The 129,058-nt window shown below is 47.9% G+C and overlaps 3 protein-coding genes across 4 annotated transcripts in view; 1 reads left to right on the top strand and 2 right to left on the bottom strand.

Annotated features, from left to right (window-relative positions):
- Positions 1-10,557: 10,557 nt before the first annotated feature.
- tjp3 (tight junction protein 3) lies at positions 10,558-61,749 on the top strand. 2 transcript variants are annotated; one of them, XM_033047226.1, is made up of 21 exons: positions 10,558-10,701; positions 30,663-30,719; positions 32,053-32,177; positions 34,395-34,497; positions 36,467-36,896; positions 38,656-38,759; positions 39,169-39,331; positions 42,716-42,797; positions 44,679-44,740; positions 45,937-46,009; positions 48,880-49,036; positions 49,732-49,840; positions 50,730-50,949; positions 53,572-53,762; positions 55,153-55,248; positions 55,907-55,983; positions 56,810-57,020; positions 57,962-58,062; positions 58,632-58,892; positions 60,238-60,278; positions 61,506-61,749. In XM_033047226.1, the coding sequence occupies exons 2-21, from the start codon at positions 30,672-30,674 to the stop codon at positions 61,603-61,605; spliced, it is 2,754 nt and encodes a 917-aa protein (XP_032903117.1). In that variant the 5' UTR covers positions 10,558-10,701; positions 30,663-30,671; the 3' UTR covers positions 61,606-61,749. The 2 variants fall into 2 exon arrangements, with proteins under 2 accessions (XP_032903117.1, XP_032903116.1); XM_033047225.1 differs by lacking the exon at positions 10,558-10,701 and adding an exon at positions 16,496-16,952.
- Positions 61,750-66,645: 4,896 nt separating this feature from the next.
- LOC116989651 (amyloid-beta A4 precursor protein-binding family A member 1-like) lies at positions 66,646-90,881 on the bottom strand. The gene is made up of 10 exons (XM_033047224.1): positions 89,226-90,881; positions 87,795-87,831; positions 86,237-86,382; positions 84,457-84,543; positions 83,038-83,214; positions 82,530-82,706; positions 80,786-80,998; positions 72,362-72,481; positions 68,328-68,468; positions 66,646-67,125 (listed from the first exon to the last, which is right to left on the bottom strand). The coding sequence occupies exons 1-10, from the start codon at positions 90,372-90,374 to the stop codon at positions 67,054-67,056; spliced, it is 2,319 nt and encodes a 772-aa protein (XP_032903115.1). The 5' UTR covers positions 90,375-90,881; the 3' UTR covers positions 66,646-67,053.
- A 33,056-nt stretch (positions 90,882-123,937) lies between these two features.
- The window catches only part of LOC116989638 (arrestin domain-containing protein 2-like), a 10,700-nt gene continuing 5,579 nt past the window's right edge, over positions 123,938-129,058 (bottom strand). Inside the window, exons 4-7 of the mRNA XM_033047205.1 lie at positions 128,759-129,012; positions 127,976-128,138; positions 126,961-127,124; positions 123,938-125,256 (exon numbers count right to left, since the gene is read on the bottom strand). Coding sequence (XP_032903096.1) covers positions 125,203-125,256; positions 126,961-127,124; positions 127,976-128,138; positions 128,759-129,012 — 635 coding nt within the window. The 3' untranslated portion in view covers positions 123,938-125,202. The remainder of the gene's footprint in view (positions 125,257-126,960; positions 127,125-127,975; positions 128,139-128,758; positions 129,013-129,058) is intronic.

Genomic DNA, 129,058 nt, shown 5'->3' with positions numbered 1-129,058 from the left:
GCGTAAATGTGAAAGCTGTGTATCTGCAACTTTAAACGTGAATATATAAATTTTAATTCTCTAATTTTAATTGTGTTTTTTTTCTCCCCTCCTGAGAACAATTGGTATCTTACTTGGGTGTGGTTCCATGGGCATTTCTAGTGCCTGGTGTCATTGTTGATCTGCAGGCTTTAACAGTTATGTCATCAACTAGTCATCTGTTTATGCATCACATGATTAGGCCAATCCCATCACTATTTGTTTCTTAGTAGGATAAAGACCCAGCAACACGATCAACCATATATGTAGAAGTTCTATTTTTGCAATTGTGATTTTCCAAGTACTGGCGGACAAACCAGGATCTCCTGCTGATTACAGCCACAGAATGTTGGAGTAACTCAGCGGGACAGGCAGCATCTCATAGAAACTTAGAAACATAGAAAATAGATGCAGGAGTAGGCCATTTGGCCCTTCGAGCCAGCACCGCCATTCAATATGATCATAGCTGATCATCTAAAATCAGTACCCCGTTCCTGCTATTTCCACATATCCCTTGATTGTTAGCCCTGAGAGCTAAATCTAACTCTCTCTTGAAAACATCCAGTGAATTGGCCTCCACTGCCTTCTGTGGCAGAGAATTCCACAGATTCACCATTCTCTGGGTGAAATAATTTTTCCTCATCTCAGTCCTAAATGGCCTACCCCTTATTCTTAAACTGTGACCCCTGGTTCTGGACTCCACCAACACCGGGAACATTTTTCCTGCATCTAGCCTGCCCAATCCTTCAAGAATTTTATATGTTTCTATAAGATCTCCTCTCATCCTTCTAAATTCCAGTGAATACAAGCCCAATCGACCCATTCTTTCATCATATGTCATATATCTCTAGATAGAGGAAATCGGTGACGTTTCCAGTCGAGATCCTTCTTAGAAACATAGAAACATAGAAAATAGGTGCAGGAGTAGGCCATTCGGCCCTTCGAGCCTGCACCGCCATTCAATGTGATCATGGCTGACCATCCTGCTGATTATATTTTGAGAATATTTTTCAGCTCTATGTTAAGTGTTGCTGACTTACACATTCATTTTGATTATCTCTGGGGACACGAGATAATCGTTGAGCTGGGGGTCACACCCTGACATTGGCTAAAACTGAACCAGACATTGTAGCGTTGTTCTGCAAAGAGTTGACCGAAGGCAGTGGTTCCTGCGGAAGGCAAATGTGAAATATGATTGATTGATTGATTGATTGATTGATTGATTGATTGATTGATTGATTGATTGATTGATTGATTGATTGATTGATTGATTGATGGGTTGATTGATTGAACAAAACAGCATGGATACAGGCCCCTCACTATTCAAAATATTCTTATGTTCTAACTAGTTCCCCAGAATGTCCATTGTGGGAACTAGGTAGAGCATTAGACTATTTTGAATAGTGAAAGGCCTGGATAGAGTGAATGTGGAGAGGATGTTTCCAGTAGTGGTAGAGTCTTGGATCAGAGGTCACAGCCTCAGAATAACAGGACATGCCTTTAGAAAGGAGATGAGGGGGAACTTCTTTAGTCCGAGGGTGGCGAATCTGTGGAATTCATTGCCGCAGACAGCTGTGGAGGCCAAGACAATGGATATTTTTAAGATGGAGACTGACAGTTTCTTGATTAGTACGGGTGTCAGGGGTTATGGGAAGAAGGCAGTAGAATGTGTTTGAGAGGGAAAGATAGATCAGCTATGAATTCTGCTCCTTTCGCATAATGGGAGAGGGGAGAAGAGGGAGTGACCGGGTTGAGACTCATCCTTGATGATGCAGGTGACCTTGCCGAGGCAGCGTGAAATGCAGACGGTGATGGTGGTAGGTGTTTATCGGATGTTACTTGCGTCAGATGATAGCACTGTGTGGAAACAATAAAGTTCAGAAGCAGTGAAACAAACAAAGATAAATTATGAGTTTACCTGACAGAAAAAATGAGTCAAATAAATGCTTGAATATTAACATTAGGAAATAGAAAATAATCAAGTCAAGTCAAGAGAGTTTATTGTCATGTGTCCCAGATAGGACAATGAAATTCTTGCTTGCTGCAGCACAACAGAGTATTGTAAGCATAAATACAGGACAGTTCAGTGTGTCTATATAGCATAGTCCACATATATACACATAAATAAACAGATAACGTGCAATAATAAGCAGTACATGAGGTATGGACAGGGAGAGGGTTCTTGAAATTGCTCAATCACAAAGGATATTAATTGCAGCAAGTGAGTGTTCCCGCTGAGAGCACAATCTGCTGCTCATTATTGTTTCAATGTATAAATAACACAAAATGTGACATTCATTCTCCCGAACAACTCCTTATTTTAACCTCCTCACATTTAAAGAAAACATTTCACAGAAAGTGCACAGCGAGGTTTGGCTGACGAGAGCTGTCAAACATTCTAAATTCAACGGTGAGCCTTTGTAAAGAACGCCTCTGCCTTAATCACGTCCTGGGGAGATGAGCTCAGGCAGACACAGTTCACAACTGAATCTCCTGCAGCAAACAGCAACTCAGATGTGTGTGAGGAGTGAGTCAGGCTCCACATCGACTCATCCCATGGTCACGAGGCCTGATGATACTGGCGTACAATGAATGGCCACTTAAGTGTTGCCCGTGGAACTTCTCTCATGGACAACATGGGCGGCACGGTGGCACGGCAGTAGAGCTGCTGCCTCACAGCGCCAGAGACCCGGGTTCGATCCTGACTATGGGAGCTGTCTGTACAGAGTTTGTACATTCTCCCTGTCTGAAGAAGGGTCTCAACCCTAAATGTCACCCATTCCTTCTCTCCAGAGATGCTGCCTGTTACTCCAGCATTTTGTGTCTATCTCCCTGTGACCATGTGGGTTTTCTCCGGGTGCTCTGGTTTCCTCCCACACTCCAAAGATGTAGGTTGGAGGTTAATTGGCTTTGGTAAAATTGTAAATTGTCCCCAGAGCTAGTGTACGGGGTGATTGCTGGTGGGCCGAAGGGCCTGTTTTCGTGCTGTACCTCTCTGTGGCCTGTCCCACTTAGGTGATTTTTTAGCCACATAGTCGCTGGAGTGTCGCGTGTATGGTCGTGAGTCGTCTCCTCAGTCGCCCAAAGAGTCGTAGCATTTTTCTGGTCGCCGCTGGGTTTTGAAATGTTCAAAATTTTCGGCGACAGTCAGCGATCATGGGCTTGTTGTAGCTTGTCTTCTCCCAACGTAGGTGCCGTCGTAGGTTGTTGCCAGGATGGCGTAGGCTGTCGCCGGTGCCGACTTTGGTGAATTCCATTGTCGTAGTCGCCAGCAGTCACCTAAATAATCGCCAAGTGGGACAGGCCCTTAACACAGCAGTCTCAATCAGTCCTATTCGGCATGTATTAGTTCTAGCTTTTCAATGGAAGCTGTTTATTTTAGTCCAGTTTCTCTATTGTTTGGACGATCACTTTGTATCTTTCCTTTGGAGATTCTTGTGATGTTACTAGATCTGCCTCAACAGCTGTATAGAGATAAATATCCAATGACTTGACAAAAACGTGTACATTCGATATAGAAGCAAAGAACTGCAGATACTGATTTATACCAAAGATAGCCACAGAGTGCTGGAGTAACTCAGCGGGTCAGACAGCATCTCTGGAGAATAAGGATGAGTGACGTTTCGGGTCGGGACCCTTCTTCAGACTTACATTAAGTAGCATCTTTAGCATAGATCTACACCAAGTAATTTAGTTTTAGTTTTAGAGATACAGCGTGGAAATAGGCCCTTCGAGTCCGCACCGACCAGCGATCCCCGCACATTAGTACTACCCTACACACACTTGGGACAATTCTACATTTATACCAAGCCAATTAACCTATAAACCTGTACATTCTTGGAGTGTGGGAGAAACCGAAGATGTCGGAGAAAACCCACGCGGTCATGGGGGAGAAGGTAAAAACTCTGTACTGACAGCACCTGTAGTCAGGATCGAACCCGAGACTCTGGCGCTGCAAGGCAGCAAGTCTACCGCTGCGCCACCGTGCCAAACTGCGTTGGTGATTTTTATTTTAATGCATTGATGCTAAATCAGCTTCAGTGTGGTTCTGGCTTTACTCTTCCCTGAATTTCAGCATTTGTGTTTGTTTTTCACTTTTATCAAGGAAAAGAAAGAGTTTACAAAATAAAATATGTATCAAATATTCATCAAGGCAAATCTGGCCCAACATATCTGGCCCAATATATCTGGCCCAATATATCTGGGAGAAACAATGTGAATTAATAGTCGAGCCATCTTGTCTAAGTAGAGATTCTACGGAATGTTGCAGGGAATGTCTTCACACTGTAATTAAAGAGCTGATAATTATTACGTGCAATCACAACTCTGCAGCCATATCATTAATGCTGGAACTGATAAGATTTCCAGGAAATATGATTCCAAGGACACGTCGTCAAATAAAGTTCTCGATAAATTCGAAATTCTGCCAGATGTTTAAGAACTCAGAGATTTCTGCTCAGTCTCCTCACAAAAGAAAAATCACTGTTGATATTGGAAATCTAAAATGAAAACCAGAAAATGCTCGGTCAGGCAGCAGAGAATTAACATTTGACATTTCTACCTGACAGGAAGCTGATCTCAGCCCAAGAAAAGCTTTCACTCTTCATTGGCCCGAGATTTAGAAAGGAAAAATCATGCCTGTTCCAGTCAAGAGTCAAGAGTGTTTTATTGTCAAATGTCCCGGACAGGACAATGAAATTCCTACTTGCTGCAGCACAACAGAATATGTGAATATGGAAATGTTAAACATAACGAGAGAAAAAAAGAAAAAGTTCAATAAATAACAAATATAGTGCAAATAACAAATAATAATAGTCTTTTGCGGTTCAGAGCTCAGAGCTTATTTGTTGTTGTGTTTAATAGCCTGATGGCTGTGGGGAAGTAGCTGTTCCTGAACCTGGACGTTACAGTTTTCAGGCTCTTGTACCTTCTTCCTGATGGCAGTGGTGAGATGAGTGTGTGGCCAGGATGGTGTGGGTCCTTGTTGATTTTGGCCACCTTTTTGAGGCAGCGACTACGATAGATCCCTTCGACGGTGGGGAGGAAACACTTTTTCTCACAGAGTTGTGAGACTGTGGAATTCTCTGCCTCAGAGGGTGGTGAAGGCCGGTTATCTGGATACTTTCAAGAGCTGGTCCTGCACCTATTGTCTATTGTCTATTGTTTCTACGGTCATGTGATTGGAGTAGAATTAGGCCATTCAGTCCATCATGTCCACTCCGCCAGTCAATCAGCAACAAGGGATGACCTGCACTTAAGTCAGCTTAATAACCTGCTGCTCTTGCATGGCTCCAACTCTAATGGCCCTGTCCCACGGTACGAGTTCATTCAAGAGCTCTCCCGAGTTTTAAAAAAAATCAAACTCGCGGTAAGCACGGAGAATTAACGTAGCGGGTACGTCGGAGCTCGGGGACGTCTCTTAGTGGCTCGTAACGCTAACGGCAGGTACTCGGGAAGACTCACTAACAGCAGGTAAGCTCGGGAAGACTGGTGAAGATTTTTCAACATGTTGAAAAATGTCCACGAGAGCCCCGAGTACCGACGAGCGGCCATTACCATAAATCTCCGAGTTCAACTCAGGGCAAACTCGAGAGAACTCTTGGAATTTACTCGTATAGTGGGACAGGGCTTTAAGACTGCAGTGACTCTTCTCAAAAGAATTAAGGACAAAAGGGATTTGACGTTGTTGCATCACCTTCAAATCTGAGAAAAAACAATAAATGTGAGCTTCATAACGTTTTGGTCACAAAATCAATATGATGGCTTTATTATTATTAAATGTTATTATTCCCTGATCTCTGTTTCTTAATTACATTTTAAGATTCAGATCTGCAGCTTACATTGTGGTTATTTGAAGAATATGGGTCACAGCTGCCAAGAAGTACAATGCACAGGCCAGAAATGCATTCTAATCCATATCATCAGCTGGTCCACCTCGAGTTTTATCACAGATAAACTTTATCTGGGTTCCAAATTTTCATGACTGGTTATGGTTTTTGCCCATTCCCCCCCCCCCCCCCCCTATGTATCACAGCTGTTATCAGGCAACTGAATCATCCTACCACAACCAGAGAGCGGTCCTGAACTACTATCTACCTCATTGGTGACCCTCAGACTATCCATTGTTTAAGAAAGAACTGCAGATGCTGGAAAAATCGAAGGTAGACAAAAATGCTGGAGAAACTCAGCGGGTGAATCAGCATCTATGGAGCGAAGGAATAGGTGACGTTTCGGGTCGGGTTGAGAGGGATCGGTGCCAGGAAGTAGAACATTATTCTACTGGGCAGCACAGTGTTGTATGGGTAGAGTTGCTGCCTCACAGCGCCGGAGACCCGGGTTCGATCCCAACTAGGGGCACTGTCTGTACAGAGTTTGTACGTTCTCCCCGTGACCTGCGTGGGTTTTTTCCGAGATCTTCGGTTTCCTCCCACACTCCAAAGACGTGCAGGTTTGTAGGTTCATCGGCTTGGTATAAAAAATGTATAAATGTAAAAATTGTTGCTCGTGTAGGTAGGGTAGCGTTAATGTGTGGGGATCGCTGGTCGGCGCGGACTCGGTGGGCCGAAGGGCCTGATTCTGCGCTGTATCTCTAAACTAAACGATCCGAAAATCATAAATCAGTGACCAGGTTTCTATTTAAACTGGCAATGATCCGTTGATACTGAAGGAACTGCAGATGCTGGAAAATCGAAGGTAGACAAAAATGCTGGAGAAACTCAGCGGGTGAGGCAGCATCTATGGAGCGAAGGAATAGGTGACGTTTCGGGTTGAGACCCGGAAGCCTTAAGGGTCTCGACCCGAAACATCACCTATTCCTTCGCTCCATAGATGCTGCCTCACCCTTAAGGGTCTCGACCCGAAACGTCACCTATTCCTTCAGGTTCTTGACCCGAAACGTCGCCTATTCCTTCGCTCCATAGATGCTGCCTCACCCGCTGAGTTTCTCCAACATTTTGTCTACCTCGGACTATCCATGTTCAGATTTTGCTTGCTTTACCTTGCACTAAACGTTATTCACTTATCATGTATCTATACGCTGTAAACGGCTCGATTGTAATCATGTATTGTCTTTCTGTGACTGTCTAGCACGCAACAAAAAGCTTTTCACTGTACCTTGGTACACGTGACAAAAAACTCAACTGAAACTGAACTTTACCACAACTCAGCGAATGTTTAGTGTGATGAAGGCCCAGGGAACTGCAGTTGCTGGAATCTGGAGTAAAACACAAAGTGCTGGAGGAAGTCGACGCGTCCAGCAGCATCAGTGAAGAGAATGGACAGACGGTGAATCAGGTGGGGAATTGACTACTGGGAATATTTTAATATTGGGTCACAGTTTAAGAATAAGGGGTAAGCCATTTAAAACGGAGATGAGGAAACACTTTTTCACACAGACAGTTGTGAGTCTGTGGAATTCCCTGCCTCAGAGGGCGGTGGAGGCCGGTTCTCTGGATACTTTCAAGAGAGAGCTTGATAGGGCTCTTAAAGATAGCAGAGTCAGGGGTTATGGGGAGAAGGCAGGAACGGGGTACTGATTGTGGATGATCAGCTATGATCACATTGAATGGCGGTGCTGGCTCGAAGGGACGAATGGTCTACTCCTGCACCTATTGTCTATTGTCTATTATCTATCTCTGGAGAAAAGGAATGGGTGACGTTTCAGGTCAAGACACTTCCTCAGTCTGAAGAAGGGTCTCGACCCGAAACATCACCCATTCCTTCTATCCAGAGATGTTGCCTGTCCCGCTGAGTTCCTCCAGCATTTTGTGTCTATCTTCGGTTTAAACCAGCATCTGCAGTTCTTTCCTACATATAGCAGTATCCACTGGTTCTTGCCTCAAACATGAGGGTTGAATGATTGGATTTTTGGATCAAGGTGCGTACTGAGGTCACCGAACATGTTGTTGCACCACACCCTGGTCATGGCTATCTCCAGGGATAGACACAAAATACTTCTTCAGACTGATCAGGGGATAGGGAGATACATAGACAAGGAAGTGTAGGGTGTGAAAACAGAACATAGATACATAGATACATAGAAAATAGGTGCAGGAGTAGGCCATTCGGCCCTTCGAGCCTGCACCGCCATTCAATATGATCATGGCTGATCATCCAACTCAGTATCCTGTACCTGCCTTCTCTCCATACCCCCTGATCCCTTTAGCCACAAGCGCCACATCTAACTCCCTCTTAAATATAGCCAATGAACTGGCCTCAACTACCCTCTGTGGCAGAGAGTTCCAGAGATTCACCACTCTCTGTGTGAAAAATGTTTTTCTCATCTCGGTCTTAAAGGATTTCCCCCTTATCCTTAAGCTGTGACCCCCTGTCCTGGACTTCCCCAACATCGGGAACAATCTTCCTGTATCTAGCCTGTCCAACCCCTTAAGAATTTTGTAAGGGGAACAAAGGGAATGGAGATCAGGGAACGTGTAGAATAGATCTTTGTTAGTTGGGAGAAGGTAACAACAAAGCAAACAGGGATAAAATGTAGTTGGAGACAGTAAGACTTCTAACCAGAGATGCTGCCTGTTCTGCTGAGTTACTTCAGCATTTTGTATCTATCTTCGGTTTCAACCAGCGTCTGCAGTTCCTTCCTAGAAACCCGCACGTCTTTGGAATGTGGGAGGAAACCTGAGCACCCGGAGAAAACCCACGCGGTCACAGTGAGAACGTACAAACTCGACAGAGACACCACCCGTAGTCAGGATCTAGGATCCAGAGCAGCACTACCCGCTGCGCCACCATGCCGCCCCTCAAGGCACAGAGAAGAATTGAAGGATTTGTATGTTGGCCGCAGATTTATTGGAAATAGGATAACCGTTCTGGTGAATCTAATCTGCCGTCAGCACCACTAGAATTAAATTGTTTTCCTGCAATATCTCATGATCCCACTTGGGCAGGTCAATATAAACAAGTGAAGTCATGGCAGGAACAGAGTGCAGCCCGCCCGCAGCAGCCAGATACTGCAGAAACATACGCTTTTATTGTTCTTTCAACTGTGGGGGTGGAGGATTTGTGAAAGTACAAATTAGGTGTAAGCTGTATCTATCACCATCTTCATCCCACCATATTTCTGCAAATCTTATCTTGATATAGTCACAGTTTTATACATTTAAAATGTCTGCTGTTATCCATCCCCCTTCCGTGTTTGTTAACATCTTATCTTAAGGCAACACAAGTGGAGATTCAACCCATCGGCTTCATGCCGGCTCCCAGAGGAGCAATCCCATTCATCCCGTTGCCCCTCATCTTATTTCCCAGCATGGAAACAGGCCCTTCGGCCCACCAAGTCCACGCTGACCATCGCTCACCCATTCCCACTGGTTCTGTATTACCCCACTTTCCAATCCACTCCCTGCACGCTGGTGGCAACTTACAGAGGGCCGATTAACCTACAAACCCCAACTTGTCTTTGGGATGTGGGAGGAAACCGGAGCACCTGAAGGAAATATATGTAGTCACAGGGAGAACATGCAAACTCCACCCTGACACCGCCTATAGTTAGGATCAACCCCGGGTCTCTGGCGCTGTGAGGCAGCAGTTCCACCCGCTCCACTACTGTACCGCCATCTCTACAACATATTCTCTCCCTCAAATGTCCACCAGCTCCCCTTTGATCCTTTTGTGCCATTAACCTCCACTGAATGGTTATTTGCAGTGGCCTGTTCACAAAGCTGCAGGTCTTTGGCATGTAGACAAAAGTGCTGCAGAAACTCAGCGGGTGCGGCAGCATCTATGGAGCGAAGGAAATAGGCAACGTTTCGGGCCGAAACCCTTCTTCAGACTGATGTATGGTGGGGGGGGGGGGGAAGAAAGGAGAAAGGAAGAGGAGGAGCCCGAGGGCTGAGGGAGAGCTGAGAAGGGGAGGAGACAGCAAGGGCTACCGGAAATTGGAGAAGTCAATGTTCATGCCACTAGGGTGCAGACTGCCCAAGCGGAATATGAGGTGCTGCTCCTCCAATTTCTGGTGGTGCTCACTCTGGCCAAGGTCTTTGGCATGTGGCAGGAATCCAGAGTGCCTGCATGGTCTCTGAGAACATCACAAACTCTACGCAGTACAGCACTTGTAATCAGAGTGAGCCTGGCTCCGTAGACTCTGGGGCAGCAGCGTGGATTACTGCACTCTTATGCCACCCATTACAGTCTAGGCTATGCTGGTGTTTAAGAAGGAACTGCAGATGCTGGAAAATCGAAGGTAGACAAAAGTGCTGGAGAAACTCAGCGGGTGCAGCAACATCTATGGAGCGAAGGAAATAGGCAACAAGAGGTGCAGGAGTAGGCCATTCAGCCCTTCAAGCCAGCATCGTCATTCAATGTGATCATGGCTGATTATCCTCAATCAGTACCCCGTTCCTGCCTTCTCCCCATATCCCCTAACTCCGCTATCTTTAAGAGTCCTACCTGGCCCTATCTCTCTAGATCCAAAGGTACAAATATGAGGATTCCAGGCCACATCCACGCCACAGCACCACAAAGAGTTAAACTCTTTGTAAACCTGACACCTACTCGTAGGGTAATGAGTTGAGAGTTATCCGCCCTTTCCTTCACCAAGAGTCAGGCACAGCCTCCTCCAATGTATTGATGTGTGGTGCCAAGCTAAGAATGAAGGCTTTCTTTTAACCACGGTGAGGATTTAAACAACTGACAGGATCTCGACACAACACACAGTTTTTCTGCCTGGTAAGTTAAACTAAACACCTGGCCATGGAGCCAGCAAGAACAGGAAATAAAACTAGAACCTGCCACCAAGTTAGTTGGTGCTTAGTTTTTAGAACTTACATAGTTTTATTGGGCCACACCTGACTAGGTTTTACGTTGATGCTGTTAAACCTGTGATTATTATTAGTTATGTATTAGAATTATGATTATTATTTTTATACTCAGTACAAAATGTTAAAGCTCGTGGAGTAGTGCAGTTTAGTAAAAGATTATTGATTAATTAGTGGTGGACAAAAATGCTGGGGAAACTCAGTGGGTGAGGCAGCATCTATGGAGCGAAGGAATAGGTGAATAAGGAATATAGCTCCATAGTTGCTGCCTCACCCACTGAGTTTCCCCAGCATTTTTGTCCACCTTCCAGCATCTGCAATTATTTTCCAGCACCTGCAATTCTTTCTTAAACAAAGTGATTAGTGATAAACAAAAATCAAGATGGGCTTCAGATTTCAGCTGTAATAGCTGGCACTTATTATCTGAAATATGCTGCACTCAATGTTACTGTACATCACTGATGCTATTTATTTAGGCTATTTAATAGATAAACAATTGACTTGGTAAAGTGCGTTCAGTTTCAGAGCAGACAGCCAGGACATTGATTGTACAGGGACACATGAGAATCTTGAGCAAATAGCAAAGTGCTGGAGGACCTCAGCAGGCCAGGCAGCATCTGTGGCGGGAACTGGACAGACGATATTTCGGGAAGGGTCCCGAGGCCATTGACCTCCACGGACGCTTCCCGGCATGCTGGGTTCCTCTGACACGTTACGTAGGGCTGCAGAGATTGGTTTCTGGGTGGAGTCTGAAGAGAGACTTTCAGAAACATAATACTGGTTGAAATCAAAGATCCTATAGCAGAGCTCCGCTACAGGATCTTTGGTTGAAATATCGAGAGTCGCAGGTGAAATGTGAATGCAGATTGTCAAAGCAGAAGAACATTAGACACTAAAATAAATAGATTATGTGTGCTTAAGAAGGAACTGCAGATGCTGGAAAATCGAAGGTAGACAAAAATGCTGGAGAAACTCAGCGGGTGAAGCAGCATCTATGGAGCGAACGAATAGGTGACGTTTTGTGTCGAGACAAATAAGTTTTTTATTGTAACTCGGTACACGTGACACTAATAATACTGATTGTGGATGATCAGCCCTGATCGCATTGAATGGCGGTGCTGGCTCGAAGGGCCGAATGGCCTACTCCTGCAATGGAGAAAAGGAGTAGGTGACGTTTCAGGTCGAGACCCTTCTTCAGACTCTGAGTGGACCTAATGCAATCAAAATGAACTAGCTTCTTTTGAGGAAGGGTCTCGACCCGAAACGTTGCCTATTTCCTTCGCTCCATAGATGCTGCCTCACCCGCTGAGTTTCTCCAGCATTTTTGTCGACCTTCTTTTCCTGGTTCATGATGTATAGAGACGAATGTCATGACCTGTCCAGTTAATCGGGTGGCAAATCCCTGGCTCAGCTTTGCTCCCGAATGCCCCAAGGTGCCAGAACACTTCACACTCTTTGGCTCAACCCATTAGTAAACTGGCCAGTGGCAATTCAATGCAAATCTGTGCATTCCTCTCACATTCTAAGAGCAAAGACAATGAGCAACGTGATTCACCAGCAACCATCTTCACTAACATTATTTAGAATCACCTTTAGATTTCATTGAAGTTTTTCCTGTTAGAGAAGATTTAGTTGCTAATAGTAACATAAAATATGTGCAGGAGTAGGCCTTTCGAGAGTTGGATATCAGGAATTAAGAGATATGGGGAGAAAGCAGGAATGGGGTACTGATTGTGGATGTTCAGCCATGATCATATTGAATGGCGGTGCTGTCTCGAAGGGCCGAATGGCCTACTCCTGCACCTATTTTCTATGTTTATATTTGGCCCTTCGAGCTCTTGAATACTGGAAGAATGGGAGAATGCCGTGCAAGATGAAGGGTACCCTTTAGATTCCCCCTCCCTGACTCTCAGTCTGAAGAAGAGTCTCGACCCGAAACGTCACCTATTCCTTTTCTCCAGAGATGCTGCCTGTCCCGCTGAGTTACTCCAGCTTTTCGTGTCTATCTTCGGAGTAATCCAGCATCTGCAGTTCCTTCCACATTGTGCCACAGCTGATTTACTTTAAACCTGGCAGAGAGAAAAATATCGCATGGATGAGTTGCCCTTCCATCTGACAGTAATGTGTGTTCTGTTAGACCAGTGGTTCTTAACCTTTTTGGCATACGTGAACAAAATACTGTATGTGGTATGTACCTTTGTTAGGTTCCTAAACATGGGCCCACAAAATTGATACGTTATTTATATCCCCTTCATAACCCCCGGTAAAGTCCCAAACGACCCCCAGGTTAAGAACCGCTGTGTTAGACTGTACAAGGACAATACTGCGGCATATCAGTGACTGAGAGCTCCCAACACAGGAGTCATTCTCTTGCATTGCCAACCTCTTGATTATGTTGCTATTCCTGCTGAACAAGTCTGACTGCCCCAGGGGTTTCTGCCTGATCACCTTGACTAGAAACTAGAATCCAAAGAGCTGTAAATTCCTGCATATTCTCGAAACTGCATTAGCATTGCTCAGATAACACACCAGTTTAAATGTAAAACATGAATGTAAACACTGCCAGCTCCCGTATACGGCACGCTCATTAATCTTTAGTCTACAGAAACCGGCATCATCTTAGATCATCTTAGTCTGAAGAAGGGTTTTGGCCCGAAACGTCGCCTATTTCCTTCGCTCCATAGATGCTGCTGCACCCGCTGAGTTTCCCCAGCAATTTTGTGTACCTTCGATATTCCAGCATCTGCAGTTCCCTTTTGAACATCTTAGATTTATGATGTGTTTATATTTCAGGTCAGATCATCTGTATGTTTAAGAAAGAACTGCAGATGCTGGAAAAATCGATGGTAGACAAAAAATGCTGGGGAAACTCAGCGGGTGAGGCAGCATCTATGGAGCGAAGGAATAGGTGACGTTTCGGGTCGAGACCCTTCCGGGTCTCGACTCGAAACGTCACCTATTCCTTCGGGGTCCTGACCCGAAACATCACCTATTCGGGTCGAGACCCGTAGGTCCATTAACAACCTTCCAACTAGGTGCAGGTACTGAGTGTGTCAGAGGGTGTCTGACATCCATGCCTCACTACTCCCTCCTAGTTAGTTTAGCTCAGTTCAGTTTATTGTCACGTGTACCGAGGTACAGTGAAAAGCTTTTGTTGCGTGCTAACCAGTCAGCGGAAAGATAATACATGATTACAATCGAGCCATTTACAGTGTACAGATGCATGATAAGGGAATAACGTTTAGTGCAAGGTAAAGCCAGCAAAGTCCGATCAAGGATAGCCCGAGGGTCATCAAAGAGGTAGATAGTAGTTCAGGACCGCTCTCTGGTTGTGGTTGGATGATTCAGTTGTAGGGTCTCGACCCAAAACTTCTCGTTCCTCTCCCCCAATGGATGCTGCTCTGCGCACTGGTTACCTTGAACAGTTTGGCCTTGTCTTTCTTGTACCCGATTCCAGCATCTGCATTGGTTAAAAACTAAACAAGCTCCCCCCCCCCCCCCACCTCCACACCTCTATCTTTCAAGTCAGCATGGTGGCGCAGCGGCAGAGTTGCTGCCAGAGACCCGGGTTCGATCTCGATTACGGGTGCTGTCTGTACGGAGTTTGCACGTTCTCCCTGCGACCTGCGTGGGTTTTCACCGGGGTTTCCTCCCACAATCCGAAGGCGTGCAGGTTTGTAGGTTAATTGGCTTGGTAAAATTGTAAAATTGTCCCCAGTGTGTGTAGGATAGTGTTAGTGTGTGAGGATCGCTGGTCGGCACGGACTTGATAGGCCGAAAGGCCTCTTTCCGCGCTGTATCTCTAAACTAAACCAAGACTAAACAGCTGTTGAGTGGTTCCATTTTGAAACGTCACCTATTCCTTTTTCTCCAGAGCTGCTGCCTGACCCGCTGGGTTACTCCAGCGACTTGTGCCTGTTTAAACTGGACTAACCCCTTGTGTCTCCTCACCGCATGTCTGAGGTATCGCTGTCTCTCGTGCAACATCCCAGAAACAGCAACAGTGTCAGTGACAAATATCAGCGCCTTTGCCGAGAAATTCAGTTCAATAATGCTGGACTTGTTGCCGCAGGATGTGTCAGAAAATCAATTTTATCTGGAACAAAATGCAAAACGACAATTTCTGGGCTGTTGTGCGACTGCAGACTTAAGGCCTCTCCCTTAGAGTCATAGAATGATACAGCGTGGAGACAGGCCCTTCGGCCCAACTTGCCCACGCCATCCAACATGCCCCGTCTACATTCGTCCCACCTGCCTGAATCCAACTTCACCCCCAGGATGGAGCCAGCCTTCCTGATGAGTTTGTTAATCCTGTTTACAAAGGAACTCGACCCGAAACGTCACCTATTCCTTCGGGGTCTCGACCCGAAACGTCACCTATTCCTTCGCTCCATTTCGGGTCGAGACCCATGGGTCTCCATAGATGCTGCCTCACCCGCTGAGTTTCTCCAGCATTTTTGTCTACCTTTGTTAATCCTGTTGGCTATTTGCTATCCACAGAACCAGATCTGCCATCACACATTACAATTGCTCCACTCTGTTCAATCTCTCTGCCTACAGCAACAGTTCTTACTTAATCCCTTTATCATATATCTGTACACTGTCAATGACTCGATTGTAATCACACAGGTCATCTTTCCGCTGACTGGTTAGCACAACAAAAGCTTTTCACTGTACCTTGGTATATGTGACAATAAACTAAAACTCAACAGTGGATGCATTTGAAAAGCAAAATGTCTAGCAATTACCTGCTTTGTGATATCTGGAGATAGACACAAAAAGCTGGAGTAACTCAGTGGGACAGGCAGCAACTCTGGAGGGAAGGACTGGGTGACATTTCGAATCGAGTTCAGATTTCAGACATTTTCTTCACCTATTCCTTCTCTCCAGAGATGCTGCCTGGCCTGCTGAGTTACACCAGCTTTTTGTGTCTATCTTTGGTTTAAACCAGATCTGCAGTTCCTTCCTACACATACAATGTAAACTGAATCCCGAAGCACTTAATTAGGTCGATAGACACAACTCAAGGTGCACTGGAGAACAGTTATCATCTTCTCCACGATAGACAGAGTGCTGGAGTAACTCAGCAGGTCAGGCAGCATCTGTTGAGAACATGGATAGGTGACGTTTCACAGAGTGCTGGAGTAACTCAGCGGGTCAGGCAGCATCTGTTGAGAACATGGATAGGTGATGTTTCACAGAGTGCTGGAGTAACTCAGCGGGTCAGGCAGCATCTGTGGAGAACATGGATAGGTGACGTTTCACAGAGTGCTGGAGTAACTCAGTGGGTCAGGCAGCATCTCTGGAGAACATGGATAGGTGACGTTTCTGAAAAGGGGTATTTGAAAAAGGGTCCCAACCCAAAACATCACCTATCCATCGCCTATTCCTTCACTCCATATATGCTGACTCACGCTCTGAGTTTCTCCAGCATTTTTGTCGACCTTCGATTTTTCCAGCAACTTTCGTAAACAGTTCCATGCTAGAGTTAGTTACCTGCTGTTACCTGTACTGTGAGGCTGCGGCATCTGAAACAGGTGTACAACTCCACAGTGCCAAGGCCCGAGGCATGTAGAGATAATTAAAATATACCCAGTGCAGTAAATACTGCCTGTGTGTGGAGTGAATGGCTGCTCTGTGGCAGCCTCGGTATGTAGCGGTCACCTCCCTCCTTCCACCAAGTTAATGTTTGACCGATTAACCTTGGGTGAAAAAGGAAGGTTTCTAAACGCCGGGATATTTGATATTGTTGTGAACCGCGCTCTTTAATTTTGGATTGTGAAATAAGTTGAGTGAGTTAGACTGGAATGCAGATAAAGTCTCACGTTTCTCAAGGGAGAACAATAAGGTTTGTTTACCTGTGCAGGTTGTAATGTCGTCACTGGTTGTGGGCTGAGCTAGGCAGCGGCCTGTCATTTCAGAGGCCTCACTCCTCTGTGGTTAAAGGTGCAGGTATTGAAAAGCCAGAGAGGAATTTTACGAAGCAAGACTGTGTGACGGTTTTAGCGCTCACCACAAGAGAAATCCCCGCCTTCTGGGATCTGAGAGTTACCAAAGTAATGAGTTGCCTGAACACCAGGAAGTAACAACGGAGGCAGGCAGAGAAATCACACAAGAAATGAGAAGATAGTTCACAAAATGGCTGTCAGATTCCAAGATCAGGTGAGTACAGTTGTGAATCTCCGGCATTGCAGTAACCGCGAGGGTGTAAACAGCATGATATCACCTTTACATGCCTTGTAACTCAAGCATCGAGCCCATCACAGGCTAATGCCCACGTCAGAAACAGAACAATGTGTACAGGCCAAAGAAATGCAGAGTGTAAAACGATGAAGGTTCTGGGAGAGGAGAGAGTTTTGCTGATGCACCCTGTGGAGCTCAGGCCCCAAGTCAGGGTCGGGGTGGGTCAGGTTGGGGGTTGGACAGGGTGGGGGTCAGGGTGGGGGTGGGGTGGGTCAGGGTAGGGGTGGAGTGGGTGGGGGTGGGACAAGGTGGGGGTCAGGGTGGGGGTGGGACAGTGTGGGGGTCATGGTGGGGGTGGGACAGTGTGGGGGTCATGGTGGGGGTGGGACATGGTGGGGGTCAGGGTGAGTCTGGTTGGTCTGGTGGGGTGGGTCAGAGTGAGCACCCACACTAGTGAAAGATAAAACTATGCCTTTAAATCTGCAGTCCAGCACTGCAGCCTAATTTGTAGGTGGAACCTGTTGAGTGTTGCAATGTTGCTGGTGTCACCTTACAGCCGGGGGGTTGGGCTGCATGGAATAATGCAGAGAGTTCTGTCTCAGTTTGTACCAAAGATCATAGAGCAGCTTTGGTCTGTACCAGTGCGTTGTGAACCTCACCATCCTATTGCCCTTGAGCTCCTGATCCTGACACCCCTCCATCACCAAGCTCCTGCGTAACTCCCTCCGATTCTGCTCCACCCACGGCTTCTCCACCAAAACCCCCCCGTCTTTGGAAAGATAAACCAAAGGAGCTCAGTGGAAGGGGACGGAGCGGCGACGTCTCGGGTCGGGACCCTGCTTCAGATCTGTACAAGTGCAGTTTCTGGTGTCGTTCCCCCACCCACACCCCCTTGTACATGTCCTTGCTCCCTCCTGTAGTGTACTGAGCCATGTACTGCTTCCTCCTGACCCAGATGTGACGGTATACTTGCCTGGACCAGTGTACAGTGGGGTCATGAATGAGGCGGAGACAATCGGTACAAATTGGGTACATTGGCATTATTAGAGGCATTACTATACGTGGAGTATTTAACCCTTGATCTTCCCGGGATGGCGAGACTGTCATATGCTGAGAGAATGGGCTTGTACACTCTGGAGTTTAGAAGGATGAGAGAGAAACATATAAATTATTAAAGGTTTGGACACGCTAGAGGCAGGAAACATGTTCCCGATGTTGGGGGAGTCCAGAACCAGGGGCCACAGTTTAAGAATAAGGGGTAAGCCATTTAGAATGGAGATGAGGAAATACTTTTTCACACAGAGAGTGGTGAGTCTGTGGAATTCTCTGCCTCAGGGGGCGGTGGAGGCCGGTTCTCTGGATACTTTCAAGAGAGAGCTAGATAGGGCTCTTAAAAATAGCGGAGCCAGGGGATATGGGGAGAGCACTGGCGTAACTCAACGGGACAGGCAGCATCTCTGGAGAGAAGGAATGGGTGACGTTTCGGGTCGAGACCCTTCTTCAGGCTGAGAGTCAGGGGAGAGGGAAACGAGAGATATAGATGGTGATGTAGCGAGATATAGAACAAAGAAATGCAAAAAAGTGACGATGATCAAGAAAGCATGCGGTGGGCTAGATGAAAACGAGTTACAGACAATGAAACTCACCAGGACCACAGTGAAACTGGTACAACTAAGGTGGGGGAGGGATGGAGAGAGAGGGAAAGCAAGGGTTACTTGAAGTTAGAGAAATCAGTATTCATACCGCTGGGGTGTAAGCTGCCCAGGTGAAATATGAGGAGCTGTTCTTACAATTTGCGCTGGGCCTCACCCTGACAGTGGAGGAGGCCCAGGACAGAAAGGTCAGTGTGGGAATGGGAGGGGAGTTAAAGTGTTTGGAAAGTGTTCTGGGATCATGTAGGTCCAGGCGGACTGAGTGGAGGTGTTCTTCCGGCTTAGTTTCACTGTTTCTACCCCTACCACAGCCAACAATGGACCATTGTGGGCTCCACATTTCTTTGATCGTCGTTGCTCTTTGCCTATCTTTCACTCGTTTGTCCTTTGTACCGTCTATATCTCTCATTTCCCTCCCCCCTGACTGCCAGTCTGAAGAAAGGTCCTGACCTGAAACGTCACCTATTCCTTTTCTCAAAGGATGCAGCCTGACCTGCTGTGTTTAGTTTAGAGATCAGTGTGGAAAAAGGCCCTTCGACCCACCGAGTCTGTGCCAACCAGCGATCCCCACACACTTAACACTATTCTACACACATTAGGGACAATTTACATTTATATCGAGCCGATTATCCTATATCCCTGCACGTCTTTGGAGCGTGGGAGGAAACCAGAGACCTCGGAGAAAACCCACGCGGGTCACGGGGAGAACGTACAAACTCCGCACAGACAGCACCCGTAGTCAGGGACGAGCCCGCGTCTCTGGCGCTGAAAGTGGTGTAATGCCCCTGTCCCACTTAGGAAACCTGAACGGAAACCTCTGGAGACTTTGCGCCCCACCCAAGGTTTCTGTGCGGTTCCCGGAGGTTGCAGGTGGTTGCCAGAGGTTGCAGGTAGTGGAAGCAGGTAGGGAGACTGATAAAAAAACCTCCGGGAACCGCACGGAAACCTTGGGTTTTTCACACAGAGAGTGGTGAATCTCTGGAATTCTCTGCCACAGAAGGTAGTTGAGGCCAGTTCATTGGCTATATTTAAGAGGGAGTTAGATGTGGCCCTTGTGGCTAAAGGGATCAGGGGGTATGGAGAGAAGGCAGGTACAGGATACTGAGTTGGATGCTCAGCCATGATCATATTGAATGGCGGTGCAGGCTCGAAGGGCCGAATGGCCTACTCCTGCACCTATTTTCTATGTTTCTATGACAGGGGCATTAGGCAGCAACTCTACCGCTGGAGTTACTCCGGCACTTTGTGTCGGCTTTCTTCCACAGCCCTGGGTGGTTGTGAAGCTGCTGCCAAGGTGTAGTTGGCAGAGGTTGGCTTCAGGTCAAGTTTCAAGGGTGCCTCGTGCAGACCCACACCAGGGACAATCATTGATGGCAGAGGCCAACATGTTCTGCACCAAAGACCTCTGTGAGGATGCGTTTGTAGTGAGGAGCGGCCGTGTAACTGAGCTCGCAAGATCTTTGTTTCCTTTCTTATTGAGAGCACCAAAGACTTTGGAAATAAATGTATACAAACCACCAGATTAAACGGCGATCAGAAAGCATAATGGGTTGTGGCTGGATGGCCAGCAGATTGGATTACAGCAGCAGTAAAGTGATACTTCGATAGTGGAGATCATTGATCACACGCTGTGCTGACAGCATCTCACAGCTCAACGAGGCTGTATTGATCCGCCAGAGAATGGACTGCAGGCTTGTCATGATCATACTCGCTTAGTGTTTAGTTTAGAGATACAGCGCGGAAACAGGCCCTTCGACCCACCGAGTCCGCACCGACCAGCGATCCCCGCACACGAACACTGTTCTACACACACAATGGACAATTTACATTAGTACAAGCCAATTAACCCACAAACTTGTACGTCTTTGTAGTGTGGGAGGAAACCGAAGATCTCGGACAAAACCCACGCAGGTCATGGGGAGAACGTACAAACTCCGTACAGACAGTACCCGTAGTTGGGATCAAATCCGGCGCTGCAAGCGCTGTAAGGCAGCCGCTCGACCGCTGCGCCATCGTGCCGCCGAAAATTGCGTTAAATTATGAGGCAAATGAGGACAAATGTGTTATGTACACAAGATAGGCACAAAAACCTGGAGTGACTCAGCGGGCCAGACAGCATACGATACCATACAATACGATAGAACTATATTGGCTGATCATCCACAATCAGCACCCCATGCCTGCCTTCTCCCCATATCCCTTGGCACTGCTATCTTTAAGAGCCCTATCTAGCTCTCTCTTGAAAGCATCCAGAGAATTGGCCTCCACAGCCTTCTGAGGCAGAGAATTCCACAGATTCACAACTCTCTGTGTGTAAAGATAGTTACTCCAGCATTTTACGTCCTGCAAAGACTAGAGGGCATGACTTTAAAGTGAGGGGGGGCAAGGTTTAAAGGAGATGTACGGGACATGGAGAGTGGTAAAGGGCGGTGGGGGTGGGTCAGGGTGGGGGTGGGGGTAGGGTGGGTCAGGGTGGGGGTGGGTCAGGGTGGGGGTGGGTCAGGGTGGGGGTGGGTCAGGGTGGGGGTGGGTCAGGGTGGGGGTGGGGTGGGTCAGGGTGGGGGTCAGGGCGGTGATGGAGGCCGATGGCATTGTGGCGTTTTAAAGATTTTTCGATAGACACTTGGATATACAAGTAGCAGAGGGATATGGATCATGTGCAGGCTGAGGAGATCAATTTAATTTGGCATCATGGTGGGCACGGACATTGTGGGCCGAAGGGCCTGTTCTATGTTCCATGTTTCATGGCTCCATATGTCGAGACCTTTCTTCCGACCTACCTGGGATGTCAGGACTTTCATATGAAGAAAGACTGGATAGACTCGGCTTGTACTCGCTAGAATTTAGAAGATTGAGGGGATTTAGAAGATAAGAGGGAAGTCTTTTAGGACCGAGATGAGAAAATCATTTTTTACACAGAGAGTGGTGAATCTGTGGAATTCTCTGCCACAGAAGGCAGTTGAGGCCAGTTCATTGGCTATATTTAAGAGGGAGTTAGATGTGGCCCTTGTGGCTAAAGGGATCAGGGGGTATGGAGAGAAGGCAGGTACAGGATACTGAGTTGGATGCTCAGCCATGATCATATTGAATGGCGGTGCAGGCTCGAAGGGCCGAATGGCCTACTCCTGCACCTATTTTCTATGTTTCTATCTTTCTATGAAACGTCACCCGTTCCTTCTATCCGGAGATGCTGCCTGTCCCGCTGAGTTACTCCAGCATTTTGCGTATGTCTTCCGTGGCCCCATGTTAAGCTGAGGCTGCTGTTGCTGTTAACATTGTGTGTCTGAGGCTCAGCGAGAAATGTCACACAATGCATCTTGACAATGGTGTACACTAAAGCACGAAGGAGAGGAGAATAATCTATTGTTTCAAAGGCAGTTGGCAGTGGACAGATCATCCAACATAGTACCATCTGTTCATTTATTATGTGGATTGATGAAAGCTGACCTGAATGATCCCGATGCATCGAGGCAGATGGCCAGCATTGTAAGTGTTAGGTACAGATGAGATTAGCCACAGTGCACTCATTAAGGCCACATGGGCCTGTCCTCACAGCCCAGGAGATGTCAGCTGGTGCACTCTATCCACACTCACTGACCTTTGCTGGATCTGGCGGTTTCTCAATCCGCATCCGGGCTTTGCCATCATGGAGTTCGGATGATGATAGGGCGGCAAGCTGGCGTAGCGGTAGACTGGCTGACTTACAGCGCTGACAGCTCCAGAGACCCAGGTTCCATCCCGGCTACGGGTGCTGTCTGTTCGGAAGTAGACACAAAATGCTGGAGTAACTCAGCGGGTGAGGCAGCATCTCTTCAGACTGAAGAAGGGCCTCGACCCGAAACGTCACCCATTCCTTCTCTCCAGTGATGCTGCCGGTCTCGCTGAGTTACTCCAGCATTTTGTGTCTATCTTCAATTCAAACCAGCATCTGCAGTTCTTTCTTACACACTGTACGGAGTTTGCACGTTCTCCCCGTGACCCGCGTGGGTTTTCTCCGGGTGCTCCGGTTTCCTCCCACACTTCAAAGACGTGTAGGTATGTAGGTTAATTGGCTTGGTATAAACGTAAACATTGTCCTTAGTGTGTGTAAGGTAATGTTAGTGTGCGGGGATTGCTGGTCGGTGCGGACTCGGTGGGCCGAAGGGCCTGTTTCCGTGCTGTGTCTCTAACCTAAAAAAAATAAACTGAGATAAAATGTCAGGGAACAGAGTAGAAAGATTGTCATTCTGCATCTAATAATAATAATAATAATAAATTTTATTTAATGGGCGCCTTTCAGACATCTCAAGGACACCTTACATAGTAATTGGAATAAAAACATATAATCGGAATATAACAGGTAAAAAAGACATCACAGAGACACAAATTAAAAACAGAATTCAATCCAAAGACAGAAAATCAAAAACACAGTGTGAAGAGAGAGCAGCGGCAGCCAAAACGCGCCAGCGTCCACTCTCTCTTCACGGCAGCCATCTTGGACACAGACCTACAGAACTACAATTAGACAAAAAAAAATCATCTAACCCAGGTTGAACCAGACCTGGTGCCATTGGGTGAAAATACTTTCACTGTCCTTCGGAACCTGTGACAATAAAGTATCAATGGCAGACAAAAATGCTGGAGGAACTCAGCGGGTGAGGCAGCATCTATGGAGCGAAGGAATAGGTGACTTTTCGGGTCAAGACCCTTAAGGGTGAGGCAGCATCTATGGAGCGAAGGAATAGGTGATGTTTCATGCAAAATGAAATCACAAAAGAAAGACACGAATGGTTAAAAATATGATCCAGTTCAGAAGAAATAGACAATAGACAATAGACAGTAGGTGCAGGAGTAGGCCATTCGGCCCTTCGTACCAGCACCGCCATTCAATGTGATCATGTGATGATGGCTAATCATCTAAAACCCGTTCCTGCTATTTCCACATATCCCTTGATTGTTAGCCCTGAGAGCTAAATCTAACTCTCTCTTGAAAACATCCAGTGAATTGGCCTCCACTGCCTTCTGTGGCAGAGAATTCCACAGATTCACCATTCATTCTCTGGGTGAAATAATTTTTCCTCATCTCAGTCCTAAATGGCCTGCCCCTTATTCTTAAACTGTGACCCCTGGTTCTGGACTCCACCAACACTGGGAACAGGAGTAGGCCATTCGGCCCTTCGTACCAGCACCGCCATTCAATCTGATCATGGCTGATCATCCACAATCAGTACCCCGTTCCTGCCTTCTCCCCATATCCCCTGACTCCGCTATCTTTAAGAGCCCTATCTAGCTCTCTCTTGAAAGCATCCAGAGAACCCGCCTCCACCGCCCTCTGAGGCAGAGAATTCCAGTGATGAGCACGAAAAAGATGCAATTAGCTCGGTGGTATTTAAATGTGATGAATGCAGTAAAGATAATGAACAAACCGTCTAAGTGCTCTCCTCAGCCATGGCAACATAAACGAGCAGATAATGCTCATTGCCATCTGTGTGAATCGCTGTGTGTTTAATAACTGTGCACTTGCTCAGGCTGAGTGTAGCAGCTGTGTGGGACTGTCACTGACAACAGTCTCTCCCTGTAATCACTGACAATTACCCCACGCTGAAGCCAGCCAGTGTTTACCCCCTTGGCTCAGCAGCTCAGAGACTTACTCGCTGGTGGGGCGATACCCCTCATGTCACCGTAAACACCCTCCTATGTCAATAGATATCCCCACTGCCAACTACACTTAAATCCCCTTTGTTTAAGAAAGAACTGCAGATGCTGGAAAAAAATCGACGGTAGACTTGATGGGCTGAATAGCCTGATTCTGCTCTGAGAACTAGAATGGCATTAGAAGGTAGACAAAAATGCAAGAGAAACTCAGCGGGTGAGGCAGCATCTATGGAGCGAAGGAATAGGTGACGTTTCGGGTCGAGACCCGGAAGGGTCTCGACCCGAAACGTCGCCTATTCCTTCGCTCCATAGATGCTGCCTCACCCATATAACCATATAACAATTACAGCACGGAAACAGGCCATCTCGGCCCTTCTAGTCCATGCCGAACACTTACTCTCACACCTAGTCCCATCTACCTGCACTCAGACCATAACCCTCCATTCCTTTCCCGACCATATACCTATCCAATTTATTTTTAAATGATAAAATCGAACCTGCCTCCACCACTTCCACTGGAAGCTCATTCCACACAGCTACCACTCTCTGGGTAAAGAAGTTCCCCCTCATGTTACCCCTAAACTTTTGTCCCTTACTTCTCAAACAATTCAAATAATTCTCAAATTCCCTTTGTTTAAGAAAGAACTGCAGATGCTGGAAAAATCGACGGTGGACAAAAATGCTGGAGAAACTCAGCAGGTGAGGCAGCATCTATGGAGTGAAGGAATAGGTGACATTTCGGGTCGAGACACGGAAGAGTCTCGACACGAAACGTCACTTATTCCTTCGCTCCACAGATGCTGCCTCACCCGCTGAGTTTCTCCAGCATTTTTGTCTACCTTTAAATCCCCTTTACTCTGATGGCCATGTTTGTGATCACTAGACCTTAAATTACAGAGAGTTGTGAATCTGTGGAATTCTCTGCCACAGAAGGCAGTGGAAGCCATTTCACTGGATGTTTTCAAGAAAGAGATTTAGCTCTTCGGGCTAACAGAATCAAGGGATATGGGGAGAATGCAGGAACGGGGTACTGATTTTGGATGATCAGCCATGATCATAATGAATGGCGGTGCTGGCTCGAAGGACTGAATGGCCAACGCCTGCACCTATTGTCTATGTTTTTATGGTACTATATTGGTGTGTCCACTGATGCTCACAGCTTCTGCTGTCCCTTTTCCCATCCTCTGCCGCCACACTTCCTTTAGCTGGTTAGAACGGAGACGAGGAAACACTTTTTCTCACAGAGAGTTGTGAGTCTGTGGAATTCTCTGCCTCAGAGGGCGGTGGAGGCAGGTTCTCTGGATGCTTTCAAGAGAGAGCTAGATAAGGCTCTTAAAAATAGTGGAGTCAGGGGATATAGGGAGAAGGCAGGAACGGGGTACTAATTGGGGATGATCAGCCATGATCACAGTGAATGGCGGTGCTGGCTCGAAGGGCCGAATGGCCTACTCCTGCATCTATTGTCTATTGTTATTCAGCTGTGAAACCCCTTTCGCCATGACTGCCCACTGCCCCGTCATCAAATGCCTCGAACATTGTGGCCATATCGAAGCATCTGGTGTCAATGTAAATTGTGGTCAATATAGAAACATAGAAACATAGAAATTAGGTGCAGGAGTAGGCCATTCGGCCCTTCGAGCCTGCACCGCCATTCAATATGATCATGGCTGATCATCCAACTCAGTATCCCGTACCTGCCTTCTCTCCATACCCTCTGATCCCCTTAGCCACAAGGGCCACATCTAACTCCCTCTTAAAGCACACGGCATTGGGGGTTCAGTATTGATGTGGATAGAGAACTGGCTGGCAAACAGGAAGCAAAGAGTAGGAGAAAATGGGTCCTTTTCACAATGGCAGGCAGTGACTAGTGGGGTACCGCAAGGCTCAGTGCTGGGACCCCAGCTATTTACAATATATATTAATGATCTGGATGAGGGAATTGAAGGCAATATCTCCAAGTTTGAGGATGACACTAAGCTGGGGGGCAGTGTTAGCTGTGAGGAGGATGCTAGGAGACTGCAAGGTGACTTGGATAGGCTGGGTGAGTGGGCAAATGTTTGGCAGATGCAGTATAATGTGGATAAATGTGAGGTTATCCATTTTGGTGGCAAAAACAGGAAAGCAGACTATTATCTAAATGGTGGCCGACTAGGAAAAGGGGAGATGCAGCGAGACCTGGGTGTCATGGTACACCAGTCATTGAAAGTGGGCATGCAGGTGCAGCAGGACCTTCCTAGTCCTCGAACAAAATGCAGAACTAACCTGTTGTTATTGAGGGGTTTTCCTCTGTTCGAGGCCCCTGTGGTTCAGAGGGGGAAGAGAGAGAGGTATAAAATGTTTCAACCCTTCAACTTCTCATTTCCTACACAATTGCTCTCTCTCTCTCTCACTCTCACTCTCGCTCTCTCTCAAGCAGCCCACTTACAGAATCTTATTATTCGTTGTGTTATCGTCATGTTTAGCTTAGTTCAGTTTAGTTTGGAGATACAGAGTGGAAACAGGCCCTTCGGCCCACCGAGTCCGTGCAGAATACGATTGTCCCTCCCGTACACTAGCTCTATCCTGCATGCGAGGTACAATTTTTACCATAGCCAATTAACCTGCAAACCTGCATGTCTTTGGAGTGTGGGAGCAAACCAGAGCACCCGGAGAAAACCCACGCAGGTCACGGGGAGAACGTACAAACTCCGTACAGACAGCACCTGTAGTCATGATCAAACCCGGGTCTCAGGTGCCGTGGGGCAGAGACTCTACCGCTGCGCCACCGTGCCGCCCCCAATATGTAGCTAATTTCTGCGTTTGCTTATGTAAGCCAAACTCCTTCTAAAAGTAATGAATAATGCCCTGTGATTATACATGTTTAGTTTGGTTTATTACCACATGTACTGTGGTACAGTGCAAAGCTTTTGTTGCGTGCTAACCAGTCAGTGGGAAGACGATACTTGATTACAATCGAGCCGTCCACATGGTTAAGGTGGTGACGTTTAGTGCGAGTCCAGTAAAGTCTGAATAAAGAGATCTCTGTTCTGTTTGTCTTCCTCTCTGCGCTGGTTTGAGAGTGGACCCTTGGTAGTGACGGGCTCTGTGCCCACCCCCCCCCCACCCCCCCCCCCCCCCCCCCCACCCCCCCCACACACACCGCCCTGTACGCAAACAAAACATCTTGTGACAATAAATTATCAAGTAATCAATCAAGCAATCGATCGATCAATAGATAAATGAATAGATAAATTATTAAATAAATAAATGTAAATAAATAAAGACAGACGGACAGACGGATAGATAGACAGACAGATAGACGGATAGACGGATAGACAGATAGACAGATAGACAGATAGACAGATAGACAGATAGATAGATAGACAGATAGATAGATAGATAGATAGATAGATAGATAGATAGATAGATAGATAGATAGATAGATAGATAGATAGATAGATAGATAGATAGATAGATAGATAGATAGATAGATAGATAGATAGATAGATAGATAGATAGATAGATAGATAGATAGACAGACTGATAGACAGATAGACAGACAGATGGACAGACTAATAATTTGGCCTTTTGACCTAAGCAGCATAAACAGCTACTAACGGATGGAAATCTCCCAGCCATTCAGCACGGGGCCAGCAGGGCATTTCACATCCAATGTTTCCTAGGTTGTCGAGTGTTGCTCCGTTGCCATGACCTCCGGTGATGAAGTGTGTGTGACCTTGATGTATGTTTCACTGTAATGACCCTGCATGTCCCCATTCACGCAGAGACAATGTGCTGATATTCTAGTGTACTTCACCCACTCTTTTCAATTGATGAAATCTTATTTAATGAAATGTTCTCCAGGAACTCATTCCTTTCATAAATCAGGGGATGACTGCACGTGATTTCAATCTCATCGTAAATTCTTGTGTTTGCCAGTAATTGTTTTTGCTCATATTGATCATAGACGTTTCTGGTTGGGACCATTCTTCAGACTGATTGCAGTAGGAGGGGGGGAGAAAGCTGGAAGGGAGGTTGGGTGGGGGCAGGACAAAGCCTGGCAAGTGATAGGTGGATATGGGGGAGGGGGTTTGCCCTCCCCCCCTCTCTTCCAGAATTCACCCACCCACTACAATCAGTTGGAAGAAAGGTCCCGACTCGAAACGTCACCTATCCATGTTCTCCACAGATGCTGCCTGACCCGCTGAGTTACTCCAGCACTCTGTGAACTGTCACCTATCCATGTTCTCCACAGATGCTGCCTGACCAGCTGAGTTACTCCAGCACTCTGTGTCTTTTTTCCAAGTAAATCAGACCGGCTGGAGTGAACATCGGCAAATGCTTTATCTTGGCTGCTATGTTACACAGACTTTGGTCGAGAATGTATCTCCTGGATTGTGAACAGTTTAATGATACATGATACTCCTCTAAGGAAATAGATTAGCTTGCCTCACATTATGTTGGCTTCTGGCCCAGGCATTGAAAACATCCTGTGATCAGAGCGCCAATGTCAATGAGATGCATGTCTGTAGGGTTGGAATGACACCCTTCACCCGCTGGTCACGTGGAGAACAAACTGACAGGACAGTGTCTCTGCCGACTTGTTCTTCCCTTGTACATAGGTTTGCCAACTGTCCCGTATTAGCCGGGCCATCACGTATATTGGGCTAAATTGGTTTGTCCCATACGGGACCGCCCTTGTCCCGTATTTCCACTGCTACCACTCCAGTCGAGAGGACTGTCCCACTTTTTTCGGCAACTTGCCGGCACCCATCATAGTCGCAGCAGTTGGCCGAAAATGTTCAACATGTTGAAAATCCAGCGGCGACCAGAAAAAGGCGACTACTCACGACCATACAGGCGTCACGTGTCGACATGTCGCGGGTTGACGCCTGTATCTTTTGTATAAACCAGCATCTACAGTTGCTTGTTTCTACAGCATCATATGAACTTCATCTAAGGCTGATCGCGATGGATGTTATTGTTATAGGGACCAGTCACAAAGTAAAGAAGTGCAGGGAATTTTACCGCATTCTGGACAACATCCTCTTTACCAAATGACCTATGTCCAATCGCGGTCCAATCTCTCCCGACCTATGTCCAAGATACCTCATGCCCTTCGTTTAATGTGGCTAAATTGTGGCTAGTGCTGGGATTCCGTTGGAGGTGGCTGTTCAGCCACAGGAGATCCTTTTTCCCCTGGGGCTATCAAACTGTACAACTCATCCCCCTTCTATCATGGGGTAAACTGACTCCCCCTCCCCTCCCCTCCCCTCCCCCCTCCCCAATCTATGCACATCCCCAATCCTTTCCACTCATCACTTTAATTTCATGTTTCATGTCTCTTGTGTTTTTATGACTGTTGGCAGATCAATTTCCCTCCTGGGATAAATAAAGTTCTATCGTATCGTATCTTAGACACAAAGTGCTGGAGTAACTCAGCGAGCCAGGCAGCATCAGGTCAAGGAATGTGTAATGGTGAATGGTGAGGATGTGTAGCCTATACAGGGGTCAACATCTGGAGTTGTGTAGTCTGTACAGGGGTCAACATCTGGAATTGTGTAGCCTGCACTTGAATCAACACCTGGAGTTCTGGAGTTGTGTACCACGTACTTGAGTCAATACCTAGGATGTGCAACTTGTACACAGGTCAGTGTGTGTAGATGTGTATGCTGCACAGGGGTCAACATCTGGAGTTGTGTAGTCTGTACAGGGGCAACATCTGGAGTTGTGTAGTCTACAGGGGCAACATCTGGAGTTGTGTAGTCTGTACAGGGGCAACATCTGGAGTTGTGTAGTCTGTACAGGGGTCAACATCTGGACTTGTGTAGTCTGTACAGGGGCAACATCTGGAGTTGTGTAGTCTGTACAGGGGCAACATCTGGAGTTGTGTAGTCTGTACAGGTGCAACACCTGGAGTTGTGTAGTCTGTACAGGGGCAACATCTGGAGTTGTGTAGTCTGTACAGGGGCAACATCTGGAGTTGTGTAGTCTGTACAGGGGCCAACATCTGGAGTTGTGTAGTCTGCACAGGGGCAACATCTGGAGTTGTGTAGTCTGTACAGGGGCCAACATCTGGAGTCGTGTACCCTGCACTTGATTCAACATCTGGAGTTCTGCACCCTGTACACGGGTTAATGAATGAGATGCAATGGCTGGAGTAACTCAGCGGGATAGGCAGCTTCTGTGGAGTGAAGGAAGGGGTGAGTGTGCCTTGTGCTCCAGTCAATGTTCATCTGAGGGATTGTTCACTGCATCGTTTCACATACCAACCTCATCATGACCAATGCCTGGGCAACATATCCCCAGAGCCGTGACTCTTCCCAGAGAGATGGGGTTTCCAGAAGTTAGTTAAACAACAATCTGTGGAAAATATACTTTTATTATATTGTTGATATAATTATCTTCTGTGTTTTATTCTCAGTTTCCAGAAATGGAAGAAACTGTGATCTGGGAGCAGCAAACAGTATCGCTACACCGGGTAAATCCTCAATTTCTGGTATTTTCTTCCCCTTTTCATAAATGATAGGAGCAGAATTAGGCCATTCGGCCCATCAAGTCTACTCCGCCATTCAATCATGGCTGATCTATCTCCTAACCCCATTCTCCTGCCCTCTCCCCGTAACCCCTGACAACCGCACTAATCAAGAATCTATCTATCTCTTAGTTCAATCAGACGTCTAATGGATCAGCTTCATCCATGGACACACCGGCCCCCCCTATACGAGGGAGGTTGGAATACAGCTTATCATAAACATACCACAAAATGGCCAGTACAGCCTGTGTGCCAGCCTGCCTACTTTAAATCCAGCGTCTCTGTATAAAATTGGCCACGTACTTGAGTCAATACCTGCCTACTCTAAACATTTAAATCACTCCTTTAATGATTTCATGCACCGCCTTATTCTCATTGTGCAGATTGATGAACATTTTAGTCCAGTTTAAACTAACATTTGAGTCCACTTTTTCTGCCCTGTCCCAGCAGTTTACCTCCACTTTAGAGCTCCCCCCCTCCCCCCCTCCCTCCCCCCCTCCCGCATTCAGGTATAGAAGTGTGAAAATGCACACCTCCAGATTCAGGGACAGTTTATTCCCAGCTGTTATCAGGCAACTGAACCATCCTATCACCAACCAGAGAGCGGTCCTGAACTACTATCTACCTCTTTGGTGACCCTGGGACTATCTTTGATCGGACGTTGCTGGCTTTACCTTGCACTAAACGTTATTCCCTTATCATGTATCTGTACACTGTGGGCGGCTCGATTGTAATCATGTATTGTCTTTCCGCTGGCTGGTTAACACGCAACAAAAGCTTTTCCCTCGGTACACGTTCACCAAGATGCAGCACAGAACGCCACAGGAGATCCTTCTTCCCTGTGGCTATCAAACTTCTCCCCCTTCTGTCGTGGGGTAGACTGATTCCCCTCCCCCACCCCCCTCCCCCCCTCCCCAATCTTTGCACTTCCCCAATCCATTCCACCCGTCTTTTTAATATCATGTTTTATGTTTCTTGTGTTTTATGATTGTTGTCATAATGATCATAATGATTGTTTTATTATTAATGTTTTATGTGTCATTCCTAACTGTCACTGTATGTCATGTTGTCACTTGCGGGCGGAGCACCAAGGCAAATTCCTTGTATGTGAATACTTGGCCAATAAACCTATTCATTCATTCATTCAACTTTTCCCTCCTGGGATAAATAAAGTTCTATCGTGTCGTATCATGACAATTATCTAAACTAAACTGAGCTGAACTGAACTGATTTCTCAGGCAGTCTGTGGTCATTCCTAATCCTTCCTGTTGTGATCCAGGATTCCAAGATCGGGTTTGGCATCGCCATATCGGGAGGGAAGGACAAACCCAGCAGCAGCACCGGGGAGACGGCCATCCTCGTCTCAGACGTTGTCCCGTCTGGACCAGCCAACGGAAAGATTCAGTGAGTAAAAACATCCCAAAACAACCAGGATTAGGACTCATGGAGTCACGGAGTCATAGAGTGATACAGCGTGCGAACAGGCCCTTCGGCCTAACTTTCCCACACCGGCCAACATGTCCCATCTACAGTAGTCCCACCTGCCCGTGTTTGACCCATATCCCTCCAAACCTGTCCTATCCATGTACCTGTCTAACTGTTTGTTAAACGTTGGGATAGTCCCAGCCTCAACTTCTTCCTCTGCCAGCTCGTTCCATGCACCCACCACCCTCTAAAAGTTACCCCTCAGATTCCTATTAAATCTTTTCCCTTTCACCTTAAACCTATGTACTCTGGTCCTCGATTCACCTACTCTGGGCACGAGACTCTGTGCATCCTGAGGGGGAGTAATAGATGGCATACAGTCCAGAGAATCCAAGAGGTTTCTTGATAATAGCCTCATAATGCTGGAGTAACTCAGCGGGACAGGCAGCATCTCTGGAGAGAGGAGTGGGTGACGTTTCGGGTCAAGACCCTTCTTGAGACTGAAGAAGGGTCTCCACCTGAAACGTCACCCATTCCTTCTCTCCAGAGATGTTGCCTGTCCCGCTGAGTTACTCCAGCGTTAAGTGTCTATCTTCAGTGTGAACCTGTATCTATCTTCTACAGGTACACAAAATTGCTGGAGGAACTCAGCGGGTGCAGCAGCATCTATGGAGCGAAGGAAATAGGCGACGTTTCGGGCAGGTTCGTTGATAATAATAATAATAATAAATTTTATTTGCGGGCGCCTTTCAAAGTCTCAAGGACACCTTACAGAAATTAACAGGAGTAAAAAAACATGTAGTCGGAGTAAAATAAATAATAAGGACATCACCAATACACAAATTAAAGACAGAATTCGCTCCAAAGACAAAAAAAATCAAAAACACAATGTGAAGAGAGAGCAGCGGCAGCTAAACCGCGCCAGCGTCCACTCTCCCTCCCGACAGCCATCTTGGACACAAACTAAAATATTCACTTACACACAAAAAATCATCCCCCCACAATGGTTACCACTGTGGGGGAAGGCACAATGTCCAGTCCCCATCCCCAGATCTCCCAAAGTCAGATAATATTTGTGCTGGTTTAGGTGACGGATGTCCGTGATAAAAATTAAACTACTTTTCCTTTATCCTTCTCTCTTCCAATGTTGGAAGAAGGGTCCCGACCGGAAACATTGCCTGTACATTCCCTGCACAGATGCTGCCTGACCCACTGAGTTCCTCCAGCATTTAGTTTTTGCTCTATATATTATTAATTGAGTACAAGAGGGCCCTCTAATGGAATAAGAACATTTTAGCAACCAGATAATTACATTGATGATAATAAATTAGATGTTGCCAGAGTCTGAGGTTGAAGCAGCCATCTCCTTTGTCACGTCAACTAGGGTGTTAGTTTAGATATAACACTCATAGGGTGCAGGAAGGAGCAAGATAAACAATGCTGGAGTAACTCAGCGGGACAGGCAGCATCTCTGGAGAGAAGGAATGGGTGACGCTTCGGGTCGAGACCTTTCTTCATACTCAATGGGTAAGGATTCGGGTCGAGATCGTTCTTCAGCCTGAAGAAGAGTCTCGACCCGAAACAATAGACAATCGACAATAGGTGCAGGAGTAGGCCATTCGGCCCTTCGAGCCAGCACCGCCATTCAATGTGATCATGGCTGATCATCCCCAATCAGTACCCCGTTCCTGCCTTCTCCTGCCTTCAAACGTCACCCATTCCTTCTCTCCAGAGATGCTGCCTGTCCCGCTGAGTCACTCCAGCATTTTGTGTCAATCCAGACTGGGAATGGTTGCTCCTACATTTTGTTGAGATAGGAGAAAGCATATTTCAGCGAACTCAAGAGGGCGACTGGTGGAGACCCTGCTTTCATTCTGACTGAAGATAGACACAAAAAGCTGGAGTAAGTCAGCGGGTCAGATAGCATCTCTGGAGAAAAGGAATAGGTGACGTTTTGGGTTGGAAGTTTGATACGTTCTCCGTTTGATCTGCGTGGGATCAGGTTTCCTCCCGCACTCCAACGACGTGCAGTTTTGCAGGTTCTAAACTCCGTACAGACAGCACCCGTAGTTAGGATCGAACCGGGGTCTCTGGCGTTGTGAGGCAGCAACTCCACCGCTGGGCCATTATTATCGTTTGAAATGTTGTGCCACTGAGACATCTGCAGGATTAACCCGGATGCTTCTCCCTTTCCAGGATTAAGGACAGGATCGTTATGGTGAACGGCGTTTCCATGGAAAATGTGCCTTCTTCATTTGCCATCCAGTGTCTGAAGAGTTCTGGGAAAGTAGCTAACATCGTGAGTGTGATGAAGGTTCTGTGTGGTGTTGAGGCTGAGTGAAGTCTCTACGTTTCACTTCTGTCCGCTGGTTTCACGACTTTATTAGACGTTCGGCTATGAATCGAAATCCATCAAATTAACCTCAAGCGCGGACTGGACCTTGAACATGTCGCCAGAACCCAGCGCCTCTTGCATGCGGGCTCAGTGGACTATTTCTGTACACTTTGCTAATCGGTGATGTGCTTAGGTATGGCAATACTCCACTAGGCTGTCACAGAGTCACACAGCGCGGAAACAGGCAGTCCTGCCCAACATGCCCACACCGCCCAGCTACACTAGTCCCACCTGCCTGTGTTTGGTCCATATCCCTCCAAACCTGTCCTATCCATGTACCTGTCCAACTGTTTCTTAAACATTGCGATAGAAACTGTTTGTCAGAAAATAATTGTAATGTTTATTTGCACCAGTGAACCACGGCAGACAGGTCATGAAGGTTAGTTTACTTTAGTTTAGTTTAGTTTAGAGATACAGCATGCAAACGGGCCTTTCGGCCCACAGAGTCCGCACCGACCAGTGCTCGCCCTGTACACACGAGGTGTTCCTTCTACACACTAGGGACAATTTACCAAAGCCAATTAACCTACAAACCTGTACGTCTTTGGAGTGTGGGAGGAAACCGGAGCACCCGGAGAAAACCCACACGGTCACGGGGAGAACATGCAAACTCCGTACAGACAGCACCCGTAGTCGGGATCGAACCCGGGGTCTCTGGTCTGGCGCTGTGAGGCAGCAACTCTACTGCTGCGCCACCAGGCTGCTCGTGTTAACTTCCACGTATTAATCGCAAAAAAAATCTCCCAATGTGATGATATTTATATCGATCACTTCATCAATCCTGACTGGTAACTTATCTAGCAAACCAATTACACTCTTGCTAAAAGATTCAGGACAACCTTTGATCCAATTCAAAGTTGAGTTTAGCGTGTGCGGCACGGTGGCGCAGTGGTAGAGTTGCTGCCACACAGCGCCAGAGACCCGGGTTCGATCCCGACTACCGGTGCCGTCTGTACAGAGTTTGTACGTTCTCCCCGTGACCTGCATGGGTTTCTTCTGAGATCTTTGTTTTCCTCCCACACTCCAAAGACGTACAGGTTTGTAGGCTAATTGGCTTGGTGTATGTGTAAATTGTCCCTTGTGTGTGTGTTGGATAGTGTTAGTGTGCGGGGATCGCTGGTGGGAATGGACTCAATGGGCCAAAGGGCCTGTTTCCGCGCCGTATCTCTAAACTAAACTAAACTAAATTCCCAACGTAGCCATTCTTTAACATCACTGGATTCGCTGGGCTTGTATTCACTGGAATTTAGAATTCCCGATGTTGGGGGAGTCCAGAACAAGGGGCCACAGTTTAAGAATAAAGGGGAGGCTATTTAAAACTGAGATGAGAAAAAAATGTTTTCACCCAGAGAGTTGTGAATTTGTGGAATTCTCTGCCACAGAGAGCAGTGGATAGAGTTAGATAGAGCTTAAGGGGATAGCGGAATCAAAGGGATATGGGAAGAAGGCTGGCCCATCCCTTGTCCCATCCTCTGCCTCCACACTTCCTTTAACTGGTTAGAACGGAGACGAGGAAACACTTATCTCACAGAGAGTGGTGAGTCTGTGGAATTCTCTGCCTCAGAGAATTCCACAGAAGTATCCAGAGGCAGGTTCTCTGGATACTTTCAAGAGAGAGCTTGATAGGGCTCTTTAAAATAGTGGGGTCAGGGGATATGGGGAGAAGGCAGGAACGGGGTACTGATTGGGGATGATAAGCCACAATCACATTGAATGGTGGTGCTGGCTCGAAGGGCCGAATGGCCTACTCCTGCACCTATTGTCTATGTTCTATTATGTTGGTTGGTCTTGAACATTCAATGCGTAGCTGGTTTCTTGAGCCAGACGCGGAGAGATCTGGCGATGACTAATAGTTAATGTCCTTCCTATCCAGACAGTGAAGAGGCCCCGCACTGTCCACATCCCCGTGACCAGCCCGGCCCCGGCCCTGGCTCCGGGCTCCTTCTATTCCGATTCAGACTTTGCCCACGACGATGCGTCTGACGAGGACGAGGACTACGACCCGGCCGACAGGAACCTGCGGCGGATCCAGAACCAGAACCTGTACCACGAGGATCACCGGCACGGTGACAGCGACCGGTACTCTGAGAGAAACCACAGCCACGACCGCAACCCCAGCCCGTCACGGAGTTACAACCGCAGCCCCAGCCCCCCACGCAGCCACAACCATCAACACAACAGCCACTACAACCGGGACTACAGGAGAGAGGACAGCCCGGCCTCGAGTCACCATGACCAGACCAGCCACCAACCGGTCAAACAGCCCATCAAGAGCTTCCTCATTAAAAACGCCAGGGATGAAGGTGAGAGGGAATTCTGTCGGATTACACCAGCAATGGAAGCACTCCTGCCACTAATCACGCTGAAGCACCATTGGTGATAAACATCACTGCTGGTGTTCTGCCAAAGAGAGACACAGAGTGCTGGAGTAACTCAGCGGGTCAGGCAGCATCTGTGGAGAACATGGATAGGTGACGTTTCTTCAGTCTGAAGAAGGGCTCAGACCCAAAACACCAACCACCCATTTTTCTCCAGGGATACTGCCTGTCCCGTTGAGTTACTCCAGCACCTTGTGTCACGATCTTCGGTATAAGCCAGTAACTGCAGTTGCTTCCAACACATTGGTGTGATGTCAGGTGGACAGTGGGATGTGGACTGGGCTGTGTCGTGTGGGCTGAGGGGGGTGGGCTGTGTCGTGTGGGGGGGTGTGGGCTGTGGGGGGTGTGGGCTGTGTCGTGTGGGGGGGTGTGGGCTGTGGGGGGTGGGCTGTGTCGTGTGGGGGGGTGTGGGCTGTGGGGGGTGGGGTGTGGGCTGTGTCGTGTGGGGGTGTGTGGGCTGTGGGGGGTGGGGGGTGGGCTGTGTCGTGTGGGGGGTGGGGTGACCTGTCGATTCCAGTTCAGTCACAAACTACTTCACGTTGCTTTCACACCAGTGACATCACCTATGGGAACACACGTATCCAGGCTCTAGAAATCCACATTTAGACAATAGACAACAGGTGCAGGAGTAGGCCATTCGGCCTTTGAGCCAGCATCACCATTCAATGTGATCATGGCTGATCATCCACAATCAGAACCCCGTTCCTGCCTTCTCCCCATATCCCCTGACTCCGCTAACTTTAAGAGCTCTGTCTAACTCTCTCTTGAAAGTATCCAGAGAACCGGCCTCCACTGCCCTCTGAGGCAGAGAATTCCACACACTCACAACTCTCTGTGTGAAAAAGTGTTTCCTCATCTCCGTTCTAAATGGCTGACCCCTTATTCTTAAACTGTGGTCCCTGGTTCTGGACTCCCCCAACATCGTGAACATGTTTTCTGCCTCTAGCGTGTCCAAACCCTCACGTAGGAGCAGAAATAGGTCATTCGGCCCATCAAGTCTCTATTCAATCATGGGTAATCTATGTTTCCCTCTTAACCCTATTCTCCTGCCTTCTCCCTGTAACCTCTGACACCCGTACCCAAGGCATTTCTTTAGTCAGAGGGTGGTGAATCTGTGGAATTCATTGCCGCAGAAGGCTGTGAAGACCAAGTCGTTGGGTATTTTTAAAGCGGGGGTTATGGGGAGAAGGCAGGAGAATGGGGTTGAGAGGGAAAGATAGGTCAGCCATGATTGAATGGCGGAGTAGACTTGATGGGCTGAATGGCCTAATTCTACTCCTATGACTTATGAACCATTGTAGCGTGATCAACATTTCTAGGTAGTTAAGTTTAGTTTAGAGATACAGCGCTGAAACAGGCCCCGAGTCCGCACCGACCAGCGATCGCCGCACACTTACACTATCCTACCCACACAAGGGACATGTGCTTATCCCAAGCCAATTAACCTACAAACCCCTACGTCTTTGGAGTGTGGGAGGAAACCGGGGATCCTGGAGAAAACCCACGCAGGTCACGGGGAGAACGTACAAACTTCACGTAAGTACTGGCGCCCGTAGTCAGGATCAAGCCCGGGTGTCTGGCACTGCAAGGCAGCAACTCTACCGCTCTGCCACCGTCTTTGGTACACTGAAGTGGTGCAATAGTGACAATCCTAATTTAGTTTTGTGCACCATTCTACCCACAGAATATGGACTGAGGTTAGGGAGTCAAATCTTCATTAAACACATGACGTCGAGTGGTCTTGCCTCAAAGGAAGGCGTGTTACAGGAGGGAGACATCATACTGAAGGTAAGAGATGCCAAGTTTATACAGCTGCTAATGAATGAAGATTGACCAATTGTATTTGTAGAAAATAGGTGCAGGAGGAGGCCATTCGTTCCTTCGAGCCAGCACCGCCATTCTTTGTGAACATGGCTGATCATCCCCTATCAATAACCCGTGCCTGCCTTCTCCCCATATCCCTTGACCCCACTAGCCCCTAGAGCTCTATCCAACTCTCTCTTAAATCCATCCATTGACTTGGCCTCCACTGCCCTCTGTGGCAGGGAATTCCATAAATTCACAACTCTCTGGATGAAAAAGTTTTTTCTCACCCCAGTGTTAAATGACCTCCCCTTTATTCTAAGACTGTGGCCCCTGGTTGCGCTGGTGAAAGTTGGGGGCGAAAGTCAACGATTCCTTTGTGTGTTTGGGCTAGATCAACGGCATTGTGACAGAGAACATCTCTCTGGAAGATACAAAGTCACTGATTGAGAAATCGGAGGGGAAGCTGAACCTGGTGGTTCTCCGGGACAACGAGCAGTTCCTGATCAACGTCCCGGAGATGGAGGACAGCGATGACAACAACTCGGGGATGGAAGGTGAGAGGCCAGACGGCCGAGGCTGCGTTTCATTTCAGCAGCTTCTCAAATGATGAAGGGGCTCGACCCGCAAACGTCACCCATTCCGTCTCTCCAGAGATGCTGCCTGCCCCGCTGAGTTACTCCAGCATTTTGTATCTACCTTCGGTGTAAACCAGCATCTGCAGTTCCTTCCTACCCTTCTCAAGGGAAGTGTTCACTGCCACTGGCTGCCCAGTAGAATTCTCTTTCCTTTTATTTTAAATTTATGCTCGAACATTACGTAAGGTCATATGGAACAGGAGTAGAATTAGGCCATTCGGCCCATCAAATCTATCCCACCATTCAATCATGGCTGATCTATCTCTCCCAACTAACCCCATTCTCCTGCCTTCTCCCCTGACACCTCCTCTGACACCCGCACTAATCAAGAATCTATCTATCTCTGCCTTAAAAATATCCGCTGACTTGGCCTCCACAGCCGTCTGTGGCAAAGAATTCCACAGATTCACCACCCTCTGACTAAAGAAATTTCCCCTCATCTCCTTCCCAAAAGATCGTCCTTTAAGTCTGAGGCTGCGACCTCTGGTCCTAGACTCTCCCACCAGTGGAAACATCCTCTCCACATCCACTCTATCCAGGCCTTTCACTATTCTGTAAGTTGCAATGAGGTCCTCAATGAGCTCATCATAGATTAACCTACTCATTCCTGGGATCATTCTTGTAAACCTCCTCTGGACCCTCTCCTGAGCCAGCACATCCTTCCTCAGATATGGGGCCCAATATTGCTCACAATATTCCAAATGTGGCCTGACCAGCGCCTTAGAGAGCCTCAGCGTTACATCCCTGTGTTTGTATACAAGCCCTCTTGAAATAAATGCGAGCATTGAGTTTGCTTCCTTTACTACCGATAATATTATTATAATAATAAAGCTATTCTAAAATACAACTAAGCTAAATATTGTGGGATTGCACCTTTATGGAGGGTGCAGGTTCCTGTTGTTCCTTTCGCAAAGGATTAAGTGGAAAGAACAACGAGAGGGACTGATTTTTTTCTCTCTCTGAAGTTATTGTTGATCTTCCATTAAGATTAGTTTAGTTTTAGTTTATTGTCACGAGCAGCGATGTACAGTGAGATGCTTTTTGTTGCGTGCTAACCAGTCAGCGGAGAGACTGTGCATGATCACAATCGAGCCGTCCACAGTGTACAGATCAAGGAAAAGGGGAGAACATGGATAGGTGACGTTTCACAGAGTGCTGGAGTAACTCAGCGGGTCAGGCAGCATCTATGGAGCTAAGGAAATAGGTAACGTTTCGGGCCGAAACCCGTAAGGGTTTCGGCCCGAAACGTTGCCTATTTCCAGAAGGATTTCGGCCCGAAACGTTGCCTATTTCCAGAAGGGTTTCGGCCCGAAACGTTGCCTATTTCCAGAAGGGTTTCGGCCCGAAACGTTGCCTATTTCCAGAAGGGTTTCGGCCCGAAACTTTGCCTATTTCCTTAGCTCCATAGATGCTGCTGCACCATAACTCAGTGGGTCAGGCAGCATCTGTGGAGAACATGGATAGGTGACGTTTCACAGAGTGCTGGAGTAACTCAGCGGGTCAGGCAGCATCTGTGGAGAACATGGATAGGTGACGTTTCACAGAGTGCTGGAGTAACTCAGCGGGTCAGGCAGCATCTGTGGAGAACATGGATAGGTGACGTTTCACAGAGTGCTGGAGTAAGCTCAGTGCTGGAGGGGAGCGTAGACTCTGGGATGGGTGTGCTTGAGAGGCGTATGAGGCACAAGGTGCAGGCCATCCTGAAAAACCCCGGGCATCCCCTCCATGTAATTCTGGAGAGTCAAAAGAGCACTCAGAACAACAACCGGCTCCTCTCCCTGCCCTGTAGAACGGAGCGGTTCAGGAGATCCTTCATCCCGGCAGCCATTAGATTTTATAATTCGGACCGCTAGGCTGTAGGGGGATGCATTTTGCAATTTTTAATTTTTAATTGTTAATTATTGGTCTTTTTAAATATTTATTGCTCTCAGGTAATGTCCACATTGTATTCTATGTATTTTCTGTCTGCGTTCGTTTTAAATCTGTGGGTTTGTTGGTTGGGGGCTTCTGGACATCTGAATTTCCCTGAGGGGATCAATAAAGTATTTATTATTATTATTATTATTAACTCAGCGGGTCAGGCAGCATCTGTGGAGAACATGGATAGGTGACGTTTCACAGAGTGCTGGAGTAACTCAGCGGGTCAGGCAGCATCTATGGAGCTAAGGAAATAGGCAACGTTTCGGGCCGAAACCCTTCCGGGTTTCAGCCCGAAACGTTGCCTATTTCCAGAAGGGTTTCAGCCCGAAATGTTGCCTATTTCCTTAGCTCCACAGATGCTGCTGCACCATAACTCAGCGGGTCAGGCAGCATCTGTGGAGAACATGGATAGGTGACGTTTCACAGAGTGCTGGAGTAACTCAGCGGGTCAGGCAGCGTCTCTGGAGAATATGAACATGGATTTCTTCATACTGAGAAGTCTGAAGAAAGATCCTGACCCAAAACGTTGCCTATCCATGTCCTCCAGAGATGTTACCTGACCTACTAAGTTACTCCAGCACTTTGGGTTTTGCTCAAGATTCAGATCCATGGATGTGTATGATATGTTTGTAAAACATTCATGCCCAGTCTTAAGTAAATGAATCAACATGGGCGGCACGGTGGAGCAGCGGGTGGAGCTGCTGCCTCACAGCGCCAGAGACCCGGGTTCGATCCTGACCTCAGATGCTGTCTGCACGGAGTTTGCACGTTCTCCCTGTGACCACGTCGGTTTCCTCCCACATTCCAAAGACGTGCGGGTTTGTAGTTTAATTGTGTACAATTTCCCCTAGTGTGTAGGATGGGAAAGTGGGATAACTTCGAACTTGTGTGAATGGGTGACCGACAGTCAGTGTGGACTCAATGGGCCGAAGGGCCTGTTTCTAAGATGCAGCACTAAAACTAAACATCAAACTATAACTTCCACTAAAACATCGGGCAAAAGAAGACTGATCAACACGTGTGAATAGTTTATATTTCCGCAACTTTAAAATTAGAAGTGTCACTCTGTGCTGAGTTCAACTAGGACATGGGCATGGTTGGATGTGGGTGGGAGATGGACAGACCAGGGAGATCGATGTAAATGTTAATATTTATTGGTTGTAGCTGGCACCGTCTACACACACGGCAGGAGGAGGATAACTATACAACGAGGCTTTTAATGGCCAATTTTCACAATAAAAGTCCAGTTAAAAAATGCAATGTCTACTCTATATCCTGGTGCTGGCTTTAGGATTAATGAACAGAGGCGTGTTGTTTTAAAATAAAATGAAGGATAAAGCTTGAATTCCCAGATTGTTCTAATTATCTGCAACTTCTCCACAGATATTTCAGATCTGGATTCTGAACGTCCTGCTTCACCCATCGCTAGGCCCGAGCCCGTCAACACCATGAAGACCAACGGCAGGTGGGTGGGTGGTGGTCCACAAAGCAGAGCCATGGGGACCATGGCCGGGTGATGGGGCACAGTGAGGGGGGATAGGGACAGGGATGTGGGCACAGTGAGGGGGGATAGGGACGGGGATGTGGGCACAGTGAGGGGGGATAGGGATGAGGATCAAGTTCACGTTCAAGTTACATTTATTGTCACCTGCACCACTTTCTCCACTGAGATATGAGTGACCATACAGCCATACGAATAAAAATAACACAACACACGATAGATTTAACATGAATATTCCCACACAGCGGAATCAACGTTTCCCACTGTGAGGGTAAGGCATTACAGTTCAGTCATCTTCCTCTTGTTCACCCGTGGTCGGGGCTATTGACCGCTCCGCAGTGGCCACTACGGTGGCCAGATGTACAGGCCCTAGGATATGGACACAGTAACACAGTGAGGATAGGAAGCATGTTATGAGGCATAGTAACGAGAGGTGATGACTATGTTATAGAGCACTGTAACAGGAGATAAACCTAAGTACAGTACACCTCGCAGTTCCCAAGTATCTACAAAACATCTTATTTCTTCAGATTTAAAATTAACTGGTCAAATGTAATTTTTACAAAACCACGTATCCCTCAGTTTCTCCAAGTGCCCTGCGACAATGACTTTAATGTTGGCTTATAGCATTCTCCCTCTGACAGGCGTAGCTTAAGCTGCCGGCAGTTTCTGGCCTTCTGCCTCCACCCATCCCCCGAGAACCAACACTATCAGTAACCTGATCACATTTTGGACCCATTTTGATGTGTGAGGAACTTGTGCCGGTCTGAAACTTCCCATCTGGTCCATTCAGAGGTGGACTGGTGGGGGTAGACTGGTGGAGGGGGGGGGGGTGGTTAGACAGGTTGGGGGGGGGGGGATCATAATATCATAATACAGCTGTACAAGACAGTGCCGAGGCCACATTTGGGGTAATGTGTAGGAAGGAACTGCAGATGCTTGTTTAAACCGAAGATAGACACAATGCTGGAGTAACTCAGCGTGACCTGCAGCATCTCTGGAGAGAAGGAATGGGTGACGTTTCAGGTCGAGACCTTTCTTCAGACTGAAACAGAAACGTCACCCCGTTCCTTTGGATTATTGTGTTCAGTTTTGGTCACTCTGTTCTAGTTAAGATGTTAAGCTGGAAAGGGCCTAGAGATGTTTACAAAGATGTTCCCCGGACTTGATCTACAGGGGGAGAGTTTAATCAGGTTAGGACTTTATTCCTAGGATCCCAGGAGAATGAGGGGTGATGTTATGGAGGTGTATAAGATTGTGAGAGGAATAGATCGGGTAGACACAAAGATGTTTACCCAGCGTAGGGGAATCGAGAACCAAAGGACACAGGTTTAAGGTGAAGGGGTTAAGATTTATTAGGAACCCGAGGGGCAACTTTTATTGTTACACAAAGGCTGCCGGAGGAGGTCGTTGAGGCAGGTCCTATCATGACATTTTTGTTTAAATGGACAATTACATGGCTGGGGTGGTTATGGAGGGATCTGGGCCAAACACAGGCAGGTGGGTTAGTTGAGACATGTTAGTAGATGGGGCATGTAGACACAAAATGCTGACGTAACTCAGTGGGTCAGGCAGCATCTGTGGAGAAAAATAATGGGTGAAGTTTCAGGTCAGTACACTTCTTCAGACCCAGAACATCACCTATTCATTTTCCCCAGAGACGCAGCCTGACCTGCTGAGCTATTCCGGAATGTTGTGCCTATCTTCAGTATAAACCTGATCCCACCTACACATTTTGGCAGAAGGGGCACGTTTGGTTGGCGCGGGCAAGTTGGGCCGAAGGGCCTGTTTCCACGCTGTGGTGCTGGCCGGAGGTGATTGCCATTTTTCATTCTTGTTTTTCAGCTTAAAGCCGAACAGAAACACAGTGACAGTGGTGAAACCCGTGGCCTCCCAGTCCCCTTACGGTGAGCATTAGGAGTTGATCAGCCCATTGAAGTCAGCAAGTTCGCTTCAGCTATTTTGGTGCTCAGTGACTGATCCAATAATTACATTCGCCAACAGTAGATGAGCCCAGAACAGAGTACGTCGCTATCAATGAGTGGACGTTAATACACCAAGAGAATTTCACTGTACCATGGTACACATGACAGTAAACGGAATCAATCATCTAGGAGCCTCGGTGCTGATAGAGGCTCTCAACCAGTTGCTGTGTTGACCCAGACCATCACACAAACCAACCTCCCTTCCATTGACTCCATCTACACCTCACGCTGCCTCGGCAAGGCCAGCGGCATCATCAAGGACCAGTCTCACCCCCGGTCACTCTCTCTTCTCCCCTCTCCCATCAGGCAAGTGTGAAAACGAACGCACACCTCCAGATTCAGGGACAGTTTCTTCCCAGCTGGTATCATGCAACTGAACCATCCTACCACACCCAGAGAGCAGTCCTGAACTACTATCTACCTCATTGGTGACCCTTGGACTATCCTTGATCGGACTTTGCTGGCTTTACCTTGCACTGAACGTTATTCCTTTATCATGTAAGGGAATGTACAGTGAAAAGCTTTTTGTTGCGTGCTAACCAGTCAGCGGAAAGACAATACATGATTACAATCGAGCCGTCCACAGTGTACAGATACATGATAAGGGAATAAGGTTTAGTGCAAGGTAAAGCCAGCCACTGAGTCTATGTAAACCAGCGATCCCCGCACACTAATGCCATCCTACACACTAGGGACAATTTACCCTTCTACCAAAGCCAATTAATCTACAAACCTGCACGTCATTGAAGTGTGGGAGGAAACTGGAGCACCTGGAGAAAACCCACACAGTCACATGCAGAACATACAAACTACAAACAAACAGCGCCCGTAGGGTGTGGGAGATTGCAACCTTCACGTGGTCCGCCCTGTTTCGACGAATGCAATCAACCCGGCGTGCACAATCAAATAAGATCAAATAGAACAAGTTGTCCTACAACTTTAGGCTGTGCACGCCATTCGCAGGAAGAACAACCGCCCGTAGTCGGGATCGAACCTGGGTCTCTTGCAATGCGCCACCGTGCCGCCCAATATAGTTGTATAATGCTCTGTCTTCCTTTTGTCTCCTTGTTGTTCACTGGTTTTCCACATCGTTTTTCATTTCTTTTTTCCAAATGCAGTTATCGAGGACCCAATATATAGTGTGTCTACAAAAGCAACAAAGTCAAAACCACCAGATGAGCACAATGTCGGGTAAGTTTTGGATTGTGATGAGACTGTCAGAGTTTACAAGAATGATTCCAGGAATGAATGGGTTAGCATATGATGAGCGTTTGTCGGCACTGGGCCTGTACTCGCTGGAGTTTAGAAGGTTGAGGGGGGGGGGACCTCATTGAAACTTACAGAATAGTGAAAGGCAGAGATAGCGTGGATGTGGAGAGGATGTTTCCACTGGTGAGAGAGTCTAGGACCAGAGGTCACAGCCTCAGAATTAAAGGGCGCTCTTTTAGAAAGGAGGTTAGGAGGAACTTCTTTAGTCAGAGGGTAATTAATCTGTGGAACTCATTGCCAGAGAGGGCTGTGGAGGCCAAGTCAGTGGATATTTCTAAGGCAGAGATAGACAAATTCTTAATTTGAACGGGTGTCAAGGGTTATGGGGAGAAGGCAGGAAAATGGGATTAGGAGGCAGAGATCAGCCATGATTGAATGGCGGAGTAGACTCGATGGGCCGAATGGCCTAATTCTACTCTTATAAGTTGTAATGAACAGTTAGAGTCATTTATTAAATGGTGATTCATCTGATTTACTGACATAGTTGGGGGAAGTGCTGGTTTTGTACGGACATCCTTCATTCTCCTCTTGTTTCCACTGTTCTTCCCAAGTTGCTGACTGAAGCTTTGTGGTCATCAGGTGCTAAGTCCCACTAGTGCGGCATGGTGGCGCAGCGGTAGAGTTGCTGCCTCACAGCGCCAGAGACCCGGGTTCAATCCCGGCCACGGGTGCTGTCTGTACGGAGTTTGCACGTTCTCCCCGTGACCCGCGTGGGTTTTCTCCGGGTGCTCCGGTTTCCTCCCACACTCCAAAGACGTGCAGGTTTGTAGGTTAATTGGCTTCGGTAAAAGTGCAAATTGTCCCTAGTGTGTGTGGGATAGTGATAGTGTACGGGGTGATCGTTGGTCAGCGCAGACTCGAAGGGCCGAAGTGTCTGTTTCCATTCTGTATCTCAAGTCAAGTACTATGTCTTTAGAACACGGCAGCAGAGTACAGCCAGAGACTGTGGAACCCACAGTCATTTCCGGAGATGAGAGGAGTGTGTGGCTCTACATAGTAAGTTCAAGGACAAACCTGTTGATATCTTAAATTTAAAAAGCATGCTCAGGCGATAGTAGAATGCAGTATTGTGATGTTTCCTTCAGACCAAATCATTCCATTAGGAAGACTATCATTTTGATATCATTTGCCATTCCTGTGTCAAACCCAGTTGATATGTCCAATCCATCCGGAATCTCCCCTTGTTCTTTCCTGCCGAACACACTAATTAATGTCAATAAACGACAAATATTCTCAAAGGCACAATTTGCAACTATCTCTGGGAGTTTCCTGTAATAACAGCAATTACAGATGTTGGGTTATACAAGAGGTAGACACAAAACGCTGGAGTAACTCAGCGGGTCAGGCAGCATCTGTGGAGAACATGGATAGGTGACGTTTCACAGAGTGCTGGAGTAACTCAGCGGGTCAGGCAGCATCTGTGGAGAACATGGATAGGTGACGTTTCACAGAGTGCTGGAGTAACTCAGCGGGTCAGGCAGCATCTGTGGAGAACATGGATAGGTGACGTTTCACAGAGTGCTGGAGTAACTCAGCGGGTCAGGCAGCATCTATGGAGCTAAGGAAATAGGCAACGTTTCGGGCCGAAACCCATAAGGGTTTCGGCCCGAAACGTTGCCTATTTCCAGAAGGATTTCGGCCCGAAATGTTGCCTATTTCCAGAAGGGTTTTGGCCCGAAACGTTGCCTATTTCCTTAGCTCCATAGATGCTGCTGCACCATAACTCAGTGGGTCAGGCAGCATCTGTGGAGAACATCGATAGGTGACGTTTCACAGAGTGCTGGAGTAACTCAGTGGGTCAGGCAGCATCTGTGGAGAACGTGGATAGGTGACGTTTCACAGAGTGCTGGAGTAACTCAGCGGGTCAGGCAGCATCTGTGGAGAACATGGATAGGTGACGTTTCACAGAGTGCTGGAGTAACTCAGTGGGTCAGGCAGCATCTGTGGAGAACATGGATAGGTGACATTTCACAGAGTGCTGGAGTAACTCAGCGGGTCAGGCAGCATCTGTGGAGAACATGGATAGGTGACGTTTCACAGAGTGCTGGAGTAACTCAGTGGGTCAGGCAGCATCTGTGGAGAACATAGATAGGTGACGTTTCACAGAGTGCTGGAGTAACTCAGTGGGTCAGGCAGCATCTGTGGAGAACATGGATAGGTGACATTTCACAGAGTGCTGGAGTAACTCAGCGGGTCAGGCAGCATCTGTGGAGAACGTGGATAGGTGATGCTTCACAGAGTGCTGGAGTAACTCAGCGGGTCAGGCAGCATCTGTGGAGAACGTGGATAGGTGACGCTTCAGGTTGGGACCCTTCTTCGGACTAAAGAAAGATCCTGACAAAATGTCACGTATCCATGCGCTCCAGAGATGCTGCCCGACCCACTGCAGCATTGTGGGTTTTGATCTAGATAGAAACATAGAAACATAGAAAATAGGTGCAGGAGTAGAGGCCATTCGGTCCTTCGAGCCTGCACCGCCATTCGATATGATCATGGCTGATCATCCAACTCAGTATCCCATCCCTGCCTTCTCTCCATACCCCCTGCATCCAGGGAGGTGTACGATATATTTGTGGAACCATCACAGCCAGTATGAAGTAAATGGGCCAACATGGTGATGTTTAGGTACGGGACCCTTCTTCACACAATCTGTTCAAACTTCAGTGTGAAGGAGGCCCTGGAACCCTGTGCGTTAACAGCCCAGCCAATCGGAACCTGGATATTGGCCATGAACCAAACGTTGGGAAGGATAGAGGTCACTGTGATTTGCTGACAGCAGCTTCTATCCTCAGCTACAGTCCGGACATGAAGGTGGCAAGGTTTATGAAGGATGCCAGCGTGGGCATGCAGCTAGCCGGAGGCAACGATGTTGGAATATTCGTGTCTCGGGTCCTCGTTGACAGCCCCGCCGCCCGACAGGGAATCCAGACAGGAGATCAGATCTTAAAGGTGAGAGAACATGAAGTTCCCGATTATTACTTAACGTTAGTGATACAGCACGGAAACAGGCCCTTCGGCCCACCGAGTCCATGCCAGCCAGCGATCCCCGTACACTAACACTACCCTACACACACCAGGGACAATTCACAATTTTAACAGAAGCCAATTAACCTACAAAACTGTTTGTCTTTGGAGTGTGGGCGGAAACCGGAACACCCGGAGAAAACCCACGTGGTCACAGGGAGAACGTCCAAACTCCGTACAGACATAGAAACATAGACAATAGGTGCAGGAGTAGGCCATTCGGCCCTTCGAGCCTGCACCGCCATTCAATATGATCATGGCTGATCATCCAACTCAGTATCCCATCCCTGCCTTCTCTCCATACCCCCTGATCCCTTTAACCACAAGGGCCACATCTAACTCCCTCTTAAATATAGCCAATGAACTGTGGCCTCAACTACCTTCTGTGGCAGAGAATTCCACAGATTCACCACTCTCTGTGTGAAAAATGGTTTTCTCATCTCGGTCCTAAAAGATTTCTCCCTTATCCTTAAACTGTGACCCCTTGTTCTGGACTTCCCCAACATTGGGAACAATCTTCCTGCATCTAGCCTGTCCAACCCCTTAAGAATTTTGTAAGTTTGGTTTAGTGTTGTGTTTTGACCAAACCACTCACCGGTTTATTCTTTTTGCCCGAGCAGGTGAACGACGTCAGTTTCCAAAACCTCACGCGTGAAGAGGCGGTGTTGTTCATGCTGGACATCCCTAAAGGACAGCAGGTGGACATCAGAGCTCAGCGGAAGGAGGACAGTGAGTCAAAGTCGTGCCTTCTCCATGTGTTAGAGTAACTAGTTCTCCTGCCCAGCCACAGGGCTGACCCTTGTGGGCATGTCTGCCATTGCCAGCCTCAAACTGTCCCTCTCTCTGGAATCCAGCCCAAGCCACGAGACTCAGACGACCATGTTAGCAGCAAGGGCTCAATACCAGTTCTGTTTAGTTTATTGTCACGTGTACCGAGGTACAGTGTTAATCATTGAGGCGTGAGGTTTAGATGGGATCAATGGAAGGGAGGTTGGTTTGTGCTGGTCCGGGCTGCGTCCACAACTCTCTGCGATTTCTTGCGGCCTCGGATGGAGCTGGGAGAGGCTGGATTATCATGACTGTTAAACACCAGGAACTGGATGCTGTCTTCAATGCTTTTAACATTCTGAAGTAGCGTGGGAGCAACAAGTATAGGTTCCGTTCCGAGAACTCAATTCATATTTCTTCTTTTAAAGTCGACAATCTATAAAACTTGAATTAAATGTAAGTTATTGGCAATGGAAGTTATAGACAATAGGTGCAGGAGTAGAGGCCATTCGGCCCTTTGAGCCAGCACCGCCATTCAATGTGATTAGGGCTGATCATCCACAATCAGTACCCCGTTCCTGCCTTCTCCCCATATCCCCTGATTCCGCTATCTTTAAGAGCCCTATCTAACTCTTGAAAGTATCCAGAGAACCAGCCTCCACAGCCCTCTGAGTCAGAGAATTCTACAGACTCACAACTCTCTGTGTGAAAAAGTGTTTCCTCGTCTCCGTTCTAAATGGCTTACCACTTATTCTTAAACTGTGGCCCCTGGTTCTGGACTCTGCCCACTTTGATTCGCCAGTATATTTTGTATAAACACAGACTGACGTCGAAGGCCTTTTTCTTTCAGTTTATAAGAAAATGATCAACTCCAACGTTGGCGACTCCTTCTACGTGCGAACGCACTTTGACTACGAGATAGAGGGGTCCCAGGACCTGAGCTTCAGGAGAGGCGACGTGTTCCGGGTCATCGATACCATGTACAAAGGGAAGCTGGGAGCATGGTACGCCGTGCGGATCGGAGGGGACTTCCGGGAGCAGGAGAGAGGCAGCATCCCCAGCAAGAACAGGTCTGCACCACACCTGCAACTCCCTACAAACTCCAGCCTTAACCATGTGCTCTAATGAGCTTTTATCTCTCTGTGGCTAGAATTTGCCAACCAATAGTTTTAGAATTATTGTTGGCAAATTATTTATTTTATTTTATTTTATTTTAGAAACAAGGAACTGCAGATCATAAGGTCATAAGTGATAGGAGCAGAATTAGGCCATTCGGCCCATCAAGTCTACTCCGCCATTCAATCATGGCTGATCTATCTCTCTCTCCTAACCCCATTCTCCTGCCTTCTCCCCAAAACCCCCGACACCCGTACTAATCAAGAATCCATCTACCTCTGCCTTAAAAATATCCATTGACTTGGCCTCCACAGCCATCTGTGGCCAAATGCTTGTTTATACCAAAGATAAACACAAAGTGCTGGAGTAACTCAGCAGGTCAGGCAGCATCTCTTGAGAAAAATAATGGGTGATACATAGATACATAGACAATAGGTGCAGGAGTAGGCCATTCGGCCCTTCGAGCCAGTACCGCCATTCAGTGTGATCATGGCTGATCATACCCAATCAGTACCCCGTTCCTGCCTTCTCCCCATACCCCTAGATTCTGCTAGCTCGAAGAGCAACATTTCCTTTGAATGCATCCAGTGATTTGGCCTCCACTGACTTCTGAGGCAGAGAATTCCACAAATTCACAACTCTCTGGGTGAAAACGTTTTTCCTCATCTCAATTCTAATTGGCCTACCCATTATTCTTAAACTGGCCCCCAACGTCGGGAACATGTTTCCTGCATCTACCGTAGCGTGTCCAATCCCTTAATAATCTTATATGTTTCAATAAGATATCCTCTCATCCTTCTAAATTCCAGTGAATACAACCCCAGTCGCTCCATTCTTTCATCATATGACAGTCCCACCGTCCTGGGAATTAACCTGGTGAACCTACGCTGCACTCCCTCAATAGCAAGAATGTCCTTCCTCAAATTAGGAATTCGGGCGGAGACCCTTCTTCAGTCTGAAAGTAGGGGGTAGCCTCAACTCCCTCCTCTGGCAGCTCGTTCCACACACCCACTGTGTAAAAAAGTTGTCCCTCAGGTTCCTATTGAATCTTTCCTTTTTCACCTTAAACCTATGTCCTCCTGTTCTGGATTCTCCTACTCTGGGTAAAACACTCTGTGCATGTACTCTATTTATTCCTCGTGATTATATACCCCTCTGTATATAAGGGTCGAAGGGTCAAATGGCCTACTCTTATTGTCTATTGTCTACTGTAAGACAATAGACAACAGGTGCAGGAGTAGACCATTCGGCCCTTCGAGCCAGCACTGCCAGATGGCCACTCATCCTCCTGCGCTCCAAGGAATACAGTCCAAGCCTGCTCAACCTCTCCCTACAGCTCAGACCCTCGAGTTCTGACAACACCTTTGTAAATATTTGTTGCAATTTTTCCAGCTCAAAGCATCACGAGGTATCAAGTTCCTCAGCTCCAATGACGAGTAGAATATTAGAGGCAAGTACACAGTTAAGGCAGTCAAACTCAGGAGTCGTGAATGTGTAATGACTGTGTAATTATGTTTTATTTGTAGAGGTTTTATTTCTGTGTATTATGTAAATATATCATGTGGTCAGAGGAAGTAGTCAGACGTCATCGCTATAACATGATCACCACGCACAGTTTAAATAAACATGCTGTCGCCTGACATCCTGCGATCTGTAACCGTTTCAGTAATATATACCAACCCCTGACTACATATCCAATATGTTTAAGAAGGAACTGCAGATGCTGGAAAAATCGAAGGTAGAAGGCTTTGACTTTGACATCGGGAGAAGAATGGAGAGCAGGGGAGAGATAAGACTTTGCCTTCCATCACAGTGAGGAGGAGATTCGCTGTGATGGATGTTTGTGTAAATTGTGTTGTGTCTTGGTTCTTCTACTTGTTTGTCTGACTGCAGAAACCAAATTTCGTTTGAACAAAACAAATAAATTGTATTGTAGATAGAAATGCTGGAGAAACTCAGCGGGACAGGCAGCATCTATGGAGCAAAGGAATAGGTGACGTTTCGGGTCGAGACCCTTCTTGTCCGATGAAGGGTCTTGACCTGAAACGTTACCCATTCCTTCTCTCCAGCGATGCTGCCTGTCCCACTAAGTTACTCCAGCATTTTGTGTCTATCTTCGGTGTAAACTTGCATCTGCAGTTCACTTCCTACACAAGCTTTTCACTGTACCTCGGTACACTTGACATAGAAACATAGAAACATAGAAAATAGGTGCAGGAGTAGGCCATTTGGCCCTTCGAGCCTGCACCACCATTCAATATGATCATGGCTGATCATCCAACTCAGTATCCTGCACCTGCCTTCTCTCCATACCCCCTGATCCCTTTAGCCACAAGGGCCACATCTAACTCCCTCTTAAATATAGTCAATGAACTAAATTAACGAAAGATCGCATGGACTCCAGGGAGAGCTAATTGATTAGATGCACAATCGACTCGATGGTAGGAAGCAGAGGGTGGAAGGTGGAAGGCTCTTGTTGTGACTGGAGGCCCGTGACGAGCGGTGTTCCGCAATGTACAGTTCCGTAGTGGGACAATAATCTACCGTGATGTTTGTTCTTGATCCGTTCCCGACAGAGCTGAGCAGATCGCCAAGGTTGAAATGCAGAAAGTTACCAGCGGCTCATCGACCGGCCCGCGGGCAGAGTTCTGGAAGATGCGGGGACTGAGGGGGGCCAAGAAGAACCTCCGGAAAAGCAGAGACGACCTTTCAGCCTTGACCATCCAGGGCAATTTCCCGCCCTACGAAAGAGTCGTGCTGAGAGAAGGTACGGAAATGAAGAAATCAGAAGATAGACACAAAATGCTGGAGTAACTCAGCGGGACAGGCAGCATCTCTGGAGAGAAGGAGTGGGCGACGTTTCGGGTCGAGACCCTTCTTCAGACTGATTCGGACTTTGTTGTGTTTTGGACAATTTTAGTCAGCACGTCTTCAGTTTTACTTTTACAGGTGCATTGTAGAAACAGGCCCTTCGGCCCAACGGGTCTGTGCCGACCAGCGATCACCCATACACTAGTTCCACCCGACACACTAGGGACATTTTACAGAAGCCAATGAACCTACAAACCTGCATGTCTTTGAACACAGCTTCATGCTACTGAATGGGGTGATTGCTGGTCGGTGTGGACTTGATGGGCGGAAGGACCTGTTTCCACACTGTATCTCTTAAGTCTAAAGTAAAGCCTGAAACCCCTGAAACACGATGATGTGTCCACAGATGGCCAATAATTCCTGTCATGTGATAAGTCATAGGAGCAGAATTAGGCCATTCGGCCCGTCAAGTCTACTCTGCCATTCAATCACGGCTGATCTATCTCTCCCTCCTAACCCCATTCTCCTGACTTCTCCCCACAACTCCTGACACCCGCACTAATCAAGAATCTATCTGTGTTCAAGAAGGAACTGCAGATGCTGGAAAATCAAAGGTAGACAAAAATGCTGGAGAAACTCAGCGGGTGCAGCAGCATCTATGGAGCGAAGGAAATAGGCAACGTTTCAGGCCGAAACGTTGCCTATTTCCTTCAAGGGTTTCGGCCCGAAACGTTGCCCATTTCCTTCGCTCCATAGATGCTGCTGCACCCGCTGAGTTTCTCCAGCATTTTTGTGTACCTAAGAATCTATCTGTCTCTGCCTTAGAAATATCCACTGATTTGACCTCCTCAGCCTTCTAATAATAATAATAATACATTTTATTTGTGGGCGTCTTTCAAAAGTCTCAAGGACACCTTACAGAATTTAACAAGAGTAAAAAACATATAATCGGAGTAAAATAAATAATAAGGACATCACCAATACACAAATTAAGGACAGAATTCGATCCAAAGACAAAAAAAAATCAAAAACACAATGTGAAGAGAGAGCAGCGGCAGCTAAACCGTGCCAGCGTCCACTCTCCCTTCCAACAGGCAAAGAATTCCACAGATTCACCACCCTCTGACTAAAGAAATTCATCCTCACCTCCTTCCTAAAGGAACGTCCTTTAATTCTGAGGCTGTGACCTCTATGTTGAACAACATGCTGGGAATTTTCGGCCACCTGCTGCGACTGTGACGGTTGCCGGCAAGTCGCCGAAAAAATCACGTAAGTGGGACAGGCCGTTAATATTCACCCCTGGATATTTACTTTGCATTCAATGTTTTTTTTTGTGTGTGTTACAGCCACTTATAAAAGACCGGTGGTGATCCTTGGACCGATTTCAGACATCGCTACTGAGAGGCTAGCCAGGGAGATGGCCAGCCAGTTCGAGCTTGCCCGTGAGTTCTCATTGACTACGCAGGAAGGAACCGCAGATGCTGGTTGAAATTGAAAATTGACACACAAAATGCTGGAGTAACTCAGCGGGACCGGCAGCATATCTGGAGAGAAGGAATGGGCGACATTTCGGGTCGAGACCCATCTTCAGGATCAGTCTGATGAAGGGTCTTGACCCAAAACGTTAACCATTCCTTCTCTCCAGTACCCCGTTCCTGCCTTCTCCACACATCCCCTGACTCCACTATCTTTAAGAGCCCTATCTAGCTCTCTCTTGAAAGGATCCAGAGAACTGGCCTCCACCGCCCTCTGAGACAGAGAATTCTAGACTCCACCTCCCTTCACTTATCTCTCTGCACCCTATCTGGTGGGCACACTGTTGACGGTGGCACTTGGTCGTACTGTGATCAATGGGGATGGGAAGATGTGATTAGTGGTGACGTCATGTTGGTGGTGATTGGAATTGGACTAGAGGCTAACGGAATCAAGGGATGTGGGGAGAAAGCAAGAACGGGGTACTGATTGTGGATGATCAGCCATGATCACATTGAATGGCGGCGCTGGCTCAAAGGGCCGAACGGCCGACTCCTGCACCTATTGTCTATGTTTCTATTACTGGTGTACTGGACTCTCACTGATCCTGCTACATGTCCGTTTTAGAAACGGTGCCAAGGAATGCAGAGGAAGGAGCATCATCCATCATCAGACTTGAAACAGTACGCCTCATCTCCCAGAAGGTACGGTGACCGAGCCACTACTGCACAGCTCATCACAGGTTCATCCCTCCCCTCCCCTCCCCTCCCCTCCCCTCGCGCTGCCTCGGCAAGGCCAAACCTAGCTTCATCCACAGAGACCCGCGTTTGATCCTGGCTACGGGCGCTGTCTGTATGGAGTTTGTACGTTCTCCCCGTGACCTGCGTGGGTTTTCTCCGCTTCCCTCCCACATTCCACAGACGTGTGGACATAACCCGGGCACACGTTAAAGGTGGTAAACACGAAGCTTATTGCTGCTACTAAATGATTTAGACAATAGACAATAGGTGCAGGAGTAGGCCATTCGGCCCTTCGAGCCAGCACCGCCATTCAATATGATCATGCCTGATCATCCCCAATCAGTACCCCGTTCCTGCCTTCTCCCCATATCCCCTGACTCCGCTATCTTTAAGAGCCCTATCTAGCTCTCTCTTGAAAGTATCCAGAGAACCTGCCTCCACCGCCCTCTGAGGCAGAGAATTCCACAGACTCACAACTCTCTGTGAGAAAAAGTGTTTCCTCGTCTTCTAAATGGCTTACCCCTTATTCTTAAACTGTGGCCCCTGGTTCTGGACTCCCCCAACATCGGGAACATGTTTCCTGCCTCTAGCGTGTCCAAACCCTTAACAATCTTATATGTTTCAATGAGATACCCTCTCATCCTTCTAAACTCCAGAGTGTACAAGCCCAGACGGTCCATTCTCTCAGCATATGACAGTCCCGCCATCCCGGGAATTAACCTGGTGAACCTACGCTGCACTCCCTCGATATGATTCAATATGATACCCATGATTCCAATTCTATTTCCAGAACAAGCACGGTCTACTTGACATCACGCCGTCCGCCATCGAGCGTCTGAACTACGTGAAGTGGTACCCCATCGTGGTTTTCTTCAACCCGGAGAACAAGCAGGAAGTGAAGGCCATGCGGCAACACCTCCTCCCACAGTCACGGAAGAGCTCCAAGAGTCTGTACACGCAGGCCGTCAAGCTGAGGAAAAACTGGGCACACCTCTTCACAGGTAGCCTCACGTACAGGCGGTACTTCCATGTAATCCATCTTCACAACATCCTGACCATGGGTCGTCTAAGATTGCATCTTGTCAGAAACAAGGAACTGCAGATGCTGGCTGACACAAAAGGACCCAAGTTGCTGGAGTAACTCAGCGGGTCAGCATGTCTGAAGAACATGGATTGGTGATGTTTTGGGTCGGAACCCTTTAAGTCTGAAGAAGGGTCTTCGTCTTCGTCTGAAGAAGAGTCCCAACCCAGAATGTCACTTATCGATGTTCTCCACAGATGCTGCCTGACCCGCTGAGTTACTCCAGCACTCTGTGAAACGTCACCTATCCATGTTCTCCACAGATGCTGCCTGACCCGCTGAGTTACTCCAGCTTTCTGTGAAACGTCATCTATCCATGTTCGAGCCAGCACCACCATTCAATGTGATCATGGCTGATCATCCCCAATCCATACCCCGTTCCTGCCTTCTCCCCATATCCCCTGACTCTGCTATCTTTAAGAGCCCTATCCATCTTTCTCGAGAAAGCATCCAGAGAACCTGCCTCCACCGCCCTCTGAGGCAGAGAATTCCACAGACTCACAACTCTCTGTGAGAAAAAGTGTTTCCTCATCTCAGTTCTAAATTGCTTACCCCTTATTCTTAACCTGTGGCCCCTGGTTCTGGACTCCCCCAGCATCGGGAACATGTTTCCTGCCTCCAGCGTGTCCAAATCCTTAACAATCTTATATGTTTTAATAAGATCCCCTCTCTTCCTTCTAAACCCCAGAGTGTACAAGCCCAGATGATTCTCTCAGCATATGACAATCCGCCATCCCGGGAATTAACCTTGTAAACCTACGCTGCACTCCCTCAATAGCAAGAATGTCCTTCAATTAGGGGACCAAAACTGCACACAATACCCCAGGTGTGGTCTCGTAATGTTATGCTTTTTTTCCCCAGGTACAATAAACTTGAATTCTGGTTCAAGTGCATGGTACGAAACGTTGAAAGCAATAATCAAAGAGCAGCAGACACAGCCAGTGTGGTTTCCTGAAGAGAAGGTACTTGGTTTTGTACTGATTTTGTCTCAAGATTATAATTTGAATGAATAAGTTTATTGACCAAGTATTCACATACAAGGAATTTGCCTTGGTGCTCCGCCCGCAAGTGACAACAAGACAATACAGTGATAGTTAGGAATGACACATAAAACATTAATCGTTAATAATAAAACATTATCGGTTAAACATGTGAATTAAATAAAATACCAGAGCACAAGGAGGCTACAGATGTTTGGTTATTGAGTAGAGCTACTGCTCATGGAAAAAAAGTTGTTTTTATGTCTGGCTGTGGCAGCTTTGACAGTCCGGAGTCGCCTTCCAGAGGGAAGTGATTCAAAGAGTTTGTGGCCTGGGTGAGAGGGGTTAGTGATGATCTTGCCCGCTCGCTTCCTGGCCCTTGCAGTGTACAGTTCATCAATGGGGGGGAAGGTTGCAGCCAATAACCTTCTCAGCTGATCGGACGATTCTCTGCATCTCCTGCCTTCTCCCCATAACCCCCGACACCCGTACTAATCAAGAATCTAACTCTGCCGTAAAAAATATCCATGGATTCACCTTTTGTGTTTCAGAGTGAAGAGGCGGGGACTGAAGACATGGAGCTGCTGAACCGATCCAACAGCATGAGCATGGACTACCTGAGCTGCGACGAGAGCAGGGTGAACAGCGATTACGAGGACACAGATGGAGAAGGCGCTTACACCGACAATGAAATGGACGATGGGCTGGACAGGCCGGCCATCACACGCAGCTCTGAACCCAGCAGGACCCAAGTGTCGGAGATGTCCACCACGGAGGTGTACACTGCACCCAAGACCCACGCGGACCCACAGGTATGTCAAACCATGGTTGGTTAACCATGGCTCAGCGCCAGAGACCTGGCTTCGATCCTGACTACGGGCGCTGTCTGTACGGAGTTTGCACGTTCTCCCTGTGACCTGCGTGGGTTTTCGCCGAGACCTTCAGCTTCCTCCCACACTCCAAAGATGTGCAGGTCTGTACAGACGTCTTGGTATAAATATAAATTGTCCCTAGTGTGCGTAGGATAGTGTTAGTGTGCGGGGATCGCTGGTCGGCACGGACTCGATGGGCCAAAGGGCCTGTTTCCGTTCTGTATCACTAAACTAGACTAAATCATTATCAAATACTTTTATCCCTCATAATAAGCGCAAAACACAAAACATCACAGCTTTACATTCCATCAATATTTTGACTGTTGAGGGTTTGAACTCATCTCTTAGGCTACTCTTGGTAAGTGGATGAGATTGCTCTAGACCAGTGGTTCCCAACCTGGGGTAAATTTATCACCAGGGGTCAACTTTCACCTACCCAGGGGGTAAATTTGTAGATTGTGGATTTGTACATATTTATTCTCATTGACTGACTGTGTTTGGTTCTGGTCCTTTGTTCTGGTCCTTGGGCAAGACACTTCACCCACCTTTGCCTGTGTGTGAATGTGTGTGAGTGATTGGTGGTGGTCGGAGGGGCCGTAGGCGCAGATTGGCAGCCACGCTTCCGTCAGTCTGCCCCAGGGCAGCTGTGGCTACAGAAGTAGCTTACCACCACCGAGTGTGACTGAGGAGTGAATGAATAATGCGATGTAAAGCGCCTTGAGTATTAGAAAGGCGCTATATAAATCCCATCCATTATTATTATTATTATTATCTGTTCATCATTAGTTGTCCATAAATAAGTGAAATAACATTGTTGCGTGCTATTAAAGTTGCCGGGGGTAAACAGGATGAAGAAAGGTTGGGAACCCCCTGCTTTAGAGCCTGCATTAACAACAAATACAAGGATTTGGCACAGGGATTTCCGCAATAATTAAATGTGAATCCTTCTAATGCCATTCTGTTTAAGAAGGAACTGCAGATGCTGGAAAAATCAAAGGCAGACAAAAATGCTGGAGAAACTCATTTGAGGCAGCATCTATGGAGCGAAGGAATAGGTGACGTTTCGGGTTGCTCCATAGATGCTGCCTCACCCACTGAGTTTCTCCAGCATTTTGTCTACCTTCTAATGCCATTCTGGTTCTTGGAGGAGAATCAGGCCATTCAACTCATCAAGTCTACTCCGCCATTCAATCATGGCTGATCTAGCTCTCCCTCTCAACCCTGATCCCCTCCCTGTCGTAATTGGTGCAATGCTCTTGTTCACTCTGTGTGTTTGGTCCAACAGGTGAAACCTCAGGGGCAGTACAGAGATCCTTATTATACCAGGTGAGTCCTTATTATACCAGGTTTTGTGGTTCCGTTTACCCTGTCAAACCAGTATGAAATCAACCTGATTATTGTTTAAGAAAGAACTGCAGATGCTGGAAAAATCGAAGGTGGACAAAAATGCTGGAGGAACTCTGAAGAATGGTCTCGACCCGAAAAACGTCGCCCATTCCTTCTCTCCACAGATGCTGCCTCGTCCGCTGAGTTACTCCAGCATTTTTGTCTACCTTTGATTACTGGGATCAGTGCCTGATGTTTGGCAAGCATCCAATGGGCCAAAGGGACTGTCCCCTGCTCTATAATTCTGACTCTGCGTGGCGGCTTGCTGACCCCAAACTAATGCACATTATCAATAAGTTCCAGGAGGAGAATGAGGCCATTCAACCCATCAAGTCTCCCCTGTCATTCATTCAATTGTGGCTGATCTATCTTCCCCACTCAACCCCAATCTCCTGCCTCTTACAACAAATGATCTTTTTCTGCCGGATTTTACAAAGCAATATAGTGCTTCCAAAATATTAAATTGCTTTTCATTTAGATACTTTGAAAAGCATTGTAAACAAATGGATCGTTCTTTATTTACCGTATAAACGGGCTGCAAATGTGATTAAGAAGGAACTGCAGATCGAAGGTAGACAAAAGTGCTGGAGAAACTCAGCGGGTGCAGCAGCATCTATGGAGCGAAGGAAATAGGCAACGTTTCGGGCCGAAACCCGGAAGGGTTTCGGCCCGAAACGTTGCCTATTTCCTTCAAGGGTTTCGGCCTGAAACGTTGCCTATTTCCTTCGCTCCATAGATGCTGCTGCACCCGCTGAGTTTCTCCAGCACTTTTGTCTACCTGCAAATGTGATTGTCTAATATATCCTGGTTCAAAACACCTCACTGAATGTGAAATGCTTTGGATTATCTTGAGGTCTTATGCCCCTGTCCCACTTAGGAAACCTGAACGGAAACCTCTGGAGACTTTGCGCCCCACCCAAGGTTTCCATGCGGTTCCCGGAGGTTGCAGGTGGTTGCCGGAGGTTGCAGGTAGTGGAATCAGGTAGGGAGGCTGACAAAAACCTCCGGGAACCTCCGGGAACCGCACAGAAACCTTGGGTGGGGCACAAAGTCTCCAGAGGTTTCCGTTCAGGTTTCCTAAGTGGGACAGGGGCATTATGCTATTATCCATGCAGACGACTCATTTAGATCAGTGACGATTCTATTTCTTCAATGATGTTTTTATAGACCAAGCGAACGTGATATCAATGCAAGCAAGTACAGTCGAGAGCCGGTCTACAGCTCTGAAGAAGATGATGAATGGAACGGTCCAGCCACGGAACTGTAGCCCAAGTCCCATCCAAAGCATAAACAGCCGGCCGACAGAACACGACACAAATCAAACACTATTGAACTGCTCATCAACTGTAACGAGATTTGTTTTTAGTTTCTTCATGAATGTCATTTTTTAAATAAATTCAATAATTAACAATATCAGCCTTTACCCCTTTTCTAGTGAAGAGATCACAGCCTGGTGTTTCCTCTGGTGATCTCAGCCCACCACCACTCTGTGATTCCCCCTTCCCTCCAACTCCACGACCACATCCTAACTGCCCCCCCTAAGCCTGGTGTTTGATGGGTTGTGGTTTCATTCAGCATGGTTCGATGGTACATACCTGAATGGTTCTGCATTCATTTTTGGACCTGTATGAAGTTTGGTCTATGTTACCTGAGAAATGAATAACATGCGGTTAATTCGATCCATTTTCTACATGAAACGCCCAAAGTGCCATTTCTCTGTACATTGTGGTCCGCTCGATTGGATTACTGTGTTGTCTTTCCACTGACTGGTTAGCACGCAACAAATGCATTTCATTGTACCTCGGCACAGGTGACAATAAACTAAACTCGACTCAAATTAAGCAAGATAGACACTAAATGCTGGAGTAACTCAGCGGGACAGGCAGCATCTCTGGAGAGAAGGAGTGGGTGACGTTTCGGGTCGAGACCCTTCTTCAAATTAGGCAATGCACAGTTTCCAATTCTTGGAATGAGGCTTGTTGGGAACTTCCAATGGTTCATTATTCATGCCTACTATATTCTGTTGTGCTGAAACAAAGTAGGAATTTCATTGTCCTATCTGGGACACATGACAATAATCTTTCTTGAATCTTGAATCTTATTATCGCACGTGCAAAGGCACAGGGAAATTATTTCCTTACGTACAGTCCAGCAGTGTATTGCCATATCCAAGCACAATCCCCGATTATCAAAGTGTACAGAAATAGTCCACTGATCCTGCATGCAAGAGGCGCCAGGTTTTGGCCCAATTTTCAAAGTCCCGCACACGTCCAGCTACTTTCCAAATGGCTTCCTTCAATCACGGGAAAATAGGAAACTCATTAAATTGTGAAATATAATAAACATGTACAATTTAGGCTCATTGCTGAAGACAATGGGCATTGACAAGGGAAATATATTCAGGAACGGTAGGAAAACAAAGTATTAGATATTATTAACTTTGTGACCTATCAAACCATGAATATTCCAGACACATTCACTGGTTTACGGGGGTCAGCTCCCCTGATCTCTGCGGTTTTTATTTGAGCTGCTTGTTATGAATTATCCTTATTTGCTGCATACGTTACTGCACATTACGAACAAAATAGACAACTCTTCTTAAAATTTGCAGAAACTCTTCAACAGATATAGAATCTGCTTCGACAAGCTAAGCTTGGCCTGTCTCAATTCACAGTAGGCTCAGTCCCGTCTCAATCTGAGGGGGGCATGGAGAATGTTGAAAAGCGCACTCACTTCCCTTCTCTGTAACTCCGTCCACAAGAACGAATGTAGTCTGAACCTGAAGTACAGATTTTTCTGTGTATCCATCATCATAGTCCTTTAGATGTCTGCTTTAATTTGGGAGCAACAGGCATCATCTCCAAGTATTCCTTTGAGAAGGTTTGTGGTTTTGTTTTTACACAAACCAGTGAACTTTCTGCGGATCAGACGGATTTGTTTCTGCGAAATAGTTGGCGTAACAGACCCAGTCTTTTGTCCTCATTCCGATTTCCACCCTCAAGGATTGTTAGGAATGGATTAAAGAATTCTATTAATAATTCTGAACGGGGTGCCTGCCTGCTAGTTGGCAGGAAGTCTCCAGCAGTAAACACTGGGACACCACAATTGGTCCCCATTGTCCCAGCGGTCGTACATACAGCCTTGGGACTGAGAATCAGTGCCAGTATAACACAAAGGGAATGTTGTTGTGTCTTTTGTAACTGGTCCAGAAGAACTGGACAGCAACATTTAGCATCTAAAATGGGATAGTTTCCTCATCCAGCACCTAGAGAACAAAATAGGGATGTTAAAAAATATGTTCACGGGCTGCCTGCCATCTGTTGTCACAATGAGTGGACAGTGGGAAAAGTAGAACTCCAGTTGCGGGTTCAATTATTCCAAACAGTTTGCTGGTGATGAACAGAAGTGGATCGCAAGCCTCACCTGCAAGTACTCATAGGTCTATGTCTTGACGAACTTCTCGTGCTAAGTAACTTGTTCTATTTTTTGGATGATTTCCAATATATATTTCAATAAAATGTGTATTTTTTTCTATGCAACGTCTCCTTTCTTTCTGCTATTTATCATTTCCACACAGTAATTTTCACGGAATCTCCAACATTTAGTGGGTTCAGCACGTACAAAGTTACAGACACAAGCTGCTGTTCTGTGTGTTTTTAATAACGTTTAAAAAAAAAGATGGTTTCTCTTTTAATTTTTTTCGTTTCTTCTTCTTGCCAATGTTTAATAGATATGGTTTCACTCTGACCAGCACCTACTGTTAACTCAACAACTCAGTGTTCTGTGATCTAATTTGCCCAATGTAACAAGCCTTTAACAAGCTTCCAAACAAGTCCAATACGCTTCCAATCATCATGTCCTCATAAAGATATAGAATAAGAAGGGCCCCAACCCAAAACGTTACCTGTCCAATTTCTCCATGGATGCTGCCCACCCTGCATAGAGTCCTAGAGTGTGGAAACAGGCCCTTCAGCCCAACTTGCCCATGCCGACCAAAATGCCCCAAGTACACTAGTCTCACCTGCCCATAACCCAGTAAACCTGTCCTATCCATGTGCCTGGCCAAAAGTTCCTTAATTGTTATGATAGTCCCTTCCTCAACTACCTCCTCCGGCAGCTCATTTCATACACCCATCACTTTTTGTGTAAAAAAAGCTACCCCTCAGGTTCTTGATAAATCTCCAATCTTCCCTCTTCCTCCCTTGCCCACAGTAGTTACCTAACTCACACACACATTGTTCCACCAATTTGTTTTTATTTCAGAATTCCAGCATGTTGAGAATGTTGTTTTCAGTAGCAATGTGGAAAACCAAGCCATCCATTATTTTACTAAATTAATGCATTTATGCCACAGTAACTTTATTGCAATGAAAGGCATTAACGGGCACCAAAGAAGGCGCGGCGTTACAAAATTGAGCCGTCTTTTTATCGGACCAGGTGCTTCCACTTCCATTAACTAAACGTCAGATGTCAAAAGCACATTCCTTTGGAAGAATTCAGTAGCAGACCCATGCAGGAAAGGCAACCTGTATGAATAAGCACTACATCGACCCAGATACTGAGCATAGCAGCTTACAAGCCACTGATCATTAATATTAAATGCCAAGCTGCAGCAATGGAGAAAGCTGCACTGTGCCTTCCCAGCCTGAGCACAGCAATTCCTGCTGCAGTACATCTCCATGCACACACCACCTGGTGCAGGGAGAGCCTGCGGACCATATCTTTGGCCCACATGCATTTTCAAAAAAATCCCATGCGATAATGATCATGTGCCAAGGCCCTGGACTGATGGTGTATGAAGGAACTGCAGACGCTGGTTTAAACCGAAGATAGACGCAAAAAAGCTGGAGTAACTCAGCGGGACGGGCAACATCTCTGGAGAGAAGGAACGGGGGACGTTTCGGGTCGAGACCCTGCGTTCCACCCAAAAATGTCAACCCATTCCTTCTCTCCAGAGATGCTGAGTTACTCCAGCATGAGATGTCCAACTGAATGACTCCAGCTTTTGTTTGTCTAGCCCTGGACTGGCTAATGCACTCTCCCTTAATCTAGGAGCAATGATCTCAAATAAACTAACAAACCAACTCTGAAGGTCTCAGCAGAGAGCAACAAATTGGTATTGGCCAACAGATGAACCTCGAGCAACACCTCAGCTAATCTTCACGTCCATACAAAACACTGTACAAGCGTTACTGCATGGATTTTATCCAGTTATATTCCCTGAAAAAACACTCCAGGCATGGCAATGTTTAAGAAGGAACTGCAGATGCTGTAAAAATCGAAAGTAGACAAAAAATGCTGGAGAAACTCAGCGGGTGAGTTTATGGAGAAATCTGTTTTCTCCATCTATGGAGAAAAGGAGTATGGAGCGAAGGAAATAGGCAACATTTCGGGCCTATTGTTGGCATTTTATGTCTACCAGGCATGGCAATTATGGCTAGCTTAATTATGGTTACCATTTCAACTCCCCCTCACATTCCGAATCTGACCTTCCTGTATCCTGGGCCTCCTCCTTGGCCAGAGTGAGGTCCACCATAAATTGGAGGAGCAGCACCTCATATTTCACTTGGGCAGTTTACACCCCAGTGGTATGAATATTGACTTCTCCAATTTCAGGTAGTCCCTGCTTTCTCCTCCCCTTCCCAGCTCTCCCTCAGCCCAGTCTGCGCCTCTTCCTTTCTTCTTCCCGCCCCCCCCCCCCCCCACCCCCCACCCTCACATCAGTCTGAAGAAGGGTCTCGACCCGAAACGTCACCTATTTCCTTCGCTCCATAGATGCTGCCTCACCCGCTGAGTTTCTCCAGCGTTTTTGTCTACCTTCGAAGTTCCAGCATCTGCAGTTCCATCTTAATGGTAGTTTTCAAGGCACAAAGGCAAGTGCAGCAGCTTCGGATTCTCCACGATTCCAACGAGCCCAATGTATTCCTTGCTGACTGATTACACATGCATGTCTCTGCAAGAATCAAGCAACTCCAGACTGATTTTCCATCTCCTTGCGCAGAGACACAAAATACTGCCGCCATGTTTTGGAGAAAGAGCTGTAGAGAATGTAGCGAACTGCGTTTGGTATGCGTGGAGCAACATTGGGGAACAACAGCCAAACACAAGGTCCCAATGTCAGGTTGTCACAGGATGAAAAGGCACCTGTAACAAACCATGCAGAACAGCCTTCAGACCAAGATTCAGGCCAACAGTCTCATCGTGTCTATGATCACTGTGTGTAACATATCCCCCCCCCCCCCCCCCCCCCCTTCCATAATCCTCACAACATTATCGGCACAACACACTGGTCCACTGATTAGAAATATCCAGTAGTGATTTTTTTTTTAATTGGTTAAAATTATTAAACTTATGCCCTTGCCATTATTAAAATAAGTCCAATGAGTTTCTTCTTAAATAAAATATCTGAGCAGATGTGATGAGACATCTAGTTTGAGCTGGTGATATGGAGGAGGTTATGTGCAAAATCTTCTTGGTGCGAAACAGTGGCGCGCGCCCTGCATGAGTGGAAGGGCAGCCAAGCCGACACCCAAGGTCAGCTTGCTTCTCCCTCGCACCCTGCTGTGATGTGATGCTGCAGCTCTCAACGCCAGCTGACAGCCAGGTTGGTGCAGGTGGTGAGGCCGTGTTAAATCATCTTCGACACTGGTGTCGCACAAACGAAGCAGGCAGTGTCAACATGGAACCCATAGCTGGCTAGTGGTGAGACTTGTCTTTATAGGTATATAGGCTGCTCTTGGCCGGTTAGTAATCGGTACGTTGCAGCCGGCATCGTCTTTATGTGAATCTGGAAAATAAACCGTTATCACGGTGTAAATATTTCCAAATGTCTCACCTTCTCAGCAACGTAACGTTCAGACAGGCAATAATAAACCATGAAGCAGACAACACACGTTTAAACACATCCACATTAATGCTTCAGAAGGAACTGCAGATGCTGGAAAAATCGAAGGTAGATAAAAATGCTGGAGAAACTCAGCGGGTGAGGCAGCATCTATGGAGCGAAGGAATAGGCGACGTTTCGGGTCGAGGCCCTTGGGTCAGGCAACATCTCTGGAGGAAAAGGATTGGTGACAATTCTGCACGAGTCCCTTCTTCAGGCCTTCTGCTGAAGAAGGGTCTCGACCCAAAACGTCACCAATCCTTTTTCTCCAGAGATGTTGCCTGACCCACTTGTGATGCAGCAGTTTGTGTCTATCTTTGGTATAAACCAGCATCTGCAGTTTTATGTTTCAGCATAAACGATGGGAACGTGTCTGTTTGCCTGTGTTCCACACTGGAATGTACATGCAGTTAACCAGTCAGCCGAGTTTAGAAGTTGGGAGGTCATGTTGCAGTTGTATAAGACATTGGTGAGGCCGCATTTAGAGTATTGTGTTCAGTTCTGGGCACCATGTTATAGGAAATATGTTGTCAAGCTGGAAAGAGTACAGAGAAAATTTACGAGGATGTTGCCAGGACTGAGGGTTTGAGCTATAGGGAGAGGTTGAGTAGGCTGGGTCTATTCCCTGGAGCGCAGGAGGATGAGGGGAGATCTTATAGAGGTGTATAACATCATGACAGGAATAGATCGAGTAAATGCACAGAGTCTCTTGCCCAGAGTAGGGGAATCGAGGACCAGAGGACATGGGTTCAAGGTGAAGGGGAAAAGATTTAATGGGAATCCGAGGGTTAACATTTTCACACAGAGGGTGGTGGGTGTATGGAACGAGCTGCCAGAGAAGGTAGTTGAGGCTGGGACTATCCCATCGTTTAAGAAACAGTTTGACAGGTACATGGATAGGACAGGTTTGGAGGGATATGGGCCAAATGCGGGCAGGTGGGACTAGTGTAGATGGGACATGTTGGCCGGTGTGGGCAAGTTGAGCTGAAGGGCCTGTTTCCACGCTGTATCACTCTATGACTCTATTAGTGAACTGGAAACCTCTCATTAAATAGAGATGAGAAACAAATCTGCAAACAAATACTGGGCATCAATGTTGCACGTACCTCACCAGTGGCGTTTGACAGTCTCTGCACAATCTTTTCATGAGGGATTGCAACAACACTCTGCCCGTTTATTTCAATGATTCTGTGTCCAACTCGAATTCCACCTCGTTCTGCAATGCCACCTCTCATGAGGCTGTAGATCTAGGCAAAATAACATTCAATTCCATCAAAACTGGTTGCTGCTTTTCCATTGGGACAATTTTAGTGATACCTGTACTAATAAACAGTAAAGTAAACTATTTTCTGTATAGTCATTTCTTCTATAGAACATCTTTGATGATGAAATTGCAGAGAATTGTGGACACAGCCCAGACCATCACACAAACCAACCTCCCTTTCATTGACTCCATCTACACCTCACGCTGCCTCGGCAAGGCCAGCAGCATCATCAAGGACCAGTCTCACCCCGGTCACTCCCTCTTCTCCCCTCTCCCATCGGTCAAGAGATACAGAAGTGTGAAAACAAACGCACACCTCCAGATTCAGGGACAGTTTCAGGCAACTGAACCAACCTATCAAAACCTAGAGTGCTGTCCTGACCTTCCAACTACCTCATTGGAGACTCTGGAACTGTCTTTAATCAGACTTCACTGGAATTTATCTGGCTCTCAATGTTATCCCCATTATCATGCATCTTGTACATTGTGATCGGCTTGATTGTTATCATGTATAGTATTTCCGCTGACTGGATAGCACACAACACTAAGCTTTTCACTGTACCTCGCTACACGGGCCAATAAACTAAACTGAACAATGAGAGTCTTTTACATGAAATGTTGATTGGCTGATCAATCAATAACCACAAACATCAGTAGTGATGCGGTGCTGAGGTCATTTTCTGATCATTGCCAAGGATGTAGGTGACGTGCTCACAAGACCACGACTTTTCAGCTGCACGCGTCTCCCCACTGCAGACATGTTAATAGAGTCAGAGTGATACAGTGTGGAAACAGGCCCTTCGGCTAAACTGGCCCACACTGGCCAACAATGTCCCATCTACACTAGTCCCACTTGCCTGCTCTTGGTCCATATCCCTCCAAACCTGTCCTATCCATGTACCTGTCTGTTTCTTAAACGATGGGATAGTCCCAGCCTCAACTACCTCCTCTGGCAACACGTTTCATACACCCACCACCCTTTGTGTGAAAAAGTTACCCTTGGATTCCTATTAAATCTTTTCCCCTTCTCCTTGAACCTATGTCATCTGGTCCTCGATTCCCCCCACTCTGGGCAAGAGACTCTGTGCAAGAGAAAAGATCACCCCTCATTCTCCTGCGCTCCATGGAATAGAGACCCAACCTACATAACCTCTCCCTGTAGCTCATAGAAACATAGAAAATAGGTGCAGGAGTAGGCCATTCGGCCCTTCGAGCCTGCCGGTGCAGGCTCGAAGGGCCGAATGGCCTACTCCTGCACCTATTTTCTATGTTTCTATGAGCTACAGGGAGAGGTTATGTAGGTTGGGTCTCTATTCCATTCGATATGATCATGGCTGATCAACCAACTCAGTATCCCATTCCTGCCTTCTCTCCATACCCCCTGATCCCTTTAGCCACAAGGGCCACATCTAACCCTCTTAAATGTAGCCAATGAACTGGCCTCAACTACCTTCTGTGGCAGAGAATTCCACAGATTCACCACTCTCTGTGTAAAAAATGATTTTCTCATCTCGGTCCTAAAAGACTTCCCCCTTATCCTTAAACTGTGACTCCTAGTTCTGGACATCTGGAGCTCACACCCTCTAGTCCTGGCAACATCCTCGTAAATCTTTTCTGAACCCTTTTAAGCTTGCCAATATCTTTCCTCTAACATGGTGCCCAGAACTGAACATGATATTCTAAATACGGTCGCCAATCGAAGGGCAACATCTATTATTTCTTGATTTTCTCTCAGCTCATACAAGCAACCAGCATAACAAATTCGGAATATTTAAAAAATATATTTTGTTGTACCCAAAACGTTGGAAACATGCAGGTCAGACAGCATTTGCAAAAAGACAAGCAGAGTTAATGTTAATAACAGAGTCAAAGATATTGTCCCAAAATATTTTGATTTTTTAAAATGTTAAACTTCCAGCATGTGCGCTTTTGATTTTCAATGCATTATAAAACAAATCATTTGGGGCTATGTTCAAGATGGAACATTATGTTGTAGATGTCTGAAGAAGGGTCTCCACCCGAAACGTCACACATTCCTTCTCTCCAGGGATGCTGCCTGTCTCGCTGAGTTATTCAGCACTTTGTCTTTTTCTGTATAACCAGCGTCTGCAGTTCCTTGTGCCTCCATTATACAATGCTGTTGGGTTAACTAATACTCCACAGAGATATACATCTTAATTAAACAGTAATCAATAAAGGAGAAGTAACATGTACCTACTTAATTCACTCGAGGGATTCAGATTAACTCCAGATTACTCTTCATGCAGTTAAATTAGAATAGATTTTTAAACCGAAGACCTATTTCAGCACTTTCTGCATCACAGACAATTATTATAAATTGGAGGTAGATAAAAATGCTGGAGAAACTCAGTGGGTGCAGCAGCATCTATGGAGCGAAGGAAATAGGCAACGTTTCGGGCCGAAACCCTTCCGGGTTTCGGCCCGAAACGTTGTCTATTTCCTTCAGGGTTTCGGCCCGAAACGTTGCCTATTTCCTTCAGGGTTTCGGCCCGAAACGTTGCCTATTTCCTTCGCTCCATAGATGCTGCTGCACCCGCTGAGTTTCTCCAGCATTTTTGTCCACCTTCGATTTTCCAGCATCTGCAGTTCCTTCTTAAACACAATATTATAAATTGTTCACAGCAGAATAATCGTCTGAATGACCTTCTCTGCTGTAGATTTATGATTCAATTCTATTAATTGAATACATTTCAGCGAGCGTTACTGCATTTTGCATAGTGGCTGCTTTCATCAACCCATTGATTGCTGCTCCATCAGCAAGTAGAATATTCCCTTTATCATGTTTCTGTGCACTGTTGATGGCTTGATCGCATCACAGTCTAGTTTAGTCAGTTCGGTTTAGTTTATTGTCACGTGTTACGAGGTACAGTGAAAAGCTTTTTGTTGCGTGCAAACCAGTCAGCGAAAAGACAATACATGATTACAATTGAGCCGTCCACAGTGTACAGATACGTAAGGGAATAATGTTTAGTGCAAGGTAAAGCCAGTAAAGTCCGATCAAAGACAGGTAGTAGTTCAGCACTGCTCTCAAGTTGCAGTTCAATTTCCTGATAGCAGCCGGGAAGAAACTGTCCCTGAATCCGGAGGTGTGCGTTTTCACACTCCTGTACCTTTTGCCTGATGGGAGAGGGGAGAAGAGGGAGTGGCCGGGGTGAGACTGGTCCTTGATGATGCTGCTGGCCTTGCCGAGGCTGCGTGAGGTATAAATGGAAACAATAGAAGAGAGGTTTGGTTTGTGTGATGGTCTGGGCTGCGTCCACAATTCACTGCAATTTCATGTAGTCTTTTCCTGGCTGGTTAGCACGCAACATAAAAGATTTCCGCTGTAACTCGGTGCAAGCGACAATAATAAATTAAACAATTCTCAAACTTAAAATTTGACAAAGGTTACTATTTCATATTTATCTATCAAAGATAATAATAAAAATAAAGAAAAGCATCCCTGGAAAGGCAATTTAAAAAAAAATCAGAATTGACTTTATCCTGGTATGGATTTGATGTGGCGATCCCTAACATTAGCTGTTGCTGGAAAATCAGCATTTATATCTGTGTGTGAAGTGAAAATCTTATTCTTATAAAGAAAAAGGGAGGCTCCGGGATAGGAGAAATTCCCATTGGGAGGGTCAGTTAAAATGTCTTTGGTGTCTTAGAAACATAGAACCATAGAAAATAGGAGCAGGAGTAGACCATTTGGCCCATCGAGCCTGCACCGCCATTCAATGTGATCATGGCTGGTCACCCAGAATCAGTACCCCGTTCCTGCTTTCTCCCCATATCCCTTGATTCCGTTAGCCCTAAGGGCTAAATCTAACTTTCTCTTGAAAACAGAAACGATTGATGCCAGTGTTTACTTACAATGCCATCCTGAACACTAAATCCCAGCTGAAGTTTCAGGTCTGGTCGTTTGATGATTGCCGTGGTGACGGGTGGACAGCGCACAATATTGAGCTTCACTTCAGGCTGATATTTCAAGTCCTTAAAAACCAATACAACAACACGTGAGATAGACAGTTCTTTCCATAAGGTTGCTCACGATCTTCAGAAAGACCATGTGTAAAATATCATCTGCAGTGCACTCGGCAGTGGTAGCAATTCCTCGAATGAGCAGAAATTGCAGGCAATAACTGGAACCTAACTGAGGATCACAGTTCACCTGTCAACGATGTGACCCTTTCTTCTATAACAGCTACTTAACATTGATCAGTAACTTATTTTTCCTGAGTACAGGCCCCAGGGTTCCCGATGTCATGAAGTGTTCACAAAGTGGAAATGTAACTAGCTGGCAAAATATTTATACAAAACGAAGGCCAAGCAAGGACAAGTTAAACCAGGGCCTTTAACCCAACCATCCAGATACTGCTGTGAACCAAGTTCACACACGACAAAGGATGCCAACAGGCCTGCAGGAGCCGGCACACCCATCACACCCCTCTGCCAATGCTTCTCCATACACACAGGGTGACACGGTGGCACAGCGGTAGAGTTGCTGCCTCACAGAGACCCGGGTTCCATCCTGACCACGGGTGCTGTCTGCACCGAGTTTGTACGTTCTCCCCGTCACCAGCGCGGGTTTTCTCCGAGTGCTCTGGTTTCCTCCCACACTCCAAAGGCGTGCGGGATTGTAGGTTAATTGGCTTGGTGTAAATGTGAAATTGTCCCCAGTGTGTGTAGGATAGTGTTAATATGTGGGGATCGCTGGTCGGCGCGGGCCTGTGTCCGCGGTGTACCTCTGAACTAAACTAGTCAGAGAACACGGGGAATTTGAGGATTTAGTAGCCATTTTACAAATGCAAGTCTTCGTGGATAGAGTTTTATGTCAGGATGATGTAGAGCTTTGAGGAACATGTTTTGCGAGTTGTGAGTCTGCGGAATTCTCTGCCTCAGATGGCGGTGGAGGCCGGTTCTCGGGATACTTTCCAGAGAGAGCTAGATAGGGCTCTTAAAGATAGCGCAGTCAGGGGATTATGGGGAGAAGGCAGGAACTGGGTACTGATTGGGGATGATCAGCCATGATCACGTTGAATGGCGGTGCTGGCTCGAAGGGCCGAATGGCCTCTCCTGCACCTATTGTCCATTTGGTGGTGATGTCCATGAACCTCGGCACGTGGAGTAATTGTTGGTTTGGGAGCTACAGAAACACTAGCAACACTAGCAACTTGCTGCAGTACTAGCTGTTTCTCCTTTGATTGTGGACCCAGCTCAGTCCAGAGATCTGTGGTTTCGGGCAGGTGCTGTTTGTGCTGCTGATCTTTGGCTTCTCCTGGCCTGTCTGCAGGAAAACAAGTAGAGGTGCTGTCGCCGAGGGAGGACGGACGGAGCCGCGGCTCGAGAGACTCGAGAGACTAACAGAGACTAACAGAGGCAAAGAGGTTTGCCACGCACTGTAGATATAAAACAGAGGCAAAGAGGTTGGCAAAGAGGTTTGCCACGCACTGTAGATATAAAACAGAGGCAAAGAGGTTGGCAAAGAGGTTTGCCACGCATTGTAGATATAAAACAGAGGCAAAGAGGTTTGCCACGCACTGCAAGGGAGCAGTGGACCAGACAGGAAGAGCGGACGGAATTACCACTAGACAGCCAAACCAGTAGGTAATTTACGGCTGGGGTGAGTACTTTCCCATTTATAGGAGGTAGGATTATATAAATAAGGGGTGTATCAATACAGTAGGGGATTCTTAAATAGGACCAGTTAATTATTTATATAAGATGGGCGGTCAGGAGATGTGCCAATACTGCGAGATGTGGGAATTTGTCGACACCATTGATGTAGAAGATCCCTACAGCTGCAGTAAGTGTTTGAGGCTAGAGGAACTCCAGCTCCGCATTGATGAGCTGGAGACCCAACTTCATACGCTGCGGTACATCAGGGAGGGGGAGTATTACCTGGATGTTTTGTGCCAGGGGATGGTCACACCGACCAGTTTAACTAATTCAGTAGGCAGTGAGCAAGGAAAGGAAGGTGTGGCCATAAGCGAGGCAGGTAGGGGGAACCAGGAGGAGATGCGGCAGGAGCCACAGCCCTTGTCCCTGACGAGCATGACCGAGGCTCTTACTCAATGTAAGGACGGGATCAGGGGCTGTGGGAGGGATGAGCAACCTGGCTGCAGCACCGTGGATCAGGGGGCCATTCAAGAGGGGGGAGTTAGAAGAAATGCCGTAGTGATAGGGGATAGTATTATTCGGGGGGTAGATAAGGTTCTCTGCGGCCAGCAGAACATGTCCCGAAGGCTGTGTTGCCTACCCGGTGCTAGGGTTAAGGATATCTCTGCGATGCTGGAGAGAAATTTGCAGTGGGAGGGGGAGGATCCAGTGGTCGTGGTCCATGTGGGGACCAATGACATAGGAAGGACGAGGAAGGAGGATCTGCTGAAGGAGTTTGAGCAGTTAGGGAATAAATTAAAAAGCAGAACCTCGAGGGTACTGATCTCCGGATTGCTACCTGAGCCACGGGCCAAATCGGCGAGGGTACGTAAAATTAAAAAGCTGAATGCGTGGCTCAAAGACTGGTGTGGGAATAATGGGTTTGGTTTCTTGGGCCACTGGCACCAGTACTGGGACAGGGGGGATCTGTTCTGTAAGGACGGACTTCACCTGAACGGTGCTGGGACTGGGGTCCTGGCAAATCATATAACTAGGGCAGTAGAGAGGTCTTTAAACTAAGTAGCGGGGGGGAGGTATCAAGGGGGGTAATAACGGCAGGGGTAGAGGAAATAGAGCAGGGTATCAGTGGGGAAGCGGAAAGTCAAAATGTGACAGGAGACATAATGGGTGAAGATAAAGCTCTAGATGTAAAAGGGGCAAAAACGGAAAGGAAGGGTAGTAAAAATCATCTGAAAGTGCTTTATCTAAATGCACGGAGTATTCGTAATAAGATAAATGAATTAACGGTGCAATTAAGTATATATAGTTATGATATCGTGGCCATTACGGAGACATGGCTGCAAGGGGATCAGGACTGGGAGTTAAATATAGAGGGGTACTCGACAATTAGGAAAGATAGACAGGAAAGAAAGGGAGGAGGGGTGGCCCTTTTAATAAGGGAGGGAATAACGGCAATAGAGAGGAAGGATATTGCGTTGAAGGATCAGGATAGTGAAACAGCTTGGGTACAGATAGAGAATAACAAGGGGAAAAAAACACTAGTGGGTGTAATTTATAGACCTCCAAATAGCTGTGACGCTGTTAGTCAGAACATAAATCTGCAAATAGTTGACGCATGTAAAAAGGGAACTGCTGTAATCATGGGGGACTTCAATTTTCATATTAATTGGGCAAACCAAACTGGGCAGGGTAGACTAGAGGAAGAATTTATAGAATGTATTAGAGACGGGTTCCTAGAACAGTATGTCACAGAACCGACAAGGGGGGAGGCAATCTTGGATCTGGTCCTGTGTAATGAAGCAGGATTAATTAAAAATGTCATAGTTAGGGACTCGTTGGGAACAAGTGACCACAATATGGTCGAATTCCATATTCAAATAGAAGGGGAGCAGGTTGAAACTCAGGCTAGGGTGCTTAGTCTAAATAAGGGGGATTATGAAGGTATGAGGACTGAGCTGATCAAAGTTGACTGGGATAGCAGACTCAAGAATAAGACGGTACATGAGCAGTGGTGTACGTTTAAGGGTCTACTGTATAACCTTCAAGAAAAATTTATTCCTATGAAGAAAAAAAGGGGTAAGGGTAAGAACAGTCAGCCATGGCTCAGTAAAACTATAAAGGATAGTATTCGGCTGAAGGCAATGGCATATAAGGTAGCCAGAGATAGTGGGAGGGTAGAGGATTGGGAAGCATTTAAAGGTCAGCAAAAAATAACTAAGAGATTAATTAAGACGGGGAAAATAGACTATGAAAGGAATTTAGCAAACAACATAAAAACTAATAGTAAGAGTTTTTATAGCTATATAAAAAGAAAAAGGGTGGCTAAGGTGAACGTTGGTCCATTGGAGGGTGAGACTGGAGAGTTGTTGGTGGGGAACATGGAAATGGCAAAGGCATTAAACGAGTATTTTGTATCAGTCTTCACCATAGAAGACACAAAAAATATTCCAACGTTGGATAAACAGGGGGCGGTAGGAATGGAGGAGCTAAATACTATTAAGATCACCAAGGAGGTGGTATTAGGGAAATTAATGAGACTGAAGGAGGATAAATCCCCTGGGCCTGATGGATTACATCCAAGGGTCTTGAGGGAGATAGCGGTGGGGATTGTGGATGCATTGGTGATAATTTTCCAAAACTCCCTGGAGGCAGGAACGGTCCCAGTGGATTGGAAAATGGCCAATGTAACACCTATATTTAAAAAAGGAAGTAAACAGAAAGCGGGTAACTATAGACCGGTTAGTCTAACATCGGTGGTGGGTAAAATGTTAGAGACAATTATTAAAGAAACACTAACGGGGCACTTGGATAAACATGACTTCATCGGACAGAACCAGCATGGTTTTGTGAAGGGGAAGTCCTGTTTAACGAATTTGCTCGAATTCTTTGAGGAAGTAACAACCCGGGTGGATAAAGGGGAACCGGTGGATGTGGTATACTTGGACTTCCAAAAGGCTTTTGACAAGGTGCCACATAAGAGACTATTGCTAAAAATAAAAAATTATGGAATTGGGGGTAATATATTAGCATGGGTAGAGGATTGGCTAACAAATAGGAAGCAGAGAGTGGGGATAAATGGTTCATACTCGGGATGGCAACCGGTAACTAGCGGGGTTCCGCAAGGGTCGGTGCTGGGACCCCAGTTGTTCACAATTTATATAAATGATTTGGAGGAGGGAACCAAGTGTAATATATCAAAATTTGCGGACGATACAAAAATGGGAGGAAAAGTAGGGGATGAGGAGGATAGGAAGAGTCTGCAAAAGGATATAGATAAGCTAGGTGAGTGGGCAACAACTTGGCAGATGAAGTTTAATACTAATAAATGTGAAGTCATTCACTTTGGGAAAAAAAATGATAGGGCAAGTTATTTTCTAAATGAGGAGGAGCTGCGTTGTAATGCAACGCAAAGGGATCTAGGGGTATTAGTACATGAATCACTAAAAGTTAGTATGCAGGTGCAGCAAGCAATCAGGAAGGCCAATGGAGTTTTGGCCTTTATTGCTAGGGGGATTGAGTATAAAAACACGGAGGTCTTGCTGCAGCTGTACACAGTATTAGTGAGACCACATTTGGAATACTGTGTACAGTTCTGGGGTCCATACTTAAGAAAGGATGTACTAGCCCTGGAGGCAGTGCAGCGAAGGTTTACAAGATTAATTCCTGCAATGAGGGGATTGACATATGAGGAAAGGTTAAGTAGGCTGGAACTCTACTCTTTGGAGTTTAGAAGAATGAGAGGCGATCTCATTGAAACATATAAGATCGTGAGGGGCCTTGATCGGGTGGATGCACCGAGGATGTTCCCAATGATCGGGGAAACTAGAACTAGGGGACATAGTTGCAGAATAAGGGGGGGCTCTTTTAAAACTGAGATGAGGAAGAACTTCTTCACCCAGAGGGTGGTTAATTTATGGAATTCACTGCCCCAGGGAGCAGTGGAAGCAGAAACTTTAAATATATTTAAGACTAAAATAGATGGTTTTTTAGCTGCCAAGGGGATAAGGGGCTACGGGGAGAGGGCAGGGATATGGACCTAGGTATGGTTAGTATAGTAAGACCTGAGTGATCTCCTGGACAAGTGTCGATCGCCTAGATTGGGGTCGGAGAGGAATTTCCCGGATTTTTTCCCGAATTGGACCTGGGTTTTTATCCGGTTTTTTGCCTCCCCCAGGAGATCACGAGGTTTTTGGGGTGGAGAGGGGTGATAGCGGTATAAAGGGGAGGGTAGTGTCTTGTGTTCTGTGTCTTGTGTCTACTGTTTGTGGGTAAGTGTGTCTGTTTAGTGTTCAGCCATGAGCGAATGGCGGTGCGGGCTCGACGGACCTGGTGGTCTACTCTCGCACCTACTTTCTATGTTTCTATGTTTCTATGTAATGCGGATGTTATCACTGCAATAAATGTTTAATATGATGAATGTGGCACCAATACATTAGGCTGCTTTATCCCGGATGGTGACAAAAGGGCCTGTCCCACTCACGGGATTTTTTTCGGCGACTTGCCGGCACCCGTCATAGTTGCAGCAGGTGGGGGAAAATTTTCAACGGGTTGAAAATCCAGCGGCGACCAGAAAAAGGTACGACTCTTTGGGCGACTACTCACGTCCATACAGGCATCGGTGCTGGGGAAACAGATGCTGGGGAAACTCAGCGGGTGAGGCAGCATCTGTGGAGCGAAGGAATAGGCGATGTTTCGGGTCAAGACCTTCTTCAGACTGATGTCGGGGGGGGGCGGCTTTTCCAGCCTCTCTTCCCCCGACATCAGTCTGAAGAAGGGTCTTGACCCGAAACGTCGCCTATTCCTTCGCTCCACAGATGCTGCCTCACCCGCTGAGTTTCCCCAGCATTTGTATCTACCTCCCACAGTAATGAGGCTCCTTATGAAAATGAATCCTCTACATGTATCTCGTCACCTTATTCAATGTCACTCGCATGTAAAGAGCCTGAGGAAACCGCAGTGGATGCAGTGGTTTACTGGGAATAATCAATCTGATGCAACACCCCACACTTACACTGACAAACAGTTCCAGTCTTAAACTTACACTTCTTGTAAAATCACATTGATGGAAAAGCAAACGTCCTGCCCAATTTCTGCTGCTGCCCCATTCACTCTTCTCCCCCGCAGAGTGCATTGCTTAGGTCAAGACGTTCACACAAACTTGCCCGATTCATCTCCGGTTATTCAAACAAAGAGAGCACCAGACAAGCCCAATCCTCTCTTTGCCCAGTCACCATGGATCAGGAATGTGCTAAATAGGCCACAACATGCAGATTCAGAGCAGGGAACTCGATACACTGTACATAACTAGTCAAGGGGCATAAAAACCTTCCACCCACATCATATTTTTATTACAAATGTCGGTCAGTTGTTTCATTGGTTGATAGCAGATCAATAAAATTGGGGGGTGGGAGATTGCAACCTTCACGTGGTCCGCCCTGTTATAACGAATGCAATCAACCTGGCGTGCACAATCAAATAAGATCAAATGGTACAAGTTGTCCTACAACTTTAGGCTGTGCACGCCATACGCAAGAAGAAGACGACTAAAATTGGAATTGGTAACCTCTTTAGTTCTCTGTAATTGTGTCATTATTCCTCTCAATTTCACCTCTATTAAGGGGGGGATTATGGATAAGGGGAGGATTCTGCTGGCTGGTCAGCACACAACAAAAAGCTTTTCACTGTACCTCGGTACACGTGGCAATAAACTAAACTGACAAAACGAACAAACTGATTAACAGCAGCCAATTAACAGACGGACATATCGGTGGGAGGTGACAGGAAACTAAAATTCCTGGTGGAAATGTACACAGTTGTGGGGAGAACATGTAAACGCCACAGGAACAGCAGCCCAGGCCAGGATCAACTCCATCACTGGCTCTATGAGGAATCGGTATATGAAAAATGTCAGAGGCTGCTGTGCGATGTATTAGTGCACTGAATCTGAAATCTCCTTGGTAAAGTTAGATATTTAACTTGGTAAAGTTAGATACTTAAGCTGAAGTAGATGCCTGAAGTACATCGGCGAGACCAAGTGTAGGCTTGGCGATCGTTTCGCTGAACACCTCCAATCAGTCCGTCTCAACCTACCTGATCTCCTGGTGGCCCAGCGCTTCAACTCCCTCTCCCATTCCCAATCTGACCTCTCTGTCCTGGGCCTCCTCCATTGTCAGTGAGGCCCAGCGCAAATTGGAGGAACAGCACCTCATATTTTGCTTGGGTAGTTTACACCTCAGCGGTATGAACATTGACTTCTCTAACTTCAGATAGCCCTTGCTTTCCCTCTCTCCATCCCCTTCCCAGTTCTCCCACTCGTCTTACTGTCTCCACCTACATTCTATCTCTTCCCCGCCCACTCCCCTGACATCAGTCTGAAGAAGGGTCTCGACCCGAAACATCGCCCATTCCTTCTCCCCAGAGATGTTGCCTGACCCGCTGAGTTACTCTAGCACTTTGTGTCCATCTGCGAGTTTCCTACTTGGTGTGACTCATCTATACTAGATAAGAAATCTACTAACTAACATCCAGATACACTGGTGAATGTCCACACGATATACAATATAAAGAACTAACCACATGAAGTTTTTGTTTACAGTACATGAAACCATTTAATGGATTAACATAAAACAAAAGCCATCGCAATGCACAAGAATGGCAGCGCGTGCTGGGATTCAGTACCTTGATTATGCCCTGGCAGGTAGCAAGGGGCAGGCCAACTAAGCTGGTGCCGTTCACAGAGATGATCTGATCCCCGATGTTCAGCTCTCCCGACCGCTCTGCCGGCCCGCCGTGCATGAGGTTGGCTACCACCACAGTGGGGAGGAGGGAGCCCCAGCCCGACTCCACAATCACAAGGCCAAGGATCTCACCTTTCCCCTTATCAATACGGACCTGTGCACACAACAGCAGTGTATCAGTTGCTTGATTAGTACGGGTGTCAGAGGCTATGGGGAGAAGGCAGGAGAATGGGGTTAGGAGGGAGAGATAGATCGGCCATGAATGAATGACAGAGTAGACGATGGGCTGAATGGCCTAATTCTGCTCCGATCCCTTATAACCTTAAGACGATACTCTGTGAAAAGACACTAAATTATGTAACGTTATGGATTATAACAAAATAAAGGCTAAAGGAGTAGACAAAGTGTTTAAGAAGGAACTGCAGATGCGGGAAAATCGTAGGTAGACAAAAGTGCTGGAGAAACTCAGCGGGTGCAGCACATCTATGGAGCGAAGGAAATAGGCAACGTTTCGGCCCGAAACGTTGCCTATTTCCTTCAAGGTTTTCGGCCCGAAACGTTGCCTATTCGCTCCATAGATGCTGCTGCACCCACTGAGTTTCTCCAGCACTTTTGTCTACCTCCGATTTTCCAGCATCTGCAGTTCGTTCTTAAAGGCTAAAGGAAATAACTGATCCTAATTTCCCCCAGCAGTCTCTACCCTGCCTGTTCTATCAGTTTCCCTCAACCTCTCACAGATAGAGGCTGTGGCAATCCCTAAAGTACTGCAGCCCTCAAGCAGTATCGCTTACCTTCACTTCCATCCTTCGCTCTGACATCTTTTACTGCTTTTCTCTCTCCAAGATCTCCTTATTCATTTTTAAATCCCCACATCTATGAGCTGATGGCAAAAGTAGGATGAACCCTGACAACTAGGGCAGCACGGTGGCGCAGTGATAGAGTTGCTGCCTTAAGGGCCTGTCCCACTTACGCGATTTTGTTCGGCGACTTGCCGGCACCCGTCACAGTCGCAGCAGGTGGCCGAAAATTTTCAACATGTTGAAAATCCAGTGGCGACCAGAAAAAGGTAGGACTCCTTGGGCGACTACTCGTGACCATACAGCGTCACCCCCGCAGGAACGAGCCTCGGTAGGCCCGACACGCCCCACAGGCCTTCCAGGGGACTACGGAGCAGCCGGGTGGCGAGGCCTGTCTGGGCCGAAGGAGCCTCAGCGGCGATGGGAGCCTCGGCAGCAACAGGAGCCTCGGTGGCGGTGGGGCCTCGCGGTCGATGAGCGTGAGGGGGGAGGGGAAGACAATGGGGACCCGACATGGGGGGGCCGCCGTGAGGGATGATGGGAGAGCAAAGGGAGGCCCGGTGTGGGGGAGGGGGGGGGCTACTCTGGTTTAGAATCCTCTGCCCAGGGGATAAGTCTGTGTTTCTGTGTTTGTTCATGTGTTCCTGTGAAGGTGCTGTGCACACGGCAGACAGACAACAGTCGCTTGTCTTTTTCTTGTGTACCTGGTCTTACTCTTTGTGTACCTTGGTGTGTGTGGTGACTGTCGGCAGACCAATTTCCCTCCGAGGATGAATAAAGTTTTATCGTATGTCTCCTTACTCTGCCAGTCATTTCTGCATCCTTCATTCATCACTTTCGACTTGTAACTTGTAAATCACGCTCGAGGTTGTCACCACAGACACTCACCTCTTTCGAGTTCTCAGATTTGGAAAAGTGTACAAGGTCCCCGTTGTAGAACTCGGTGTCGAGTAAATCATTGTACTCTGTGGGACTCAGGTCCGCAGGGTTGATACCATTGGCGTTCAAAAACTGCTGGTATGCCACAGTGAACGCTTGGCCTATGGCCTGTGCGATGAGAGATGCCTGCAAGCAAGGGCAATATTGAAGGGGAAAAACAAATCAATGGATTGTATTGATAATTGAATCACACACCATGGTTTTTTTTTATACATTCTCATGGTACAGTGGAGCAGTGATGAACTCTTAACAATACCCTACAAATACAGATTTCAAACAATTAACAAACAACCAGAGAAAAATCACATCACTACGGCAAAAAACATCACCAGTGAACAGGCCCATCAATTAGCCATTGTTAAGTCAACACGAGCAGACATTCTATAAGCACAGACAGAAATCCCAATCGTCCAGAGGTTACTGTTTGAAAACTTAAACTAATGAACAAGGGACTCACGTCTTCAGACTCAAAGACATGGCAGATCATCTTGTACTCTCGTTTCCCTGCTGCAGAGCTCCCTGTCTCTTGGTCGGGAGGTTTCCGTGGCAGTCGCCGCCGAGCCATGAACACTATTGTTGTGTCAATGTCTGCAATGTATGAGATGGTCTGGAGAGGGTGGTCCATCAGAGCTTCCTAGAGCACGAGGCAATTGAATGTTAAACCCCACTCACTTTATTACAAGCGTTAAATTGTCAAAATGGCCTTGTGTTAAAACTTGACACGATGTTACTCCGATAAGTGATGGTAAGAAGCTAAGCAATGGCTTAAGGCATACATACGTACACACTGACATGTCTGTAAGCTGTGAATCTCATCCTCACACATTTCTGAGCACTTTACAGCCAATAATTTGTCTGACATTTGAGCATCATCAAGTACCTGCAAGTACCAACATACTCCAGGGGGGCATTGTAATAGCACAGCAACCCCCTTCTCTCCAGAGATGCTGCCTGTCCCGCTGAGTTACTCCAGCATTTTGTGTCTATAATTGCACAGCAGCTCAATCTGCCACTGGGGTTTGAATGAGTCAGGCAACGTGACTCCTCATACCCGTGCCACATGGACCGTGACGTTAATCTACAACATAACCATCGACTGCCTTTCCAGACCCGTGGTAGCAACTGGAAAACCTTGTGTACAATGTAACACGGCACAAATCTTGATGCCATTGGCACTACTCTTGTCAGAGAACTGGTAGTTGGAATGAATAACTCAAGCTTACACATTACCACAAGATTGTGTGAATGTTGTTCATTTGGAGATAAAGTCTTTTGATTGAGGTATTAAACTGAGGTCCCATAAGCTTTCTCAGTGAGTCTATTTTAGTAAAGTGGAGGGAGTTAATGCTCTGACCAATATTTATGTGTCAATACCGATTAAGTGGCCAGTATTTTGTCAGTTTACGAACCATTGTTACAAATAAATTAACTTGAAACATTTAAGTTGGTGAGTGATACAAGTGATTCAACCTAGATCATTCATTAATGATATTAACCTGTTCAGTGCCACCCCTGAGTATACGCGGGTCATGGCCATTAGTAAAAAAAATCTCGGCAGGGAACAGGTTAAATAACTAATGTGTAGAAAGGAGCTGCAGATGCTGGTTTATACCAAAGATAGACACAAAATGCCAGAGTAACTCAGCGGGACAGGTAGTGTCTCTGGGTAGAAGGAATGGGTGACGTTTCAGGTCGAGACCCTTCTTTAGGTAACTTATAACTTTAATAACTCATAATAAATAATAAATACATAATAACTTTAAACTGTTTTCAATAGATTTTTTCTCCATAGTTTGAGCACCAAACAATGGAGGGGGAAAAAGTATTTTGTGTGGAAAAGTTCAGATTGATTCTCAACGTTCAGCTGCCCTATTACCTGTGTTTCTGCGTTCAACACTTTAATGCGTTGTGTCGATATGAACAGATCGACTCCAGTCATTGGTTGCGACTCTCCTTCTGGGGCCTAATAAACGGAATCACAAACGAGTCACTAAACCTGCATTTCCAACGACACAGACCCACACCTCCCATCTTCCAAAAGCAGCTGCTGACCCACTGGAGTCCACACAGGCCACACGCTCTGCAGTATTTCATTCTTCCAGCCATCCAAGCACAAAGCCACATAACAAGTATATATAATAAATATAATCAAATATAAACTAACTTCAGCTCTTTTATCCCCCAGTCTTGACGGAGAATACTCACAACCCAACCGTGACTTCACAAAGGGGTTTTAGAAACGGAAGAAATGATGTGAAGATTGTTTGGGTTTAGGTGACACTTGGGTTAAAGTTTGTGTTTAGAAGGATGAGAGGCAGACCTCATTGAAATTTATCGAATAATGAAAGGCCTCGGATAGAGTGGATGTACAGAGGATGTTTCCACTAGTGGGAGTCCAGGACCAGAGGTCACAGCTTTAGAATTAAAGGATGTTCCTTTAGAAGGTAGATGAGGAGAAATGTCTTTAATCAGAGGGTGGTGAATCTGTGGAATTCATTGCCACAGGCGGCTGTGGAGGCCATTTAGTTTAGTTTATTAATATCGCGTGTACCGAGGTACAATGAAAAGCTTTTGTTTGTGTGCTATCCAATAGACAATCGGTGCAGGAGTAGGCCATTCGGCCCTTCGAGCCAACACCGCCATTCAATATGATCATGGCTGATCATCCACATTCAGTACCTTCGCCCCATATCCCCTGATTCCGCTATCTTTAAGTATTAAAGGCCAGTCAAAAAGACTGTACACGATCACAACCATAGCCCACTCCTGCTTGCATTCTGCAGGCTGTTACATGAGACTGGATATCAGACATTGATGGCAATACAAGTCACGGCTGCGGGAGGCAGTGCAGTGCCTCGACGGGGGAGTGGGCCGCTGGAGGCTCTGCAGCAGCCTGGAGCTTGGCTGGACCGGGCGCCGCTCCAAGAGGCCGAGCGCGTGGCCTGGATGCGGCCTGCAGCGGTGGAAGACACCGACGGCTACGCTTGGGCAGACCGACCCTGCAACACTGCCAGGACAACAGGCCTTCAGGCTCCGATTCAGCTCCCTGCACTTACAGCTGCGACTTGAAAATGGCACCAAACTGCCCACTCAGTACGCAGTCTCAGTGTACGATACACTTGACCTGTAACTCAGTTGCTTATCTAAGATGTATCGGAGTGTTTATGTGTCGTGACACTTGTATTGAATTGGAAACAAACCTGAATTTCACTGTATGTGTAAGAAAGAACTGCAGATGCTGGTAAAATCGTAGGTAGACACAAAATGTTGGAGGAACTCAGTGGGTGAGGAAGCATCTCTGGAGAGAAGGAATGGACGACGTTTCGGGTCGAGACCCAAAGGGTCTCGACCCGAAACGTCGCCCATTCCTTCTCTCCAGAGATGCTGCCTCAGAGGGTCTCCACCCAAAACGTCGCCCATTCCTTCTCTCCAGAGATGCTGCCTCACCCCTGAGTTACTCCAGCATTTTGTGTCTGCCTTTGAATTTCACTGTACCGCGGTACACATGACAAATAAATTACCATTGAGGTAGCAAACGTCCTTAGCCCATCAGTCAATATTACACTCAGGCCCATCAATATCACAGATTGGCACATCACTAGTTTTTGACAATATTCCCACCCAAAGAATTGTATGCATTAATTTTGATGCTTCACCTTTATTCTCCCCACTGCTTCCTGCGCTTGTGACATTCGCACATTGGTCGATGGGTTTTTGTCGGAGAATAGCTGGGTTGATCCAAGGTAACTGGCAGCAAATATGATTCCATCCAGCAGATCCTCGGACTCGCACGGCCCCATCACTACATACAGACAGAAACAGACAAAAGTGCGACAATGAGTCCAGCGATAAAATCACCTTCATCCATCCCATCACCGGGCGTTCCGAAGGCACTCAGCATAAGAATCGATGGGTAATTTCCAGGATATTCTTCCCGCGAATGCCCAGAGAACTACCCTAGTCCTTGCTACCCTATTTTGTCTCTTGTAAGCAATAAGCAGTGACAACAATCCTGGCATTTGCACGTTTCCCCAAACACCACGTATTCAAGAGAGAGTTGGATATAGCACTTAGGGCTAATGGAATCAAGGAATCGATGATCTATTTACCCCCATTTCCTTGATGTCCATTCAAAGTAAGAATAAGGGGTCGGCCATTTAGGACTGAGATGAGGAAAAACGTTTCCACCCAGAGAGTTGTGAATCTGTGGAATTCTCTGCCACAGAAGGCAGTGGAGGCCAATTCACTGGATGTTTTCAAGAGAGAGTTAGATTTAGTCTTAGGACTAACGGAATCAAGGGATATGGGGTGAAAGTAGGAACGGGGTACTGATTTTGGATGATCAACCATGATCGTATTGTCCGGCGGTGCTGGATCGAAGGGCCGAATGGCCTACTCCTACACCTATTTGCTATGTTTATCCTTCTATGTTTAGCATCATCATCACCACCGTTCCATCACCACCATCCTCCATCCCTACACAATCCCAAACACAATCACCCCCAGCACTTTCTAACGCAGAGAATATTAAACTTATTTACTAGCTCCAACAGCAACCAATACATAGCAATAAATTTATCACGGGCAAAGGAGATTTGGATGGCCCAATTTTACAGGAGGCATCGCATGTAGAATTGCGTGTCAATTCAAACTGCATGCACAGAGCAAACTGAATACTAAACATGCGAGTTTACTGTCTGCATCTAAATAACATTGGTCGAGGTGTGTAATACGGCATAGTCTGTCTGGTCATTGGACCTCACAGTCTGAAAATTAGCTGCTGTGTTTCCAACTTTACTAAAGTGACTACACTTCAAAAATAAAGGACTTCACTGGTTCGACCTCAAGAGGTGAAAGAAGCAGCACCTCATATTTCGCTTGGGTAGTTTACACCAAGTTTACACCCCAGCAGTATGAACATTGACTTCTCCAATTTCAAGTAGTCCTTGCTTTCACCTTCCTTCCCCTCCCCTTCCCAGTTAGCCCACTGTCTCCACCTCTTCCTTTCTTCTTCCCGCCCCCCCACCCCCACATCAGTCTGAAGAAGGGTCTCGAACCGAATCGTCGCCTATTTCCTTTGCTCCACAGATGCTGCCTCACCCGCTGAGTTTCTCCAGCATTTTTGTCTACCTTCGATTTTTCCAGCATCTGTAGTTCCTTCTTAAACAGTATGTTAGGCACATACTTAAACATACCCAAGTGAGGCCAACATACCTTCCTTAAATGCAGGGAAAGAAAATGTCTTCTTCGTCTGAAATAAAATGAAAACTATTACGATACGTTAAAACATTATTCATCCCTGGAGGGAAATGGTCTGCCGAACATCACAACACACAAGGTACACACAACTTGAAAGGATAAGCGACTCTTGGCTAGCTGCCGTGTGCACAGCGCCTACACCGGAACAAACAAATGCAGGTTTATCCCCCGGACAGAGGATTCTAAAACTGAAGTCCCCCTAATCATTCAGGTCAGCTTTTATCAATCTCGACCCGAAACGTCGCCCATTCCTTCTCTCCAGAGATGCTGCCTCACCCACTGAGTTACTCCAGCGTTTTGTGTCTACCTTGTCAATAAACTGATGGACCAGTAACTGAAGTCTATCAGATTATCACATTGGACTTCGCCCACACAGCACAGCAAAAATGCATGTTTGAAATATTTGAATGAGGTTGTGGGATAATTTATTTATGATTTGATAATGAACTCATTTCTCTTCACCATGAATCATATACCTGGCCTGTAACTTTGCTAAGGCGACTAAAGTTCTGGCTTTGTTAGTGCAAGTTAAAGAACACCTACAATTCTCCACAAACTGGATACTAGACGACTGTACAAACCAATTAAAATGGTACACTATATAACATGTAAATAGATCGGGCAGGCGGGTGAAGGGTCTCGACCCGAAACGTCACCTATTCCTTCGCTCCATAGATGCTGCCTCACCTGCTGAGCTTCTCCAACATTTTTTGTCTACCTTCGATATTTCCAGCATCTGCAGGACTTTCTTAAACATATATGATGTGAATGGAACAGCGATTAAGAATCTCTTTGTTTTGTATTACTTCAACAAAAAAGCAATTAATCAAGAAACGACGCCTGGTAAATTCATTGTTTAAGAAGGAACTGCAGATGCTGGAAAATCGAAGGTAGACTTTTCGAAGGTAGAAGGTAGAAGGTAATCGATTTCCCAGCATCTGCAGTTCCTTCTTAAACACTTTGTCTACTCCACTGCGAAATCGTTGCCTATTTCCTTCGCTCCGCAGATGCTGCTGCACCCGCTGAGTTTCTCCAGCACTTTTGCCTACCTGGTAAATTAATCTTTGCTGTCTTATGTGTGTCGCGAGTGCGTCAGGCTATGCCTCCGAATCATCTCCAATAATGAATGACTATCGAAGGTGGTTGAGAACGTTGTAAAAACTGCCGTTATAATGTAACCCACAAGATGGAACCACTCCCTCACCACTCTACTGCTAAATCCACATCCCAAAACACACAAGGAACATCATGAGTAAATCTGCCAATTTAGTATCATAGTGGAAAGATTTGCACTATACACTGAACCTCCTGCAACAGATTTCACATCAGCCTCAGTTGTAAGACTTGCAATTTACATTTTATAATTTCAAAAGTTTTCTTTCTTACCTCTCGATTTTGCTCGCGGACAGCGTCTTTTTTATGACAAGCACCTTGACTCGATACATCCACGTGCTCAGGGTCGTCCTCAGGCAGAAAGGTTTTGCTAATACACTCAACCTCCTCTTTCAGTTCCTTCACTGCCAGAGACAAGGCTTCTCCTTCTTTCTTCCAGTCTTCCTTCAGCAACATCTGCTTAAATAAGAGCTTGCCAACTAGAGAAAAATCCTCCATCGCCACATCATCGTCTGCAAATAAATCAGGAGACGGCTGGTCAAGGCGCAGAGCTTCAGTGGCCACCTTAACTTGGCCAAAGTCATTTACAGATGAATCTTCTGGCCATTCTTGGGCAATTGTTTGTTTTCTTTCAGTTTCTGCTGGTGTGAGTTGATCCTGAACATTGGACTCTGCATGGCCATTAAAACCAGAAATGCTTCCTGGACATCTATCTTCAGTCAGTTCGTTCAGATCTTCCATTACATTTACATTAAAACTCCTCAGTTTTTCACCGGGCCACTCTGAATGTTCATGCCTGATGTCAGTTAAAATATCTTGATGGTTAATGACAGCAAACTGTTGCCCGTCACCATCGAGAGTTAATGAATCCACCCCTTCATCCGCTGGTGATCTGAGAGACAGCTTGCCTTTGTTCTCCAAAATCACTGCACTTTGCTCAAGTTGACGCAGTTGAGCAGAAAGTAGTTGAATCTGGCAGTGGTCATCGTCTTCCTCAACGTCTGATGTCTCCTCCACATTGTCAGTTCCTGAACTGAAGTTTTTTGCATCATCTGCAATCCAATTGTTATCAGAATCAGCATTTAAGTTGGACAAGTGCACAGCACCAACCGCAACCTTGACTTCTTCTGTAGTTGTGTTTTTCAAGTCCACGCTTGTCTGTTCACCGTTAGCATCTTCATTTACGATAAGCGCACAGGCCTCGTCACCGTAAACATCTTCAGCCAGATTCCCTCCAAAAGCATCGTTGGTGTCGGGGAGGTTTTCCAGCGAGCTAACATCATCACCAACCTCAGTCACAATATTCTCCACACTTACTTGATCATTTTCCAATCCTTGTTCATTCATCTCAACCCCATGTACACACTGCATTAAACTGACCGCCTCGCTGTCAGGAGCCGTGAGGTCTTCCAGTCTGCTCATTCTAATCTCCCCTTACCTTTATTTATAATACAAACATGACATGAAGGTGTGGGAGGGAATAACTAATAAAAATCCACGCTACATAAAGATTCAAACATGCCACTGACAGCGACACCCGCTCATGGAGCCCATGGGGGCTGACCCGCGGCCTGAGGGCGGCTGCAGAGCCTTGTAGCTAGCGGCCTGTGGTGAATGAAGAGTGCCCGCTGTCCAGCGCTTAGTGTAAAGGCCCTGTAGACAAAGGCCGGCCAGCCTGGGCCTGGCGGTGAGGCGGCGCCGGGGGAGGGGGGCTCAGACCGGGCCGCTGCCGCTACCGGAGCCCATGGCCGGGCTGCAGCCGCCGCTAGAGCCGGGGATCGCGGACACCCGGTGCCCGTCGCTCCGGACAGCGGACAGACAGACAGAGACTCTCCTCTTCCTCCTCCTCACACTCGGCCGCTGGCGGCTCGGGGATGTCCGTCAGAGCGACCAGGCCGCAGGCGCAGGCTCAGCCCCGCCCCCCCGCGCAACGCGATGACGTCAACACCCTTACACGTCAGCGCGTTCCCTCAGCCCCGCCCTCCCCACGCACATACGTCAGCGCGTACCCTCAGCCCCGCCCTCCCCACGCACATACGTCAGCGCGTACCCTCAGCACCGCCCTCCCCACGCACAGACGTCAGCGCGTACCCTCAGCCCCGCCCTCCCCACGCACATACGTCAACGCGTACCAAGCCCCAGCCGCCCAAATAACGCGATGACGCATAGACACCCACATACGACAGCGCGTCCGTTCTGCCCCGCCCCCCCCGTGGAACGCGATGACGCATTGATACCCACACACATCAGCGCGTTCCCTCAGCCCCTCTCCTCTCCATGCACATACGTCAACGCGTCACTTCTGTCCCGCCCCCCGCGCAACGTGATGACGAGGGGAACCGCCTCCATCACCCAGCGCCCTGCTCTCGGACGCCTGCAGTTCCTGCCTCTGACAGCAGGGGGAGGGATTGTTCCACAGACGATGCTCAGTGAATGCTGGACACACAAGATGCTGGGAATGTCCACATCTTGGGCAGCATCAGAGCAAACAAGGAAAAGTTGAAGATCAGTTGTCCGAACAGGGAAAGAAGTTGCACAGAATTTTAAGTTGCACAGAAACATAGAAAACAGGTGCAGGAGTAGGCCATTCGGCCCTTCGAGCCAGTGTACATCCTAAAGATTCTGTTTACCATTCAATATGATCATGGCTGAACATCCCCAATCAATACCCCGTTCCTGCTATCTCCCCATATCCCTTGATTCCGTTAGCCCTAAGAGCTAAATCTAACTCTCTCTTGAAAACATCCAGTGAATCGGCCTCCACTGCCTTCTGTGGCAGAGAATTCCACAGATTCACAACCCTCTGGGTGAAAAAGTTTTTCCTCATCTCTGTTCTAAATGGCCGACCCCTTATTCTTAAACTGTGTGACCCCTGGTTCTGGACTCCCCCAACATGGGGAACGTTTGTCCTGCATTAACATGTTGCTGTGTGACTTGCTGTGACTTGTGTGGAGAGAGATGTAGAGATACGGAGTGAGTGGGAAAAGTCATGCGTACTCTGAGCTGCCAAGCCAATTTCCAATCACTTTTCAAAGTTCAGTCAAGAGTGTTCAGGTTCACAGTAAGGCAGACTTGAAACTTTAGACTTCAGAGATACAGCATTGACAGCAGGCCCTTCAGCCCGCCGAGTCTATGCCGATTAGCGATCACCCTGTACACTAGCACGATCATACTCGCTGGGGACAATTTACAATATGGCCGAAGCCAACTAACCTACAAACCCGTACGTCTTTGGAGTGCGGGAGGAAACTGGAGAACAGGGAGAAAACCCATGCGGGTCGTGAGGAGAACGTGCAAACTCCGTACAGACAGCACCCGTAGTCAGGATCAATAGACAATATACAATAGGCGCAGGAGTAGGCCTATCGTCCCTTCGAGCCAGCACCGCCATTCAATGTGATCATGGCTGATCATCCCCAATCAATAGCCCGTTCCTGCCTTCTCCCCATATCCCCTGACTCCGCTATCTTTAAGAGCCCTATCTAGCTCTCACTTGAAAGTTTCCAGAGAACTGGCCTCCACCGTCCTCTGAGGCAGAGAATTCCACAGACTCCCAACTCTCTGTGTGAAAAAGTGTTTCCTCATCTCCGTTCTAAATGGCTTACCCCTTATTCTTAAACTGTGTGGCCCCTGGTTCTGATCGAACCCGGGCCTCTGGCACTAGTAATCATGTATTGTCTTTCCGCCGACTGGATAGCACGCAACAAAAACCTTTCCCTTTACCGCTGTAAACTAATTTTATTTACCCAGATGGACTTCCAGGATTCTGGAAGCAACACAGGTCGTTGTTTTGAGGAAGACATTGTCGGACTTCCGCTGTGTACATCCTAAAGATTCTGTTTACCATTACAAATCCTTTAGGAAATCTTCAGCAGCTAGAGAGATGCCCTGTGGGAACAACATCAGAGGAAACCTTTGCCTCATGAGGATAAACAGTAAGCGGGGAAGCAGACAAGGGCTAGAGATACTGAGTCGATTGTACTGGTCAGCTTCAAGAGCATGTGTGGAAGTAGATGGGGAAGTCTAGAAGGTAGGCAAAAGTGCTGGAGAAACTCAGCGGGTGCAGCAGCATCTAAGGAGCAAAGGAAATAGGCAAAGTTTCGGGCCGAAACCCTTTGGGTTTCGACCCGAAACGTTGCCTATTTCCTTTGGGTTTCGGGCCGAGACGTTGCCTATTTCCTTCGCTCCTTAGATGCTGCTTCACCCGCTGAGTTTCTCCAGCACTTTTGTCTACCTTCGATTTTCCAGCATCTGCAGTTCCTTCTTAAACGGGAAGTCTAGAAGTTGGGAGGCCATGCTGTAGTTAAATCAGACGTTGGTAAGGCCACATTTAGAGAATTGTGTTTAATTTTGGTCACCATATTATAGGAAAGATGTTGTGGTGCTAGATAGGGTGCAGAGAAGATTTACGAGGCTGTTGCCAGGACTTGAGGGCCTGAGCCATGGGGAGAGGTTGGGCAAGCTGGGACTCTACTCCTTGGAGCGCAGAAGGATGAGGGGTGATCTTATAGAGGTGTATAAAACATAGAAAATAGGTGCAGGAGTAGGCCAATCGCCATTCACTATGATCATGGCTGCTCATCCACAATCGGTACCACGTTCCTGCTTTCTCCCCATATCCCTTGATTCCGTTAGCCCTAAGAGCTAAATCTAAGAGCTAACTCTCTTGAAAAAATCCAGTGAATTGGCCTCCACTGCCTTCTGTGGCAGAGAATTCAGATAAGATCATGAGAGGAATGGATTAGGTAAACACACGGCCTTCTCCCCAGAGTAGGGGAGTCAAGAACCAGAGAACGTTGGTTTAAGATGAGGGGGGAAAGATTTAAGATGAAACAGAGGGGTAGAATTTTTACACAAAGGGTGTTGGGTGGATGGAAGGAGCTGCCGGAAGAGGTAGTTGAGGCAGGTATTATCGGATTCCGTTAGCCCTTTAGACAGGTACATGGATAGGACAGGTTTGGAGGGATATGGGCCAAATGTAGGCAGGTGGGACTAGTGTATATGGGACATGTTTAAGAGAGAACTGCAGATGCTGGTTAAATCGAAGTTAGGATGCTGCAGAAACTCAGCGGGTGAGGCAGCATCTATGGAGAGAAGGAATGGGCGACGATTCGGGTCGAGACCTTCTTCAGACTGAAGTCAGGGGAGGGGGCGGGACAAAGGTGGAGGTGGAGACAGTAAGACTAGTGGGAGAACTGGCAAGGGGGAGGGGATGGACAGAGAAAGCAAGGGCGATCTGAAGTTGGAGAAGTCAATGTTCGTACCGCTGGGGAGATGGGGCATGTTGGCCGGTGTGGGCAAGATGGGCCGAAGGGCCTGTTTCCACGTTATGTGACACTGAGTCTAAGTTTAGAGATGGAATTTGAGATTGTGGTGAAGGCGCCAGTGACTGAATGGTTAACCTGGAAGACAAGGCCAAAGATCTGTGGGTTGTATCGGATAACACATTAAACGTTCCCCCGTCAGTGTCCGTGAACCATTAAATCCTCCGCCCGTTGTGGTATGTGAAGTATGGAAGATTCCACGAATACGACGACTAATGCATCCACCGCCTTCCAGGAACTGTTTGATTAATGGGTTCCTTCTGTTTGCATTCAAAGTAAAGACTCTGTGGCTCTGGGTCTCCCAGTCACTCTCAATTGTTTGGTGTTTGGAGCTTTGATTTGCGTCTGGCCGTAAGTCTAGCCGTGTGTCTAGCCGTGCGTCTGGCCATGCGTCTGGCCGTAAGTCCAGCCGTACGTCTGGCCGTGCGTCTAGCCGTGTGTCTAGCCGTACGTCTGACCATGTGTCTGGCTGTAAGTCTAGCCATGTGTCTGGCCGTGCGTCTGGCCGTGCGTCTGGCCGTGCGTCTAGCCGTGCGTCTGGCCGTGCGTCTAGCCGTGCGTCTAGCCGTGCGTCTGGCCGTGCGTCTGGCCGTAAGTCTAGCCGTGTGTCTAGCCGTGCGTCTGGCCGTGCGTCTGGCCGTAAGTCCAGCCGTGCGTCTGGCCGTGCGTCTAGCCGTGTGTCTAGCCGTGCGTCTGGCCGTGCGTCTGGCCGTAAGTCCAGCCGTGCGTCTGGCCGTGCGTCTGACCGACGGGGGCAATGGTTGACCACTGCTGACCAAGCAAGTCAATGAGCGCAAGTCAATAGTCATCCCGGCCCCTGCCACCTGAGACCCAACAACCTCAGCTGCCAAATGTAGTTTTTTGAGTTTTGTTTAGTTCAGTTTAGAGATGCAGCGTGGAGACAGGCCCTTCGGCCCAGCGAGTCCGTGCCGACCAGCGATCCCCCGACACGAACACTATCGCACACACTAGGGACAATTTACAATCTTTACCAAAGCCAATGAACCTACAAACCTGTACGTCTCTGGAGTGTGGGAGGAAACCGGAGAAAACCCAGGCAGAAGCTCTACCTGCACCACCGTACCGACCTATACTGAGAGAAGGTTTATGCAAGGGAACAGCCCCAAGTCATGTCACAGAATAATACAGCATATAACAGGCCCTTCGGCCCAACTCATCCAGGCCAACCCAGATGCCCCATCTAAGCTTGTCCCATTTACCATCTTCGGTCTATATCTCTCTACCTGTCCAGATGTTCACTACTCTCCCCTGAAATGTTTTGTAGGGGCGTCACGGTGGTGCAGCGGTAGAGTTGCTGCCTCACAGCGTCAGGGACCCGGGTTCCATCCTGACTACGGGTGCTGTCTGTACGGAGTTTGTACGATCTCCCCGTGACCTGCGTGGGTTTTCTCCGAGATCTTCGGTTTCCTCCCACACTCCAAAGACGTGCAGGTGTGTAGGTTAATTGGCTTCGGTGTAAATGTAAATTGTCCCTAGTGTGTGTAGGATAGTGTTAGTGTGCGGGGATCGCTGGTCGGTGTGGACTCAGTGGGCCGAAGGGCCTGTAATAGGAGATAAGAGGAAAGGAGATTGAAACATATAAGATTATTAAGGGCTTGGACACGCTAGAGGTAGGAAACATGTTCCCAATTTTGGGGGAGTCCAGAACCAGGGGCCACAGTTTAATAATAAGGGATCGGCCATTTAGAACAGAGACGAGGAAACACTTTTTCACACAGAGAGTTGTGAGTCTGTGGAATTCTCTGCCTCAGAGGGCGGTGGAGGCAGGTTCTCTGGATACTTTCAAGAGAGAGCTAGATAGGGTTCTTAAAGATAGCGGAGTCAGGGGGTATGGGGAGAAGGCAGGAAAGTGGGATTAGGAGGCAGAGATCAGCCATGATTGAATGGCGGTGGACTCGATGGGCCGAATGGCCTAATTCTACTCCTTTAACTTGTGAACTTGCGAGAAACATAGAACATAGACAATAGGTGCAGGAGTAGGCCATTCTGCCCTTCGAGCCAGCACCGCCATTCAATGTGATCATGGCTGATCATCCCCAATCAGTACCCCGTTCCTGCCTTCTCCCCATATCCCCTGACTCCGCTATCTTTAAGAGCCCTCTCTACCTCTCTCTTGAAAAAATCCAGAGAACCGGCCTCCACCGCCCTCTGAGGCAGAGAATTCCACATGGTCAGATAGCGGAGTCAGGGGATATGGGGAGAAGGCAGGAACGGGGTACTGATTGGGGATGATCAGCCATGATCACATTGAATGGCGGTGCTGGCTCGAAGGGCCGAATGGCCTACTCCTGCACCTATTGTCTACTGTCAATTGCTTGGGGGATGTTTACCAATGGTGGTGAACGTTGGACCTGTGGAACACGCCTCATGTGATTGAGGGGGAGAGTTGCGGCGATGCCAAGCCACGTCAGTGTTTACAAACCCGCTTCTGGGAAAACTATCCGATTTAAACCCAGATGACAGTCGGCCAGCTGCGATAAACAGCTTGCCTTACAGTGCTGAGCAAGATCCTGGGTTAAAATAATCACTGCCTCAGGCCCGACGGATCTATCATTAACGATGACCCCTTATTTAGTAGCTGACACGAGCTTGCTGGACAGTGAGGTGCTGGGTCCATTAAAAACAATCTCTAAATATAACTTGTTTGTATTTGAACGAGACGCCGTCTCAGATAAACACCACGGCCAAAAACTATTGATGTGTGCACTACAAATGTTGGGGATAGACAAAAATGCTGGAGAAACTCAGTGGGTGAGGCGGCATCTATGGAGCGAAGGAATAGGTGACGTTTCGGGTCGAGACCCGGAAGGGTCTCGACCCGAAATGTCGCCTATTCCTTCGCTCCATAGATGCTGCCTCACCCGGAATGGTCTCAACCTGAAACGTCACCTATTCCTTCTCTCCATAGATAGACAATAGACAATAGGTGCAGGAGTAGGCCATTCGGCCCTTCGTGCCAGCACCGCCATTCAAAGTGATCATGGCGGCCTCACCCGCTGAGTTTCTCCAGCATTTTTGTCTACCTTCGATTTTTCCAGCATCTGCAGTTCTTTCTTAACCAAGAAATACAACTTTTGCAGTTTCTCTGCCTCAGAGGGCGGTGGAGGCCGGTTCTCTGGATACTTTCAAGAGAGAGCTAGATGGGGCTCTTAAAGATGGCGGAGTCAGGGGATATGGGGAGAAGGCAGGAACGGGGTACTGATTGGGGACGATCAGCCATGATCACATTGGTCGCAACATTTTTTTTAGCCGCCGTTGGATTTTGAAATGTTCAAAATCTTTGGGCGACACTGATATGACGCCGGGAGTCGCCAAAAAAATCGCCAAGTGGGACCGGGCCGAGAGAGATCTTGGGGGTGCAAGTCCAGAGCTACCTGAAAGGGACAGCACAGGTGGATAGAGTAATGAAAAAGGCATTTGTGTGCTTACCTTCGTACTCCGAGGCAATTATGGAGATGGCAACAGAAGCTTCCTCCTCAAGTCAAGCTTGTCTCTCTTGCAGCGGCAATGCCTTCTAACTCCATCAGTTTAGTTTACTGTCACGTGTACCGAGGTACAGTGAAAAGCTTTTGTCGCGCGCTAACCAGTCAGCGGAAAGACAACGCATGATTACAATGGATCCATTTACAGTGTACAGCCAGATACATGACAAGGGAATAGGAATACAGATTTTAAAGTGTGGAGCGATTGTAAGGAGCGTTTGTGGATCTGCCTTGTGTGGCTCGCACGCAAATACTCACCTGCGCTGGCCGCCATCCAGGTACAAAGCTACACGTCTCTGGAGCGTGGGGGGAAAGCAGAGCCCCCGGAGGAAACCCACGTGGTTCATAAATTCCGACCCTAAAAAATACATCAATGTCAATTACAATTTCTAGCTTGGACTCAACACCAGGTTTTTCATAAGTTCATAAGGTGTAAGAGCAGAATTAGGCCATTCGGCCCATCAAGTCTGCTCTGCCATTCAATCACCGCTGATCTATCTTTCCCTCTCAACAACAGTCTCCTGCCTTCTCCCCGTAACCCCTGGCACCCGTACTGATCAAGAATCTGTCAATATCCAGCTTGAAATAAACCCATTGACTTGGCCTCCACCGCCGTCTGTGGCAATGAGTTCCACAGATTCACCACCCTCTGACTAAAGAAATCCCCCCTCATCTCCTTCCTAAAGGTATGTCCTTTAATCCTGAGGCTGTGACGCCTAGACTCTCCCACTAGTGGAAACATCCTCTCCACATCCACTCTATTCGAGCCTCTCGCTATTCTGTAAGTTGCAATGAGGTGCCCCCTCATCCTTCTAAACTGCAGCGAGTACAGGCCCAGCGCCGACAAACGCTCATCATATGTTACAGAGTCACGGGGAGAACGTGCAAACTCCGTACAGACAGCACCCGTGGTCAGGATTGAACCCGGGTCTCTGGCGCTGTGAGGCAGCAACTCTACCGCTGTGCCTCCGTGCTGCCCCTTGAAGCTGGTGATGAGCGTGCGTGCGTGCGTGCGTGCGTGCGCTGTTGTGAAGCTGACTGGCACAGAGGGATGGAGACGGGGGCAGTGGGTTCACATGCGAGGCCTGGTGTAACCCAGAGATGGCCGCAGTCTGGAGCCGCGATGCTGCCAATTGTCCAGGTGCCAGCGAATAGCTGGACGCTGACTCAGGGCCCGAATATAAAGCCAGCACGCTATGCAGCCTATCAGACACGCCCCGTGCTGCATCGGTTTAGTTTAGGAGATACAGCGTGGAAACAAGGCCCTTCGGCCCGCCCAGTCCATGCTGACCATCAAGCACCCGTTCACACACTTATGGCCCTGTCCCACTTAGGCAACTCTTTAGGTGACTGCCAGGGACTAGTTTTAATGGAATTCACCTGCGACACCTGGCGAAAGCCCACGACAGCAAAAATTGTCGCCAACGTCGCAGAAAACGTTACAACGTTGAAAATGTTGTGGTAGTCGCCTGTAGTTGCTCTAGTGGGACAGGCCCGTGACCTTTCTGTCCTGTCCAGTGTCAGACCGCGGCCACTACACAATTAGAGGATCACCAGCTCATATTATGCTTCGGCAGCTCACAACCCAGCGGTACGAACGTCGATTTCTCTAAATTCAAGTAACTCCTGCATTCCTTCCCCCCCCCCCCCCTCTCCCCCTCCCCCTCCCCTCCTCCCACCCTAGTCACTCTACCAGTTCCACTGTTTGCATCCTCGTATCCCTCTCAGCACATCTTCCCCAGCCAACAATGCACCATTGTGGACTCCACCCTTCATGACGTCATCTGTTGTTGGCCGTGATTTGTTTTGGGCTTTTCTCACCTCCAGTCTTTCCCTCCCCCCCCCCCTCCCCAACCCCCACCTCTGTCTTTCACTGAAGAAGGGGCCCAAACCAAAAAAGACACATATCCATGTTCTCCACAGATGCTGCCTGACCCGCTGAGTTACTCCAGCACTCTGTGAAACGTCACCTATCCATGTTCTCCACAGATGCTGCCTGACCCGCTGAGTTATGGTGCAGCAGCATCTATGGAGTGAAGGAAATAGGCAACGTTTCGAGCTGAAACCCTTCTGGAAATAGGCAACGTTTCGGGCCGAAACCCGGAAGGGTTTCGACCCGAAACGTTGCCTATTTCCTTAGCTCCATAGATGCTGCTGCACCCGCTGAGTTACTCCAGCACTCTGTGAAACGCCACCTATCCATGTTCTCCACAGATGCTGCCTGACCCGCTGAGTTACTTCAGCATTTTGTGTCTACCTTCGATTTAAACCAGCATCTGCAGTTCCTTCCCACACTTGATTGGAACGGGTGTCAAGGGTTATGGGGAGAAGGCAGGAAAATTGAATTAGGTGGCAGAGATCAGCCCTGATTGAATGGCGGAGTAGACTCGATGGGCCGAATGGCCTAATTCTGCTCCTATAACTTGCGAACAGTTTGCTCTTCATTCTTAATAATAATTTCTTGTGTCACGAATCTGTGTTGAAAGTCAGGCCGCAATGTTAACTATTTCCCCGCCGGCACAAACCATTTGGAACGTTGATCCACAGAGACTCCCTCACCTTTGTTCATTCCTGAAGGAGTGAAGTAAACACTTGCACCAGCAGGGTTTGGCCTGGAGGTGGCGGAGTTGTGCACAAACTAGATGCTGTCTGACCCGCTGAGTTACTCCAGCATTTGGTGTTTAAGAAAGAACTGCAGATGCTGGAAAAATCGAAGGTAGACAAAAAAGAAAGCTGGAGGAACTCAGCTGGTGAGGCAGCATCTATGTTGCGGGTCGAGACCCTTCTTCAGACTGATGTGGGGGTGGGGAGGAAGGAAGATGCGGAGACGGTGGGCTGTGGGGGAGCTGGGAAGGGGAGGGGAAGGAGGGAGAAAGCAGGGACTACCTGAAACTGGAGAAGTCAATGCTCATCCCACTGGGGTGTAAACTGCCTAAGCTGCTCCTCCAATTTGTGTTCAGCCTCACTCTGACAATGGAGGAAAGGCCAGTGTGGGAATGGGAAGGGGAGTTAAAGTGTCCGGCAACCATCAGATCAGGTTGGTTCATGCGGGCTGAGCAAAGGTGTTGAGCAAAACGATCGCCCATTACAACACCAACCTGCACTGCGTACAATACAGATCGGTGAACCTGCTCAACATGAGCCCCTGTCCTTCTGTCAAGGAGGTTGCGTTCATCATTCACGCAGTCAAGCTGATCCTCACGTCCGACTCCAAGCCTCTGAGTCCAGGCAAGTGGGAAAGGAAAGCTTTAATCATAAGGTCATAAGTGATAGGAGAAGAATTAGGCCATTCGGCCCATCAAGTCTACTCCGCCATTCAATCAAGGCTGATCTATCTCTCCCTCCTAACCCCATTCTCCTGCCTTCTCCCCGTAACCCCTGACACCCGCACTAATCAAGAATCTATCTATCTCTGCCTTAAAAATATCCACTGACTTGGCCTCTACAGCCTTCTGTGGCAAAAAAATCCACAGATTCACCACCCTCTGACTAAAGAAATTCCTCTTCATCTCCTTCCTAAAGGAACGTCCTTTAATGCTGAAGCTGTGACCTCTGGTCCTAGACTCTCTCCACGTCCACTCTATCCAGGCCCTTTGCTACATTAGCAGGTTGATTGGCCACTGTAAGTGTGTGGGTGAGTGGCAGAATGTGGGCAGAGTCGAGGACTAGCAGAGGTTTAGTGCAGGGTGAGTGTAGAGGGGGCTGGATGGCGTGTGTGGTTTGGGTAGGCTCTGGACTCTGTGTATGGGTGCTGACTCACTTGCATCTCGTCAATGTTGTTTTGCTGAACCTGGTTTAAACCAAAGCAACTTTGTGCAACTTGATTCAACCGGCTGCAACTTGCTGCGGCTTCTCCCCTGCCAGATGAAACGTGATTTCAGACATGTTTCATCAGCGTCAGATGCGGTTTGTGACCTCAGGCTACGGACAGCCACACGTCAACGCTGAACTTCCACTTTCATTTCTTCAAATGGGATCTTCCAGTTGTCCAGGAATCTCCCAGATTCACGAGTGAAGAGTCATCCCCAAACATAACAATGAAATCCTTAAGGGCCTGTCCCACTTACGTGATTTTTTCAGCAACTTGCCGGCATCCGTCATAGTCACAGCGGGTGGTTGGAAATGTCCAACGTTAAAAATCCAGCGGCGACCAGAACAAGGTACGACTCTTTGGGCGACTACTCACGACCATACAGGCGTCACGTGTCGACATGTCGCGGGGTGACGCCTGTACGGTCGTGAGTCGTCGCCCAAAGAGTCGTACCTTTTTCTGGTCGCCGCTGGATTTTCAACATTGGAAATTTTCGGCCACCTGCTGCAACTGTGACGGGTTCCCGGCAAGTCACCGAAAAAATCACGTAAGTGGGACAGGCCCTTAACCTGCACTAGCACTACAAGTATGTACAGATAATACACTGTAAAACACATCAGAAACAAAGTGTTCAGTACATATACACACACATGTATATAAACACACACACACACAATTGTATGTGTAAGTATATGTATGTGTACCTGTGTATAAATATATTTATATGTACTGATATATACATACATACATACACACACACATAAACATACATGTATATGTGTGTGTGAGGTGTGTATATATATATATCTACACAAAATGATGGAGTAACTCAGCGGGTCAGGCAGCATCTGTGGAGAACATGGATAGGTGGCGTTTCACAGAGTGCTGGAGTAACTCAGCGGGTCAGGCAGCATCTGTGGAGAACATGGATAGGTGACGTTTCACAGAGTGCTGGAGTAACTCAGCGGGACAGGCAGCATCTATGGAGCTAAGGAAATAGGCAACGTTTCGGGCCAAAACCCTTGAAGGAAATAGGCAACGTTTCGGGCCAAAACCCTTGAAGGAAATAGGCAACGTTTCGTGCCGAAACCCTTCCGGGTTTCGGCCCGAAACGATGCCTATTTCCTTCGCTCCATAGATGCTGCCTGACCCGCTGAGTTACTCCAGCACTCTATGTTTATCCTCGGTGTAAACCAGCATCTGCAGTTCTTTCCTGCAGGTCCTGAACATCCAGCATCACTGCCCTTCCTTCTCTGTTCGAGTTGGGTCTGTGGAAATTCTCACAGTCTGCTCTGTGAAGGGTTAACAGCCCGGCAGCAGGGCTCTGGGTGGTGGAGGGGGGGGGGGGGGGGGGGTGAGGGAGATTCCGGTTTTGGCTCTTGCACACAGCGAGCGAGCGAGCGAGCGAGCACTGGTCTTGCAGTGAAACCGCAGAGAGAGAGAGAGAGAGATGCACTGATGCCTGAGCCGTGCTGCTGCCAGTTATTTCAGCCCGTTCACAGACAGCAGGTGGGCAGGAAGTCAGCGCGGCGGCACCTCCCACGGCAACATCGCTGCAAACAGGCAGAACTATCCGCAGAGGGCCAATGAGATGGGCGGCCCGACCCCGCGCGCGCTCTCTTCCAATGGCAGAGCAGGGAGAACGGGCCTAGCAACAGGGCTATTTGGGGATTCCAGCTCGCTGATCCACCACTGGTTCAATGCACCGAGCTGTTGCTGTGTGTGTGTGTGTGTGTGTGTGTGACCATCGACCCGACCCGCTGATCAAAGCACCAGATAGCGTGCGTGTTTCCTGCTCTGCTGCTAAGTGGTCAAGATGGGGATTTCCTCTGCTCAGCTGGGTGGGGGGGGGGGTGGGGGGTAGAGGCACAACACAAACAGACGCCCAGTCCCAGTGTCAGTGTCTACATTTGTTCCCAGACTCCAGTCCCTGAGATATAGTTCGGGTTTGGTTCAGTTTAAGTTCATCAGTGATGGGAGCAGAACTAGGCCATTCGGCCCATCGAGTCTACTCTGCCTTTCAATCGTGGCTGATCTATCTCTCCCTCCTAACCCCATTCTCCTGCCTTCCCCCCATAACCCCTGACACACGCACATTTAGAACGGAGATGAGGAAACACTTTTTCTCACAGAGAGTTGTGGGTCTGTGGAATTCTCTGCCTCAGAGGGCGGTGGAGGCTGGTTCTCTGGATACTTTCAAGAGAGAGCTAGATAGGGCTCTTAAAAATAGTGGAGTCAGGGGATATGGGGAGAAGGCAGGGACGGGGTACTGATTGGGGATGATCAGCCATGATCACATTGAATGGCGGTGCTGGCTCGAAGGGCCGAATGGCCTACTCCTGCATCTATTGTCTAATGTCTATTGAATCTATCTATCTCTACCTTAAAAATATCCACTGACTTGGCCTCCACAGCCGTCTGTGGCAAAGAATTCCACAGATTCACCTCCCTCTGACTAAAGAAATTGCACCTCATCTTCCTAAAGGAACGTCCTTTAATTCTGAGGCCGTGCCCTCTGGTCCTAGACTCTCCCACTAGTGGAAACATCCTCTCCACATCCACAAGTTTAAGTTTAAGTTTAGTTTAGTTTATTGTCACGTGTACAGAGGCACAGTGAAAACTTTAGTGGAGATAAAGTCCGATTAGAGATAGATAGAAAATAGGTGCAGGTGGAGGCCATTCGGCCCTTCGAGCCAGCACCACCATTCATTGTGATCATGACTGATCGTCCCCAATCAATAACCCGTGCCTGCCTTCTCCCCATATCCCTTGACTCCACTAGCCCCTAGAGCTCTATCTAACTCTCTCTTAAATCCATCCAGTGACTTGGTCTCCACTGTCCTCTGTGGCAGGGAATTCCATAAATTCGCTACTCTCTGGGTGAAAAAGTTTTTTCTCACCTCAGTCTTAAATGACCTCCCCTTTATTCTAAGACTGTGGCCCCTGGTTCTGGACTCGCCCAATATTGGGAACATTTTTCCTGCACCTGGCTCCAATGAGGTAGATGGGAGATCAGGACTTCTGCTGTCCAGTTGGTGATAGGATGGTTCAGTCGCCTGATAACAGCCGGGAAGAAACTGCCCCTGAACCTGGTAGAACTCAGCGGGGCGAGGGACTCAGTTCTGGTGGAGCCGAGACAGGAATTTTCTAAAGAGAGACATGTAAACATTCTCTTGTGTGACTAAGGTTCAGTTTATTTTATGTCAACCAGTTTCAGTGAGAGCATTGTCACGATTGAGGGTGGAGACCCTAATGGGATCAGTGCAGTTTGCAGAGTTTAATGTCATGCGTACCTGGAGTATTGCGTACAGTTTTGGTCTCCTAATCTGAGGAAAGACATTCTTGCCATAGAGGGAGTACAGAGAAGGTTCACCAGACTGATTCCTGGGATGGAAGGACTTTCATATGAAGAAATACTGGATAGACTCGGCTTGTACTCGCTAGAATTTAGAAGATTGAGGGGGGATCTTATAGAAACTTACAACATTCTTAAGGGGTTGGACAGGCTAGATGCAGGAAGATTGTTCCCGATGTTGGGGAAGTCCAGAACAAGGGGTCACAGTTTAATGATAAGGAGGATGTCTTTAGAGATGAGATTTTTTTTTTTCACACATCTCTGGAATTCTCTGCCACAGAAAGTAGTTGAGGCCAGTTCATTGGCTATATTTAGACGTGGCCCTTGTGGCTAAAGGGATCAGGGGGTATGGAGAGAAGGCAGGTACAGGATACTGAGTTGGATGATCAGCCATGATCATATTGAATGGCGGTGCAGGGCCGAATGTGGGCAGAATCGAGGACTAGCGGAGGTTTAGTGCAGGATCAACGTATGGGGGGGGGGGGGGGGGGGGGGGGCTGGATGGCGTGTGTGGTTTGGGTTGGCTCTAGACTCGGTGTACGGGTGCTGACTCACTTCCACTGAGCTACTGGTTCACGCACAGGCCTGGCTTACGCATTGATGTTGTTTTGCTCAATGTGGTTTAAACCAAAGCAGCTTGGTGAAACTTGATTTAACCAGCTGCAACTCGCTGTCACTGCTCAGCACAAACCTCGTGAATGTGCAGCGTGACGGGGAAACATTGCGGCGAATGCTGGAGCCGGGTCGTAAACGGTCAAAGAACCTTCTCGTCTGCTCCATGACTCCCGAACCTTTCTGTTCTTAGTTAGTTGTAATGTTGAGGTCAAAAAATAAACAAGATCCTTATAGAAACTTACAAAATTCTTAAGGGGTTGGACAGGCTAGATGCAGGAAGATTGCTCCCGATGTTGGGGAAGTCCAGGACAAGGGGTCACAGTTTAAGGATAAGGGGGAAATCCTTTAAAACCGAGATGAGAAGAACTTTTTTCACACAGAGAGTGGTGAATCTCTGGAACTCCCTGCCACAGAGGGTAGTCGAGGCCAGTTCATTGGCTATATTTAAGAGGGAGTTAGATGTGGCCCTTGTGGCTAAGGGGATCAGAGGGTATGGAGAGAAGGCAGGTACGGGATACTGAGTTGGATGATCAGCCATGATCATATTGAATGGCGGTGCAGGCTCGAAGGTCCGAATGGCCTACTCCTGCACCTAATTTCTATGTTTCTAAGATAAAGTATACTCTTTCCTTCCCCTCATTTCCCCCTCCCTCACTTCCCCCCCCCCCACTTCTCCCCCCCCCACATTCCCCCCCCCCTCTTCAATCAGTCTGAAGAAGGGCCCCGACCCTTTTAGAATGGGCGCTCTTTTAGAAAGGAGGTGAGTAGGATCTTCTTTAGTCGGAAGGTAGTTAATCTGTGGAACTCATTGCCACAGAGGGCTGTGGAGGGCAAGTCAGTGGGTATTTTCTAAGGCAGAGATAGACAGATTCTTGATTAGACCGGGTTTCAAGGGTCATGGGGAGAAGGCAGGAAAATGGGATTAGAGTGATTGAATGGCAGAGTGGACTCGATGGGCCGAATGGCCTATTCCTATAAGGGCAGTCACGGTGGCACAGCGGTAGAGTTGCGGCCTTACAGCAAAATGCAGCACCAGAGGCCCGGGTTCGATCCCGACTACGGGCGCTGTCTGTATGGAGTTTGCACGTTCTCCCCGTAATCTGCGTGGGTTTTCTCCAAGATCTTCGGTTTCCTCCCACACTCCAAATACGTGCAGGTGAATGGGGTTAGGAGGGAGAGATAGATCAGCCATGATTGAATGGCGGAGTAGACTGGATGGGTCGAATGGCCTAATTCTGCTGCTATCCCATGATCTTATGATCAGTTCCTGTTGATTACGTCATACGTGTGTTAGACGGTGTGCATGATCGTGAGTTACGTTCAGCTGAGCCGCCCCATGGCGATCCCTTTGCCTGCAGCAGCATGAGAGTAAACAAGATGACTGAGGCCTGACACAAGCAAGGGTGCGGTGACACATGTACTCCAACAATTACCGGGAGGTACAAGGAACCGCAGGTGCAGGTTTACCAGAAACAAAAAAAACACATATAAAATTATAAAAGGACTGGACAAGCTAGATGCAGGATAAATGTTCCCAATGTTGGGCGAGTCCAGAACCAGGGGCCACAGTCTTAGAATAAAGGGGAGGTCATTTAAAACTGAGTTGAGAAAAAACTTTTTCACCCAGAGAGTTGCCAATTTATGGAATTCCCTGCCGCAGAGGGCAGTGGAGGCCAAGTCACTGGATGGATTTAAGAGAGAGTTAGATAGAGCTCTTGGGGCTAGTGGAGTCAAGGGATATGGGGAGAAGGCAGGCACGGGTTATTGATTGGGGACGATCAGCCATGATCACAATGAATGGCGGTGCTGGCTCGAAGGGCCGAATGGCCTCCTCCTGCACCTATTTTCTATGTTTCTATGTTTCTAAAAAGACACAAAGTGCTGGAGTAACTCATCACATCAAGCAGCACCTGTGGAGAATATGGATTAGGTGATGTTCCGGGTTGGGGACCTGCTCCAGCTCCAAACCAAAACATCACCCATGACTGGCACGGTGGCGCAGCGGTAGAGTTGCTGCCTCATGGAGCCGGAGACCCGGGTTCGATCCTGACTATGGGTGCTGTCTGTACGGAGTTTGTACGTTCTCCCCGTGACTATATATATGTTTATGCAGGCCGTGCCACTACATCCTGTGGGAAGAGCTGGCCACGGGTCGCGTGTGTGTGTGTGTGTGTGTGTGTGTGTGTGTGTGTGTGTGCGTGTGTGTGCGTGTGTGTGCGTGTGTGTGTGTGTGTGTGTGTGCGTGTGTGCGTGTGCGTGTGCGTGTGCGTGTGCGTGTGTGTGCGGATCACACACCGACTGCCCTCAAAATTGCCAACAGGACTCATAGACTCATAGACAATAGGTGCAGGAGTAGGCCATTCAGCCCTTCAGGCCTGCACCGCCATTCAATATGATCATGGCTGATCATCCAACTCAGTATCCCGTACCTGCCTTCTCTCCATACCCCCTGATCCCTTTAGCCACAAGGGCCACATCTAACTCCCTCTTAAATATAGTCAATGAACTGGCCTCAACTACCTTCTGTGGCAGAGAATTCCAGAGATTCACCACTCTGTGTGTGAAAAATATTTTTCTCAAACCGGTCCTAAAAGACTTCCCTCTTATCCTTAAACTGTGACCCCTTGTTCTGGACTTCCCCAACATCGGGAATAATCTTCCTGCATCTAGCCTGTGCAACCCCTTAAGAATTTTGTAAGTTTCTACAAGATCCCCCCTCAATCTTCTAAATTCTAGCGAGTACAAGCCGAGTCTATCCAGTCTTTCTTCATATGAAAGTCCTGACATCCCAGGAATCAGTCTGGTGAACCTTCTCTGCACTCCCTCTATGGCAAGAATGTCTTTCCTCAGATTAGGAGACCAAAACTGTACGCAATACTCCAGGTGTGGTCTCACCAAGACCCTGTACAACTGCAGTAGAACCTCCCTGCTCCTATACTCAAATCAAATCAAAGCAAGGTGAGTACAGACTTACTGAAGGTAGACAGAAATGCTGGAGAAACTGAGCGGGTGAGGCAGCATCTATGGAGCGAAGGAATACACTACTGATGATGTGTCCTGTGCCCAACTGTCCTGAAGGTTACCCAGGCCAAGATATACGTATCCCCCCCCCCCCCCCCGCCCCCCACCGATGTTGAGCGTCTACCACTCTCAACAATCAACGAATGTCGTGAAATGCTCCCCACCTATTGGCACAAGGGACTTCTTAACATCTTGTCCTGTGTATTTGATTCTGATAATCTAGACTCGTCCAGTGACTGCTGTGAAAGGACAGCTGACTGGAGGGAACAGACCCCACTGGGGCCGTCATGGGCTAGCTACCCATGATAGCAGTCCCCAACGCTGTTTCAGTTAGTTGGAGACACCCGCTAAATGCTACTAAAAGTAAATTAAAGAGAATACCCCTAGAGCCTGCGAGAGCGGGGGCTCAAGATGGCTCACCGATTGATAACACGGTTACAGACCCAGGAACGGAAACGACTACGGACAAGGAGAGCATGGCACATGAGACATCCACAACAGCTGCGGGACACAAACTTCAGGTGTGCATTTGTGGTTGGGCGAAAATAACATCAGTGAAGGGCTTGAAGATCCACCAAGGGAGGAAAAAGTGCTTGAGAGAGCAGAGACATGGGCCTCGCATTGACCAGTACTTCTTACGAAGCAACCAGTCAAATCAGTCGAGTGAAGCACAGCGACGGGACTCAAACCAAAGTTCGCAGAGCATCAGCACCCATGTCACTGAAGAGGGTGATACAAGCACAGAAATGCCGGTGGAGGAGCCCACGCAACAACGACAAAGACCTCCATTGGCGGGAAAGATCAAAGGGCACAAACCTGGAGTGAAATGGCCCAAAGCTGTTGATCTTATACATATCTTGGAGCAACAAGCGGGCACGGCAGTGGAAAAGCGGAAAGACCCATGCTGGGCCCCAAGTACTTCAGGGTGAATCTTTGGGACGGTTTGACACGGGACACGCGCTGAGGGCTGATCATCCTGCAGCGGGCCGCCCTTGTGGAGGGTGTATAGTGTTAAAAGGCCGAAACACCCAGTGATGCACGGGTACACTACTGATGATGTGTCCTGTGCCCAACTGTCCTGAAGGTTACCCAGGCCAAGATATACGTATCCCCCCCCCCCCCCCGCCCCCCCCCCGATGTTGAGCGTCTACCACTCTCAACAATCAACGAATGTCGTGAAATGCTCCCCACCTATTGGCACAAGGGACTTCTTAACATCTTGTCCTGTGTATTTGATTCTCTCCAGGTGTGGTCTCACCAAGACCCTGTACAACTGCAGTAGAACCTCCCTGCTCCTATACTCAAATCAAATCAAAGCATGGTGAGTACAGACTTACCGAAGGTAGACAGAAAAGCTGGAGAAACTCAGCGGGTGAGGCAGCATCTATGGAGCGAAGGAATAGGCGACGTCGCCTTGATCCAAAAGTGAATACGTTTTAAAATAAAGCACGTGAATTCCCAAACCAATGAACTGAACCTCTTGGCCTAGAGGGAATTTTCTATAATTCCATGAACACATCATGCATGAAAACTTTTCACTGCAAAAGGAGGTTGCTTCTTTGTTTGCAACTGGTTTCTAAATAAATTGAAACCGAAAGAAAATATGTTGCTGGGACTTGGGATTAAAAAACCCCAGCACATTCTGTGCGAGAGTTCCATCTGTGGTGTGTGTGTGTGTGTGTGTGTGTATACAAAAGAATATCACACACCATTGAAGGTAGATAAAAATGCTGGAGAAACTCAGCGGGTGAGGCAGCATCAATGGAGCGAAGGAATAGGTGAGACCCGAAACGTCGCCTATTCCTTCGCTCCATAGATGCTGCCGCACCCGCTGACTTTCTCCAGCATTTTTATCTACCTTCGATTTTTCAAGCATCTGCAGTTCCTTCTTAAACAAACACTCACCGAAGGTCATTTTGCTTCACAAAACACTGCTCTCTGTTGATACAATACTGGTGCTGTTGTTGACTGTATCCGTTTATTTTTCTAACTATTTTAGTCTCAGTTCTCAGAAAAACAACAAGCGATGGGTTGGAATCTCCATCCGTGCCAATCCCCTTGCACAACCTGTCGAATGACCGATAGCTCTTTTTCAGGTGAACCTGTCCACGTCGCTCCTCAACATGGCTGCTCTTCCACCGTTGAGTCGAATATAGGAGCAAAGAGGTCCTTCTGCAGTTGTACAGGGCCCTAATGAGACCACACCTGGAGTATTGTGTGCAGTTATGGTCCCCTAATTTGGGGAAGGACATTCTTGCTATTGAGGGAGTGCAGCGTAGGTTCACCTGGTTAATTCCCGGGATGGCGGGACTGTCATATGCTGAGAGAATGGAGCGACTGGGCTTGTACACTCTGGAGTTTAGAAGGAGGAGAGGGAATCTTATTGAAACATATAGGATTGTTAAGGGCTTGGATACGCTCACGGCAGGAAACATGTTCCCGATGTTGGGGGAGTACAGAACCAGGGGCCACAGTTTAAGAATAAGGAGTAAGCCATTTGGAACGTAGACGAGGAAACACTTTTTCACCCAGAGAGTTGTGTGTCTGTGGAATTCTCTGCCTCAGAGGGCGGTGGAGGCCGGTTCTCTGGATACTTTCAAGAGAGAGCTAGATAGGGCTCTTAAAGATAGCGGAGTCAGGGGATATGGGGAGAAGGCAGGAACACATACTGATTGGGTATGATCTGCCATGATCACATTGAATGGTGGTGCTGGCTCGAAGGGCCGAATGGCCTACTCCTGCACCTACTGTCTATTGTCCACTCCGACCCACTCTCTTGACACTTTCTGTTGCCTGGATGTGACCTCAACATCCCTTCACAAACCAGTTCCAACACAATACCCCACTGGGCAGCAGGGTGGTACACCGGATACTTCCATATCTCTGTGTCTCCCTCTCCCCGACTCAGTCTGAAGAAGGGTCTCGACCCGAAACGTCACTCATTCCTTCTCTCCAGAGACGCTGCCTGTCCCGCTGAGTTACTCCAGCAACTTACGAACAAAACTCTGGCTGATATGAATCTCCAGCTCCATTGTCCTCTCCACTTCCCCATTGTCATCGTGTCCCACGGAACTCCCTCCATCCTGAGTGACCAGCGAGGGAGGAGGAGGAACAGAAGTGGGTTTGAGTGGCTCCAGGTGGTGTCGGGCACGGGGGGGGGGGGGGAGTGGTTTCTATTCCACCCTTGTCTGGACTTGACATATTTGATTCAAATGGTATTTACAGAAGCAATAAAATGTTACGTGCCGTGTTTGTGTACGATACAGAGAACCACGACCATGTGAAGGTGATGAGCTCAAAGTCATTTGGTTCAAACCATGATTGGGATGTAGCTAATCTCCAGCAGGAAGGAACTGCAGATGCCGGTTTACATCGAAGGTAGACACAAAAACCTCCTTCCTAAAAGAATGTCCTTTAATTCTGAGGCTGTGACCTCTGGTCCTAGACTCTCCCACTAATGGAAACATCCTCTCCACATCCACTCTATCCAAGCCTTTCACTATTCTGTACGTTTCAATGAGGTCCCCCCCCACCCTCATCCTTCTAAACTCCAGCGAGTACAGGCCCAGTGCCGACAAACACTCATTCTTGTCAAGGAACATTGAGGGGAGTTAGATGCTGGTTTATACCAAAGATAGACACAAAGATGATAGACACAAAATGCTGGAGTAATTCAGCGGGACAGGCAGCATCTCTGGAGAGAAGGAATGGGTGACGTTTCAGGTCGAGACCTTTCTTCAGACTCAGGTGATTTACCTGTCATCTGGAAGTGGAGCCCCACTGTGGACAGTCGGCACCCACTCGCCCCGCATCATGGGGGACTGCTGCACTATCCTACACTTGCACAGGTGTACAGTAGAGACCGTATTGCCTGGGTGCATCACGGCCTGGTTCGGCAACTTGAACGCCCAGGAGCAAAGAAGACTGCAAAATGTAGTGAACACTGCCCGGTCCATCACCGGCTCTGACCTCCCCACCATCGAAGGGATCTACAGCAGTCGCTGCCTCAAAAATGCAGCCGGCATCATCAGAGACCCACACCACCCTGACCACACTCTCACCTCATCCCTGCCATCGGGAAGAAGGTACAGGAGCCTGAAAACTGTAACGTCCCGGTTCAGGAACAGCTACTTCCCCACAGCCATCATAGACATTAGACAATAGACAATAGGTGCAGGAGTAGGCCATTCGGCCCTTCGAGCCAGCACCGCCATTCAATGTGATCATGGCTGATCATCCCCAATCAGTACCCCGTTCCTGCCTTCTCCCCATATCCCCTGACTCCGCTATCTTTAAGAGCCCTATCTAGCTCTCTCTTGACAGTATCCAGAGAACCAGCCTCCACCGCCCTCTGAGGCAGAGAATTCCACAGACTCACAACTCTCTCTGTGTAAAAGTGTTTCCTCGTCTCCGTTTTATAGTGTGAGTGTGCGGGGATCGCCGAGATACAGCACGGGAACAGGCCCTTCAGCCCACCGAGACAGTGCCGACCAGCGATCCCCGCTCAATGTTTACAGATATCAATTGGGCCACAAACCAGCAGCACAAGGTGGGGGGGGGGGGGGGGATCGCCCCCAGGCTCCGTAACTGGGACACCTACTCCCTCCTCATTGCCCTCCCCAGCTAACCTGACACAGTGGTTCCCATCACCAGTAGCTGATCAACCCCGACCCCCCCCTCTCCACCAGCCTCCACCCCACTCCCACCCATTGACCGCCCACCCCCCCCCCCCCCCGCCACTCACCGAACCCCCCAACGTTTCCCACAATTACTGACCCCAAATCAGCCACAGTTTCTTCCCTCCGGTGATCAGGCTGGTCAACTGTCCTTCCATGAGCTCGGCTACTGTTCCATTCACTCCGGCCCTGCGCGCGAGAGGCAATTTACATAGGCCGACCAACCTGGGAGGAAACCGGAGCGCCCGGAGAAAACCCACGCAGTCACAAGGAGAGCGTGCGAACTCCGTACAGACAGCACCTGAGATCAGGATCAAACCGGGGTCTCTGGCGCTGTGAGGCAGCAACTCTACCGCTGCGCCACCAAGCCACACTACAGCCCGACTGACACAAATCCCGCCAAGCCTTTCCGATCCATCGCCTCTCCCCCCCCCCCCCGAACTCATCAGTTTCCCATCACTAGAGTCATTTGGCAGGAAAACAGGCCCTTCGGCCCAACTTGCCCACGCCAACCAACATGCCCCATCTACTCTAGTCCCACCTGCCTGCGTTTGGCCCATATCCCCCTGAACCTTAGAACCATGTACCTGTCCAAGCCTCATCTATCTCCATTGGCAGCTCGTTCCACACACCCACCACTAGTGGGTCACATGCTAGACCCAGGGGGTACATTTGTTGATTCTGCACTTGTACATGTTTGTTCTCATTGACTGACTGTGTTTGGTTCTGGTATACCGGTATCTGTTCATCATTAGTTGTCCATAAATAAGTGAAGTAACATTGTTGCGTGCTATTAAAGTTGCCGGGGTTAACGGGACAAGAGGGTTGGGAACCCCTGGACTAGTGGTTGGAACGAGATTGATCCCTGGGATGGCGGGACTGTCATACGAGGAAAGATTGAAAAGACTAGGCTTGTATTCACTGGAGTTTAGAAGGATGAGGGAGAAATCTTATAGAAACATATAAAATTATAAAAGGACTGGACAAGCTAGATGCAGGAAAAATGTTCCCAATGTTGGGCGAGTCCAGAACCAGGGGCCACAGTCTTAGAATAAAGGGGAGGTCATTTAAGACTGAGGTGAGAAAAAACTTTTTCACCCAGAGAATTGTGAATTTATGGAATTCCCTGCCACAGAGGGCAGTGGAGGCCAAGCCACTGGATGGATTTAAGAGAGAGTTAGATAGAGCTCTAGGGGCTAGTGGAGTCAAGGGATATGGGGAGAAGGCAGGCACGGGTTATTGATAGGGGACGATCAGCCATGATCACAATAATAATAATAATAATAATGTCTTTATTTATATAGCACATTTTTAGTCAACTTGCATTGACCCCAAAGTGCTTCACACAATTACTTCCATACAGACAGGCAAAGGTGGGTGAAGTGTCTTGCCCAAGGACACACACAGGCAAAGGTGGGTGAAGTGTCTTGCCCAAGGACACAACGACAGTATGCACTCCAAGCGGGATTCGAACCGGCTACCTTCCGGTTGCCAGCCGAACACTTAGCCTATTGTGCCATCTGTCGGCACAATGAATGGCGGTTGGCTCGAAGGGCCGAATGGCCTCTTCCTGCACCTATTTTCTATGTTTCTATGTTTCTAATCACTGCGAACTCTCCCCCTCAAAGAGCTGACGGCCAGTGAGAACTGCTGAGCAAAAACAGTCGGCAAACACAGAAAATTGGAAGCAGATGCAGGGACTTTCTGGTGTCACGCTAGTCAGCACATTTCCTCTCTGAACTTTAGAACAATTCTCTGCAGCCAAATATAACATTTCCAGGATTAAAACCTTGCTCACGAGCAAGCCAAGAGACAAAGTACAGAGAGGTATCATTGTGGAGGCTAACTCACCGATCAGTCCCTGTGGACACAGGTACACAATGTTGTTTGCTTCCATTACTTTCTGCAACCTCCAGGGACACAAAGCGCTGGAATAGGAGACAGGTTGTTTACTGCAAGATAAAGTCCAGTCTTTTCCTAGGCCTCCTTTGGCCGTGGCTGACCAAGGGTGTCTCCAGGGGGCTATTCCCTATATGGAGGACGCCTGTTTAACGTGGGGAGACTGGTGCACAGACAGATCAAACCCGTGTCTCTGGCGCTGTGAGGCAGCAACTCTACCGCTGGACCAGACTCAAGCAGCATTGGAGACCCTTCGACTATCTTTGATTGGACTTTACTGGACTCTAACTTGCACTAAACATTATTCCCTTTATCCTGTATCTGTGACACTGTGGACGGCTCGATTATAATCATGTGTTGTCTTTCCCACTGACTGGCTAGCGTGCAACAGAAGCTTTCCCCTGTACCTCGCTACACGGGACAATAAACTCAACTCAAACTGAAACTAAAGCTATACTTATGTTCTGAAATGATCTTGAGTTTCTGAAATGATGACATTGTTTTAACGTCCCCACAATTGGGTAACAGTGAACTGTTTTATTAGGTTGTCAACGTGACCTCTCTCTGACAACACAAACTATCTGAGAAATGAAGTTTCGAGTCTCTGCTTTCAGGGCCCATCATCGAGCAGAGGCTGCCCGCCCGCCCTCCCTGTGTAATCAAACGGGTACATCCTGTACTGACAGCGGGCACCAAGAGACCAAAGCTCACGGAGGGGAGAGGGAGAGAGGGAGAGAGGGGGAGAGAGAGATGGAGAGGGGGAGGGAGGGGAGAGAGGGGAAGGGGGGGAGAGAGGGAGAGATGGGGGGAGAGGGGGAGAGAGGGAGAGATGGGGGGAGAGGGGGAGAGAGGGAGAGAGGGGGAGAGAGGGGGAGAGAGGGGGGGGGAGGGAGAGAGGGGAGAGGGGGAGAGGGAGAGAGAGGGGAGAGGGGGAGAGGGGGAGAGAGGGAGAGAGGGGGAGAGGGGAAGAGGGGAAGAGGGAGAGAGGGAGAGGGGGGAGAGAGGGGTGGAGAGAGATAGAAAGATAGAAGAAGAGGGCGCGGAGGTCGAGTCGACAGAAGAAGAAAGACAGATGAAGCTGAGAAACAGCAATGAGTCTTGGCGGTATAGTTGCTGCCTCAGAGGGCGGTGGAGGCAGGTTCTCTGGATACTTTCAAGAGAGAGCTAGATAGGGCTCTTAAAGATAGCAGAGTCAGGGGATATGGGGAGAAGGCAGGAAAGTGGGATTATGAGGCAGAGATCAGCCATGATTGAATGGCGGTGGACTCGATGGGCCGAATGGCCTAATTCTACTCCTTTAACTTGTGAACTTGTGAGAAACATAGAAACATAGAACAGTCAATAGGTGCAGGAGTAGGCCATTCTGCCCTTCGAGCCAGCACCGCCATTCAATGTGATCATGGCTGATCATCCACAATCAGTACCCCGTTCCTGCGTTCTCCCCATATCCCCTGACTCCGCTATCTTTAAGAGCCCTATCTAGCTCTCTCTTGAAAGTATCCAGAGAACTGGCCTCCACCGCCCTCTGAGGCAGAGAATTCCACAGACTCACTACTCTCTGTGTGAAAAAGTGTTTCCCCATCTGCGTTCTAAATGGCTTACCCCTTATTCTTAAACTGTGGCCCCTGGTTCTGGACTCCCCCAACATCGGGTACATGTTTCCTGCCTCTAGCGTGTCCAAACCCTTAATACTCTTATATGTTTCAATAAGATATCCTCTCATCCTTCTAAACTCCAGAGTGTACAAGCCCGACCGCTCCATTCTCTCAGCATATGACAGTCCCGCCATCCCGGGAATTAACCTGGTGAACCTATGCAGCACTCCCTCAATAGCAAGAATGTCCTTCCTCAAATTAGGGGACCAAAACTGCACACAATACTCCAGGTGTGGTCTCAATCGGACCCTGTAGCAGTTGGACAGGTACCTGGACAAGACAGGTTAGGAAGGATATGGGCCAGATGTCGGCAGGTGGGACTAGGATAGCTGGGACTTTGTTGACTGGTGTGGGCAAGTTGGGCCGAAGGGCCTGTTTCCACACTGTATCACTCTATGACTCTATGACAAGTGTTCCCATTCTCCCCCACGAGTGTCTCACTCCTCTGAGAAAAGAGCCCTCGTTTTAACGGACCTCATTAGAATGGATTTCGATGATAGCGACCGGACCTCGCGATGGTTGTTGATGCCCCCCCCCCCCCCCCCCGGCCCGCGGGACAGGCAGCATTTCTGGAGAGAAAGAATAGGTGACGTTTTGGGTCGAGACCCTTCTTCAGACTGAGAGACAGGGGAGAGGAGTCTTTGGTGTATTATCTGATCTGATTGTTTAGTTTAGAGATACAACATGGAAACAGGCCCTTCAGCGAACCTAGTCCATGCCAATCATCCGTCATCTATCCACACTAGTTCTGTTATCCCACTTTCTCATCTGCTCTCATGATACAATCGATGTCAAACACTACACACAAGGGGCAGTTTTACACAGGGCCAATTAACCCCCAAACCCGCACGTCTTTGGAGTGTGGGAGAAAACCGGAGCACCCGGAGAAAACCCACGCAGGTCACAGGGAAAACGGGCAAACTCCACACACAGACAGCGCCCAAGGCCAGGATCGAACCCAGGTCCCTGCCGCTGTGAAGGCAACAGTTTTACCAGCTGCACCACTATGAATAGATAACAAGCACCGCAAAGCTTTCCACTGTACCTCAGCACACGTGACAATCGTAGCCCGGAACTTACACCTAGATTTTTGCTACCCGATTATACATATTAAAAGAATGACTAAACTTTAAAAGTCCTTCACTGGCTAGAAAGAGCTTTGAGAAATCCCAAAAGGCATGCGGCAGGTGGGATAGAAGATGAACCAGAGAACAGTCCTGAGCTCCCATCTACCTCATTGGAGATCCTCGGACTATCTTTGATCGGACTTCACTGGACTTCATGTTGCACTAAACATTATATTATATAATTATATTAACATTATAACATTATTATATTGACATTATAATGGCATTATTATATTATATACTTATTCACATTATTCCCTTTATCATGTATCTGTACACTGTGGACGGCTCGATTGTAATCATGTCTTGTCTTTCCGCTGACTGGTTAGCACGCAACAACAAGCCTTTCACTGTACCTCGGTACCCGTGACAATAAGCAAACCTAAAATAAACTAAACTAAACTATAATCAGTACAGCACGGTGGCACAACGGTAGAGTTGCTGCCTCACAGCTCCAGGGACCCTGGTTCGATCCCGACTACGGGTGCTGTCTGTACGGAGTTTGTACGTTCTCCCCGTGACCTGTGTGGGCTTTCTCCGGTTTCCTCCCACGCTCCCAAGACGTATAACTTGGTAGGTTAGTTGGCTGGGTAAAATTGTAAATTATCCCTGGTGTGTATAGGATAGTGTTAGTGTGCGGGGATCGCTGGTCGGCACAGACTCGGTGGGCCGAAGGGCCTGTTTCTGCACTGTATCTCTAAACTAAAACTAAACTAAACTAAACTTAAACCAATAGTTTGTTTCACTTTGTAACAATCTGTCTGCTGTAAATGACGTGGGGGTCTCTGATCCGCTGTCGTTTTAATTAGACGTCCGTTTTATGTCATGAACATAGACACAAAAAGCCGGAGTAACTCAGCGGGTCAGGCAGCATCTCTGGAGAGAAGGAATGGGTGACGTTTCGGGTCGAGACCCTTCTTCAGACTGAGTCGGGGAGAGGGAGACACAGAGATATGGAAGTATCCGGTGTACCACCCTGCTGCCCAGTGGGGTATTGTGTTGGAACTGGTTTGTGAAGCGATGTTGAGGTCACATCCAGGCAACAGAAAGTGTCAAGGGAGTGGGTCAGAGTGGACAATAGGTGCAGGAGTAGGCCATTCGGCCCTTCGAGCCAGCACCACCATTGTGATCATGGCTGATCATCCACAATCAGTACCCCGTTCCTGCCTTCTCCCCATATCCCCTGACTCCGCTATCTTTATACGTCAGGTCTGATCAGAGCCAGAGTGTTTTGTATGAGGCATCTGTTGTCTGCCACTCACTGATTTCCTGGACTGCCTGACTCAAGCCCAGGTCTACTCATGTGTTGCCATGGTTCACCCAGGTGACTCATTAAAGTGAGACTTCTAATCTAAAATAGAAACCGAAGGACATAAACCCGCCCGCCCAGCAGTTTTGTAACCTTACGGTAAATTGAGAGAAAGATATTAGTTTAGTTTAGTTTAGAGCTACACCGCTGAAACAGGCCCTTCGGCCCATCGAGTCCGTGCCGACCAGCGATCCCCGCACACTAACACTATCCTACACATTTCTATATTATATAAATATATATTATATAATATGATATAAATCTTATACAAATATCCATTGACGCCCTTATCCCTCCAAACCTGTCCGAACCATGTACCTGTCTAATTGTTTTTTTAAACTTTGGGATAGTCCCAGCCTCAACTACCTCCTCTGGCAGCTCGTTCCATATACTGTGTGAAAATGTTAAACCTCAGATTCCTATTAAAAATAAATTATATTTAGTTTAGTTTAGTTTAGAGCTACAGCGCTGAAACAGGCCCTTCGGCCCATCGAGTCCGTGCCGACCAGCGATCCCCGCACACTAACACTATCCTACACAAGCTAGGGACAATTTACATTTACACCAAGCCAAACCGAAACCGAAGATCTCGGAGAAAACCCACACAGATCGCAGGGAGAACGTGCAAACCAGGCGAAGTACTTTCTGTCCCATAGAGCGGCTCCAGGAACAGATAAACAGAATGTACCAGGGCAGGAAATTACTCAATCCATGTCACATTTGAGTGTGATTGTAAATAATAGATTTTAAAAAACCAGATCGGAATGGGAACAGCTTTCAGCTGCATACACTTGGCTGGAGAGGCAGAGCTGCCTGAGGGGGGACTGGAACTCCCACTAATCGCAGACATGTTTATTGTCACGTGTACCGAGGTACAGTGAAAAGCTTTTGTTGCGTGCTATCCAGTCAGGGGAAAGACAATACGTGATAAGAGTCGGGCTATTTACAGTGTATAGATGATACATGATGAGGGAATAACACCTCAGAGGTACATCGACTGGATCTAAGAGGGTGGACTGGGGAGGGGAGGGATACTGGTGATGTTTGGCAGATAACCGTCAATGTTCTCCCCCCCCCCCCCCTTCTCCCTCGCCTCCCCATTTACTTCCCCCCCCCCTCCCCCACCATCACCCCGCCCGCTAGGATACGTCTCCTCCAAGTCCCAGAGAAGTAGAGAGCTGCAAGTTGTTGACCTCCCAGAAAGGCAGGCGGCTTCCAGGAATCCTGGTTGACAAACAGAGTGTAGCAGGGGGTGGGTGGGACCAGCGAACAGCACACGGCGCAGCTGTGGGAATCATGGGTTGAAATTAAAAGCAGGCGGAATGCGTTATACGAGCGTCTAGGAACAGTCAGTGTCGTTCAGACTTGAGCAGCGGCCAAGTCCTGATGTCAGCACCAGGGACGTGGGATGAGAACCACAACACACAACACACAACACAAACAAGGCGTCGGGGACCTGGGGTGGAGGCTACTTCACCGAGGTGTTCCCTGCAACCTGTTTCTCTCGCGGTTCACAGACTGGCCAGCCGCCTGCCTCTTGTTGCGGGCTGGAAGAGTGTGTGTACCACGTGTACATGGAGTGCGTGAGGCTGCAGCCACTGTTTGAATACCTAAAGGGGCTGCTCCTTGGCTTCTGGCTGCACTTCACACCCACCATCCTCATCTTCGGACACCCTGTGTGTAGGGGAGGGGGTAGGGCCAAAGATGTCCTGGTTGGGTTGCTCCTGGGCCTGGCCAAGCTGGCCATCCGCGAGTCATGGCCAACTGCCCGCCCCTTTTCCGGGGTTAGGTCCACGCCCGGGTGGCGTTAGAGAGGGACTACGCTCTGTCCACGGGCACCCTGGGGGAGTTCCGGGACCGCTGGGCACCGCGGGGGGTGGAAGTCATCCTCGATAAGGATGGGGAAATAGTGATTTAAGAAAGTTTGTTTTACTTTGTACTACGCTGGTGGCTTTTGCTTTGAATGGTTTAGTTTCGTACATATTGTTGTAACCAATTGAATACATTATTTTTGGTTACATTTAAAATACCACAGACGAGGCTTGTCCATGGAGGGCCTCCGCTGGGGGAGTGGGACCTCCCAAGGGTTCCACAAAGGGTCAGAGGCAAAGCACCAAATGCATTGTCTGGTGAGAAGGGTGATGAAAGGGAGGTTACTGTGGCAATGTTATCGCAACTGCGTAGCTACTGTGGCAGAACTTGGGCCATTTTGGTGGCCAGGCAGCTCCAACGACAGCTTGGGCGTTTTCCTGGGATCTCAACGTAAACCTGGCGCGGATCAAAAGGTCAAATTGTCCCATTACACAAAACCCCCAAGCCAACATTCCCTACAGACCGACCCCAAAGTCTAACGTGAATGGCAGGACCCTGGTGGAGTGCTGGAGGACAGGGGGATCTGGGCATGCTGGTAAGTCACTTCTTGAAGGTTGAGTAGCAGGTGGTCAAAAAGCCACTTGGCACATTGGCCTTCATCAGTCAGAGTATTGAGTACAGAGGATTGGGAGACAAAAATGCTGGAGAAACTCAGCGGGTGAGGCAGCATCTATGGAGCGAAGGAATAGGTGACGTTTCGGGTCTCGACCCGAAACGTCACCCATTCCTTCGCTCCATAGATGCTGCCTCACCCGGAAGGGTCTCAACCCGAAACGTCACCTATTCCTTCGCTCCATAGATGCTGCCTCACCAGCTGAGTTTCTCCAGCATTTTTGTCTACCTTCAATTTTAAAAAAACAGATAGGAGGGGGGTGTTGAAGGGGAGGGTACTGTGGCAATGTTTACACACTGTGGCAGAACTTTAAGGGCCTGTCCCACTTGGCCATTTTTTCGGCGACTGTCCGGCATCATATCAGGGTCGGCAAAAGATTTTGAACATTTCAAAATCCAGCGGCGACAAAAAAAATGTTGCGGCACTTGAGTAAACACCGCGCGCCGATACGTCATCACACCGCGAATTTTTCAGTGTCCAGATACGTCATTCAATGCTGCCGGTAGTCGCCGAAAAAAATTGCCAAGTTGGACAGGCCCTTTAGGGACTATCGCAATGTTTAAGAAACATTTAGACAGGTACATGGATAGGACAGGTTTGGAGGGATATGGGCCAAACACAGGCAGGTGCGACTAGTGTGGATGGGGCATGTTGGTCGGCATGGGCAATAGCGGAGTCAGGGGATATGGGGAGAAAGCGGGAACGGGGTACCGATTGGGGATGATCAGCCACGATCACATTGAATGGCGTTGCTGGCTCGAAGGGCCGAATGGCCTACTCCTGCATCTATTGTCTATTGACTCTGGCCACGGATCAGTCATCTTTTCACCGAATGGCAGAACAGACAAAGGGTGAATGATAAACTGCCTCTTGTTATCATGTTCGATTGTTGAGGTGGTGAGTGACCCAGTGCACGAGTCAGTGCGAATCCTGGTGATGAGGGCCAGTGGAATGTTTTGCATGAATAAGGCCATGAATTGAACCATTCTGGGGCTTCCCGACAGTAATGAGGTAAGCTGAAATGGACACGAGAAGTCTTGCATGCTTGGACGAACAAGCCCATCACGCCCGACTAGATGGCAACCAGCCCCTTGCCAAACCGAGACCCTTCCCACTGTGAAGACCATTTGTGCTGGAGGTCAGGACCTCACCAAACAACATGGGTCATAGAAACATAGAAAATAGGTGCAGGTGTAGGCCATTCGGCCCTTTGGGCCAGCGCACCGCCATTCAATATGATGATGGCTGATCATCCAAAACCAGTACCCTGTTCCTGCTTTCTCCCCATATCCCCTGATTTTGTACAATTGGTCCCAGCTGACAAGTGAAGGAAGCCTCCAGGTATTCTTCCCATCTGGTTAGTTTATTTTAGTTTGTTTTACAGACACAGCTCGGAAACAGGCCCACCTAGTTTCAGAGCGACCATCGAGTTTCCCCACAAACTAACACTATCCTAAACACACTCGGGACAATTTACAATTTCACCAAAGCCAATTAACCTACAAACTTGCACGTCTTTGGAGTGTGGGAGGAAACCTGGAGCAACCGGAGAAAACCCACGCAGGCCACGGGGAGAACGTGCAAACTCCGTACAGACAGCGCCCGTGGTCAGGATAGAACCCGGGTCTCTGGCGCCGTGAGGCAGCAGCTCTACCCGCTGCGCCACCGTGCCGCCCCCAGCATGAATTCAGAAGCCAAGAGAGAAAAGAAAATGACATCACCATAGGAACAATATTTAGAAATATTTTATTGTAAAGAAAGATACAAAAATATATATTTTTACAAAGATTTTAACGGTTTGAAAAGCATCTTAGATTTGTTACACAAAATGGAAGATATATTCTCAATCTTCCTCGCTATAATTGGAAACATTTCCTTCAAACCAAGCAATTGGCCGTTTATAGTTGGCATTATCCCCGCAGTTTTACACTTCTTCTCTCTCTCCTCATCTCAACCAATTGGAAAATCCTAAGTCCGTCTTATCTCCACCGTTATCACGACTAATTCTCGAAGAAATACAAAATAGAATTTCAAATATAAATGCACCCCTGACTTTACTCGAGTATCTGCTCTTAGCAGTTTGCTGGAGACTTGTTTTTTAATAATCCTGGATGGTTGGCAATCTTAATCACCTATCACCACACTGGGGCAACAAGCCACCAGCATGCGTTGTAATTACATTAGCTAAGAATCTCATTTTTAAAAAATCTAAAAAATGATAGGCAAGGTATAGATAAAAAAAATCAGAGATCGATATTCATCAGTATATGTCACTGAAAGTCTTAAGTAAATGCACAGAGCTCTCCTGTTTCTAAGGCTGGAGGGCCTGTAGGCACCAGCTGGTTATAGGCACAGCTCCAGTATGGAGATGGTCAACTATCCTCTATATCATTGAATTTACAGTCAAGGCCATTGTAAAGGATGCCCAGTAACGGCATCTCTCCTGTCCACTCCCCCCCCCCCCCCCCCCCCCCCCTCGTGGTCCACTTTGTACATCTTTCATCTTTAAACGCAAGGAATAACAACCCAAATAGAAAATAGCACAGATCCAAGAAGCCAGCTATACTAAATATTATTCCCCAGGTCAATATTCCACATCAGACAGCTCTGGCCTTCTTGGAACTTGGACTGGGTGGTCGGGTCAAGGAGGTTGGATGGAAGAGCAGCTGGCACGTTGTGTGTTTTAAAAAAAACAAACTTTTCTTTAAAACTCTTCTCTGCACTGGAGGCCAGACTCTCTCACCGTGACTGTGCCACCCCTCCTCAGTCTATGGAATGGTCCATGCATCCTAACCACTAAAGCAGGTTAACCAGTCGCAGTGTGAAGACAAACACATGGTGCCCACAGAACAGGGAGATATCGGACGGGATTAGTCCAGCAACAGGATGGTCTCCACTTTTCTCTGGTCCATGTGCAAGTTTCCAGAACATCAGCTTCATGGTGGTAGCTGCCCAGCTGCCCCAGGTAGACAGACATCCCTTAGGCCCACTCCCCCATGCTCCCTGATAGCCCTCCACCCCACCTTTGCAAGACTGGCCAAGCGCCAGCTCCCTCCTGGTAAACATGGGCGACCCAAGAGTGGCCAGGGCAGCGGGCTTGCCGGCTTCAGATCTACGAGTGGCCAACTCCGACCTCCACCCATTCCCCCCCCCCCCCCCCCCCCCCCCCCCCCTCGTGGTACGGGACCACTCCGTCAGACGCCGAGCTCAGCCGAGCGGAACACAGACAGTAGATGACAAACAGCGCAGAGAGAGGCAAAGGTGATCCAGAATCAGGCGTGTGGCGCATCCAGCAGTCAGAAGGCCACGCTCTCCTCCCTTCCCGAAGCTGCCCCATTCACCTTCAGGCAGCGACGTCTCGAGCGTCCACTCGAGGTGCCGGCAGCGGCCGAGGCTTTGAAGGTGCATTTTAAATCTCGCTTCTGCTTGGTTTCTATTATTTTCCTGCCCAAAGTCACGCAGAGAAGTCTTCAGCAGGTCATGCATCTCCGACGCATCTCCGATCTCTGGGGGTGGGGATCAATCTGGGGAGGAAGAGCACAGCAAGATAAGTGACCATGCCCGAGGCTCAGCAGAGTAGCGGTTCACAACAGGGTGTGCACCGACCACAAGCAGCAATGCAGGTTGGTGAGCTCACTATAAACAGCAAGCTAAGCACACCGATGTTGCTTTAAACGAAAGGCAGTGGTGTTGACCTTACAATAGCTTGGTTAGACCACGGCAGGAGCAGTTTAAGAATGAACTGCAGATGCTGGAAAAAAATCGAAGGTAGACAAAAATGCTGGAGAAACTCAGCGGGTGAGGCAGCATCTCGACCCAAAAACGTCGCCCATTCCTTCGCTCCATAGACGCTGCCTCACCCGCTGAGTTTCTGCAGCAATTTTGTGTCTGGCTTGGGTGTAAACCAGCATCTGCAGTTCCTTCTTAAACATCTCTGGAAAACATGGGTAGGTGACGTTCTTCAGACCGGATGGGTGGTGGACAGAAGAACTGGCTCCTCAGATGCTGCCTCACCCACTGTTTCTCCAGCATTTTTGTCTACACCCAGAACACTGGATGGTTCTGGATTTCCATTTGATATCAAGGCAACAATACTTTATAGTGAACTCTTAATTATGGAAGGGTAATGGCGGGATGATTCATGAACAAGATAGAAGTGTGTTTCATTGTCATTCGGATTGTCGGGGAACGAGATATTGCTTAACTCTTGCCCCGAGGGTGTTCTCTGGAGTTGTTTTCTAAGATTTGCTACAGTAACGTCAGATGGAATTTGAAGACGAAACCAGGGAGATCGCTGGCCACCGCCCCAGGACAATCTAGATCACCAGCACGATAGTGACATTGGAAAGGCAGAACTCCCACACACTCTTCAACTGGGCAGAGAAGACCAAGGGGCCTCTCCGTTAGAACACCAAGATTGAGAGGCGGTTCGATCAATGACGACACAGTCCCACTAGCGAGGCTTTCATTATCAGACGGCTGGGATTCTAGGGGAATCATTGACCTTCCTCAGTCAGTGGACTGGATGTGGAGAGGATGTGTCCACTCGTGGGAGAGTCTAGGACCAGAGGTCACAGCCTCAGAATTAAAGGACGTTCTCTTAGGAAGGAGATGAGGAGGAATTTCTTTAGTCAGAGGGTGGTGAATCTGTGGAACACTTTGCCACAGACGGCTGTGGAGGCCAAGTCAGTCGATATTTTTTTAAGGCAGAGATAGATAGATTCTTGATCAGTACGGGTGTCAGAGGGTAGGGGGAGAAGGCAGGAGAATGGGGTGAGGAAGGAGAGATAGATTGAATGGTAGAGTAGACCTGATGGGTCGAATGGCCTAATTCTACTCCTATTTCTTATGACCTTATGGCTGAATATAGAAGTTGTGGATAGATGCAGTTAAATTGCCAGAGTGACTGTAATGGGACAAAGTGACTCTAAACTCTAACCTTGGATCAAATGAATGTTGGATAAAACTCCAGAGAGCAAAGAGAGTAGATTGGAGGCCAATATTTTTAAAGCGGATATTGGCAGGTACTTGATCAGTAAAGGTGTCAAAGGTCACGGGGAGAGGGTGGGAGAGTGTGGGGTCGAGTGGGAGAGATAGATCAGCCATGATTGAATGACGGAGTAGACTGGATGGGCCGAATGGCCTAATCCCGCTGCTATGACATATGAACGCACGCCCAACAGACCGCTTGCGACGTGAACGCGGTTGCAAGACCAGGCACGCCTCACCTCAGAGTAAAGGGGCGGAGGGCGGTTTCGGAACTCCTGCACGTAGACAAAGAAGGGATGCTCCAACATTCCCCCGTGCTCCTCCAGGCTCTCGGGAACAGACATGCGTTGGTCGGACTGGCTGGCATCTTCCTCAGAAACCACCTCCAGGTAGTCAGGAGGAGCTGCAAGGGAAAACGACCATGTCAGGATAAACGGGAAGGGCGTTTGGTTCATAGAGATACAGCACGGAAGCAGGCCCTTTGGCCCACCGAGTCCCATCCCCGCACACTAACACTATCCTACACACTCTGGGGACAATTTACAATGATATAAAAAGCCAATTAGCCTACAAACCTGCATGTCTTTGGAGGAGGGAATGGGGACAGGGACAGAGGATAAGCCTGAAAATCTCACAAGGGCTTCCCAAGGAGAGTGCAGCGTAGGTTTACAAGGTTAATTCCCGGGATGGCAGGACTGTCATATGCTGAGAGAATGGAGCGGCTGGGCTTGTACACTCTGGAGTTCAGAAGGATGAGAGGATATCTTATTGAAACATATAAGATTATTAAGGGTTTGGACAGAGGCAGGAAACATGTTCCCGATGTTGGGGGAGTCCAGAACCAGGGGCCACAGTTTAAGAATAAGGGGTAAAAGCCATTTAGAACGGAGACGAGGAAACACTTTTTCTCAGACAGTTGCGAGTCTGTGGAATTCTCTGCCTCAGGTGGGTTCTCTGGATACTTTCAAGAGAGAGCTAGATAGGATTCTTAAAGATAGCGGAGAAGGCAGAAATGGGGTACTGATTCTGGATGATCAGCCATGATCACATTGAATGGTAGTGCTGGCTCGAAGGGCCGAATACCTACTCCTGCACCTATTGTCCATTGATCAGCCATGATCACATTGAATGGCGGTGGTGGCTGGAAGGGCCGAATGGCCTGCTACTGCATCAATTGTCTATTGAGACCTCTCACTGTGACTCAAGCTGGGGGGGGGGGGGGGGGGGGGGGGGGGTAGAGGGCGAGGGACTCACGTTCTGGTCTCTCTGGGAGGGTGAGACGTAGCCAGTCTATGTCCATGCTGTACTGGCTTCCCACGCTGGACGAGCGGCTTCCGAACGGATGTAGCGGGATGGTGCCGATGACCAGAGGCAGCTCCAACGACAGCTTGGACATTCCTGGGATCTCAACGTAAATCTGGCGCGGATCAAAAGGTCAAATTGTCCCATTACACAAAGCCCCAAGCCAACATTCCCTACAGACCGACCCCAAAGTCTAACATGGGCTGTGAATGGCAGGACCCTGGGGGATTGCTGGAGGACAGGGGGATCTGGGCGTGCTGGTACATCGCTTCTTGATGGTTGAGTAGCAGGTGGTCAAAAAGCCACTTGGCACATTGGCCTTCATCAGTCAGAGTATTGAGTACAGAGGTTTGGTAGACAAAATTGCTGGAGAACCTCAGCGGGTGCGGCAGCATCAATCTCGACCCGAAACGTCGCCTATTTCCTTCGCTCCATAGATGCTGCCTCACCTGCTGAGTTTCTTCAGAAATTTTGTCTACCTGCGATTTTCCAGCATCTGCAGTTCCTTCTTGAACAGGTATGTGACTAGGACAGGTGTAGAGGGATATTGTCCAAACGCAGGCAGGTGGGACTAGCGTAGCTGGGGCATGTTGGCCAGTGCGGGCAAGTTGGGCCGAAGGGCCTGTTTACCAGCGGTCTCACTCGGTGACCTGCGCTGCGGTCATTCTGCGCCTCCTTTCCCCCACCCCACGTGCTGGTGCCAGGGTTGACCCTGGGACGTTAGTCTAGACGTACCCGCAGCGCGTAGTCCACACGGATCACACGGCACTTGAGAGTGGGCGAGACGGGCGGGATCTTGAGGGGACGGCCGTGCCACGTGCCCCTTTTCCGCGGGGCCACCCCCTCGCCGTGCAGCGTGGCCACCACCGACTTCTTCTGCTTGGTGGTGCCGCGGGCGCTGAACGTCTGCATCTGGATGATGGCCGCCTTGGGAGTGACTGTGCGCGAGCAGCAATTGTCCACTTCAGCGAAGATCGGGATCACCTCACCTGTGGCCAGAGAGCGAGGGTTAATGTGCGTCACGACCCAAAGCGC

This window comes from Amblyraja radiata, chromosome 29, assembly GCF_010909765.2.
Source record: "Amblyraja radiata isolate CabotCenter1 chromosome 29, sAmbRad1.1.pri, whole genome shotgun sequence".
In the NCBI taxonomy this organism is placed as follows: Eukaryota; Metazoa; Chordata; class Chondrichthyes; order Rajiformes; family Rajidae; genus Amblyraja; species Amblyraja radiata.
Note: the sequence above shows the minus strand (reverse complement) of the source record. Positions and strands in the feature narration are given on the sequence as shown.

What these genes read in the sequence shown, in the direction of transcription:
- tjp3 (XM_033047225.1), top strand. Translation starts at nt 16,929, where the DNA reads ATGGCTGTCAGATTCCAAGATCAG. An exon ending in CTGTCAGATTCCAAGATCAG is followed by an intron (nt 16,953 to 30,662) that starts GTGAGTACAGTT and finishes TTTTATTCTCAG; the next exon opens with TTTCCAGAAATGGAAGAAAC. An exon ending in CAACAACTCGGGGATGGAAG is followed by an intron (nt 39,332 to 42,715) that starts GTGAGAGGCCAG and finishes ACTTCTCCACAG; the next exon opens with ATATTTCAGATCTGGATTCT.
- LOC116989651 (XM_033047224.1), bottom strand. Translation starts at nt 90,374, where the DNA reads ATGAGCAGACTGGAAGACCTCACGGCTCCTGACAGCGAGGCGGTCAGT. An exon ending in TCCGCGAGCAAAATCGAGAG is followed by an intron (nt 87,832 to 89,225) that starts GTAAGAAAGAAA and finishes ATTTTATTTCAG; the next exon opens with ACGAAGAAGACATTTTCTTT. An exon ending in TGTTGAACGCAGAAACACAG is followed by an intron (nt 83,215 to 84,456) that starts GTAATAGGGCAG and finishes CTCGTGCTCTAG; the next exon opens with GAAGCTCTGATGGACCACCC.